At 39.5% G+C, this 144,179-nt stretch overlaps 1 protein-coding gene, 1 long non-coding RNA gene and 1 pseudogene across 2 annotated transcripts in view; all 3 read right to left on the bottom strand.

Annotated features, from left to right (window-relative positions):
• Positions 1 to 33,531: 33,531 nt before the first annotated feature.
• LOC140229198 (trans-1,2-dihydrobenzene-1,2-diol dehydrogenase-like) lies at positions 33,532 to 119,835 on the bottom strand. Its single transcript, XM_072309470.1, has 7 exons — positions 119,368 to 119,835; positions 98,281 to 98,444; positions 85,596 to 85,731; positions 84,326 to 84,439; positions 83,105 to 83,229; positions 59,128 to 59,299; positions 33,532 to 35,259 (listed from the first exon to the last, which is right to left on the bottom strand). The coding sequence occupies exons 1-7, from the start codon at positions 119,576 to 119,578 to the stop codon at positions 35,144 to 35,146; spliced, it is 1,038 nt and encodes a 345-aa protein (XP_072165571.1). The 5' UTR covers positions 119,579 to 119,835; the 3' UTR covers positions 33,532 to 35,143.
• Positions 50,630 to 58,025, bottom strand: LOC140229200 (uncharacterized; annotated as a pseudogene).
• Positions 119,836 to 142,265: 22,430 nt separating the features above from the next.
• The window catches only part of LOC140228532 (uncharacterized), a 4,098-nt gene continuing 2,184 nt past the window's right edge, over positions 142,266 to 144,179 (bottom strand). The window contains exons 3-4 of the long non-coding RNA XR_011901243.1: positions 143,549 to 143,661; positions 142,266 to 142,377 (exon numbers count right to left, since the gene is read on the bottom strand). This is a non-coding gene — a long non-coding RNA (uncharacterized lncRNA). The remainder of the gene's footprint in view (positions 142,378 to 143,548; positions 143,662 to 144,179) is intronic.

Below are 144,179 nucleotides of genomic sequence, written 5' to 3'. Positions count from 1 at the left end.
CATTATTACACATAGTACCATCATTATTCACGTTTCTGCAACAGCAGAGTAGCATACAAGTAAAAAAAAAAAAAGCATATCCTTGATACAGAAGCATTTCCTTTTCATCAAAGATTGGGCCTTATGTGACCCAAAATGAGTTCCACTGGAATGAGTTCCACCCCCCCCCCCCCGCAAAAAGAGACCCTCAATATGGTTTACACTATACAATATCGTTCGGATGTATAGAAACATATAATAGACAGCAATATAAGATGATTAAAAGAATATATTAAATCATAAGTTGAGATTTAACTTTGACGCAACACACATAATGTATTGTTTACCATTGGGATATCACATTCGATTTATATGTGCAGGTTGGTTGTATCACAAAACATTCTACCATGTATAGAAATTAAAATAAAGACTAAATCATACGAAGATATCACCATTTCTTTACAAGAAACCATTAACCATGATAACTGTTGACAGCTAAGTATAAAAAAACCCCGTTCTTATCAGATCTATTTAGTACATCTAATAATATTTGCAATGATTATACTGATTTAAGTTTGTACATTAGTTGTTCTATCCCTAACTCACAGTTTAGAACTAGTTTGAGGAATTAACTAAAGGTAGGTTTTGGTTTTACGTGCACTTATGGTAAATAATGCCTTGAACGACAACCTCAATCAATTACTGCCATCTTGAATTTTGTGCTGATACTATTTTTGTCGCTAAATATGACACATTGGCAAAATTTGTGCCAAATTCCAAGCTCCTATCTCTTTTTGGAATATACTTTTTGTTCAATGTTCAATCTAATCTGCCTCAGAACAATATACCATGAAATGCTACAGTAATAGCGACCAGTGTCACCTACCTGTCCACTTGGCATGAAAAGATAGTTTGCAGGCACTTATAAGTCAATAGACCATTACAGTATTACATGTGACCATGTATACATGTGACCATGTAAACACATTGTATGCAAAATTTATAATGCATAGATATATCTTTTTAGTTTTAGATATTAACGTGTCAACAGTGTATGATATTGCTTGTAATTCCATAAATATGAATTATGTCTCCTCTCAGTAGATCTCAATCACAATCGCAGGTTTCAAAATAATTATTCGGTTCTTCTTTGATAGATACGTAAATCATGCATTTTTACATTTCATTCTTTCTTCAAAACAATATAAAAATATGAATTTCCTCCCCCTCCCCCCATTTATCACAATACACAGCTAAAGTGGTATCAACTTTTAGGAAGCTTTTATACTCTCCTTCACATGACATCAAAGTTTCTGCAATCCGATGTCTCTATCAATAGAAATGTTAAATCAATAAAAATGGCGACCCTATTGGACCGTATCTGTACTTTGGAGGTTTTTGTAACAAATCTACTGAGGTGTAATTACGACACATTGCTTAGTACGCTTAGTAACTTTATGTATGGTCTTATGCATAGAGAGAGTGGAACTCGAAAAGTAAGCACAAACTTGGATTTGACCCTCTGTGACATCTTTGGAAACAGATGCGTGTAAAAACATGATATTATGTAAAATGAGGTTTCAAGTTTGAGACATTACAACTCCTGAACCAAATACAATACTGACCTCTAATTTTCTCAAAATATTGATTATATGGGAAAGATGTTAATTTCTACATGGTTTTCGTAAACATTTTTAATTTATTTTATTTTTTTTACTTTTTAGAGAAATATTTACGGTGCATTCTGAACAATGTCTCCATAAAAACCTAAGATGGTTTGAAATAGCATTACAATTTTCAAATTTATATAAAAACCATATAAACAAACCATATAAGCAAAACAGACAAAATTATATCAAAATGGAAATGATACATTACTCTGGCGAAACACACTATGTCAGCTTTCATGGCCTGCAATCTTGATTTTTTTTTTTGAGTGATTGATCCAAATTTTGTTAGAAACTTTCTAAAGCCAGGTTGTTTCAAGCTTCTACCTCTATTTGAAAGAAATTTTTGCTTCATCTCATCTGCTTCAGAACAATCCACTTTGAAATAATAGCGATCAGCGTCACCTAAGCTACCATTTGGTATGAAAAGTTAGTTTGCAGGCACAAACTCTTGTTTGTCAATGCAAGAGTCTGCGTTTGCCAAGACTACTACACGAACCACTGGCACTTCTACACGCGCCAGTGCCAGTGGTGCGTGTAGTAGTCTTAATGCGCGCAGACTTTTTTTATGACCAGCAATGTCTTGTCACAACTAAAGTGCCCATTTTTACAAAGTGAGTTTTCAAGTTTGAGACATTATTACTCCTGAACAAAAAGCGGTACTGACCCCTAATTTTCTCCAAATATTAATTATATGTCAAACAAAATTCCTGAAACGTTTCAAGATAATCCTTCAGTCATTCTCTGGTTTATGCCGAATCAAGCATTTTCATGATTTTCCTTTTTTCAGAAAAATATCAAAAAATTAGTGTTTTTTCCTTAAAATCTCAATCCAGTTAGCACAATAACCCACAAAAATGGTATCAACTTGTAGAAAATTTTATTCTCTTTCATATGACATCACATTTGTTGAAATCTGATGTTTCTGTCGAATTCTATCATTCAAATAACAAATTCAGTAAATATGGCGGCCATTTTGGACGCCATCTTGGATTTGGAGGCTTTCGCAACAAATTTTTTGAGGTAGACCAGTGGAATGTTGTTTGTTACAATAAAATCTTGAAAATAAGCATGGTCTACTTAGTTTGTAGAGAGAGTGCAACTCACTCGTTAAATAAGCGAGTTTTTTGGGTTTGGCCCTCCGGTTATTTGTTATGAATCAACGCGATAATGTAGAGCTAGGACCAAAAGATCGACGAAAATCAAACATAAAACACGTGACTTACGAAAATCAGACAGGATACATTAACAGTCAATGATTCCTTGTTGAAGAGGATCACTTCCACTTTCCAAAGATATAAAAATGACAGCACAGATCCAGTAAATGATGATAAAAAGGTCACGAGTATGCGAGCTCGATCTGCACACGTCCGTCCTCAACAACTGATCAACACATATAATGTGTAGATAATTCTGAAGTTTTTCTGCTTGTCTCGCAGAGACATGAACAACTAATTACTATTTTACATGTTCTTCGCCACACAATCCACAAACTCTACATATGGATTAGCAGCACTCCTCATGTCAAATGGAAGCCAAGTCTTATTGCCCTGAATTTTGATGCCTTTTTCCTTACCCTAGAACGTTTTCAGTCCTCCACAAGCTTCAACTGAACAAGGTGACCTGAGCAATCCTCACTGCCCCAATGGTGGCGGCAGCCATTGGTCTCATTATCGCTCAAAATGCGAATAGCCCCACCTCTATTACTCCAAGAGAAAATTCTTGCCCCACACTCTCACCCACCGACGAGCCTCCAGCTCACACTAGCCGCCTGCATGGGTGCTCTCTGCTAGCGATGACAAGTGGCAGACACATCGCAGCACATTGCAAAGCTCCTTTCATCATCATGGCGAGACAATACCAATAAACAAAACAAATGAGGGTGCTTGAAGACAGTAGCAATGTCTGTATTCTGAACAATCTTGCGATCCTTTTTAACCCGTCTACAGAACACGTTATCAACATCTAAGCCTATAGCATAGCTTTTCAACAAAGCCCAGTCCACGATTTTTTTTTTTACTCATAGACCTGCTCGGTCTTCCATACTACCTGAAACTGAGAGCTATGACATAGGCAAACAGCCCCTATAGTCAGACTTATATGAAGGGCGTATCTAACTCCGACCCTCGCAAGCCTAAATACAACAACACTTGGGATGTTTCAATTGTTTTGAATCACTTTTTATCGTTTCAAGATACCTATGAACTATAGATTCCTTCAGTGCCTTGAGCCAAAAACAATTTTCCTAGCTCGTTTCGGCAAAACGTACACAAATGCTGAGACATCTAGTTCTTATGACATTACCGGAAGATGATGCCACGTTTGCACATTAGAGAATATGGAAGGTATACCTCTAACCAGGTAATCAAAGTGCCTTCTTTTACCTCCAACCCTAAACTCTGTGTTCCGATCAACTCTTCATGAGTATATTAAATGCACAGAACATCTCCAACGAGCAAGTTCAGAAAGCAAACTCATAATTTCTCCGAAACATCCCAACAAATCGGTGACGACAAGCATCTTGGAGCGGAGGCTGAAAGCCAGTCCCTTGCAGCTGCTTGTATAAACACTTAAAATATAACTAATATACTGTCAATAGCTGTACGTATACATCCCTGTACACTGTACTGACTGCTGCATACAATTAGGTATGAATGTATTGTTGCTATGGGAACATGTACCGAGTTTGTTCTGTCTTCGAGATCAGTATGAAAGGGTACCACAGGACATACCTCGTGTTCATATACATAAGGATTTGGGAGCACAGTCATCCCGCGTTCATCCCAGACTCTGGTCTGGTAAGACATCCACGGATGCTAATATGAAAGTTGTATCACATTCTCAGCTCATAGCTACAGAAGCGCCGCAACTTCTAAACTTTCGCGCATGAAGTATAAAGGTCATAATGAAATCTTGTCCACAACTGACTGGACGAACGCTGGTACATTTTGAATCTTCTACCTTCTAACAATTGATTCCACATTAGTTCAACAATTCTCAGTTCTGCTGAGTTAGAAAGATACATGTAAATTGTGATAGTATGTGTATACCTGTATATTAGTATCTCAGTTAAGAACAATGTCATAATACGAGTCAGATAAGACACAAGACCATAAATCACGTTACGTTGTGCATTGGAAAATGGCGACATATTATTCGGCCACTCGTTTAGGAGATTCGGTCCACCAAACTGATGAATTTAAACTCTAATATCAACCCAAAATGCAATGGACTTGCCTCTAATTATTGCTGCAATATTACTATGCCGAGTATGAACTGGTTAATGTCTAATTCCTCCTTCAAATGTACATGAATATTAAGGAACATGATTAGGATTATGTCTTGATTGGAAAATCGGTACAAGAGGTCCATTGTATTTGATTAATTTGTCTGTGCGCTATCATGCTTAATCCTGCTCCAGTTAAAGCACGCAAGGTATCAAAATGATATCATACTCAAAACCTATGCCTTGCACCTTATACTAGTAGGTTCTCAAGCAAACTTTGCTCGAGTTCTTCTCTTGTTTGCGACAATGTGTGTCACCATCGATAGACATTCTCTATGCATGAGGAGTCATGACCAAAGTTTCAACCTTGTTGTGAAAACTGTCCATCATCCTTCTTGTCCTCTTGCCCTCACTCATGCCACTAGACTGACTTCTGTACGGAACTTTGAACATGCTAACCTCTGAAGACTTAAACGAGTATTACGTAATAGAATTCCTAAATTATACAAGTGTAATAAGAAGTATGATTAGAATTCTATTAGTAATAATGAAGTATAAGTCGAAGAGGTTCCCACCCAGCATCTCATTTGATCGATACTCTTCAGTTCTGAACCCTCCCTTTACAACACTGTACAGAAGTCAAAACTGGTGGGCCCTTATACTGTATGCTGATGTTCTGCTTAATTGCTTGACTTGAGATGTCCATGCGTATAAGAATGCTCCGTGCCTTTGGAACAGCAATGATTGTGCTTTATTAGGTGATACGCTATCAGCGTATCACCTATTGTGATTGTCAAAATCTCTCTTTATTTTTTTTTTATTCTTCTTTCTTTCTGGACAATTTTGTGTCGTCAATATCTCAAGAATGACATTACGAAATAACATGACATTTTCAGTCAACATGTCTCATGACAAAATCTAGCCACAATAAGGTTTTCATGACAGTAACATATCTATGACGTCATCTAGGCGCCATTTTGTGATTTTCGGACCTTGTCACATGATCGATCATATCTTCATAACTAGATGTCATTTCTGTATCATTTTCGGTGGACATGAAGTTCAGGTCACGCTCTATCTTACTTCTTAACGCTAGTTACACAGGTCATCATTACGCGCGCGTAAGCGCGCGTCAAAATTTTAAAAGGCTCAAAACGACTTCCCAATGGGAAATCTCGAAGTTTCAGACAATTTTAAGCGTTTCAAACATTTTCTCGCGTGCGCGTCCGTCCGCGCAATTTCGCGCGCAGAGCCCGTAAGCAACATGAAAATGCATTTTTTTTTGGCTGATTTGGATTCCTGATACTTTGAGTAACAATATCCATTGATTTCCGATCGATTTCGACCTGTAACAAAGGAATGCACTGGCGTCAAAGTTGAAATTCCGCGCGCGCGTCTTTCTGCAAATATAGTGAAAAAAACATGTCTTTGTTTATTTCGCCATAGCTCTTTAAATCGTCCTTTGACCCTATATTTCTATTGCATATTACAAAAGTATATGAATTGTAAATAACATTCCAAGTATCAATATTGCCAGGAAAACGCGATGACGTCATCATATCGTCATTTTAAATAAAAAAAGTGGAATTGATTTTTTTGAGGTACTGTTTCTGACATTCATTTGCTCGTATCTCTGTTGTTTAAGCTCAATATTATCCCAAATTCAGATATATTGTACTTTGAACATTTGCCTCTCAAGTCCATGTGATGGTTTTGAAATATGATCACGTCATCATACTAGAAATTGTGATTAAAGGTAAAGACTCAAAATCAGACAAGTTTACGTGTTATGTCTATGGGAGGTGATTTTTTTTTAAACCATGCATTGACTTGACAACGTTTAAGCACATTTACCTCATCTGATTTTGCTCCATTTCCTCTGAAACATATGTATGTTGTAGCTGAGACAATAAGCTATAGTAATCATGCATTTTATGTTTTCAAATCTCCTCATCAGGTTGATAATTTTGTAGATTAAAACTGAAAATGAGAATGCAATCTGTATAGAACGATTCCCATTTTTTCTTTGCAACTGTATATTGATCGAATCCACGCTGCTACTTGTGAGAAGTTGAATAGCGCCATCACAAGTCAACACATTCACAATAGTATTTAGATTTAAGTTTCGCACTCAATCTTCAGGACAGCCGTGTGGCATAATCGCTTAGCGCGCTGGGTGTTCATAACGCCTTACCGGAATGTGAGAAGTTCGACTCCCGCAGGACTTCTTTCCGTTCTTTCTTTTTCTCTCCCTTTTTTTTTTTCGGCAGTTCAGCTTTACTCCGATGTCATTTATCATATTATTTTATCAAGTGTACCTAACCCGTGAACACGGCTGCTCTATTTCTCTTGTTTTGTATTGGAGTTTGGAGATTGGGTTTGCTTCATTAATTTTGTCACTCTTAATGTTGTAAATTGCCCCTTGTTACAGTGTCCCGCTTGCCACCTTTCGTTTGCTCTTTCCTTTTCTCTTCATTGGTTATTGTTATACTATAACAGGATAGGTAGGAACATGTACGTTTATATAACTTGCAGGAATTGGAGCTGAATTGATTAACTCTAGGCCAGGTGTATGGCGTCTCGCTCATCTCTTTGAAATTCCAGGTTGTTATTGTTTGACCCAATAACGGAGTTGTAGACAGGTTTTATGTTGCTATAGAGGTATCTTGTGCCACATGAATGGAAGGCATCACTGTTTAGTAGTAGTAATGAACTTTTTCATGTTGTAAATGGTATAATGATTGAAGATAAATATATATATATATATATATATATAAATATATATATATATATATATATATATATATATATATGAAGAGTTTGTTTGCAAAAACCGATAAGTCCATTTTTGAAGATTTTCAAGTATAGTCTCTGTCATAAAGTACAAAATAATACCTTTTAAATGATATATTGGTCATAACATATGAAAGTATATTTTGGAAGTTATGGTCAAAAGAAGCAAAAATTTTCTTATTATTCTCTTTATTTTTCTTGACCTTTAATCGCAGATATCTCCATTTGACAAATATGGACTTATCGGTTTTTGCAAACAAACTCTTCATATATATATATATATATATATATATATATATATATAAATATTAAAGATACATTTCACATCCAATCTTCGGTACAGCCGTGTGGCTTTATAGTCGCTTATCGCGCTGCATGGTCATTATGCACTACCTTAGAACGAGATGTTCGAGACCCGCAGGACGCTATCATTTTTTTCTCTCTCTCTTTCTTTGTTTTTCTTTTGGCAGTTCAGCTTTATTCCGATCGATGTCATTTATCGTATTATCTTATCAATTATACTACCCCACGACACACAGTCACTCAAGTTCCTTTTTTTTTTTTTTGTCGGAGGCTGGAGGTTGGATTTGCTTCATTTATCATACGTATTGTTTAAATTGCCCTTGGTACAGTGCCCCCGCTTGCCACCTTTCCTTTTCTCTTTCCTTTTCTCTACGTTTGTTCCTGTTACACTGTCACAAGACAGGTCGGAAAATAATTCACATAACTCAACTGGAGCAGGAATGGCAACTGAATGAATTAACTCTAGGCCAGGTGTATGGCGTCTCGCTCATCTCTTTGAAATTCCAGGATGTTATTGTTTGACGCAATAACGGAGTTGTAGACAGGTTTTATGTTGCTAAAGAGGTATCTTGTGCCACATGAGTAGAAGGCATCACTGTTTAGTAGTAGTAATGAACTTTTTCATGTCCCTCCATGTCAATTATAGTGTGGTTTAAAGGGGTTGTGTGTCTATCTGCCAAAGAAAAGGACAAACTTATTTTCGTCATGGCCGTTTCTCTATACGTAGCCGTAGGTAATGAGTGTTGTTGGTATCTGAGCAGTGAAGAACAGAGCATCAGGCTAAAATCCCCCTTAGTTATACGCGCTAAGCGTTCAATTTGATATATCTTTCTTTATGTAATCAATCCCTGCTAATGGAGTTACAGAATTATGTTATGACACGTTTCACTGAAAGTTTGTAAAGGAAAGTTTATGGACAAGGCAAGCAATTGTACATGAATAATACCTACCATTGATTTCAGAGGGAAATTATGGTATGCCTAAATGTAAGGGTATCATTGCTTTGGAATTGCTGAGACAATATGCTTGGCACGGGGGCTTCCACTTCTAATAACTGATCCCTTTGAAGATGTGTCGGTCACGGGTGATCGTCATGATTCATCTTTCACGTAGAAGCTTACGTTCCACACTCTTGGTTCGAGAAGACTTACCATCATACTTCAAATTGTTATTAAAGGTAAAGATTCAAAATCAGACAAGTTTACGTGTTATGTCTATGGGAGGTGATTTTCCTTTTAATGTGCATTGACTTGACAACGTTTAAGCACCTTTATCTCAGCTGATTTTGCTCCATTTCCTCTGTAACTTAAGTATGTGGTAACTGAGACAATAAGCTGCAGTAATCATGCATTTTATTCTTTGAAATCTCCTCATCAGTTTGACAATTTTGCAGTGTAAAACTGAAAATGAGAATGGAATGTGGACAAAACGATTCCTGATTTATCTTTCACATACATATGTTTACGTTCCTCATATTTTCTCGTCGAGACGTATGGCCGAGTGGTTAAAGGCGACGTCTCAGAGACGTGAGGTTGCACACGTGCGGGTTCGAACCTCACAAGATCACGAAACAAAATACTTAGCTATTTTACTTTTTTTTTCTTCAGTTTTGTATTACATATTCGTCCATGTAGAAATCACATTCGTATATAAACGCACCTATACACACACACAGACACACACACACACAAACACACCATATCCCTCTTTGTGTTGGAGACCATATTGCTTCGACTGCTGCAAAATTTTGCAGGCTGACTTTGTCAAACCGATCATAGTATGTAATGACGACGACGGAGGTGTTGTACTTTGAACAATTGTCTTTCAAGACCATGTCATTGTTTTGTGCTTTGATGACGTCATCACACTGAAAATTGTGATTAAAGGCAAGGTATCAAAACCAGCCGATTATAGGTTTTTTGTTTACGGCACGTATTTTTTCCAAGTTGCCAGAAATGGCATAGCGACATCAGTAGTTACAAGGCCGCATTTCCGTCTAGCAATGCAATACATGTTCACGCGGCCACGTTGGTTGAGTGGGCATTGACTTTTCTCCCTGTAATATCTATACATTTCTTTTTTGCCTTACCATTTCTGTGGATGTCCCGTGGCCGAGAGGTTAGAGAAACGGTTTTGCATGCACGCTCAATATAACTTCAATGTGCCTATATCACATTCTTTTCTTTGTCGATCACAGATGACCGACATCTGATGACCCCAAGCGTATCACCTAACTCGTCAGTCTGACGAGTTTCATATCTCGTTTATTGCTTGTCTGTATGATGAGAAGGACCAGTGAGCTAATTGTCTGCATTGCACCCAACACTGCATGGTGTTGCTGGTCTGTCTATTTAAAGCCGTATTCTCTTTGAAAAGATGCTTACTGCTCACTGACAAGGGTATTTATAGCCAACTGGGACTGCCTGGAATTTTTACCTACTTTGAATTTCATTATGTGACTTCACTGCCTTAAACACCTGGGAAATGCTAACCTCTTCGACTTATACTTCATTATTACTAATAGAATTCTAATTATACTTCTTATTACTTGTATAATTTAGGAATTATCGGGTGCTGCGGACTGACTGTAGTTCTCGCTTGAGAGTACAATCAAGTGTTTGGTTGTTGTTGTTGTTGTTGTTCTGTTAAATTTATGGAGCTCTCTCTGCAGGGTGGGCAATTTGCTCCAAAATATATATTTGATTAAATAATCACTTGAATTTAACTACAAAAACCTACACTACTACTAAACATTTACACACAAAAAAATACTGATGATTAATATTTACAAATCAGATAGTCACAGGAAGAAAAAGGAGATAGGTTTTAGGGAAAAAGATGTTTCCTTCCTACTCCTGCATCACCGAAGTGCAGGATAAAGGCCGTGTCACACCTTTCAGGGCAAGCCTTGCGTGCGACTTGCGAAGAATATTTTTTACTACCCAGAGGTCCCCGCAGATGACCCGCAGATGACAGTACCTATCACGTATCTCAACCGTAGTCGGCCGGAGGTGCGCACGCAAATCCTTTTTGCCCGCAACCATGTTTAGGCCCTGTCACACCTTTCCGGGCAAGCTACACGGGCTTGTTGCGTGTAGGGATTTTCCAGCATACCGGACAATTTCTGCGGGCGAACAAGGATTTGGGCGAGTTTTGCATGCGTCTTACTTGCTGGACGCGTTCTACTTTAAGTTCTACTAGCGGGTATTCTGTGTTACCTGCGTGCCATGCAGGCGCGTGGGGGCTGACAACTCAGTGAAGGAATTCCATTGCAGGAATGGCAGAAGTCCCATAGAATGTCATTATTTCGGCCGCATACGGGGACTGCGAAGTACCTGCGTGGGAGTTGACTGCGAGGTGCTGCTGCTAAGGGCCTCCTACTGGCGTTCTGCGTGGACCTCTGCGGGCAATCCTCGAGACTCATCCGGAAAATAGGTCTGGTCTTGCTCAAAACTTGGCTGCTGGTAAATCGGACTTGCGTGTGCATCTCCGGGCAACTACGGGCGAAATACGCACTAGGTATTGTCAAGTGCGGATCAACTGCGGAGAGCTCCTGGTAGCAAATTGTTTCCCCGCAAGTTAACCCGCAAAACTGAATTCCCCAGATGTGGTATTACAAGGCCGTGAGCATGACTTGTTCTGAGTGACTCTAACTTTGGGGGTTTGCCCGCAGAGGTACACGCAGAACACCAGTAGGAGACCCTTACCAGCAGCACCTCGCAGGAAACTCCAGCGCAGGTACTTGGCAGTACCCGTAAGTCGCTCGTAACAGAAAACGGATCGGTTTAAAAGCTCTCACGCAGGTCACATGGAAAACACGCAAGTAGAAGGTAGCAGGTAAGACACAAGTGCGAAACTCGCAAACACTCTTGTCCGCCCGCAGAAAATTCTCCTGCGTGCTGGAAAATCCCTACTCGCAACAAGCCCTCGTAGCTTGCGATGTGACACGGCCTTTACGCCGTTTCCGTCGGCGGGCGGGTTGAGGACCTGCCCGCCGACGAGGGCAGGAGCCTATAGTTGTCTTATCGGCCTAGGGTGTTATCACAGGGAGGTGGGAACGCCCTGGTTATTATTAGCTTGGTAGGCAGGGACATCGTGGAAGAAAAGGGGTGATAGAGGAGTAGCGGAAAGGGTGAATACAGAAACGAGAAAACAGACAGCTATAGGGAGGTGGAGGGTGTGTTACGGCACATTTTGGTAAATTGCACATTTTGGTAAATTACTAAAATGTGCAGTTACCAAAATGTGTCGTAACTATGTTACGGCACATTTTTGGTAACTGCACATTTTTGGTAAATTTACCAAAATGTGCAGGACACTGATGGCACATTTTGGTAACTTTCTGCTCCTCCACAATCATAAAAACAACAACAACAACAACAAAAAAACAAACAAATTGTAGGTGCAGTTGCCTTTTGTCCCCACCGAATGAGTTCGGCAGCCTAAAGGCCGTGTCACACCTTTCCGGGCAAGCTACACGGGCTTGTTGTGAGTAAGGTTTTTCCAGCACGCAGGAAAATTATCTCGCCCGTAGTTGCCCGGAGCTGCGCACTCAAGTCCGATTTACCCGCAGCCAAGTTTTGAGCAGCACCTCGCACGCAACTCCCACGCAGGTACTTCGCAGTCTCCGTATGCGGTCAGCGCGGCCAAGATAATGACATTCTGTCATTTCTGTTGGACTTCTGCCATTCCTTCAGATGAATTTCTGAATTGTCAACCCCCACGCGCCTGGCACGCAGTTCACACAGAATACCCGCAAGAAGAACATAAGTAGCACGCATCCAGCAAGTAAGACACATGCACAACTCGCCCAAATCCTTGTCCGCCCTCAGAAATTGTCCGGTATGCTGGAAAATCCTCACACGCAACAAGCCCGCGGGCTTTTTCAGGGATTTTTCAGCACGCAGGAAAATTTTCTGCGGGCGGACAAGAATGTTTACGAGTTTCGCACTTGTGTCTTATTTGCTAGACGCGTGCTACTTACCTTCTACTTGCGTGTATTCCGTTTGACCTGCGTGGGAACTTTGAAACCGATCCGTTTTCTGTTACGCGCGACTTACGGGTACTGCGAAGTACCTGCGTTGGAGTTGTCTGCAAGGTGCTGCCGGTAAGGGTCTCCTACTGGTGTTCTGCGTGTACCCCCGCAACTCACTCGGAACAATTTTGAACATGCTCAAGGCCTTGTCATACCGTATCTGGGGAAGACTGACTTGCGAGGAAGCAAATTTGTTACCCGGAGCTCTCCGCAGTTGGTCCGCACCTGACAGTACCTAGCGCCTATCTCGCCTGTATTTGCCCGGAGGTGCGCACGCAAGTCCGATTTACCCGCAGCTAAGTTTACAGCATGACCAAAACTTTTTCCGGGTGAGCCGTGGGAATTGCCCGCAGAGGTACACGCAGAACGCCAGTAGGAGGCCCTTAGCGGCAGCACCTCGCAGGCAACTCCCACGCATGTATTTCGCAGTCCCCGTATGCGGCCAGATTAATGACATTTTGTGGTACTTCTGTCATTCCTTCAGAGGAATTCCTTCACTGACTTGTCAGCTCCACGCACATGGTACGCAGGTCACACAGCATACCAGCACGAAAAGCAATCGCAATAGCTTACTCGAGCCTTCAGCTCGGGTGAGCTAAATAAGTGTCTTGCCTGTCTTTACTGCAGGACCACATCACTTCAACTCATTGACTGTATTGTAAATCTCAAGCCCATCCATGGGTTTTTAGTTCAGTTACCAAAATGTGCAGACTGTCCAAAATGTGCAGGCAAATCCACTTTTAACTGCAAATTTTGGTAACAGTTGATCCCGTCAGGTGTAGGTGCACTATCGGCACATTTTGGTAAATTACCAAAATGTGCCGTGACATAGTGACGGCACATTTTGGTAACTGTAATTTTGGTAAATGTGCCGTAACAATTGATGGTGCTCCTCCCTCTGTCATAGGGTCAGCCCGTTCATTAAGTTGTCACTATAAGATGTCACCTTTTATTCGTGATCGTACGTATGCGAGGGTATGATATTCAAGGTAGACATTGGTAGATGTCTGGTAATTGTGGTATATTCATCCCGTTAGGTACATGTAACAGACCTACGTTAGCTCATCGGGAAGGGATACTCATCCATTTTTTTTTTCCAGAAATTTCCTCGGTAGAAGGACAAGATCTTTTAAGTAACATTTTTAGAGTGAGTGAACCGTTAACAGAAAACGGATGGAGGGTTGGACGTAATCGGGTATATAATAATAATGGCTAGCTTAAACTCTGGTCGATCGCTGCCCTGTCGATTCTTTCAAGTTTATACTCGATTTCGCTTTGGACATGTTTTAGAATATCTTTTGTTTTTCCGGAGAAACAAATGTGGGCCCCTAGAAACCGATGGGGTTTATCTTCTAGTGATTGGATTTTATCAGAACCAAGAGAAAAGATGACCTCTTTTGGTGAACCACTGCATAAACTACTGCATTTTGATGGTTTAAGAGTGAAGCCCATAGTAGAACAATGTTGTTGTAGCTGATCGATGATATCTTGGTGGTGTACATTGTTGCTTAGTTGTGATAAGGTTAAAATCATCTGCGTAGGGGGTAGTAATCACTCTCGTGCCTTTTACACTATGTCCGTGTTGTTCTTTTAACTAAGACAATATTCGATCAGAGGGTTAAAGCATGTTAAAAATATTACAGGCGAAAGAGTGTCCCCCTGGAAAACTCCCTCTCTTAAAATCAAACTTCTCTGACGACCATTTACATCCAGTAACCATACCCTGAAATCTACTGTATAGGTTCTCAATATACGATACAACGTTCACAACTTCCACTTCCACAACTATCCAGTTCACAACATTCTGTCAGACGTCTCACCTAAAAACACGAGTCACAGACAGCTGAAAAGACGGCCGGACGCGGCTAAACACGGTAATAATTTGCGAAATTTGCAGCGGTAATGATACCTTACCGTTGCGCCCTAAAGTGTCGATGTAATCTCAGAAATCCATGGTCTCCCCTGGAGCAGTTATTGATGACGTCACATGTTTTAATTTCCTTTAACTCCAATTTAGGGAAAAATGTTAACATGCAAAATCTCTTCATTTTTGGGCCCAAATGTTACACAATATCATATACTATATATCACATATGCATCACAAAATCAAAAGAATTCGCAAGCACTGATTTTGTGTTAGGACTGAAGATAGGTGAAATGGGTCAACCCAGCCAATCTTGAGTTTTTCACATTTTCTGAAAGAGCAAGTTTTCGTCTACATCAACACGTATGTGTGGGATCATAAAACGAATTGAGTTTTTAGCAGTTTTTCCCGAACACTTTTCGATGAATAGTTTGATTAAGTGTTTCTCATAGAGTCCTATTTTATTTCTTAAAAACCCTGTCCGTACTCTTCCCTTTCAACTCCAATAACTTTAGAAAGAATGCTGCTATATACTGCTTTGAAAGTTGGTATTAATATTAATCATCTACAGAATGTGTTAAGCATGCTCAATTTCAGCTTAATATGATAATCCCTTCATTGTTATTACTCTGATGGTTAACATCCTGTTTTTGTTCCATTCATTGAACAGCTACCACCGCTTGGTAAAGATTAAGCGCTTGAATAGACCCTGTACTTTAGAGCCTCTTTTCTCAATTCACACTTTCCTGAGTGTGTTCTTTTTTCAAATAAAATGATAGGTTATGAAAGTCCATTTGATTTCAGCTATACAGTGTACATCATTCTTCGGCTTAAAGTCTGCTCTTTCAGAATCTATTCTTAACTAAAATTCCATGTCTGGCGACTTTTTGTTGGCCCTGCAGGGTCACATACATAGAGAACAATGAATATTGATGACGATTAGCACTATATAGTGAATGCATAGTTTTTGTTAAATCTAAAGACAACCGGACAGGTTAAACATTGTTAAGATTATATACAATGTTAAACAACCATTTTGGCATAAATGTTAGACAGTCACATAGACAACAATTATATTGATGATGATTAGCACTATAGAATGCATACATTTTTATTAAATATAAAGACAAATAGGCGGCTTCATTTTTGTTACTTGTCCGGGCACCCAGACGCCATCCTTACGTTCGATAGATCTAGAAATTTACATCTAACGTGAATGATGAAACACATTTCTTACTTTCCTGGATCGTTTGGAAATCGAAATAATGATAAACCTCTTCATGGTTTGGTGTAGCTATTGTTGCAGTTAAATATACTGCACCAATTCTTATATTTACTCATGATTCTTTACAGAAAATTATTTCTTTCTTGTCTTAGCCTGTCTTGGTCTCACACAAACATATTACAAGGTTGTATATCGAGAAAATACAGCCCACCTGGAAACTTTACCCGCTCAACGCTAGTTGGCGCACTCTTCGGCAGGGTTTCACTTTTCGACCGTGAGGGCCTCACGCTCCTAATTCAACTCGTGCATTGCCTACAGGGAAGGCAGTACAAAGATGAGGTAATGTTCTTTTTTACAAAAAAACAAACAAAAAACAAACAAACATTAAAAATCAGTCAAGTGGAAAATTGCCACCTTTGGTGGTGTTTGACATTGCTTGAGGACAGGAGCTTCTGCAGGCTATGAAGAAGTTGACTGAATCAGGGTTTTTTTTTTGTATTTTTAATGAATTTTTATTGATACATGAGGTAATTTGCTATTTTTATCGTTTTTGAGAGTGACTGGATGACTAGTCTCGTATGGAGGCTCTTAACTTTTTTAGAGCTAGAAAACATCCCAAAATATGTTGTTTGCTTGAAAGCAGAGAAAATTTCCCTCCATCTGCTTCAATTTAAAAAAAATTCTACGATTCGATTGATTTTTTATGATTTATGGAATATGCTGCATTTAACGCAGGTTTCTATGGGAGCCCGGAAAAAGAGCGTGAGGCCAGAGTTGTCCATCATTATGCAGTGTCGGATCTTTGTTCTCGTCTGCATGTCGATCTCGTCCTAGAGGCCGGGAAGTCTGTTGATCGGTCTGCTTTCACTGCCTCGTTAAAGGACAAGTTCACCTTCGTAAACATAAGGATTGAGAGAATGTAGCAATATTAGTAGAACACATCATTGAAAGTTTGAGGAAAATCGGACAATCGGTTCAAAAGTTATGAATTTTTGAAGTTTTTGTGCAGTAACCGCTGGATGAGGAGACTAGTGCAAACTTAGATGTCACATGCGTACAACAATGTAAGGAAAATATAAAGAGAATTTCACAAAATTTAATCTTTTGAAAAAAGTGCACATTCCCCTGACTCGTTACCGACAAATGTTATGGGTAATATTATTCCCCCTGCCTTTAGAAAGAGGCAGGTCAAGTGCTCTTTTATTATGCGAAAAAAGTGAAAATATGTTGAATTTTCTTTACATTTTCTTTATACTGTTGTACGCATATGACTCACAAGCTGTAGTAGTCTCCGCATCCAGCGGTTCCAACACAAAAATTTTAAAAATTCATAACTTTTGCATCGATTGTCCAATTTTCCTCAAACTTTCACTGATGTGTTCTACTAATTTTGTTGCATTCTTTCAATCCTTATGTTTATGAAGGTGAACTTGTCCTTTAAACACTTCACCATCACTGTCCACTTTGTATCAGTCTGACAGGGCACTTCGACACCTCCAAGTTGTGATGCCAGTCGATTAATGGGAGTTTGTTGCACTTCAAATTGGCGTAAACCAAAGTTCTGTCCTATCGTGATACACAGTTTATCAACTTGTGTCGTCGCTCACCGGTGAACTCATTTGGGCAGTCCAACCAAGATCTTCGTCACATTCACAGCGTATGTCGGTGCAGCATTCAGCGTCGATAGAGATTAGTCGATTAATTTGGAGGAGCATGATGTCTCAAGGAAAGAAAAGGCATGATGTCTCAAGGAAAGAAAGACTTTATCTCGGTGGTCTTTAACTATTCTCAAAGTCCCTCAAACTTCCAAAATACTCTGCAGCCTTAGCCTCGATCAGTACATAATATGGTGAAGCCGCTCCCATTGTGCTTGCAACTCTTCGTTCTCAGTTCAAACCTGGTCTTTTATAACTAGTTTAGGTGCCTACAATTTTCTTTCACTAAGAACATTTCATTGGCTCAGGCTTATTTTGGGGTGTGGTGTTCACTACAAATTAATTCCTTATTGGTCAAATTAATGTTCCATTTGCTCCCCAATTCATTTCTGTGCAACTCCATTTTCTATGATCTATTTCTGTTTCTGATTAACTCGCCCACTGTCTTTTAATTTATTGACCTATTTCTTCTTGGTAATCACTGATCAAGACTTTACCGTTTCTTAGGTGACAAAATGATAAACCAAATGAATACCGGTGTCCTTTACAGTGAATGTCATCGGTGTTCTGGCAGGAAAACGACCTTCCAGCTCAGAGGGTCATTCATGTTTAGGGATAAGATGGCAAAAACACGTCATTCCCGTAATTGGGTGTGGTGCTTTGGGGATGGAGAGTGCATGGAACTGACCACTATCAAGAGAAATTAGCCAATGTCAAACTCATAAATTTCTAAGACCAAAGACTTTTCTTGGGAGAGGAGAATCGAGAAAAAAAAAGGAAGTATAGCTGGAAGCAAAACAAAAGGGTTTCATAAACTCCGAGAAGGGGAAAAGATTGAGCATATTGGCGTCATAGGGCAACTAGGAAAACATATTGAAGTGTTTTCTTTTCTTTTGATTTGTTTTCTTTACAAAATGTGCTGGGCTATTGATATCTGGGCTATTTGTAATATTATATATCTATAATATATATATATATATATATATATATATATAGACTGCGAGAAGGGGTCTCGACCATTTACAGTACCAGTGTAGCTCCTTCATTATTTACTAGTGTAGCCATACGAGTGAGTCATTTTTGTATCGTTACAGCCCTGATGAAGGTCCGTTTGGGACCGAAAGCTCGGCGGCAATAAACAGGCACGTTGACCCTAGCTACGTCCACCTTGCTCTTCTTTTCACACTGTATATATATATATATATATATATATATATATATATATATATATATATATATGAAGAGCTTGCAACCAAAAGGCGCTAAATCCATTCCGGCTACTTTCGAGTAAATTGATGTTTTTTAATTACACATATTACAGCTTGTTTATTTATTAGCTCTATGCTCCTAGTGGAAGAGCCATCACAGTAGGTAATAAAAATGCACATTAAAAAAATCCTGCACACACCATTTATTTTTTATGAATTTTTATATTTCAGATTTTTTCGGATTTAGCGCCTTTTGGAAGAAATCATGGATTTAGCGCCTTTTGGAAGAAATACTTTTGAGTTGTTCAATAACATTGGTATTAGGGAATGTCATTAATGTGCAATCCAGGTAAATACTAGAGAACTGCATAAATTTACATCACAGTAGCCACACATACCCACACACACACACACCCACACACACACACACACACACACACACACACACACACACCCAAACACACACCCACATACACATACACACACAAATGCACCAAAACACACACACATCAAAATGTGAAATCTTTCCCAGCATGCTGCTTTTAATTTTACTCATAATAGCAGCATACTGTACACCTATTCATTATACATTCCACACATGCAAAATACAACTGCAGCAGCAACAACAGCAAATAAAATACTTTGATCTCCTAATGACACTTTGCACTGAATATCATGAAGTCTATACAGAAGGTACAGTGACTCAAGGAAAGTGAGGACTTGCAGAGATTGTGAAATCATGTTGACTGATCTAGTATTTACTTCAGGTGAAAATAAAATACAGGTTGTTATGCAGAAATGTGACTGCAACAGACATGAAAACAAATCACTATGATAAGCCCTCACATTGTATGTTTTACCTCACTAAGTAAGCATCGCAAGGCTTTGCTGGAGGCTTTTTGATTTGGACTAACCAAACATCTGTAAAAAAAAAAAAAAATGTCAATTTGCTAAAACTGTAGTACTTATTAAGAAGGCAACAGATGCACATGAAAGCACATCTGTGGACAAAACTCTTTGTTTATACATAAGTCAACAGCAATAAGGCCTACATCTAGGCATCTGTGCTGTGAATCACATTGTCTTTTTTTTTTTTTGGTCTTCTTACCATGTTCATTTCTAAAAAGTAAAAATTGAGTCATTTACAGCCAAAACAGGAGGTTTACCGCATGAAATGCATACCATCACGTCCATGGCAGAATATCTCAACTAGTTAAAGTGCCTGCCCTAGGAATCATAATGTCTTGCCATAAGCTCGAGTCAGAGTTCCGTTCATCATTGGTGGCCACTGTTGCTTCATCCTCATTGCCTGAGATGTCCACTGTATTCAATATCAAGGAAGTCATTCAAAGCACTGGCCACTTGGTTAGTCCCTCGCTCAATTCCTGTCCACTGCCTCAATGCAAGCAATATCACCTTGATGTTGTTGTCCAGGGATGTTTTCTCCTCCTCTCAGCTTATGTTCAATGATGTCAAAAACACATAGCTACTCGAAGTACGTTACACCTACCGGCGTACTCAAGAAAGCTTGATTCAGCATTCAATGAGATTAAGACCACTGTGATGGTTCCGTTGTCTGGTTCAGTACGCATGAGCTCAGAAATGAACGATAAGCTCTGTGATTTCTCGCAATCCTCTGATTCACTTAAGAAATCTTGGTCTTTCATGTACTGCTATGAATGCATCCTGTCACCCTCCTGGTATAAGGCATGGTAAATGTCATCGATGTGTGCTTCTTCTTCTTCTTGCGTATGAGGCAGCGGCAGCTAAATAACGTCCCTCAGTTGTTGTAGCCAAGTTACAGTCTCAGGTGTAGGGTGTGTCAGGTCCATGTTGTCAGGAGGGCGGAGATCAGGGCACTCACTCAAGATGTGTTGAGCAGTCTGTTCTGGCGCACCACACTGGCAGGCTGCTGACGGGCGTAGCCCCCACCGATGCATGGCTGCGTTGAAACGCCCAACTCAGGTTCGAATCCGATTTAATGACACCCACTCCCTCCTTGGGAGGTTTGCTCCTGGGGGGACAGATGTATTGGGCGTGATAACGAGTTGGGCAGGTCGTTAGGTGTCTTGCCAGCTCAGTGACACTTGCTGCTTGCAGATATGCTGTAGGTTGTATGACTTCCAAGGATGATTTGCCATTAACCTGAATTGGGAGAAGAATAAGAGAATTCAATGAAAAGTAATTAATACAAATGGCTTAGAATATCTGTCCTCAAGTAGAAAACACAACCTCAAACTTCCAATTTTGATACATTTTTCAATAGCTTCTAGACAGCCATAGTGATTTTGAGCAACACTTACTCTACTAAAAGACCAAAAAGAAAGGGACTGGTTTGATTTACAGATTTTTTAACATAATTTTTTAATGTTTAATACAACCATAAAAAAACCACTAATGCAATCATATCAGGATTATAAGATCCATCAGTGAATATTAGACAGGCTCTATCTAATTCTATCATTACCAGGGCAATGCACCCGTGCTGCATAGACCAACTCGAACAGTTAGAAAAGTAGGTAACCAGGTCATTACCATTGCAACACAGCATAAGCAGTATAACTGTATAGACTGACTTGAATAGTTACACGCTGTAGATCTACAGAAAACTTAACTGAGAAAATGAGTCAAGGTAACTTCATTTATTGATTACAATTCCTTCAACAGATAATTAGTGACATACATAGTACTTGTGAAATGGACCCCACCACTGTCTCTCTATCATCAGTCCTAAATAATACGGCAGCTTGCCTGTTACATTCCCACCATGTGGTGTTCAATATGGTGCTTTCTTGCACAATACAGGGCTAATACTGAGGAATGTGGCCCCACCAAACGATATTTTAATATGCATGATTGATACAGCAACAGGACCAGTTTCCACTGCATACAATGTAGCAATACACTTCATTTGGCATACTCGTGAATTCAGCCCCACCGTGTGGCGTTCATCGGTACATAAGCACGGCGTTGGGGTTTTCTTCCACAGTATAATACATTTGTACTTGTGAATGCGGCCCCCTCAAACGGTGTTTACGAGCAATTGATACAGAGGCGGGGCCGATTTCCACAGCATAGTCCTCCCTTTCTCCTTTTTTTTTTCCTTTGGTCTTCATGTTTTATTCTTGGAAAGACTCCCTAATGTCTCTCAACTAATTCAACAGCCAATTCAACTATTAGTACAACCCTAACCTAACCTTGCTTAATTGCTAAATGCACGAGTGCAAGCACACTGCTGTGGGCCCGATTTCACGATTTTGCCCTTCATTCTATCCTTGGAAAGACTTCCTCATGACCCTTGATTATTCTTACCATAGGTATACAACCCTACGCTAGCGGGCCTAGTAACTAACGGCATACTTGTTAAATAGGCCCCACCACTGCATGTCAGTATTGGTTCACAGCGGCTCGCCTGTTTATACACACGCAGCCCTGTTGCTGTAAGTCCACCCTATGTTAGTAACGTTAGTAGTAATTTACTTTGCTTGGTATTGCATCGCCGAAAAGTACCCTGTTTATACACATGCAACCCTGTTGCTGTAAGTCCACCCTATACGTTAGTAGTAGGCCTACTGGTAATTTACCTTGCTTGGTATGCATCGCCGAAAAGTACCGGTAAATTTACCCTGTTTATACACACGCAGCCCTGTTGCTGTAAGTCCACCCTATAATATCTGGTAGTAGCTACTATTAGGCCTAGCAGTAGTAGTAAATTTACCTTGCTAAGCTTGGTATTGCATCGCCGAGCAGAACCCGTAGATCAAAAGGTTTAATTTACTAAAAAATATAATAATAATAATAATAATAATAATAATAATAATAATAATAATAATTATAGTGGCTACTTGTATAGCGCACAGGTCCACTTTTCAGTGCTCATGGCGCTTCAAAAATGAAAAAAATATCATATATTTACATGCATATACATATTCAAACATTTCAACAAAGAAAAAAAATGGTAAACAAAAGCAAATATATACCAAATAAAGAATACAACATATATCAATTAAAAATACAATATTAATCCAATATTAATGACATACAGCAATTACAGTCCTCAGTATGAAAGGAACAGATAAGTTTTAAGTTTGGATTTGAATGACTCTGTAGATGACAGTTCCCTTAGCTGAAGAGGTAACTGATTCCACAATTTTGGTCCCATAACGGAAAAAGCACGATCACCATACCCATGTTTTACTCTGGGTGTTTGGAGTAAGAATGCATCTGATGATGAACGTAGCCTTCGTGTCGGATTGTATTTTTGAACAGAATTACTTATGTATATTGGGGAAAAAGAATGAACTGAATGATGTACTAATAACAGAATCTTGAAAATAATCCTTTTTTCTACAAGTAACCAATGTAAGGAACGGAGAACTGGTGACATGGAATCAAACTTATTAGTAAAAGTTAACAGTCGGGCAGCAGAATTTTGCAACCGTTGAAGTTTTGTGACATCTTTTTTTGAAAGATTACACAACAATGAATTCGAAAAATCCAACCGAGAAGAAATCAAAGCATGAATAAGTATCTCAGCTGCAGATTTAGACAAATATTTCCTTATGAAACTTAAATTACGCAACTGATATCGAACATTCCGCTGAATATGAGTTACATGACTTCGAAATGACATTTCCTGATCAAATATGACACCTAAATTACGGGCTGTTTTCGACGGAGTAATGCAAGTGCTACCGATGTTGACATGACATGACTGATAATCAACTTTGCTTAACATATGCTTTGATCCCAATAACAGAAACTCAGATTTATCATCATTTAGTTTAAGGCCATTGGATGTAAGCCAAATTTTCAGGTCTTGCAAACATGCTTCGAGTTTTACAATGGCGGATGACAATGAAGACACAGTGGGTTTAAAAGACAAATAAAGTTGTATATCATCCGCATCACAATGATAACTAATACAATGCTTGCGAAATACTTCACTAATTGGTTGCATATACAGAGAAAAAAGCAGCGGGCCTCCAACAGAACCTTGAGGTACACCAAACTTTGTCATAGTTTTACAAGAGGTAGAATCACCAATTCTGACATAATGAGATCGATCACATAAGTAGGATATAAACCAATCAAGAACAGTTCCTTTGATGCCCAAATATTTCAATCGTTGAATCAGAATAGCATGGTCAACTGTGTCAAAAGCTGAGCTCATATCAAGCATGATAAGAGCAGTGATGTTACCACTATCTAATTCTCTGAACACAATATCTGATAAGTTGACTAACAGTGTTTCTACACTATGACCAGGCTTGTACGCAGATTGAAATGAATCAAGCAATTCATTATCTTGCAGATACATTGTCAGTTGTGAGAAAACAACCTTTTCAAGCAATTTACTTAAATAAGGTAAATTTGAAATTGGACGGTAATTTTTTAAACACTCCTGATCTAAGCCTGCTTTTTTCAAAGTTGGATGAATAACTGCTTTTTTACACACCTGTGGAACTACACCTAATCTCAGGCTAGCATTTATGATTCTTGTGATAACGGGTGCTAAAACTCTGCCACACTTCTTAACCAAATCTGTTGGGATTGGATCAAGTTCACATGATTTGTTAGGTGAGTTCTTAATAAGCTTTTCTATGTCATTAATAGTGACAGACTGAAACTCACTCAATTCTGACTTGACTTCACATACAATGTCATTTGGCTGTTCACAACGAGTTGGGAAACTCCGTTGGATTGCCACAATTTTATCAATGAAATATTGATTAAAACAATTGGCTAACTCAACCTGATCACCATGAGTGAGGTGTTCTGGTAAAGGAGATCGCTGTTTTCGGTAAAGTAAAGCATTAGCAACTTTGTACAACTTCTTTGTATCTTTCCCACAATCCGTAACCTTTTTTGAATGATATTGTAACTTAGCATCTTTAATCAAGGCATTTACACATCGCCTTTGTGCATGATACATCTGCTTGTGAATCTCCAGTTTTGTGGACCTTGACTTCCTTTCTAACTGTCTACGAAGCAGTTTTGCTTGAGCTATTTCTGGGGTATACCATTCCGTATTGGGGTGTATTGTGACCTTGATTCGTTTCTCAGGTGCCAACTTATCAAGGGTGGCAGTGAGTAAGGTGTTATACAAATTCACTTCATCATCAACATTATTAACTTGAGGTTCAGCTGATAAAAGAGACTTAACATGAGTATCAGCAACAAACTCTTGTGGGTTTACAGATTTCAAATTCCGTGTCACAACAAATGTTTTTTTGATACAACGTTTAGGAAGGTTCAATTCACACATTATTGCTGAATGATCTGATATACCTTCCACAACACCGGTATTACAAAGTTGTACAATGTTACCTTTATGAGTTATAAGCAGATCTAATACATGGCCTCGATTATGAGTTGGCTCATTAATATGTTGAATCATATTAAAGGCTGACAATAATTCAGAGAACAACTTCGAATTCGAAGTTGATGAGTCCACAGGTATATTGAAATCACCTGCAATCAACAAGTCAGACGAGCAGAGAAGCTGTCTATCGAGAACATTAGAAAACTCATCCAAGAAAATCTGAAACTGTACTGAACTGGGTGGACGATATACATTGATGAAATGCAACGATTTCTGCATATAATTCAGAGTCATCTGAATCATTTCAAATGTTGTAACATTTGGGGAATCTACAATTCTGATATCTAAATGACTTTTAAACAACACAGCTATTCCTCCTCGTTTGCCAACTCTGGGAATGTGCTTAAATGTGAAGCCATGTGGTGTCAATTGACCAATCGGAGCAGCATCATTAGGCGTAAGCCATGTTTCACAAATAGCAACAATGTCTAATTCATGATCAAGAATATAATCTACAAACTCAGCGGTTTTGTTCTTCAGCTTTCTTCAGCGATCTGGCATTTAACATAGCAAATTTCAAATTCATACATGAAATATCAGAATTCACAAATTTTCTTTCGTGTAACAACTTCACAGTTTGATCTCTATTTTGTCTTACTACTCTTTTACCTCTGTGAGTCTTTTTCACTCTGTTAATCTGTAGTGCTGTTATTCGTTGCCATGTCACTTCATTAATCCTAAGGCACTTACAAGAAGGTTGAGTGGAGTAAACATTGTAAGGGTTCAGCTGTAAAAGGTCCGAAATACTATATGCACGTCTTGTATTGTTATCAACAGCATGATCTTTAGTAGCTGACACGCTAAATGACGGACCTGGGTTGATTTCAACATCTCCACTGGTAAGCAGTGACATGTGAAAAGTAGAGCTTGCATTCTTATAATACAAAATGCATGCTTTTGAGTAGCCTTTTACTCTGATACCGGTACTAGACATGTTCTCATCATTCGTCACAGTTGGTAGTATAGACCTACTAAAAGCGCATGTGGCTGTACAACAATACATACATGGCAAAAGAGTCAGTATTAGACTCACAACAAACATATTCCTCATTCGTTCCATTATACTGATCATTATCATCACTGCATTGTGCAAAACGTACATACAAATTTAAAAAAAGAAATTTAAAAAAGCTACAGCTAATTCAAGTATACAACAGTTGAGCGCATGAACACATTAGCGCGTATGACTTCTACGCGCTTAACAGCCCTATAATAGGCTCGCATGAGCGCATAAACACATACCCTACCTGAATATGAATATAGTACTAACACTTAATAGAGCTCTAACGTTAGAGCTCTACACTACAGCCTTGTACAGGTAAACATTTAGCTGGTAGCCAACATGTAAAATACAATTAACATAGTCTAATTAAGTAATTTACATTGATGCACGACGAGCCCTGTTTGTTTGTGGTGCCGCCGGTGCATGGTGGTGGGGGCCCATTTCACAATTTTCCCCAGCAAATTATTGATCCCAGTGAATGATTAATTATAAAATTTGTAATAAAACCCAAATTTGACATTCTACGTTGCTTATAAATCAACTCAACATGTTCAAAGTAGGGTATGATGCCCATCTCGATCCCAACACCAAGATGCACATATGGGACTGACTTAATCTGGGCGTCGTACAGATAAGTAAACTCACCTTTCACAACTGTATTTCCACTGCTTAGCCTTGCATTTCTTCAACACTGCTTCATTTTTCCACTTTTCGTACCACTTTTTAGATCACCGGCAGTCTTGGGTCTTTCATCCATTATGAAACTGTCATGTACTTTCGACTGATAGCCATGGTTCTATACAGCACTACAGACAACAGTGGTAGTGATCCATGACCGTGAAGAATTGCCATTGAACTATGTAGTGCAGTATCGCTGCATGTAATACATGTAGTACGTGTTGCATGTTCTCATTGGTCAGAGCACCCCTAGCTGGCGTGCTTTGACCAATCAGAGACCGGAATAGAGAAATTGGATATAGCGCCTTTTGGTTGAAAGCAAAAATGGATTTAGCGCCTTTTGGTTGAAAGCGTGAATTTCATGTTTGATTTTTTCATATTTCCTCAAACAATTTTGATAAAATTTTTAGTGCCTTATATGCACATGACAAAGATCTGTTCGAATCATGCGAAAGATGGAGTTCGATAAAAATTGGATTTAGCGCCTTTTGGAAGCAAGCTCTTCATATATATATATATATACATAGTGACAGCAATGGACATCAGCCACGTCTCTGTGCAAGTTTTGCTGCCAATGTATATATATATATATATATATATAAGATTAAAGTGCAATTATATATATGTGTTTATGCTAGAATCTTGGAAAAGACAAAATGTAAAGCTTTTCGCAAGTTTTTCGGATGAATTTTGGAAAATTAGGCGAGGGTTTTTACCGACGTAATAAAAATGGACCTAACAGCAGAAGACAACGTGTCACAGTTAAAACAAATATCATAAGCGTATTCATTGCTACTGACGGAGAGGTTAAATTACTTCGAATTAGGCTAATTGTGATATTCTTCGAAAAAAAAAAGGTGGCACAGAACGTACTCGACTATACCAGTCCGCAGAGATTTCTAGGAATATCCCAGGACAAGCCGATTCGCACACTTCTTCCTCGTCTGACGCGGACAAGATGCCGAAATGACAGAATTTGCTTCCGCAACCCTTCCTAGGCTTGTCCGCGCCCTAGTGGACGTCGGTCTTTAGGGTGAGATTTCACGGAGCACGCGAACGATTTGCGAAGGACCGAATGGAAAAATCTAATATTCGGAAAAGTTTTCCTCCGAATGTGTTCCGACAATGAAGCTGAAAAACCATTCTTGCGCAATCTGTGCGAAGTTCTCACGACGTATGTGCGAATGTCGTGTATATCATTGCTAAAGTACAGCATGATACGTACACGAAGAACACGCGACGGAAATGCGAACAACGCAAATTTTTCAACAATCATGGGATAAAGATGTACCCAAGGAGAGGTCTGAGCTGTCTTGAGTTGAAGTTTTTTTTTTTTCTTTCCTGTATTTTTCCTGTATTTTTTTCTCATTTCTCTATTGTGTGCGTGCCTAGAGTTTTTTTCTTAGGACCTATCTCCACTAGTAAACCATTTGATTTTTTTTTTTGTGCAGTTTCTCCAACACATAATCTCGAGTTTCAAAATTTTGTCATACTTTAGATTCATTTTAAGTGTATTCTGCGATTTTTTGTACATCAAACATATCTTTCTCTTTGCTAGTCTTTAATTTCTTTTTACTATACATACTATACTTTTTACTATGTTAAATGTTTACATGTATGCTACGATTTTGATTTGAAGAAAAAACGTAGGTCATACATCCCCCAAACATGCGCTAAACGTTCGTGAGAATGTCTAAAAAGGTACGCGAACAGTTTGCGGTTACGTCGTAAAATGATCGGAAAAACTTCGCTGATTTCGCGAAACATACGCGAGACATTCTCCAAATTATCGGGGCCTGTTTGGGGTTTCACGAACATTTTGCGAACATCGCGCGTGTCTTGCGAAGGTCTTGCGCATATGACGAGGCTTTAAAGACACTTTCGAGAACAAAGCACGAGCAAATCACGACCAAATGTGCGGAAAAGGTTCGCCAAAAATTTCAACATTTTTTGAAATTCTCGCCGAAGTAAAAACGACATTCGCGAACAACTGACGACGCTTCCCAACCCTCACGTTCGTTTGGCGATCTTTTGCAGACTAAAATACGAATGCTGGATTTTGCCATTCGCGTCCTTCGCAAATCGTTCGCGTGCTCCGTGAAATCACACCGTGAGCAAAAACGCAGTAAATGGTGTATAATTCTATCAGAAATGACTCATAAGCAGCATATGCACGGTACACATAAATATTTAATAACACTGAAATTGACCACTAAACACATAATCACTTTGGCTTGTGTACAACGGTGTAGTGAGAACATGGCTACTAGCTGCTTGTCCACTTCAAGATGGCCAAGTATGCAAGCTTTAGGAGATACAGTTGACCGCACAGACACAAACTGCTACCGGCAGTGTACAAAGTGTAGTAATAACATGGCTTCTGCATTCAGGTACTTGCCCACAACAGAGTGATCAAACTTGAAGGTACTTATAGAACAAAAATTTAATACTTGATGATTTGACCAGAAATAGGTCATGTAGCATTAGTGGAGTATACATAGGCCCATATACAAATGTTCAATAACACTCAATTCAACAGAATGAAACTCGCTACCAGAATTTAAAAAAAATGATAAAAAGAAGAAAAAGAAGAGAGAGCCACAGCAGCTGCTACGCGCCCTGGCTCTCCCTTTACGTAGAGTAGGGATACGTCTTGTCAGATGTTTGAAATACAGCAATAAGCATTTTCTTCATAGCAAGCGCCTCGGGACTCTATATATATTGTTATGCATTTTACTCTATATGTACAATGAATTATAATTCATGATTGTATTTGCAGTGTAGTACTCAGTATTAGATAGTTTTGTTATTTATATATGCAAGGAAATGTCTTTTTGTGATTACATTTGCAGTAAAATAAAAGACAATTGTGTTCTATTTTATGTATGATCGTCCTTCATGTACAAATGGGAGCAATTCAGCAATTCCATTGCTGTCATAGGCGCCGGAGGTGGGGGGGGGGGGGCGGGGCAATAAAAAAAATAGATAAAAAAGATATATATATATATATATATATATATATATATATATAATACAAATAGGGAAATCTATTAGCTAAGACTAGTTATTCTAACTCTCATATGTCATAAATGTTTAGACATTCATTTTTTCGTTGCGTGTGAGCAGATTATCTGAACCCAATTCAACGGTAACCGTTGCATTTTTAGAGGCCTTTGGCTATGGAAAATCGTGTAAATATCAAAATGTTAGCTTTAAGCACTGGCGGATTTAGAGGCGGGCACAACTGGCCCATGCCAACCCTCCTTTTAAAGCAACTTTTTAAAAATTCTTCTTTGTTTTGTAATTTTTATACGTGTGCCCCCCCCCCTTGAGAAAAAAAAAAAATCTTCCATACGTCCCACTTCCACCGCTAGTTGTTACTAATGTGACACCTGACGTAGGTAGCGCTCCCGGAAAATAGTTTTAACCCCCCATCCCCGCTCATCTGTTTTTTCGACGAGTTTCGACTTGGGTAAATCCAGAGGCTGGGAAAGTACAAAAAATTGCGCCACCCCTCCCCCTTCTAAAATCCATATCACTACACTCGTCAGACGTCATTCTCCAGCTTATAAAACACAAAACAAATGGGATGCCTCCTCCCTTTACGCAAAAGGTACGGTCAAAACGCAGCCCCCCCCCCCCAAAAAAAAGAGAATGAGTGAATGAAACCAAAAGAGAACGAAAAGAGAGAGAAAGAAAAGATAGAAAGAAGGAAAGAATGAATGAATTTCAATGAAAGAACGAAAGAAAAAATAATAAAAAACGAACATTATAAAGAAAGTAAGAAAGAAAGGAAGGAAGGAAGGATAATTGTACCTTAACCTATGAAACAGAAGCTACAAAATTAATATAAGTCAGACACTCATGATGAAACTACGAGACTATTTGTCAGATGTTGCAGACAGGGATCCCGTGGGTGTCTACTGAATTCAATTGAATTTATTGTAATCAGGAAAAATCGACATGAACCTCGGCTACAAGTCATGTAGAGAATTATCAAGTTTCATGTTCAATGTTACTCGAACTTGCAAGAAAAAGCAGCAAGATTGGTGTGAGTTACACTACAGTAATACGTTTGTTGTTAAAATAATATTCAGTGTATTTGATAAATGTTATAAACAAAATATTCACTGTATTTCTTTCGTAGGTACAGAATTATAATACATGTATTTTACTGACTTACTGTCATACGAAACGAAAGCTAACTCTAAAGTTTTGTGCGGTGACTTGTGAAATAACACCATCCTGTCAAGTTGACTTGAACATTGACATCTATAGTGCAGTAGTGCACTTTATATTTATCTTTTAAACTCTTTGTTGATATATTTTGTCAAGACTTATTTCGTTCTTAAAACTTATCCTTCTTGTCAGCATTTTTCTTCTCTATAAACAGCTTAAAACAGGAATATGTAATACACAACAAAAATGTTATTTTATTTTACTGACATGTGTCCGTCACAAAGACTAGTCGTCTTCATGTTTGGTTTCATCTTTGTTCATGATTTATTGTTTCGCTGCGCTCGCTCGCCAAAATTTATCACAAAAAAAGATAAGAACAAAACGTGATGATGACGCAGAAATATACAAATTTCAGAGTCGGCTCATTCGCGCGTACTAATTTAGAGTATTCTTTCAAGTCCTCACAGTTTGTTGGTATAAATCGTTATCTATAAGGCTGTCACTATATCTTGATTAGAATTGTAAGATTTAATAAGATTTGATAATAAGATTTATTACATATAAATCACCCTCAAAAGACCCCTTTTATGTGATTGAAAAAAGCATATCATGTGGACTTTTTAAAAGTCCCTACCGGGATGGGGTTGGGGTTGAACAGTTTTTCAGAAATTAGGGGCGCAATCGCAATTTTCGCGCTTGCCCCGGGCGCCGTTTTCCCTAGATACGCCACTGACTAATTTAGAGTATTTTTTCAAGTCCTCAGTTTGTTGGTATAAATCGTTATCTATAAGGCCGTCACTATATCTTGATTAAAATTGTAAGATTTAATAAGCAAAAAAATGACAAGAATTCCATGTTTTGTGAGCTGAAACACAAAAAATTTCCGCTCGCTCGCTGCGCTCGCTCGCCAAAATTTATCCAAAAAAAAAAAAGAACAGATAAGAACAAAACGTAAGATGATGCAGACAAAATGACAATGTCTATTGTGTTCACGCATATGATTTTTATTTAGCAAGCAAAATGTAACACGGAGCAGCGGCTGCAATTTCTTTCGTTCTAAAGCGATCGCCGATTGGATCAAAAGAGGGTGCCATTGGTTTCTAACATACGGGGGGCGCAAACAAACAAACAAATCAAACAAGATGAGAACAAAACGTAATGATGACGCGGAAATATACAAATTTCGGCTCACTCGCTCGTACTAATTTAGAGTATTTTTTTAAAGTCCTCCGTTTGTTGGTATAAATCGTTATTTATAAGGCCGTCACTACATCTTGAATTGAATTGTAAGATTTAATAAGCAAAAAAAAAAAAAAAAAATACAAGAATTCCATGTTCTGTAAGTTTAAATTCAAAAATTTTCGGCTCGCTCGCTACGCTCGGTCGCCAAAATTTATCACAAAAAAAGATAAGAACAAAACGTGATGATGACGCGGAAATATAAAATTTTCGGCTCACTCGCGCGGACTAATTTAGAGTTATTTTTCAAGTCTTCAGTTTGTTGGTATAAATCGTTATCTATAGGGCTGTCACTATTGTAAGATTCAATAAGCAACAAAATGACAAGAATTCCATGTTTTGTAAGCTGAAATACAAAAATGTGCGGCTCGCTCGCCAAAATTTATCAAAATTTATTACATGTAAATTACCCTCAAAAGCGTTATTTCCTTCATTTGAAATAAACAAACATAGTGTGTTTAATTTTAATGAATATATAGATATTATATATATATATATATATATAATATATATACATTTATATATGTATATAGATATATATATGTGTGTGTGTATGTGTGTGTATGTGTATATTGTGTAACATATGTATGGTCTATCGTGAGCCCCCTCCATGATTTGCCCCCCCCCCCCCCAATCCAAAACTGCTTCCGGCGCGGCTGTAAACACGCAAAACCAGACACTTGCACACACCCATACCCGCATACATAGACATTATACACACATGCTCAAAGACACATCCTCAAGCACCTCAACAGATGTTCGAAATGCACTAAGAGGCATTTTCTTCGTAGCACAATACTGGAATTCTATAAATATTTCTATGCATTTTACTCTATAATGCACAAAGAATTATATGTATTAGCAATACAAGTATTAGACAATTTCTTTTTATATTTAATGCATCATGCCTTTTATGTACAGTTGTGAGCAATTCATTCAGCAATTTCATTGCTGCAAGTCAAGATTGCAATAAACCATGAATAATGATGATAATAATAATAATAATAATAATAATAATAATAATAATAATAATAATTGACATTCTACACTACAAAAAACTATGCGAACATCTTAAGCAATATCTTCGTTTTTATTTGGTGCTCCTTTGAAGAAAAAAAAAATACATAGAATGATACATCAGCGCTGTGCAAACGTCACTGAGGAATAGACAATACCAACGATGTATTTTTGTGTATTGGGATCGGTTGAGCTCAGAAGTACAATGTATTTTCAATGAAGTATCGTGACACGCGGTAAATGTATTTCAAAGTCTCATTTATTCGAGAAGTCTCTGGTGTCATGCCCTCTCCCTTCGAGCTTCAGATTCAGTCTTTCCGAATAATACAATTTTCTCTATACGTCTTAAATCCGTGACAACCATTAGTTATAACATACTATTAATGGGTAAGTGGGTGAATGGGGGTGGAGTCTGGGGGTGGGGGAGGGCAGGATGTTCGGGTTTGACTCAACCTGGTGGTAAATTCGAGCTAGATGTTGCTTGATACAGTGAGGGAACAATGGGATCATTCTAACATTCTGTTGGTATACTCGAGGGATGATGAATGTCGGTGACTCACTGGAGGTGGAGAGTATTGGTATGTGTCATTGAGTGGCCTGGGGTGAAGTGACATATCCGGTCACAGTGGAGTATACCGAGGAGGGGGTAGAGACAACTTTGTGTGTCATTACACAACAGTATCATGCCATTGCATGCGTTTCAGGTATACACAATAAGTTCTTAGCCGCCTGGGTAACAGTTGTAACATTCACATTCAATGATGGATCTGCAAGGTAATTTACAAACTAACTTTTGACAATGACAAGCAGACAAGTATCTATGATACAGTGACCTAATGATCTGCCACTCATATCTATCTGCCAATTTGTCTAAACGCCACGTGGTTATGGTACGGTGAAAAGATAATGACTACATAACGCTTGACAACTATTCAATTCCCAAAGACGTCTACTTCGTACATGCTTTTGCCTATTTCTGTAATACTGAACAAAATAATTGCCTAATCTAGACGAAAGCGTACGCCACATTGGAATACGTCTAAGAAATGATTTCATAAACGAGGTCACAGTTATCAAGGAGTGTACGAAAAAAAAAAGAAGTTTGTAACTAAAAATGACATTCGTAATCTACCTTTCTTAACTTCTGGAAGATTGTTAATTTACATGTTTTCCGTTCTTTGCCTCGCATGAAAAATAGTCAATGTGCGACTGGAAAATGAATGAACATATTATAAATGGTATCAATATGAAATTCGTAAGCAGTAAAGTATTTCCCTTTTCAAGAATGATCCACAAACGCAGATACCACAATGTTATGAACATGTTAACACCGAGAGTCAGTCATAGTGAAAAAAACGGAGAAATTTTCTATGCGTCGACGGTTAGTACGTGATACTTTTCCATCCCCTTCGAGCATATTCTAACGCTCAAGGTCAATTCAAGTCATTGGAAATCTAGAAAACGGAAAGAAAACACGAAGTGTCAGAACTAAATATAGGACTGCGACTCATGGCAGCAAATGACAAGTTATATCAACATGAAAGTGTCTTTGAACGCACGATTCTTTCTTTTTTTCCTTCTTATTGAAATCTCACGATGACAAAAAGCAAAAACAAAACAAAACCTGAGAATAGCCCCTAGAAGAAGGAGTGATCACAATTTGGTGTAGATTTTTTTTTCTTCGACCTTAACCCTGCAGCTCCTCTCCTTCCCAAACAATCCCAAGATCTCTCCTTGCCTTGTCCATCAGGGATGCAATGAGCTCCGACTCCTTCCAGCTGATGAGGGCTTGTTCTTTTTTCCCTGCATGTACAAAAGAAGAGGGATATGTCATTCCGTACAGTATACACTCTCTACAAAATGGACTTCCATGGAAGTTAATCCGTCAGATCAGGCACATTTTACTTCAAGTTATATTTGCTTCAGCATATAGCAGAAATTTTAATAAAAATGAAATAAGATACTTTGTCATTGTACAAGAAAAAAAAAAAATGAACTGCGTTTTCATTTGCATTGTGGAGTCCGGCTCATTAAATTACAAACAATCCAACACACAAAACGTTCACATCATCTTTCCTATCTAGTTTTGAAAATAATCCATGATTTTATAAATCCTATCACCATCGGAAAATGATGTCCTACTTTTTCACTTCACAAGCTGTTAGACGCACCATAGTGTAAGTAGACATTGGGTCAACCTAACTCACATAAACCATGATATGAGGATTAACATGAATTTAGAATCCTATCATCACTAGTGTCGTGGATAGGTGGTACGTTAGGGGGCTGTGATGTGGTGATAGACCCCAGGACTCAAATGAATGAGTGGATGCAGGATTGTAGTTCACTTGACTTTATTGGTGTCAGTAAATCGGCACACAAAAAAGAAAACCCCTAAGTAAGGTAGCAACTCGCTCTTTGGAAGTATGAACCCTCATCCTCAGACATGAGAACACCAGTACCGAATGGCTGTACATCTCACCCATGAACAAGTTTGTCTTGTCCAAAAGAAACTCTGCCAAAAACCAAAAGACATCATAACAGGCAGAAAACAGCCAGACTCAACCCATTGCGGCAGGTTGCTTGTCCTACGGTGCGAGAGTGCCAAGTGATGTGTGTGTCGAAGTGTCCAAATTTCCCGCGGTACATACGACCAGCACAAAGGGCGCATTCATGTGCAACTCAACCCCTGGAAAATGACTAATATTCATCCGCCTACTGTCCATTTCCGTTTACAGCAAAATTTCACAAAATTATAAAAATTATCCTTCTCACTCCTATTTCTAAACACACCAATCTAACCTTCCATTTTTCAACTACATATACCAAATTACGTATCACAAATAGGGAGTACATTAATTCCAGACACTAATTTCTGATACATCGGTGACATGGTCATCTTGAATACCTAAAACATTCCGAGTTCCTGACTGTGATTACCAAGCACGTTCAACAAAGAGCGCTTTGTAAACAACTCCTGTTTCACAACATCTGTCTAATGAGCTGTAATAAACTCACAATAGGCTAGTAGTCTTCAATAAAGTATTTTCATCACTTTCTCGATTTCCATTTCCCGTCACTAGCACAGTCATGTAGGTCTAAATTGGAAAAAGCTGTGTCCATCAGTTCATTTCATCATTTACCGTTGTCTCTTACATGAATGGAACATCCTTTCAGGCATGGCACAATTCATTAAAATACAAACATAACAGGTAATTTCTGAAGGAGTATAGCGACTACTTATAGCAAAGGACACCATGAAAACGTTGAGCACAAAACACCTCCAACAAGCAGCATATTATAATCTTCAGCGATCGATGTTGTAGAACAGTAAAATGCCAGCACTGTACCCAAAGCGCACCACCAAATCAAAACTGAATGTCGCTAAAGGTGACTAATACCCTCGCCTAACATTTCTGTACTGTACACTGCCAAGAATGAAAAACATGATAAACAGTATACAAATAATGATGCACAGGTCCGAGTGCGTCAGTGGGCATTGTGTGCATAAGGTAATTATATAATGCTTAGGCTAAATTCCATAGTTACCGTATGCACACATATTTCGACTGACGCACGAAAATCACGCGCGTCATCTGTGTAAGAGAATGGGGACAATTTTCTTGCCAGAAATCCATTTTCCGATCATGTTATCTGATGGCATATTTACTGGATGCATTTCCTTTTGGCTTGCCATAGACGAAATTTTGAAAACCAAGCATCCAGAACTCCAAAACCAATGGCAAAAGTACTGGCTCCCATTTCATAAAAGAAAAAATAAATGATATGATAACTCTTGCTGGAATGGCAGTCGTCATGGTAATGCCCACGAATTCAGCTTCCTGATTGGCTGCAGCTACTGAAACTATTCTCGCTTAACCCTTTGTGAACAGACTGATTTTGCTATAACACGCATTTCCCATAGACACCTAGGCCTGTCCGAGATTTGCGGGACTCGTCTTCAACGGGTTAACTTTGGAAACAGTCTGAAACAGTTCCAAAGTTAAACGCCCTGTCACACCTTTCCGGGCAAGCCTTATGTGTGACTTTCGAAAAACAATTTTTGCTACCAGGAGGTCCCCGCAGAGGGACCACACATGACAGTAATTACAACGTATCTCACCTGTGCACCCCTTTCAGTAACTCTCTTGGCTCTTGGGCCTGGCCCGAGCCATGTCGTAATTTTTATTAGTTTAAAAATGGGTCGGGCCAAACTGGCACGCGCCAGGCTCGGGTTATTTTGGCCCTGCTGTAAGCTAGCACCAGACGCGGGCCAGGCGCGGGCCAGGCGTGGGCCAGGCGCGGGCTAGGCGCGGGCCAGGCGCCGATCGAAGAGTTTATGAACGATAGCAGCGCCAGGCTCGGGCCAAAATTCCTTGCACGGTAAAAAGTCATAATTGCCTGGCCGTGCCTCCGTCGGAGCGCGCGTTCAGTTACCACGGTAGTTATCCCTTACGTGGCCGAGTTCGTGAATGGGTCATCATAAAAGTAGCGCGGCTCTGCTGTGGTAACTGAACGCAATTTTACTGCTTGGCGCGGGCCAATTTAGCTCGGGCCAGGAGCTGACCAAAAAATGCATGAATTACCAAAAGGGGTGATTTTTGCCCGGAATTGCGCACGCTAGTCCCCCCCCCCCCACACACACACACTTAGGTGGTCATCCGTACCGTACGCGCGTTCCCGATTTTTCGGGGAAAAGGTATATCTAAAAAAAAAAAAACACCGAAAATTCCTTAAAATAGGGGAACTTTTAACACCCCCTGTAAAAGATATTTATAATTGATAATTGATATTTATATTGATAAGATAAGATAAGATAGTTCTAATTGGGGTAGTTTATAAATTTTAATAAATAAAGCTTTGGAAAGCCCTAGTTCAATTTTCGTCCCAGAAGCCCTTAATTCTTTTTTTTGTCAGACATGTCCATCTCTAGAAATCCCAACCTGGACCATGAGTGAAGGAAAGTGCTGCAGGAAGTAAATCTCCTCTGGTATACAGCATGAGAACGTCCCTAAATATACATGTATTCCCGTCCGTGCAGGTGTTGAAATTGTGGACTCTCATCACCTCAGCACTCCTCCTTCATTTAGGGGTCATTTTGTTAGCTTCCCTTCTAAAAACATGCAATGTCATTATCTTGGCCGCAGCCGACTCTCAAATAATCAGCAGAAAGGCAGTAACTGATCCTCAGCATGCACGCAATTTGCTCGTAATTGCTCTCTCCACGCCCGCAGAACTGACTAGCTACACAGATGTTGGCCACCATTCCTTGCCAGTAAAACACCCGTATTATGCTCGCAGAATGCTCGCAGATGACGCGCGTGTCCGGCACATATAGGCACAGATCCATGGGAAACCTACGTACTTCAGGCGGTTTATTGCCAGTGACTTGCGGCAGCTGCAGACCTTCTACTGGTGTTCTGCTTTGACCTCTGCTGTCAATCCCCGCAACTCACTCGTGACCAAGTTTTGAGCATGCTCAAAACTTGGCTGCGGGTAAATCGGACTTGCGTGCGTACCTCCTGGTAACTACGGGCGAGATATGTGCTAAGTAGGGGAAACCGGGGCAAAGAGGAACACGGGGCAAAGTGAAACACCCCAATTAAACCTACGCATTTTAAGCAAATAATCAACGTTGGTGAAGGTGATGGGACAAACTATCACTTCCGAGGCGATCTGGATGTAGCTATCTTTCCGAAGCGCAGCTGAGGAAAGATAGCGTACACATTCAGATCGCCGAGGAAGTGATAGTTTGTCTCATTGCCTGAAACTTAAAGTTGATTATTTGCTTTATATTCCACATCTAGGGTCCTAGAAATTCCCATTTTATTCCACATCTGAAACCGTTTTAGCTGTCTTTAGGTATCCTTAGGGCTTAGGCTACGTGTGCGCGTAGATGACAAAACAATGAATTTGCTGCGCGCACCGCGCGGCACCGAAGTGAAAGTGCGTTGCACTGTGTACTACCAAGTTAGTGACCTAAGCTCTGGACCAATCCTATTGCAACATTCTTTGTATGTGGAATATAATCAGTTCTTAATCTAAAGCTCATGCACCAAGAAACCTCTAGGGAGGCTACATCTTTTAATATCAGAGCCGTGCAAATATTGTATGTGTGTTTTTACGGAAAATGTCTGTTTTCATGCCTCAAAACTAATAATTGATAATCATATATTTTATGCAAAATTATCATGCTTATCTGAAATATCTCGAAAACCGTGGTAACGATGCACGGGTCTAAGCTTCCATGAATCGTGGTATCAGTGCTAGCAAAAATTGGCCGACGTCACAGTGATGCATGTCGGGAAAAATTATACATGGTTGGGGCAAAGTGGACGGGGCAAGGTGGAACATGTTAACTAATGGGCTTGTGGGTAAAATGAAGTTTGGTACGTTTCCACGCTTTAGGCCGCGCAGCAGGGCCGCACGCCGCATGCCTTGCTGCAGCTATGCTCTCCTATAGACCGATTCAATTTCGATGACCTATTCACCTACCGCCGCTAGCGGCGCTGTAACGGTCGCCATAACTGGGGGCCAACGGGGGCTTCCAGCGAGCTAGCTACCCAGCGAGTTGCACTTGCAGCTCAGCAGCCTAGCGTACCCATCGCGCATAGTTAGCCGGCCGGGCGCGGCCGCTGCGCCACGGCCGGCGACCGCCGGCGGCGCGCTAATATTGTGATTGTTTACTCACTGTGGAAAAGTCATTCAGCGGTTTTTAATGCCTTTCTTTTGGACAAATTGAGTGATTCAGACATATTGATCTACTTTGAAAGCTTCAAAGGAAGGATCGGGAAAACACATCGTGCAGTTGTTAGGTGCACAAATAACAGAAAAAATGGAAATGGAAGCTGCACGGCAGTGTGTGAAATTCAGACACCGCTAACGCATGATAAATTAAGGCAAAATTAAAGACAATTAAGTGAAATACAACGGTATAAAAATGCATAGATTTCGAAACAAACTATGTCCACTAGATTCTCTATTTAATTAGGTTATCACTGCATATTCGTAAAATATGTTGTTCATCTTAGAATTGACAAGTTTAGATCAAAGAATTTGATAATTCACTGATTTTTTTTTTTTGATTTTTTTTTTTTTAAATCCTTGGTGTCGTATTTGCCATAGTTAGAATACACTTCCTGGCTAGACTTTATTATTATGACAAACATTTTACAGCCTGCACTACAGCTAAATAAATGTTTCAAGATGCATTAAATTCTTATATTGTTTTCACTTCTTCAATGTTCAGCACCGATTGACCATAGGCCTATCAATTTTGGCCTGGAACTCTGAATTTAACTTTTGATAAAGTGATACTTATAAATATTAAACCATGGATGGTGGCAAACATCCGTTTCATAACCATACTAACAAAGTATGGTTTAAAATCGCTTTTGTAGATTATAATATTAGGCGTTAGCGTGATGTTATACAAGGTTACTTAGAGCTAAAACAGTAGAAGTTTTGGTTGTAGACATCAGGCGACGTAGTCGTAACTTAAGTTTAGGCATATACGGCCTAGAAACGCCTAGATTTATATTCCGTTTGGTTTACTTAGTTAGGCTTGCCTAAAGTTATCGACAACCGAAAATGATATAGGATGTAGGGTTCTATATAGAAGTCAATAGGTCTAGATCTAGTCTGGACTCTTGCCTAGATTTCTAGACAAGGTCTAACGTTAGACAGATTTTACCCTGCGGGCCCGACACTCCCGAGTAAAGGCAAAAGCCTGCCCTAAAAAGGTTAAGTTAACTGATAGCTTGCAATTTATTGCGCCATATCTAGCTCAAGATTCTTATTCATTATTTGTATTTAATTATATCAGTTAACTTGTCAACAGCCTAGGCTTATTAGCAAGACGTCTGCCTGCGCCTAGCAATAATTCTCCCCAGCGGTTTTTATTCTCTTACACAAATGTGAATATACGGGGCTTACACGCGAGTACCTTGCAAGTCATCGCCAAAGAAATAGTCTACAAACATTCACGGATCGTACCGATATTTACCTTGAAATTCAAGTTTTGGCTACAGCCGTTTGTCATATATCCATTCGCTCATAGTCGGTATAAGTTGTGTGATTTTGTTTATTTTTGATTAGCTAGCGAAAAAAAAAGTAGACTCTGGTTGTCACAAAGCCAGATGCGTCGATCGCTGCCAGCGCCAGAGATAGCTAGCTGGCCGGCTGGCGCCGGGTGGTAAAAGCACTGGCTGCCGCTGGCACCCTTGCCACGCACGCACGGGGCTTGCCGACCCGGCCTGTTTGGCCCCCAGTTATGGCGTCGCCTTAAGAGGGCGCACTTCCATGAACAGTCGCTTGAATCGGTCTATAGTTGCTAGAATGAATCGCTAGCAGAATCTGATCTCGACTCCGTGCTTACACGTCATCAATCACTATACTGGGGTTGGACATAACAGTTCCCGAAAATTGCATACAATTCCTAGAATTATTATTAGAAATTATGTTTTTTTTTTAAAGTACAGTTTTAGAAAATGCTTAAAATTCTCTAGTGGAAAATTACCAAACGTATAAAAGGTCATTTATATAGGGCCTATAGATACTCTTTAATTTTAAAACTGTGTGAGTAGATTTTTACATAGAAGATAACCTCTAGGAGAAGTGTTTGAGTTTGCCCCATTTCGTATTCCACTTTGCCCAAATGGTCTGGGGCAAAATGGAATTTCCATCCTTTTTTCAAGGTCACAGTAATTGATAAAACTGATCATTTGAAAACAAATTTTACTATCAGTTGTAGCAGTAGTCCTTACGTAATATTACAAACAAACAAAAAAAAAAATCTTGTTTTACTCTGCTTTGGATTCCCGTTTTGGCTGGACAAAAATTTTTGGTCCACTTTGCCCAGGGTTCCCCTACTGTCGAATGCGTGTCATCTGTGGGGACCTCCGGGCAGAAAAAAATTGTTCCCCACAAGTCACAAGCAAGGCTTGCCCGGAAAGGTGTGGCAGACCCTTGAGCATGGTCAAAACCTGTTCCGGGTGAGTCCGGGACTTTCCGCATAAGTCCATGTAGAACATCAGTCGGGGTCTAGTCCAGATTTGGCCGCTTTTTGTCGGCCGCAACTCTCACTGAACGCGAGACCCGCTGATCGCGCTATCCCACAAATCGCTCCCGGGTCTCTCCTTGTACTACACGCCCTCAGCGACGGTTCTTGCGTGTATTATGTACATCCATCGCAATTGTATATACACACCACGAAGGCAGTCCAGGAAGTGGACTAGGGTCTCGTAGCGGCCGCACCTTGCAGGCAACTCCACGCAGGAAGCACGCAGTTGTAACGTAGGTACTTCGCAGTGCCCGCATATCGTCCGTAACTAGAACGTACGTAGAACGTTAGAAGCACGCGTCCAGCAGGTAAGATGCACGCAGAACTAGCCCAAATCCTTGTCTGCCCGCAGAGAATTGTCCTGGGCGCTGGAAAATCCTTACATGTAACAAGCCCGCGTGGCTTGCCCGGAAAGGCGTGACAGGGCCTTAAACTCATGCATCCAATTCTTACCGATAAACTCTGTCCTGTGCATCATTTGTCTGTGCATCATTTGTATAATATGCTGTAACCACGCAACATGCTCTTTTTTCCCCTTTAAATCCTGATCGGGGAGCCACAATGCACTGTTACCACGGCAACGCACTTCCGCTTGTCTTACAAATTTGTGCTGAACAACTTAATTTATCATCATAGTATAGGTTTTCCTGTCCAATTTCGTAAAAATGTCATTCATTTTCATTTTATGTGCATTCAAATTCATATGTTTGAAGCGATGCAGTGGTCAAACGATTTCACGTCTAATGCTTTCAAATTCATTTTTAGACACCCAAGTTATAGTGGTCACAAGTTCAAATTCGGATGTTAGCATTCAATTTCGTGTTTGAGCATGGATTTCCAAGTTTGTGCATTCAAATTAGTGCGATGGGCTCGATAAGATCTTAAAAGCATTTTCAATTTCGTTTTAAGCAAGCGATTTTCACAAGTGAGCATTCAATTTCGTAATGCACGTATACTTATAAATAGACAAGAGTGATTATGTCCAGCTGGTCATTGAATGTGACTTTTATGATTTTTATCTTACATTTCATAATCGTGATGAGCACTTATTTGAACATCCAGATTGTTTTCTATTGCTAAACATGTTATGTAAACTTCAATATAAAAATCCTAATTTTCGTCATAATCATCTCATGGCTATCTTTATCTCTAATTTACATCTTATTTTCATTAAGACCATTATATTGTGTTTACAATCTTCATTTGACTTCCTTATCTTGATTATTACCATCACACAGCTTTCTGATCTTCATCTTATGTACTTGATTGCATCATCTATGTGATCCACATGTAGACATTTTCAACATCAAATTAAAACGCAGTACAAGTAATTTACTTTTTAATGGACATTGCAGTTTTAATTTGAATGCTCATTTTATAAACTTTTTTTGCCCATATCCGAATTTGAATACTCGGAAAGAGCTGGCAAAAGGTGGAGACGAAGTTGAATAACCATTGCCGAAAATGTATGCACATTCAATGAAATAGAATGCGCAAATGCGAAATTGGTTGTCAAATTAGACAATTTGAACAGGGAGATGACTCACCTCCCTGATTTGAATGAAGAAATCGATTATGAATGACTGTATTTTGATGCCTGAGCAAATTTGACGAAAATGAATGCTTCTAATATGAAATTAAAGCATGGGTGGCAAACTTTTTAATGGCGTATGAATGACTGGAGAATTTCAATATATGAGGTTTTCTTTTTTTTCTGATGGGTGGGGGATAATGCACTGTAACCGTGGTAACGTACTTTTCCTCATTTTAGAAATATTTCTCTTGCACAAGTTCACATCGACTTTTTTGTTTCATTTCTGCAAATTTTGGTGATTATTGTGAAAAAATTGGAGTACATGTAGTTTGACCGGCAGCCTTTTTTTCCTGATTTCCATGGGAACACCGACACCAATGCTACTGTCGAAAAAAAAAATATTGTAATATTAGATATTGTAATATTATAGGTTTCATTGTTTTGTTATTCACTTTCGTATTACAATCATTCATTATGTCATATTTGCTCAGGCGTCGAAATACCAGTATTAAAAATCGCTTTCCTTCGTTCAAATTGACTTATTTCAAGTTTGCAACCGATTTCGCATTTGCACATTCTAATTCATTAAATGCGCAGTTATTCTCGGCAATGATTATTGAACTTCGTCTCCACCTGTAGCCAGCCTTTTCCTAGTATTCAAATTAGCATATGGGCAAACATGTTCGTAAAAGGAGTATTCAAATAAAACCTGTACCTGTATTACTTGTACTGCGTGTGAAATTGAATATCTAAAACGTCTGCATGTGGATCACACATGATGCTGCAAATAAGTACGTAAAATAAGGGCACAAAGGAGAATAATAAGCATAATCAAAATAAAGATATCAAATGAACACAAATGTGTTGAATGTTCACTTTCCCTTGAATTAGATTTAAATTGGGTGAATGGCTATGATTATTGTCTACGAGTGTTGTATTTGTGGATTTGAGGATTTCTACTTGACTTTTGACATTTTATAGGTTTATGCATTGAGTAATTTTCAAGGTATGGAGAAAAGGTATAAGTTCAGTATTGAAAATTATTTTTTTTCTTATTTTTACAGAGCCTTTGACCCTTGACCTTTGACACTATGACCCTAAAATTCCTAAGAGAATCACGGTCTGGTAGATCATGCATAAATATGTGCTAAGTTTCATGATGATACCTTGAGTCAATTTTGAGATATGGCAGAAGAAGTGAAATTTAGCACTTTCACTTGACCTTTGACCTTTTGGCAAGAACCTTCCCAGAGAATACATTTATACAAAATATTAAGTTTCAAGAAAAATCCTGCAGGCATTGCATAAGTATGAGGGAAGTAGTGAAATTTTGAGGAATTGACCTTGACCTTTGACCCCTGAACTTTGACCCATGACCCCTGAATTCCCTACATAAACACTGCCAGTGAGTACATGCAAGTTCCATGAAGATTCCTTGAACCATTTGCAAAATATGGGGAAAAAGTGAAATTTTGATATTTTCACTTGACCTTTGACCTCATGACCCAAAACTCTCTCTGGTTAATCTTTATTTGGTAGTTCATGTATACACTGAGCTTCAAGAAAATACTTTCAGGCATTGCATTAATATGGAGGAAATGGTGAATTTTTTTACATTTGACCTTGACCTTTTAACCTTTGACCTCGAGCATGTGCACCCAAAAGTTGGTAGACACAACTTCGCCCACTCATACATATACATGCCAATTTTCACTAGGATACCTCAAACGGTTTAGTTTCGCTGTCCACAAAATTACTTACGGACGGAAGGAAAGACGGAAGGACGCACAGACGGACTGAAGGACGGATGGACGGACAACCCGAAAACATAATGCCTCCGGCGACACTTCGTGGGGAGGCATAAAAATCTGGATGTTAGCATTAAAAAATCCTGATCATGACGATGAAATTAAAGACAAAAGGTAAAAGTCATATTCAATGATTTGCTGGACATAATCATTCTTATTCATAAGTAGCCCTATTTAAGTGTGTTGCGACAAAGATTGTCGCCCCAGGCTCAGGGCGACAATATTTTTGACGGAGTTGGCGTCATGAATTGTCGCCCTGTCACAAATTGTCGTCTGGCGACAATTTTTGATGCTTGTACAGTTCCCAATTTTTGACCTCGATGGCGACAATTTATGATGGCAAAAACAATTATTGCGACATAAATTGTCGCCCCGTCAAAAATTGTCGCCCCCGGCTCGGGGTGGTTGCTCCGGTGTTATGCTTTGGTGGGGTGGGTATGACTGGTCAGTTATGCGTAGGTGTGTATGTGTGTGTGCGTGTGTGGGTGTTAGGTGCTACATGGTATGTGCTGTGTATGATTTGTAGGTGCGTATAATATGTGACTTGTGTATGCGTTTGCGTATAGCTGTGTGTGTTGGAGGCTGCATGGTATGTGCTGAGTATGATTTGTAGGTGCGTACAATAAGTGACTTGTGTATGCGTTTGCGTATAGCTGTGTTTGTGTATGTGTGTGTGTGTGTGTGTGTGTGTGTTTGGAGTACAATAATACGATATGTGGAAACTGTGCATGTGTGGTGGTTGTAGAGTGGTAGTGGTTTGTTTGTCTGTGTGTATACGTGTGCCTGTATGCGTATGCGTATGGGTGTGTGGTGACGCGTGTTTGTGGGCGCAGTTCTGTGCCTGCATGAGTGCATATCTGAGGGGTTTGGTGTTCGTGGGCTACGTACGTAACAATGTGTGTTGTGTGCGAGCGTTCGTGTGTCTACGTAAGCACGCAGGAGATAAAAGGAACGAAACATTCAAGCGACACAATTCCCTCAACATGCACAGCGCTCCATCACACACACACACACACATGCACAAACGGACACTAAATTATCATGTGCGCGCACACATACACACTTCCTTGAAACCTCACGACTTTTTACATGGCATGTTGGCATGGATGTAGCCATGTAAGTTATGTGTTGGTATTTCAATGACTATGTCAAGAACAATATTACCCAGCAAAATGTGCTTCGAGGGCGGGCGACAATTTTTGCCGCCAGCCCTCATCATAAATTGTCGTCAGGCGACAATTTATGAAGGGGCGACAATTTAAGACGCCAACTCCGTCAGAAATTGTCGCCGGTTTCAGGTGGCGACAATCTTTGACGGGGCGACAATCTTTGTCGCAACATACGTGCATTACGAAATTGAATGCTCGATTATGAAAATCGCTTGCGAAAATCGCTTGCGCAAAAACTAAATTCAAAATGCTACCGAGCCCAACACATGAATTTGAATGCACAGACTTGAAATCCATGCCCAAACACAAAATTGAACGCTTATATCCGAATCCGAACTTGTGACCATTGATTTGGGTGCCTATAAAAACGAATTTGACAGCATTAAAGGTGAAATCGTTTGACCAAAGTCGCTGCACCGCTTCACACGTACAAATTTGAACGCACATAAAATGAAAATGAACGACAATGTAACGAATTTGGCAGGGAAATCCTATTACTAGTATGATATGAAAAAAAATCATATACTGCCTATTACAGAAAGTTTTTAAGCGCTTTACAGGTAAGGACACCAAGGAATATTGATAAGTAACGTAAGAAACAAACACAAGTCAACAAGTACAAATAATCCATACATTACATAATTATCGGTACTATTCTTCAAATAATTCCTAAATTTTACAAGTAATACGAAGTATAATTAGAATTCTATTAGTAATATGAAGTATAAGTCGAAGAGGTTAACATTTTCCAGGTGTTTCAGGCAGTGAAGTCACGTAATGAAATTCAAAGTTCAGCTGTAGGTAAATTCCAAGCAATGCCAGTTGGCTATATGTACCCATGTCAGTGAACAGTAATCATCTTTTAAAAGAGAAAACAGTTTTTAACAGACCAGTAACACCAGTATTGGGTGCAATGCAGACAAGCTCACTGGTCATTCTGATCATACAAACAAGCAAGATTTGTTGTTCAAGTGACACGGATACGGACATCTCATATCAAGCAATCAACCAGAACATCAGCATGCAATATTAGTTTTGACTTCTGTACAGTGTTGGAAAGGGAGAGTTCAGAATTTGAGAGTATTGACTATAAAATGCTGGGTGGGAACCTCTTCGACTTTAATATTTCATTTTTACTAATAGAATTTTAATTATACTTCGTATTACTTGTATAATTTTAGGAATTCTATTACGTAATACTCGTATAAGTCTTCAGAGGTTAGCTTGTTCAAAGTTCCGTACAGAAGTCAGTCTAGTGAGGGCAAGAGGACAAAGAAGGATGATAAACAGTTGTTTTCACAAAAGTTTGAAACTTTAATCATGACACTTCACGCACAGAGAGTGTCTATCGATGGTTACACACATTGCCGCAAACATGAGAGGAACTCAAGCACAAGGCAAGTGCCAAAATGTGTCTCGCCCATTCGCGTAGAAGAAATTAATGTTTTCTAACTCCTGCAAGTTCATTGACCCCGCCTATGACCTTTGACCTTATGCTGACCTACAACTCCCCAAGGCACATCTATCAGCCAAGTTTGGTCACAAACGGACATAGGGATCAAAAGTTATGAACCATAATTGAAACGTGCCGTAAAAACTGAACATTAATTTTGTCCCTAAAACTTCGTTGACCCCTGTATGTGATCTTTGACCTTGTGATGAATTCCAAATCCCCAAGGGACATCTACCATCCAAGTTTGGTCACAAACAGACATATGGATCAAAAGTTTTGAGCCATAATCAAAACACGCCGTAAAAATTTAGCATTGGGCCCGAAAAGTTCGTTGACCCCTGTCTGTGACCTTTGACCTTGTGATCACTTCAACTCCCCAAGGGACATCTACCATCCAAGTTTGGTCACAAAGCGACATATTCATCAAAAGTTATGAGCCATAATTGAAACGCGCCGTAAAAACTGAACATTTGGCCCTAAAATGTGTTGACCCCTGTCTGTGACCTTTGACCTAGTGATGAATTCCAACTCCCCAAGAGACACCTACCATCCAAGTTTGGCCACAGATATGGATCAAAAGTTTTGAGTCATAATCAAAACGCGCCGTAATAACTTAACATTGGGCCCAAAAATTTATTGACCCCTTCCTTCTGATCTTTGACCTTGACGTAACCTTCATGTTTGTTAAAATTGTGTAACTTTGTTTAACCACTCTTCCCTCCAAGTTTGATTGAAATTGAAGTCCTCAGTGGAGAGTTATTCAAGTTTTTGTAGCGTTACGGACGGATGACGGACGAACAGACGCCGTAGGCGATCCCTTAGTCTCCCCGCACCTCCGGTGGGCTCGACAAAAATTGGCTTGTGAAGACATAGAAGGTGTTGAGTATGATATCACTTTGATACCTTACGCACAGACAAATTAATAATGAGACTCTTGTACCGCTTTCCCAATCAAGACTAGATTTTGGTTCCATAATTTATATACATTAGGATGGAAGAATTACACATCAACCAGTTCATAAGCAGTAATATTGCAGCAAGTATGAAAGACAACTCCGTCGCTGTTTTGGGTCGATGTTAAAGCTTAAATTCATCAGTTTGGTGAACCGAACCTGTTGAACAAGACAAATTAGTGACCGAGTTATGTGTCGCCAATTTCCAGTGCACAACGTAATATAGTCTAGTATCTTATATGACTCGTATTATAGGACATTGTCTCTTAATAAAAGGACATACAGGTATATCACATACTACACTGTATCACAATTTACATGCGCCTCTCTAACTCAGCAGAACTGAAAATTGTTGAGCTATAAAGGTGGAGTCAATTGGTTTAAGGTAGAAGGTTCGAAATGTACCAGCGTTCGTCCAGTATCAGCTGGGGACATGATTTCGTTAAGACTTTCTCCATGTTCGAAAGTTTTAGGAGTTGAGGCGCTTTGGTAGCTTTGAGCTGAAAACGCAGAAGTGTTCATACCTGCGGCTGCGATTGACGCTTTCAACCACCTTGCCAAGGTACTTGTCGTCACCGATTTGTGGGGATGTTTCGTAGAAATTAAGAGTTTGCTTTCTGACCTTGCTCGTCGGAGATTTTCTGCACGTTTAATATACTCCCGAAAAGTTGATAGAACACAGAGTTCAGGATTGGAGGTGAAAGAAGGCACTGGGTTAGAAATACCTTTCTTAGCATTAGTGGTTTTAAGAATATCTCTAACGTGAAACTTCGCCTTGTCTTCCGATGTCATGTTTAAGATCTAGATGACTCACCGTTTGTGTACGTAAGTGAGTGCCAGCAAGGAAAGCAGTTTTTGGCTCAAGGCAAGAAGAGATAGTTCATGGTTATCTTGACGCGATAACAATTGTCTCAAAAATATTGAAACATCCCAAGTCTTGTTTTATCTAGGCTTGGGAGGGTCGGAGTTAAATACTCCTTTCATAAGTCTGACTACAAGGGGCTGTTTCCCAATGTCGTAGCCTTCAGATTTAGGTAGTATGGAAGACAGGGCAGGTCTGTATGAGTTAATCGTGGGGTAGGCTTTGTCTAAGCTATGCTGATGGCTTAGAAAGCTGACAACGTGCTGTATAGATGGGTAAAAGAGATCACATGATTGTTCAGAACACCAACAATGCCATTGTCACAAAGCGCCCTTATATTGTTTATTGATATTGTCTCGCCATGATGATGAAAGGAGCTTTGCAGCGTGCTGCGATATGCCTGTCGCTTGTCATCGCTGGCGAAGAGCACCCAGGCGGCTAACCTGAGGCTAGTCGGTAGGTGAGGGTGTGTGGCGAGACTTCTCTCGGGGAGTAGTAGAGGTGGTGCTATTATCATTTCGAACAGTACTGGGAACCATGGCTGCCCCGCCATATTGGGGCAATGTTGGGGAGTGCTCTGTTCACCTGGTCCCGTTGAAGCATCGGAAGCCAGGGCATTAAGGTCGGGCTTCCATGTGACATAACAAGGGAGTTGGTTGTTGAACCGAGATGCAAAGCAATCAACATCTTGGTCAATAAGTGTACGGAATTTGTGGATCGTGTCATGAAAAACATTAGGTAATAATTGTAATTCTTTGTTCATGTCTCTGAGAGACAAGCAGTCAGCTTCAGAATTGTCTACACCTGCTAAATACGAAGCTGATATCCAATTGTTAGAAGTTAGACATCAATTCCAAATGTCGACTGTGATTTCGTTCGGGTTGGGTATGTTACCGCCCATTTTGTTAACGTATGAAACTGCTGTAGTATTGTCTGACTGAATATGAATATACACATTTGCACATGAGCCACACAAGGCTTCAAGACCATTCTAAATTGCCCGAAGTTAAAGCATATTGATATGCAGGGAATTCTGCTTGGCACCCCAGACTCCCTGCAACGCCCTGAGCAAAGGAAATGTTAATGTTCAGAATTAACTGCTCCCCATCCAGACATGCTAGAATCGGTTGAAATTATTATGCTAAAGGGGGTAGTGTTGATGGGGTGGAAAATTCGTTTTTGCGAGACAGCCACGAAAGAATCTCTCGTTTGGCATCACGACTCGATAAAATAATTAAGGCGTCAAAGTCACCTTCTGCCTTACGCAAAGCGTTTGTGTACATTTTTTTCTAGTTCAAAGTAACGAAAATGTAATTTCCCTTGTGGAAAGCCTTTGAACGTAGATATCACAAGGTTAATGAATTTGGCTAAATCCCGAAATTTGGTTTCGTTGCTATAGACAACACTGAATTTCAAAGAGTTGTTGTCAATCTTGATCTGAGGAAACCTGAAAAAAACATTTGCTGCGATTTAATATGAGAACCAAGAAAGGTCTCGACGTGCTTTCGGTTTAAACTGGATTTGTCGAAATTAATTGAAAACCCTATGGACGACAACGAGTTGATCATAAAATTGATGTTGTCAGGACATTCTTCTGGTGCGAGAAAGAATAAGAATATCATCGAGATAGTTGACTGTTCTAATGCCTCTACTCCTCGCTGAGGCAATGACATGTTTCATAACTTTAATGAAAATCCGTGGGGCCGAACTTAGGCCAAATGGAAGGCACTGAAAACAGTAAAGAGGCCCTTTCAATTCGAAAGACAAATACGCTTGATGAGCGGGGTGAATGGAAGTCGAAAAATATGCTTCCTTAAGGTCGATACTATATAGTCATAAAGTCTAGGGGCAAAATTAAACCCTTAATCAAGCGCAACTGTTCCATTTTGAAGTGTTCTTATCTCACAAATTTCAAATTTATTATTGGTCTTAGACCGCCAGTCTTTTTCGAGACGGTGAAGATAGTAAAACTGAATTGACAATCAGAATGAGAAATCTCTATGATAGAGAATTTGAGAGAAGCCTAGACAATTCTTTGGTATGGTATGGTATGGTATGGTATTTATTTCCGTATAAAAATAAAAACGGGTGGATTGCCCATATTCAGCGTTGCCAACATGGCAACGCTGTTCTTCCATGGGGTCCACATACAATGAGTACAATATTATGAACACGTACAAAACAAATTATACAGACATGCAGGTGGAAACACATACAGTAAAATGGGAGAGAGAAAAAAGAACAACCGATAACAGAAAAATCTTAAAGGGAATTAGATATAACAATGACCAAATCAGAATATGTTTAGATATAAAATGGAGTGTTTGAAAATAAAATCCTCAAACATATCTATGCAGTGAAAGAAAAAAAAATTATTGTAGAATATTTACTATGATAAATTTAGATAAAAAATACGTAGTAACGAAACAAAAAAAAATAACTGGGGACTTGTGTTAAATACTTAGATGAATCTATGACAATTTAAGAAGAGTAAAATTCGTGGCAAATGATATGTCAATTACGGAAAACTAAAGGTGAGGTATATAATGATTGTATCAAAATCAAAATCAAAGAATAATAATTCAATTGATAAAAACAAATACAATTTGTAAAAAATTTTAAGAAATATTTTGAAATATGGAATAAGTTGAAAAGCTGATTCAAAATTTCATATGTCATGAGTTGTTAGAAAAAAACGAAAATAATAAGATATTATTATCTGATACGGATTGCATACAATGTATATACTTATTCACATGAGGTTAAAATCATATAGGTAAATGACAACATTTCAAAAGCAAATCCAAAGAATAGATAAAACAATTGAAAATTAATACTGGGCATGCAATCGCTACATTACGATGAAAAGAAACAAGTTCAGATAATATAACACCAAAACAGATTATATCACATTATATATACTTAATGAAAGACAATTGAGTAAGATTTGAATAAAAAGTAAGAAATATATATAACAACAGTAGAACACATCGAAATCTAAAGATAACTTCAAGAAAACAGTTGACTGAAACTTGAATAACAAGTATGACATAAATTTGAAAAAAAAAAAACGCAATTAGAAAATCAAATACGAGGGTTGTATTACAATAATTATTAGCTAGTAGGAAATATGAAGTGGTTAAGGTGAAGATTTGCACCGTATTTGAATAGTTTGAACATTTTACCTCTTGGGCTGAAAGGATAATAACAAACAAACAAACAAACAAACATATGAACAAATTTAAATTCAACTCTTACAGATTTAATGTTATTTTGGATTTGAAAACATCAATTGTAGTAGAAGATTTTATATTAGAAGGTAAGGCGTTGTACGCCTTCGCACCTCGATATTTGAAAGACTTCTTTAGGGATTCTGTTCTTGGTTTTGGTAAAAGCAGTTTTTCACCTAGTCGGGAAGAGTAGTGTTGGGGAGCAAAGTCGAATTCACTACGTAAATACGAGGGAGTTAGTCCGTGCATAACCTTGTACATGAATATAACAGTATGATGTTGTCTTCTCTTTTCGAGGAATTTCCAGCCCAGTGCATTATGCATTTCGGCAGTAGATACAGATGTTTCAGGCTTTACTCTGAGTATAATACGGGCCGCTCTATTTTGTAATTTTTGAAGTTTGTCAACATATTTATTATAGGCTGAGCCATATATTATGTCGCCATAGTCAAAATATGGTAAAATAAGGGCTTTATATACTGAGTTCACCAGCGACTCATTCAACGAACGTCTCAATCGTCCAAGAAATCCTACCATTTTACCAGCTTTCTGAAGTAAAGTTTCAATGTGGTGATTCCAGCTCAGAGTTTCATCACAAATCAAACCTAAGTACTTAAATTTCCGTATTTGGTTTAATGGGGATTCATTTAAGGCTACATTTAAAACATTTTGTTTATCTAGCATGTGTTTGCTCCCAATCAGCATGCACTCTGTTTTCTTACAATTGACAGTTAGTTTGTTTCTGTTCATCCAGTTGTTTACATTCTCATGATCTGAATTAAGAGCAGCCTCAATCTTTTTGGTCGATGAGTGTGAAAAATAAAGTACAGTGTCATCGGCGTACAACTGGACCTGGCATGATTTAACACAGTCTACTAAATCATTTATATAGATGATAAAAAACAAAGGCCCTAGTAGTGAGCCTTGCGGGACTCCGCACGTAATACTCGATTCGGTAGAAAGTTCAGAGTTGACAAGTGTTCTACAGACTCTACCCGTTAAATAGCTTTCCATCCATAGCAATGCTTTACCGCTAATCCCAATGTTTCTAAACTTTTCAAGAAGAATATCCCAGTCTACGGTATCAAAGGCTTTTTTTTAAATCGACAAACACCGCCCCTGTGTATTCTTTCCTATCAATTGCGTGGAACCAATCATCCGTTACCTTAATCAGGGTTGTAATTGTTGAGTGTTTTGCCCGAAACCCGGACTGTGCTGGTGAGAGGATATTATGTTTATGTAAGTATGAAACTATTTGTCGCTGGACGATGCGTTCTAAGATTTTTGATACACACGGGAGGAGAGATATGGGCCTGAAATTTGATGGAGTGTCTTTATCACCACTTTTATGTACCGGAATGATTTTAGCAATCTTCCATTGCTTAGGAAATTGGCCACTTATTAAAGAGAAATTCATCAAGTAAGTAATGCTAGGAGCTATTTCATGAGCACATAATTTCAAAACAAAAACCGAGATATCATCTAGTCCCACAGACTTCGTGTTCCTTAAGTTTCGTACAATATCAATAACGTCATTTTCATTAACAGGGGTAAATTCAAAAGATTCATCTATTGTCTTAGTGATTTCTTGAAGAAAAGGAGTATTGGGCAATTTATTTGCAAGATTGCTTCCGACCTTAGCGAAGAAATTATTAAATTTGTCTGCGGTTTTTGAAACACTTGCAGAGTTTATTGTAGAGTCACCCTTTTTGTTAGGCACGATTGATTTTAAGGTTTTCCAGGTATTTTTTGAGTCATTGCAGTGTGCCAATTTATCAGAGTAGTATTTTTTCTTTGCCTTTGCGATCTCTGCTGTTACTTTGTTACGCAATTTCCTATATTCACACATAAGTTTATCATCATTTAATTGGCAAGCTTTCTTTTTCACTTTGTCACGTTTTTTCATGAGTTTGTAGATATCAGATTTCATCCAGGGCGAATCCCTATCCCTAATCCTCTTAGTTCGCATCGGCATGTGTTTATTTATTACTCTTGACAGAAGGCTCTGCCATGCGTCAACGGCTTGATCGATTGTATTGCACTCAGTAAGTTTTGACCAATCCTGTTCACGAACATCGTCCCTGAACTTGTCTGGATCAAGATTTTTGCAATTTCTAAAGGAAATAAGTCTGGAAGTTGAAGTTACTCCACAATTCCAAAGTAAATAGCTTATAGAATGATCGCTCATACCGTTGTGAGCTACACCAAATTTCTTTACCTTATACGGGCAGTTAGTAATCATATGATCGATTAAAGTTGCTGAGACGGGGGTGATTCTAGTTGGTGTGGTTTCGTTTATTTGCACCAAACCGAACATATTATTAATTTCTTGATATTGTTTACTCACAGCTGATAGAGGTTTTGACAGAATATCACAATTCGTGTCACCGACTAGCACTATGTCAAGACTAAGACCGTCTAGGTAATTTATGAAATTTTCATATTGTTTCAATACGTCAGCATTCGAAGAAGGTGGTCTGTACCAAGTTGAAAAAACCACTGGCTTTGAATTTTTCAGATAAATTTTGACCGAGACGATTTCTAATTGACTTATTACATCGTGATTTAGCTCTTCAAAATGGAGTGACTTGTGAATGTAGATCGCTACCCCGCCTCCATGCCGATTTCTGTCTTTCCTTAAAAGGGAAAAATTATCTATTTTGATTTCGGCATCAAATATAGAATTGTCAACTTTGGTCTCATTTAATGCTAGCACATAAATATTATTGCATTTCACCAATGACCTAATCTCATCAATATGTTTAAGAATGCTATTCACATTTAGTTGGGCAATTTTGAGACCACACCCATTAAATTCCTTATAGTTTGAATTATTAATATTTGATTTAGCATGACTGAGTTGATTCCTAGACTTAGAAGATGGTTTTTCGACATCTTCTTGGTGAGTATGAAACGGCATTTGTTGAAAAATACATATATTACATTGCCAGTCGATAAACCTTTCCGACGGATCATCATAGCTCTTACCTAACACACCTGCACATATAATATGAAGCCACTGTTTGCATTTGGTACATCTTAATCCTTTCTGGTTGTTCTTGACAGGTTTCTTACAGGAAGCACATGGATATTTGCAAGTATATGACCTAGTTTCCATTCAGATATACAATAGTTATCAGATAAGAGAATAAGAAATGACATATAACCATTTACACATAAGAACATTTAAACATTCATCAATACATAGAAATAAGGCAAAAAACAATAAGATTCATAGGAAGGGCGTGAAAAAAAATATATAGTTATGGGTTATTGAGATCAGTTCCAAAACCTAACACGAACTGATTAAATTCCAAAGAAATGAAAATCCGTGCCGTATCAACTATAAATTCTGCTGAGTTAATCAAAAGAGCAATTACCCAGTTTGGGGGCTTTTGATCAATTTGGGAATTGCGGCCCCGAGTTCGAATAATCAGTTAATAAGTTCGCGGTATTATGGGGCAGGAGAAAAAATGACGGCGAGTTACAGATTAGTCTCGTTGAGTAAACAATCAAACCACAATCAAAAGTTTCGAAACGCCTCTTGGTATCCGCGAGAGACGACTGGATGACCAATTACAAGTGAGATTGTATGAGATAAATCGCGGGATCTTAATATCAAACACTCGTCGATTGCGCGAGAGATGGCTGAGCAACCAATCACAGGCGAGATAACACATTACAAAACCGCGGGATCCTTGTTCCATGCAAAAGCAGGCAAAAGCAGACTGATCATCCGGTCACCAGCGAATTCAGAAGTGATGAAGCGCGAGATCCTCGTACAACGCAATGCTCGTGGTCTTGGCTGGAGATGGCGCTGATCAAAATAAATAGGGTTCACTTGCGCAATGGCTGGTAACCATGACTCCGTGACGCGAGCTATAGGTGTACGCTTCAGAGCGGATAACGAATCCAAGACTTTTATCCACTGCCTTTTCCTCCTCGGAAGAATGTACATTTCAGGAGAAATTCATTGGTATGGGCTTGAAAGGAAATCGATTTTGTAGCCAGATGTTGTGGCCAATATCCAAGAATCGGAAGTTATTTTTGACCAATTCTTTGAAAAGTTCGAGATTTCCAGCTATGTACGGTGTTGGACTTTTTTTGTTGGGAGGTCAGCCGAGGCTGCGGGCACCACATTGCGACGTGTATCCGTCGAAGTGCGCCGGGGTGATGGGGGTGGGCGTGGCGCTGTTGGGACTGTCCGGGGCGATGTCACTAGGAAACCTGCGGCCGGGCCTCTGGTTCTGCCAGGATGGTCGCTGTTTGTAGTCGTAGGGCTGAAAATGATTGGTTCGCATCCTTTTGGGTCGTTGCAACTTGCCGGCTAGGGTAGATACTTTCTGACCCACGTTGTATGCTTGTGCGACACTTGTCAATGTTTCTCGGATGTCTTTTCTGAACAGCTCACTATCAAGTGGAATCGACTTGCTGCACAAACCTTTGTATCTGGGATTGAGAAGGGGTCTCGAGCTAGCAGCTCGACGGTGCATGCTTAGTTCATATGATAAGCAAAGCCCGAGAGTGTCAGGCCATCGATAGCCACGTGAGTTGTTTGATTCGCTTTGTGTCAATAAGATGATTATCCGTGCATGATCTGTGAATTTCAGATAAGATTTCCCCCTTATGGTAGAAGTCCCTTCACTACACTTTGTTGTACCCAATGGAAGCTCACGTCAAGACCCCAAGCCTAATTGCCGGGGACAGTCGCCCAAATTTCGACCTCGATTTTTGGTGTGCAAGCTGCTTGAGCATTCGATGGCGTTTGATAGCTCTCAGCGATTTTATCGAGACTTTCCTTCTTAGGCGGCAGTGTGACCGCCTTCGCTAGCAAATCAGCCAATTTTTCAAATTTGACCGGACCAAGATCAGAGTTTGAGTCATTATGTCATTGTCAAAATCAGACTTTGTATAGCAGGCTTTGGCTGTCTAGACAAATCGTTGGGAGGAGCTCTCCTGCCCGAGCTGGCATGGCTCGCATGCCGTTTGTCATCACCACGGTTTGCCGCCGCTGTTTCCATGAAGCGGGAGAGTGTCTCGGATAGTTTACGGATCTCCATAGCTTGAGCTTCAGAGCGGCCTTCCATGCCCTCATCTCCCCGCAGGGAGGGGGGCTGAGAGATAGCGTCGTCTTCCTGATCTGATCAGGATAATCTGATAATCAGTAGACATTGGAGTTCGAGACGTATAATTCACTGCCGTCACACTTGAAAACAAGATTACTGTTCACTGACACGGGTATTTATATAGCCATGGAACTGCTTGGAATTTTACCTACTTTGAATTTCATTATGTGACTAAACACCTGGAAAGTGCTAACCTCTGAAGACTTATACGAGTATTACGTAATAGAATTGGGACTCAAGTTTGTTTTTGAAAACGTCATTGGCGGTAGAGTACTTAATATGGACAGGGAGGTTGTCCAGATAAAAGGCGTCTTGCACAGCTTTACAATGAACTCCACATGTGTACCAAATTCAATTGCTTGAAAACTGGAGTAGTAGATTTACCCGTAACATTATGGTCAAGCGCTCAGTTATGCTTCTGTACAGCAGCTACGACAAACATGTAAATCAGATCAGTTGCAACGCAATGCCTCACCTTCTTCTATTGCCTTCTTCACGGCATCTGCCTCGTAGAGCATGCCAGACCATAGTGGGCCCAGGGAGTATTTAGCGCTGGACGGTGGGAGGGGGAACTCAAACTTCTCGATCAACTTGCCTTCACTGTCCATCCACTCCAGCGTGGTTGGCGCCCAAAAGTTGTCCGGAATCTGATGGGTAAATACAAGCTGTGTTGATTGGCGCTCATCTATCTTTGCATAATCTAGCAGCAAAATATTTGACTGTGTCATTGCAATATCCCTTGTTTGTCGTATCTATTTTGTCTATGCACTATCTTCTTCGCCTTTTCGTTTTTTTTTTGTTCAATTTTGTTTTAAATAAACTTAGTCTTCCTTACAATAACGGTATATCTTAGACATTTCTCCTTTCTTCAGTAATTTATTCTATTTCTTTCTTTCTTTCTTTCTTTCTTTCTCTTTCTTTCTCCACACATACACACACAGAAGACAGAAGATGTCGCACGATGCCGGCTGGTGGTAGAAGCTTTCGACCTCAGGTCTCCGTCAGCTTTAGTGTCTGTTTATACAAAATGGAATAGAGGTTTTGAGCATAACAAACCATATGGAGTAATGAACATAATACCTCGAGTATAGTTTCAGCATGAGTTAACGACTTTAGAACATACTTGGCAACATATTTAGCAATAACAAAACATTCCTGAATTTATTACTTGTAACTAAATATATAATAATGGGTATATATTACGTACAGACATAATACAATGAAAAATAAACAGAAATAAACATATCATAACTAAACTCAATAATTTTGATTTTGCCAGTAATAGTTAATTCTGTTACATATCATATATGTGTATACTGTATATTTTTGTGTTATGTGCCTATAGGGATAAGTGGCAACACACCATCAACTCTCTTACTGGCCCTGGTTCCTTGCCTGCCATTGTGAATGATTGTGAACCAGCTGTAGGAGTTAAAGACTGGCAATGATCGTTATTGGGCCGTTAATGATCGCCCCGACACTGTACAGGCATGCTAACCTGGACACATTGAACTGCACATTACTTGAATATGAGACCATTCTGAAGCAAATTATTTTCACACAACAATAGGTTACTTGAATATGAGACCATTCTGAAGCAAATTATTTTCACACAACAATAGTATTATAATGTACTCTTACATGAATCCCACAATGATTGGAACAATCTTCCCCCAGCATTCTCACTGATTCCCACTGATCAGTTACTAGCCATCCCCTTTAAGTCGTTAACTCATGCTGAAACTATACTCGATATATTATGTTCATTACTCCACATAGTTTGTTATGCTCAAAACCTCTATTCCATTTTGTATAAACAGACAATAAAGCTGACGAAGACCTGAGGTCGAAAGCTACTACCACCAGCCGGCATCTTGCGACACCTTTCTTCATTGTCTCAATTATATGATTCCTCCCAAGATGACAGAAGCGTTCGGTAAATATATCAGCATCATCGCACGATATTCATAATGCCAATGAAGTTTAGCGAGTGGTGACGCAATTTGCGTAATGCTGTACTGAGAGAATCTATTCACCTTTTCTTTATTTCAGGGTTGGTCAATATTGAGCTTCTTAAACTGTTCTTCTGTAGTTTAAAACATTATTTATATTTATATTATGATTATGATTATTATTATTATTATTATTATTATTATTATTATCATTATTATTATTACTATTAGTTTATAAAATATAGTACAACGTAATATGGCAAATTGTAAATTACACAAGAGGCCCACTCCCACTGGGCATTTTACCCAATATTACCCAAGTAATAACAGGTAATAACAACGTTATTACCTCGGTAACACCAGTGGGTAATAACGGGGAAATAGTCGACCAATCTTTCCCCGTTATTACCCGAACCCCATATTACTCCATTTACCAAATATTACCCGGTATGATGAAACCGATATTTCCAGCATTTCCACGTTATTACCACCCGATATTACTGCATTTACCCAATATTACCTGGTATGATGTAACCAATATTTCAAGCATTTCCACGTTATTACCACCCGTTATTACTGCATTTTCCCAATACCCAGTACTATGATGTAACCGATATTACCGACATCCCCATGTTATTACCACATGATATTATGAACAATAAAGATTACGGGTTGAATTTGGCTTATTTAGTTATGAGATTATGTTAGGCATCATTTTGGGATTAATATGCCCTACTCTTAATCCTTATCCTATCCTAACGTAACCTGTTCCTACGTCCTACCATCTATATCTACTATTATACATCCTATTCCTAGTCTAGGCGCAGGGACTCAGAAAAAATGACTTTACCCACCCCGCAGAAAAGGTTTGACTGCATGAGGTGGTCGGTTGGACCCTCTAGAACACCCCTAGGTAGTATGTGATTCCAAATTGTGCTATCAATAAATTTTTTCAGGCCACTTTAGTTGCGACAAGACCTTATTGCTCGTAAAAGAGTCTGCGCACGCCAAGACTACTACAGGCGCCAGTGCCAATGATGCGTGTAGTAGTCTCGGCGTACGCAGACGTTTTCTTCGACAAACAAGGGTTTTTTTTTTTTTTTCCCTGCAAACTAACTTTTCATGCCATGGGGTCGGTGACGCTTGTCGCTATTATTTTGAGGGGGCACTGAAAATAACAAAACAATCACAGTTTTTGCATTTATTTAATGAAGAATTTATCAAAACCCCATAAAACTATATATGTACATGTTGCTAGAAATGTCAGCAATACAATGGGATACATTGTAAGGTTAATATTGTGCATGGTTACCATGGTAACCAGATGCCTACAAGTGATTGGTAACCCCAAAATGCCTCCTACTGCTGCAAACTTTGGTATTTTTTGTTCATTTTTTGTAGATAGATGCAATTTCAAAGAAAATATCATTGATTATTTTTCAAAAATGTTTTCTCCTGTTGCCATGGCAACCAGTATTATCCAATCAAGATTCAGCTGTCAATAACTTAAAAACTAAAGCCCATAATTTGAAAAAGCTCAATAAGCATGTCCTTCTGCATAAGTGTACCACATTTGGGAAGAAAAAATTGAAGCATTCTCAAGTTACAGCAAAATTTGTAAACAATGGTATATAAAAACACATTTTGAGAAAACGGCCATTGAAAGGAAGATATAATTTTCGAATAGTGAAATGCATGAAAAAGTTGCATCCGTCGTACTTTCAACATATATTTGACTTCAAAGTACAGGCAAATGTAATTTCTAGCAATGTATGGACACAAATGTCTCTTCAAAATATATGTGAATACAGAGAGCAAAGCCAATGATATTCTAATGTTAGCTTTTTGAGTATTTACAGAGCGATGGTTATTCGAAACAACCTTGGAAAAGAGCAGAGGAAAGCAACTGATTGTTCATGTTCTTAAAAGAAGTTTATACAAGAATGCAGATAAATTCCTTACTAAAGAAGGAATATACACGTACACTGTATTATCCACCAAAGGAATTAAAAACGTACTTTTGTGTTCGTAAGCTATTGTAAAAAAAAAAAAAAATAAAAAAAAATAAAATGAAAAAATCATGACATGTAAATTTGCATCAAAACGTGCAGTAATGAATTAATTCTAAGGAGAGAATGAGAGAAAATCTTGGGTGTCCTTTCCCTTTTATCCAGGCTAATTTTATAGTGTTGAGGTAGGTAGTTTAAGACCCAATCTACAATGGGTGATGTGCACGAAAGGCAAAAGAAACAAACGTGTCTGGATTCCAGATATCTTTTTTTCCACTTTATCCTACTTTGTTTTGACAAAATTATGACTATGGTAAAATAGAAAGCTGTCCGACCCCGAAATTATTGGATATGTAACATCATCATTAAGGTTTTATGCTTGTACACAGGGGCGTCACCAGCTTTTTTTCAAGGGGTGCGTTTTGACACTAAATGTAATGAGATTTTTTGGACAGACATTTGGAATTTAGGAAGCTCTCAATCCCCACACTTTTAGTGTTTTTTAAGGGAAACCAGGCGGGGAGAGGGCACCGGTGTAGCTAGGATTTCATTTTTTTTTTTTTTTTTTTTTTTTTTGGGGGGGGGGCTGTTAGTATGCGAGGGAGCGAAGCGACCGAGCCCGAGTGAGCGGAGCGAGCAAAGGGGGGAGGGGGAGGGTGTGGGAGGGGGTTGTCCCCCCTCCCACGGTGAAAACTCTTTGCATTTTGATGTTGCAAATGGTGCAATTTGATGGATTTTTTTGCTTGTTTTATCGCCTTGAAACAGTCCCACTTGTTTAAGGTAGCAGTATATTCTGATGTAGATTATCATTGAACAATTTGGGTATAAATTAGTACCATCCAAATAAACTTAATGTTTAATATTTACACTGAATATCATGAACGTGATCAAGCAAGAGCGAGCGGAGTGAGCGAAGGGGGAGGGGCGTCCCCCACACTGAGAACTGAAATTGCATTTTGATGTTGTAAATGGTGCAATTTGATGCAGGTTTTTGCATGTTTTATCGACTTGAAACAGTCCCGCTTAAAGGTAGTAGTACATTTTGATGTAAATTGTTATTGAACAATGTGCCTGTAAATGATATCATTACATTTCTTGTGTTAATTCTTACACTGATGTCATGTACGCGACCGAGCCCGAGCAAGCGGACCGAGTGAGGGGGGGGGGGGGGGAGGGTGTGGGAGGGGGAAGACACCCTCCCCCCCCCCCTCACTCTCACACGGTGAGAACTGAAATTGTATTTTGATGTTGAAAATGGTGCAATTTGATGCATGTTTTGCTTGCTCTATCGACTTGAAACAGTCCAACTAAGTCTTGTTTAAGGTAGCAGTATATTTTGATGTAGATTATTACTGAATAATTTGCCTATAAAATAGTATCATCAAAATAAGCTTCCTGTATTAATATTTACACTGAATATCATGAACGCGACCAAGCAAGAATGAGCGGAATGAGCGAGGGGAGGGTGTGACAGGGGGTGTCCCCCTCCCACACTGAGAACGTTTTACATTTTGATGTTGTAAATGGTGCAATTTGATGCAGGTTTTTGCTTGTTTTATCGACTTGAAACAGTCCCACTAATTCTTGTTTAAGGTAGCAGTATATTTTACATATTTACACTGAATATCACGGACGCGACCAAGCAAGAGCGAGCGGAATGAGCGAGGGGAGAGGGTGTGGTACGGGGTGTCCCCCTCACAACGTGAGAACGTTTTGCATTTTGATGTTATAAATGGTGCAATTTGATGCAGGTTTTTGCGTGTTTCGTCGACTTGAAATAGTCCCACTTGATTAAGGTAGCAGTACATTTTGATGTAAATTATTATTGAACGATTTGTCTATAAAATGGTATAATTTAAATATACTTCTTGTATTAATATTTTCTTGCAATGAATATTATGAACGCTGTCTGTTAAGCAATCAAACAGAAAAAGCATGCACACGAGGGTGTACATAAGGGGCATTTCTTCTCCCACACGAAAGTGATTTTGTATTTTCAGACCTGAAATTCAGCGATCTGGTGCAAACTTTTGGTGCAATACTTGAATTTTTTCCAACCCCCTCCCAAAAATGAAAATCTAAACAATTGTTTTTTTCATTGAAGTGTTAATGGCTCTTCCGAGTGTGCATCATCTCTGTGTATGTACAAAGTATAGTGAGGTAGAGCTTAGGGGGAGGAGCTTTTGAGTTTTTAGAATTGAAATAAAGCGATCTGAAGCACACTTTTTGTGGAAAATTCGGAAATTGTCATTCCCCATAGTGTACTAAGTCTATAGAAGGGACAAGGCAATGGGAGGGTTGCAATATACCTCTCCCATATTCGATTATATCTTTTGCGCCTTCCAAATCCCCGGTGAAAATCTTGGGGGGGGGGGGCGACTACCCTATCGCCCTCCCCCCCCCCCCCTTGGCTACGCCAGTAGGAAAGGGTTAATTGAAAGGAGATAATATCCCTTCCCCCACGATGGAATTTTTGCATTTTTTTTTTTATTAAGTAAAGTGACAGATCTGGTGCACACTTTCGATGAAACATTTGTAAATCTGTCAATCTATAGGTGCATTAAGTCCATGGAAAATAGACCGTACGGGGAAGGGTGTGGGAAGGGGTATGCCCCTCCCACAAGAGAGACTTTGCTTTTTTAGAATTGAAATTCAGCAACCTGCCACCTGGTGCACACTTTTGGTGAAATAATTGGACAGATTTCCGTCAAAAAGCAAGAAAATCTTCTCATCTCGGGAATTATTAATTTAATTATAGGGGGGGGGATTATAATATGCGTGCCCCTCAGTGTTTTTATGGGGGCAACTTTTTTTCTGTCAAAAAAGCAAGAAAATTTTCTCGTCTCGGGAATTATGGAGGGGGTGGGCAAAATGATATACTTGCCCCTCAAATTCTTTTTTTTTTAATGAGGCTAAGGCTCGCACTTGGCTCGCATTATTAATATGGATTGGTCAGAAGTAACGTGCTGTATATAGACCCTACATACTTGTAAGTATAGCACACGTACATGCAAACGTGTGTGTGCTCCGTACCGTACGGATGTACAGTACGGTCGATAAATAGTAAACACTGTAGTATACTAGTAGATGTGTATAAAATCCGTGTTGCCAAAGCTCGGGGTGCGCATTGATTTTTGCCCACGATTTTTTTTTTTTTTTTTTGTCCCTGGTGCAAAATAAAAAAAGATAAAAAAAAAAAAGAATAATTATTTAGCGTCCGGCGTTGAGGCCGCTCGCAGACTGAAGTGATTATTTTTATTTTTATTTTTATTTTTTATTTTTTTTTTATTTATTTTTTTTAAAGGGTCTGACGGGGGTGCGTTCACACCCAACGCACATCTCCTGGTGACGCCCATGTGTACATACACCAAAAGAGTAACATACAAGAAAAAAAAGGAAGGGGACCCTCAACATGGTTTTCACTAGTATAATATTGTTCGAATGCGTATATGAACACAAATGAATAGACAGCAAAATAACTTCTTTTTTTAAATGCAATTTTATCAAATTATAGGTTGAGAATTAACTTTTACGTAACACATTAACGACAACCTTGATAAATGACTGCTATCTTGAATTCTTGTGTGGATGTTATTTTTGTATTAAAGCATGACACATTGGAAAAACTGATGCCAAATTTCAAGCTTTTATCTCTTTTTGAAGGATACTTTCTGTTCAATCTTATCTGCTTCTTAACAATCTACTTTAAACTTCATAACACGTCGACGACAAAATTAATGTCAGCATTTCCAAATTTACTGTTAATGTCATGACGCGTCACAAGGGCAGATCCAGGATTCCATAAAGGGGAGGCGCCTTTACAAAATCAAAGGCTGGCGCGACCCTCGCCCCCCCCCCCCCATTTTCTTATTTTTATTTCTGTTGTGTTGACAAAATAAAGAGAAGGGGCACTAAAGGGGGATGCGCCCCCTCTAAATCCGCGATTGCGTCAACCACTATCAATATTGGATTAACCACAAATGCCATAACACGTCGACCACAAATGTAATAACGCTTCACAGGGGCGGATCCAGGAATTCCGTAAAGGAAGGGGGGGGGGGGCGCCTTTACAAAATCAAAGACTGGCGCGACCCCGCCCCCCTTCATTTTCTTATTTTTGTTTTTGTTGGTTGAACCTAATATAGTGAGGATGCATCAGAGGGGGATGCGCCCCCTCTCGATCCATCATTACGTCAACCACAAATGGAAAAACTCTTTGCTTGCATTACAGGGGCGGATCCAGGAATTTTGTAAAGGGGTGGCGTCTTTACAAAGTCAAAGGCTGGCGCGACCCTCCCCCTCCCCCATTTTCTTCTTTTTATTTGTGTTGTGTTGACAAAATAAAGAGAAGGACACTAAAGGGGGTGCACGCCCTCTCAATCCGCGATTGCGTCAACACGCAAATGTCAAAATTGGATTAACGATAAATGTCATAAGACGTCGACCACAAAATTTCCAAACGGTACTGCAAATGTCATGACGCGTCACAGGGGCAGATCCAGGAGTTTCGTTAAGGGGAGGCGCCTTTACAAAATCAGAACTGCCGCACCCCACCCCCATTTTTTTCCAATTTTTCTATTGTTTTAAGTAAGGGAGGCGCCTTTACTAAATTAAAGGCTTCCATCCCCCCATTTCTTTTTATTTCTGTTGTTTTAACAACAACAAAAAAAAAAAAAAAAAAAAAAAAAAAAAAGGAAGTGGGGCACCAGAGAGGTATGAGTCCCCTCTCCATCCATGATTGCGTCAACCACAAAATAATATGTCAGAACTCATTGCTTGCATTACAGGGGCGGAGCCAGGTATTCAGTAAAGGGGAGGCGCCTTACAAAATAATTATTAGGGCTGCCGCACCCCTTTTTGTTTTCATTTTTATTGCTTTAATTAAAGAACAAGAGGGGGCACCAGAGGGGGATGTGCCTCCTTCTCGATCCGCAATTGCGTCAACCATAATATCAAAACTAATTGCTTGCCTTACAGGGGTGGATCCAGGAATTCCGTAAAGGGGAGGCGCCTTTACAAAATGGTAACCTGCCGCACCCCCCTATATTCTTCTTTTTATTTCTGCTGTTTAAAAAGAAATGAAAGGAGACACCAGAGGGGAGATGTGCCTCCTTCTCGATCCGAGATTGCGTCATCCACAAATGTCAGAACTCATTGCTTGTATTAAAGAGGCGGATACAGGAATTCCGTAAAGGGGAGACGCCTTTATAAAATCAAAGGCTTGCGAAACCGCCTCGCCCCTTTTTCATTTAATTTCTTTTGTGTTAACAAAAATAGAGACGGGGAGGGGTACCGCGCCCCCCTCTTGATCCGCGACTGCGTCAACCACGAGTTAATGGCAAAATCCACTGTTTGCATTGCAGGGGGCGGAGCCAGGAATTCCGTAAAGGGAAGGCCACTTTGCAAAATTAAAGGCTGCCGCACCCCCAATTTTTCTCTATTTTTTTTTTTCGTTTAAACAAAAGAAAGACGTCTCCCCTTTACGCTTTACGGAATTCCTGGACCCGCTCCTGTAATGCAAGCAATGAGTTTTGACATTTGTGGTTGACGCAATTGCCGATTGAGAGGGGGCGCATCCCCCTCTGGTGCCCCTTTTCTATTTTTTTGTTGTTGTTAAAACAACTGAAATGAGAAAAAAAGGTGCGGCAGATTTTAATTTTGAACAGGCGCCTCCCCTTTACGGAATTCCTGGATCCTCGATCCCCTGTAAGGCAAACAATGAGTTTTGATATTTGTGGTTGACGCAATCACGGATCGAGAAGGGGCGCATCCACCTTTGGTGCCCCCATCTCTTTTTAATCAAAACAATAGAAATAAAAAATGGGGAGGAGTGCGGCAGCCCTAATAATTATTTTGTAATGGCGCCTCCCCTTTACTGAATTCCTGGATGCGCCCCTGTAATGCAAACGACGGGTTTTGACATTAACTTGTGGTTGACGCAATCTCAGATCAAGGGGGGTGCACCCCCTCTAGTGCCCGTATTTTTTTTTTTTTTTTTGGTTAAAACAGCAGAAACAAAAAGAAAAATGGGGTAGGGTTGCGGCAGCTTTAATTTTGTAAAGATGCCTCCCCTTTATGAAAGTCCTGGATCCGTCCCTATGACGCGTTGACAATTGCAGTACGTTTGGAAATTTTGACATTGTGGTCGACGTCTTATGACATTTGTGGTTAATCCAATTTTGACATTTGCGGTTGACGCAATCATGGATCGAGAGGTGGCGCATCCCCCATGGTACCCCCTCTCTATATTTTGCTAAAACAAGAGAAAATGAAAAGGAGAAAATGGGATGGGGGCCGCGCGAGCCTTTGATTTTGTAAAGGCGCCTCCCCTTCACGGAATTCCTGGATACGCCCCTGTGACGCGTTATGACCTTGTGGTCGACGTGTTATGACATTTCTGGTTAATCCGCGATTTTGACATTTGCTGTTGACGCAATCGCGGATTGAGAGGGGGCGCATCCCTCCTTAGTGTCCCCTCTCTTTATTTCGTCAACACAACAGAAATAAAAAGAAGAAAATGGGGGAGGGCAGAGGGTCGCGCCAGCCTTTGACTTTGTAAAGACGCCTCCTGGAATTCCTGGATCCGCCCCTGTAATGCAAACGATGGGTTTGACATTAACTTGTGGTTGACGCAATCTAAGATCGGGGGGGGGGGGGGCGCATCCCCCTCTAGTGCCCCCTATCTATTTTTTGTTAAAACAGGAGAAATAAAAAGAAAAAATGGGGCGGGGTTGAGTCAGCTTTAATTTTGTAAAGGCGCAACCCCTTTACGGAATTCCTCGATCCGTCCGTGTAATGCAAGCAATGAGTTTTGATATTTGTGGCTGACGCAATCATGAATCGAGAGGGGGCGCATCCCCCATGGTGCCCCCTCTTTATATTTTGCTAAAACAAGAGAAAATGAAAAGAAGAAAATGGGATTAGAGTCGCGCGAGCCTTTGATTTTGTAAAGGCGCCTCCCCTTCACGGCATTCCTGGATACGACCCTGTGACGCGTTATTACCTTTGTGGTCGACGTGTTATGATATTTGTGGTTAATCCAATTTTGACATTTGCGATGACGCAATCGCGGATTGAGAGGGGGCGCACCCCCCTTTAGTGCCCCCTCTCTTTATTTTATCAACACAACAGAAATAAAAAGAAGAAAATGGGGGGGGGGGGGATCGCGACAGCCTTTTACTTTGTAAAGACGCCTCCCCTTTACAAAATTCCTGGATCCGCCCCTGTATTGCAAGCAATGAGTTTTTCCATTTGTGGTTGTCGCAATCATGGATGGAGAAGGGGCGCATCCCCCTCTGGTGCACCCTCACTATATTAGGTTAAAACAACAGAAACAAAAATAAGAAATGGGGGGGGGGGAGTGTCGCGCCAGCCTTTGATTTTGTAAAGGCGCCCCCCCCCCTTCATGGAATTCCTGGATCCGCCCCTGTGACGCGTTATGGCATTTGTGGTCGACATGTTATGATATTTGTGGTTAATCCCCGATTTTGACATTGTGGTTGACACAATCGCGGATTGAGAGGGGGCGCATCTCCCTTTAGTGCTCCTCTCTTAATTCGTCAACACAACAGAAATAAAAAGAAGAAAAGGGGGGAGGGTCGCGCCAGCCTTTGATTTTGTAAAGGCGCCCCTCCCCTTTACGAAATTCCTGGATCCACACCCCTGTGACGCGTTATGACATTTGTGGTCGACGTGTTATGACATTTGTGGTTAATCCCCGATTTTTACTTGTGGTTGACGCAATCGTGCATTGAGAGGGGGCGCATCCCCCTTTAGTGCCACTCTCTTTATTTCGTCAACACAACAGAAATAAAAAGAAGAAAATGGTGAGGGGGAGGGTCGCGCCAGCCTTTGACTTTGTAAAGACACCTCCCCTTTACAAAATTCCTGGATCCGCCCCTGTAATGAAAGCAATGAGTTTTTCCATCTGTGGTTGACGCAATGATGGATCGAGAGGGGGCGCTTCCCCCTCTGGTGCACCCTCACTATATTAGGTTAAACCAACAGAAACAAAAATAAGTAAAGGGGGGGGGGGTCACGACAGCCTTTGATTTTGTAAAGGCGTCCCCCCCCCCTTTTACGGAATTCCTGGTTCCGCCCCTGTGACACGTTATGACATATGTGGTCGATGTGTTATGATATTTGTGGTTAATCCGATATTGATATTTGTGGTTGACGCAATCGCGGATTTAGAGGGGTCGCATCCCCCTTTAGTGCCCCCTCTCTTTATTTTGTCAACACAGCAGAAATATAAATAAGAAAATGGGGGGGGGGCGAGGGTCGCGCCAGCCTTTGATTTTGTAAAGGCGCCTCCCCTTTATGGAATTCCTGGGTTCGCCCTTGTGACGCGTCATGACATTTGCAGTAAATTTGGAAATTTTGACATTTGTCGTCGACGTGTTATGACATTTGCAGTAAAAATGGATATTTTGACATTATTTTGTCGTCGACCAGTTGTCGACGTGTTATGACATTAGTGGTTGAACCGATTTTGACATTTGTCGTCGACGTGTTATGACATTAGTGGTTGTTTTGACATTTGTCGTCGACGTGTTATGACATTATAGTCAGGTCGCTTCATGTCAAAATTTGGGCTTACCGTTACAGAGCGGATAAAAGCACCGAATTTGGAGAGGTGGTCCCCCAAGACCTACTCATTGATATTAGGGTAGGAGCCCTCCGGAATTTTTCGATTTTTACAGTGAAAATGCTAAATTTTAATATTTCTTTATTATATGACAGATATACACTGTATTGCATATAAGTAAAGGTATGATAACATATATTAAGTTGAGATCTGTTGAGTATTAATTTATTTTTCATGGAACTGAAATCATAAACCCAAACTTGAGTCCATGATCAACATCAAAGCATCTGAAACATGTAGTTGGTGGAATTAATTACCGATCAAATGTAATATATTTTATACTGATCAAATATAATGTAGGAACCAATAGACATTAGATAGTTTCTGAAATAGACAGTTTAACTACTCAGTGGCGGATCCGAGTGGGGGTGCACCAGGCCCGCCCCTTCTATTCTTTATTAAAACAAAGAAATAAAAGGAAAAAATGGAGGAGGAGGGCATGCGCCCGCTTTTATTTTGTAAAGGCGCCCCCTCCTCACGAAATTTCTGGATCCACCCCCTACTCCCATGCATGCTCTGAGACTCTAAGACTTATTTTACACTGAAATTATTTTAGTGCAGTAAAATGTATTTGTGCATACAGTACACTCCAGACCTGTTATCACGAACGCGGTAAGAATTTTCGTAACAACTAAGTAAAAATCAGATCCCAAAACTATAATCTTATATCTTTCTATATACTTTACTGTTCGCTTTATAATATAACGAAATGTCGATATAACGGGGGGATGCCGGTCCCAACGACGTTTGTTATAACGGGGTTGCATTATACTGCTACTACTTTCTTCTTGTGCCACTAATACGTGTCTCAGCAACCAAAATTTTCCCTCCTGAGATTATGGGTGAACTTTATCCTTCACCAGGAATTTTACTGATAATTGTTCCCAATGAGGACAGAAAGATAGAGACGATGTCTTGTCATTTAGTTATGTGTGCCATTATCTTTATTTGCGTTAAAGATGTTTAAAGTTGTGTTTGCTGAGGGAGGTATGTTTTGCAGAATGTTTCATTAGACGAAAGGAGCTCTGCTGACTATCATAGTCGCTTTACAACAAACTGTATAATGTCAATAATGTCCCCCCCCCCCGAGGATTACCTTTATCATGATGTGCTTTCTGCTGTATAACATTCCAAAGCAAGATATACGTGTAAGGCCCACAGAGATCATTTTTACCAGAAAATGTCTTTGCTGCCAAGTGCATGACAACATTAAGAAGAGGGTGGAGGATGTCCTTCATAAAGTTTCAACATTCGACGCTGATAAAAATATCCGGGATATGATCACAGAGCTCAATGTCACCTTACTAAAGGTCAGTACAACTGCAATTGACACTCGCAAGCCGGCCAGACGTCAGAAAACAGATAAGAGGGATCTTACGTAATATTGTTTCATGATCTCAAGGAATCCTTGTGCCGAATTTGAACTTTTTTATCTGCCGTGTAAAAGCAAACCGAAAAAAGAAAGAGCACTCAAAAGAACAAGCAAACAGCAATTTTCAAGGGGAACCCGCCCCTTTTGTAGGCCCCCCCCCCCGAGTTCAGACACCTAAATATTACGCAAAAATGTAAACAATAATGCTCCTACCACAATGTCCAAATTAAGGTTCTTAGCCAAACCAAAAATATAAAATATACAGATATTGTCATCGAATCACCTATATTGCATGAAAAGCGCCAGGAGTTTAGCATAAGTGCTGGCCATTTTGAAATTTGATTGTGTGTGTGTGTGTGTGTGTGTGTGTGTGCTTTCCTTTAAATTGCAGGAGGACTCCTATATACTTTAATATTGTTTAATAGTCCTCAGGAAATCCGTGCGCCAAATTTGATGCTTTTATCTGAAGTGTATAAAGCAAGACGAAAAAAAAAAGAAGCACGTAAACGAACAAGCGAAGCATCACTTTTAAAATGGGGGGGGGGGGGTGGAGGGGTACACCCCTTTGTCCTACCTCCCTCCCCAGCCGTTCAGAGACTATATTACGCAAGAATGTTAATACTGCTCTTACTGCAATGTCCAAATTCAGGTTTTAAAGCAAACAAAAATAAAGACATATATCATCGTATCATCTATATGACATGAAAAGTGAGGGGTTTGCCATAAGTGTCGGCCATTTTGAAATTTGATCTTCTGTGTGTGTGTTTGTGTGTGTGTTTTCCTTAAAAGTTCCAGAAGGGCTCCTAGTCTAATATTGTTTCTTAGTCCTCAAGGAATCCGTGCGCCGAATTTGATGCCTTATCCGCCTTGTATTAAGCACAACGAAAAAAAAAAAAAGAAACACGCAAACGAACAAGCGAAGCACCACTTTTTAAATATGGGGGGGGGGGGGGCACCCCTTTGTCCTACCTCCCTCCTCAGCCATTCAGAGACTACATTATGCAAGAATGCTCCTACCGCAATGTCCAAATTCAGGTTTTAAACCAAACAAAAATAAAGATACTAAATATTGTCATCGTATCACCTACCTGGCATGAAAAGTGAGAGGTTTGCCATAAGTGTCGGTCATTTTGAAATTTGATCTTCTGTGTGTGTGTTGGTGTGTGTGTGCGTTTTCCCTAAAACTTCCAGGAGGGCTCCTTCTCTAATATTGTTTCCTAGTCCCCAAGGAATCCATGTGCCAAATTTTATGCTTTTATCCGCCGTGTATAGAGCAAAAACGAGAAAAAAACACGCAAAAGAACAAGCGACCAACCATTGTTTTAAGGAGGGCCCCTCCCCAAGCAGTTCAGAGACTTTACATTACGCAAGAATGTAAATAATGCTCCTACCGCAGCGTTCAAGCTTATACAAAGTTCTAAAGCAAACCAAAAATACAAACATATATCAGAATTATTGTCATCGTATCACCTATATTACATGACAAGTGAGGGTTTGGTTTTGCCAATTAAGTGTCGGCCATTTTGAAATTTGATCTTTTTAGTGTTTTTCTTTAAAATTCCCGATGGGCTCCTACTCTAATATTGTTTAATAGTCCTCAAGGAATTCGTGTGCCAAATTTGATGCTTTTATCCGCCGTGTAACGGTAATTTCACTAAGCGACCCGACTATCAGTGGTTGTTTTGACATTAGTGGGGCGATTTTGACATTGCTGGGCTCTACAAGCTCCCTGCAAGTACCAGTGGTGCGTGTAGTAGTCTTGGCGCGCGCAGACTTTTTTACGTTTATGCTAACTAATAACAATGAATAGTGGCCTGTTAAATTTTATTGATACCACAATTTGGAACCACATACTACTTGGGGGTGTTCCTGGAGGTCCCATCTACCACCCTGTGTGGTCAAACCTTTTCTGCGGTGTGGGTTGAACGAACTCCTTAATTAAGCCCCTTACAGGAATTACCGCCTTGACTATCCTAACTGATGTATACTCTATCACATTCTGTATATATACCTGCAAAATGTTGTAATGCGCGAAGACATGGTTATTAAAATTAGGTCACACATTTTCTCATTTGAATATTCATGAATATGCCTGAATGTTACTGTTTTTTCCCAAAGTTGCAACGTTATAACCAATTAAAGCCATTCAACATTACCCATATTACCCCTTATCACCCTGTAACTCGGTAAATATTGATTTCAACACGGTGATAACAGTAATTTGTGGAACTTGAAAATTTTGCTGGGAGCAATAAGTTTTTATTTTTTTTCTCTCTCTCACACATCCCCCCCCCCCCTCTCTCTCTCTCTCTCTATTTCTCTTCTCGCATGACAGCGACTTAGTGTAGCGATTTGTCCAGGGTGATTGTTTCGGGTTAGCCTTTTGCAAAGGCCTCGTGGCTGAAAAGAGACTAATTGCGAGAGAAGGCCTTTTGAAACCTGACATGAATTTCTTATCTTGCACCTTGTTTCTCGCCGATTCTGCTACCAAAAAGGGTAGCGGCCAATCAGCGACCGCATTGCTCACCACGCATTCGCATCTAATGAATACGCATAAGTATGCATGTCGGCGGCTCGCTCATCCGTATCCAGCCTGCTTTGCCTGCCTGCATACCAACTGTGATCTCACTAAGGCCAAAAAAAAAAAAAAAAAGGTTGTATTGGCGTAACATGAGATTTTCAAATAGGGTCGGTCGGGCGGTGTGTTCATCTACTCTAAAAATCATTTATGAGGCCGATAATACTCGAATTATACCCCTTCACAGAATTTAAAGACGTTGAAATCCCTATCCTGAATGTTTTCACTTCATATTTTACTATTTTGACTTAGATAAGATAGATGCAAATTGACCCATATGTACGATCTTTTCATCGCACACGGCGATCTCTGTTACAGTCCCACATATACAGATTCGTGTAAGTTCTCCACACAAGAAACCTATGGCAAAACTGTGCACAATACATTGCAGTCTGAATGATAAGAGTACGCGTCCGTGTTGGAAACAGACGACGTACTGACCAAGCGAGGCTATGCGAGGCGCGCGCTATATGCTAGCGAGATCTCTCCCTCGTACATCCGATATCCCCAGAACCGTTTCCACTTCCGGGTTTTTTGCGATCGCGATCGCAGTCAAGAAGATACTTGATATCGATAGCAAAAAAAAAAATAACAAAACTAGAAATGTCGCTATGGCGACTGATGCCTCCGCGGTAATGCATGATTCTCCCAATAGGTGTATAGTACAATATCTTCACAATGTGTGATCCATGACAGTTTCACATAACTGGCAAAATATTGAAATGACAGGTTTGTCAGAAATGTCTTGAACTGGGTTTGCTATAATTTTCTAAGAGTGCAGGTACACATATTTGGGGAATTTTGGGGAAGTTTATGCATTGAGTAATTTCCAAGGTTCGAAGAAAGAGTGTGATGACGGTACAAAATAGATTTTTTTTTTTTTTTGGGGGGGGGGGGGGCATTGAAACCTGGCCTTTGACCCTTAACCTTTGACCTTTGACCTTCTGGCTGGAAATTTCCCTGAGAATCTCCATCAGGTAATGCATATATTAAGTTTTGAAACTAATAATGCAAGCATTGCATATACTAGTATATGAAGGAAATAGTAAAATTTTGAGGAGTTGACCTTGACCTTTGACCCCTGACTATTGACCCATGACCCCTAAATTCCCTAGATAATCCCTGCCAGACAGTACATGCATATGTACCAAGTTCCACGCAGATACATTGAACCATTTGCAAGAAAAGTAATATTGCAACATTTTCACCTAACCTTTGACCTTTTGACCTTTGACCTTATGACATGAAACTCTCTCTGGAGAATCTTTACGCAGTAGTACATGTCCACACCAAGTTTCAAGAAAATACCTTTGGGCATTGCATAGATATGGGGGAAATTGCAACATTTGTAGCATTTGACCTTGAACTTTTGACCTTTGATCTCTTGCCAATGTCACTAAAATCTACTCAACTAATTGTCCCATCATACATCATCCTTGGACCAAGTTTGGTGAAAGCTGCTTCATCCAGTTTTGAGTTATCACGTAAACAGATGAATTTTAGGATTTGACCTTGATCTTTGACCTTTGACCTCTGTCCGATTTCACTGAAAAACTAATCAAGTAATTGTCCTATCATACATCATCCTCCAACAAAGTTTGGTGAAATTTGCTCCATCCAGTCTTGAGTTATCGCGTAAACGGTTACAATTTCATGATTTGACCTTGACCTTTGACCTTTGGCCGATTTCACCCAAAATCTAATCAAATAATTGCCCCATCATACTTCATACTTGGACCAAGTTTGGTAAAATTCCAGTAAATATTACTCAAGTTATCGCGTAAACGAAAGCGGACGGACGGACGTACGTACGGACGTACGTACGGACGTACGGACGGACGGACAACCCGAAAACATAATGCCTCCGGCACCACTTCGTGGCGGAGGCATAAAAACATAGGGTCGGCGGAATTTTTAGGGTCGGGCGGGTTACGCCAATACAACATTTTTTTTTTTTTTTTTTTTTTTTTTGCCTAATGAATATACATCGCCTTGGTCGGGAGGCGGTAGGGGAAAAAAACAACAACAACAACCCAGGTTTCAAAAGGCCTCGTGGCTGCATCACGCGTTCACCCGTTTCTGGCAGTGCTCGGTGTGGCGAGTTAGTCTCAATCTTCAGCCACGAGGCCTTGTCAAAAGGCTAGTTTCGGGTTAGTTAGGTTAGCTATAGGTCTCCATATCTCAGTTTCTCTTGTTTTTCACTTTTTATGTATATCAGTCTATCGATCATATAATTTTTTGTACTAGTATTACGTGCGGGGGGGAATGCACCCTACAAGCACTGCTTTTTAGCATTCTTCCCCATTCCAGCATTTCCGTATACTTGCAATATTTTGTAAATTTATCCTTTATTATGTATTAAGAAATTTATGTATTCAATTTCTGTAAAATAGCTATATGTTTCTGTTGCAAATGGAAAAATAAATGAATGAATGAAAAAGAAAATACAAGTTCACCTCCCGGGACGTTCCGCCTCCCCCTCCCAAAATGAGAACTTATGCATTTTGATGTTGTGTAGGGTGCAATATTATTTGATGCATGTGGACTTGATAAAGTCATCGTGGTTCAAGTAAGGTATCAGTATTTTGATGAAAACATTCTAATTAACAAAACAGGATTATAATTAAAATACCTTGCTACTTTTGATTCTTTTAATGAATATCATGAGCACCAAGCAATCACACAGAAAAAGCGTGAACACAAGTTCCCACTGGCGAGAATTTCATGTATCGTGTTATTTGTTAGTGGCCATTACGTACAGAAAAAAAAAAAGAAAATACCGCCAGAATTGAACCCCCCCCCCCGATCGACGCCCCTTATCATCCCTGTGTATGCCCATATAGTAGAGGCTACTATGTAATCCCGTGAGATTTTCGTGCCAAAATTGATATTTTTCGCTAACTTTGTCAATTTGGGGATGCTGAATCCAAAAAACTTTGGTTCCATTTTTTCTAACCACGACTTCAGCCGCCATTTTTAATTTCAAAATGGCCGCCCTAGCAGACTGTATTTTGACCCATATTTCACAAAGTGAGCATTGTAGAAGCTTAAAATTTGGTGCAAAATGCATGGGTGTGATGTCAGACACTCTGATAAATCTTTGTCTCATATTGTGGATTGTTTTGATACAATTTGTAGGCTGCCATTTTGAATTTCAAAATGGCTACCATAGCAAGCTGTATTTTTACCCATATCTCATAAAGTGAGCATTGTAGAAACCTCAAACTTGGTGCAAAATACATTGTTATAATGTCAGACACTCTGATTTATCATTTTCTGATATTGTGGCTTGCTTTGTAGAGTTTGTAGGCCGCCATCTTGAAATTCAAAATGGCCGCCATAGCGTTTTTACCCATATATTTCAGTTTGCAATTATTGTAGAAGCATCAAATTTTCAAGAATGCACATGCTTGTGGTGTCCAACGGTCCAGTACAGCTGTTTCCTAATTGTGGATCATTAGATAGGCCACCATGTTGAAATTCAAGATGGCCGCCATAGAAAACATAATTATAATACTGTGGTAAGCGCTTAGGTGAATGTGCCAAAATTGTCCTAGTTAGACTGAATTTATTTTCAATTCACGCAGAATGACAGCCATCTCTCGATTCAAAATAGCCGCCAGAAATTCAACTTATGTAAGGATGAGGTTCTAATTACGTCATCAAGAGATGCTGAGGGGCAAAAACTGCGTAAGGGGGGAGGGGGCATACCACTATCCGATAGTGTGGGCAAGCGTGTAAGCGTTACATCCCGCATAGCCAAAAAACCACTAAAACGGTTTGTTTTTGCCTCTCGGGCAACACGCTATTTTGCGTTGTGGAACCTCGTTAATGATTATATTTAATCCCAATCAATGAATATTTGTACAAAAGCAAGCATTGATGTAATTGAAGGTGATCTTCAAAAACTTGATGCTGCCTAAAGAGAATGAAGACAAACAAGGAAAAGTCTCGCAATGGCAAGAAATGCTATGGTCACCCTACCAGGCATCCCATTCACAAGCTTGTTTGTTGGCCATAAACTGAAACACTCAAGGTTTGCTTGATATATTTCTGGAATAACACAGAATGAAGAATAAGTAAGTAGGCTTTTTCCTGATTGCCCTTGAGTGGGTCATCTTCAATTATCAAGATTTCGAAGATGCTTACTGCTGTACAGCCAATGATTCTAAAACTACAAAGGAGTAATGATAGCTCAGTTCTGTGGCGCTTGCATCCATCAGAATTCCTCCACAACTTAGAAGATCATCACAGGAGGGTAATGTAAGAAATTGTCACTGCCTTGAAGCTGATGAATGTGGTGTTTGGCCGTCAGGTATCAGAAACATTCAAGGGAGATACTCTAGAAAGAGGTGAAAAGGGCAGTTTTAATGTTCTGTACTATAAAGAATTTGTATCTGAGAGAATTAGAATATATTAATCTCTGGATTATTGTGAGAAAGGCCAGACATTCAGCTCGTGCAAAAAAAAAAAAAAAAAAAAACACCATGTAAGTTTGGATCCAAAGTCATTAAGCTTAAAAGGGATCATCAATTCTTCATAACATTTCTACTGGTTCTACAGCCTGATAGACTTGTCATTATCCAGTCATTTCTGAACGATACAATTATTGAAAGGTATAAGTTCTAAGCAATTCCACAATCACTCTTCATCTCATTGTTTCATGGCCTTCTCGTCATTCCTGCCCATGCCTTAGAAACTCACAAAACTGAGCCAAATAATCAGCCTGAAAGTTGAAATACTGAGCAGTCAATTCCATCTGACACAGAGACCACATCATGGAAAGAAAATAAAAGAGTTCATCAAAGATGCCATGGGAATTACTGTCACCCGTCACTCACAACAGATAGCCTATACCATTTTATGTATTAGAGCAACGGGAAAATCAGAGATATGGATGATTATTACGTAGACACTAACATTTCAGTTCTCCTGACGGATCTTGTAAGTTTGCTTTACATACTGCATTGCATGTTGTCTGCTCCATCACTGGAAAAATAAATGATAAAGGTACAATTGACAATTTTGAGAGATTATGCTCTGCAGTTTGTTGCGATAAAACAGGAACAACTAAAGGTCTGCTTTTTCATGCCTTTCATGGTGCTGGCTGAAGTTGAAAATTTGAGGACGTCTCCAAGAGCAGATGGACCAAGAAGTATCTAAGCCATGAATCATGCAGAATGTGCTATGACACAGTCTGTGCCTCCAGAAGTTTGGCGTGGATGACTTCAATCAGGACAATTTCCTGCTTTACCCTCGTAGAGACTTGATACAATATATCCAGAGAACGAACCTCGTAAACTCTCACAACCTAATTTGTGCCTCTTATACCCATGAATATGATATACTAATATTAGATTGTAGATATTTCAAAAGGGTTTTTTACATGCATAAATCGTTCAATTATTATAAAATGCTTCGAGCTTCCTACACCAACGGTAGCCACAAAATTCATTATCATGCTGAAAAGCAAGAAATGCAAAAGTCATTATTTCTGGAAGAATTTAGAACTAATTCTCCCCTGTGTACAGCTTTAGAGTGTTGTTTCTTTTAAAAACACGTGCAGGGAATGAGCCTAGAAAACATTTAATTATCTAAGTGGCTATCCCATGAATTATTAGAGTATATAGGGCTAATATTGTAAGTTCTTACAACCAAATCGTCTAAATGGGGCATTATTTACTCACTCAGACACAGGTTTGTTTTTTTTTTTTTTTTTTTTTTTAAGTCATTTGTTTTTAACATCAAAATCACATGATTTCCCATTCACAAATTTTACCCAAACGCTATGCTTTTAAAGGAATGTTCCACATGGCAGCCCTTTTGCATTTCAACACAACAGTGTACCTACAGGACAGGAAACACTTCCGCTCACGCAATATTTAATGAAGTGTTTGACTTATACATAATCGTTTCACCATGCTTGGGTCATTACAGATCTTACAGCACCAAATATGGTCAAAATACTTCTTGAATTTCAAGAGTGGCGACCAATACAAATAATCCAATATTACAGAATGTGCGCCCTACGTGTGTTGGTGTGTTTTAAAGAATGTACACTGTACGCCACCATAAATTGATATTAATTGATATGTCTAAAAGTTGCTTGTAACCAGAGATATTAGCTGAAAAGCAGCCATTTTGAATTTTAATTTTTTTTTTTTTTCAAGGCAGCCTTGAAAGTGATCTGCAATTTTAGGGATGGGAAAAGTGCATCTGAATGTCCAACATCATGAGCCCGGTTTATGCCCGAAATCAAAATGTGAACTGTCTGTATTGCGTACATCATGAGATATGGGTCAAAATATACATTCAGTTACGGCGGCCATTTTGAATTTCAAGATGGCCACCTTTGATATCAAAATGAACCATCGTTTCAGAAAAAGATGTTTCAGAATGTCTTACAACATATGCATGCTCTCTGCCCCAAATTAGAACCTTACACAATGCATACGATGTGAGATACCGGTGCAATTACATTTGTTATGGTAGCCATTTTGAAATTCAAGATGGCCGCTAAGGAAAATGATCCATCATTAAATAAAAGAATGCATATATTAGCATGACTGACATCATATGCATGCTTTTTGCTCCAAATTTATAGTCTACATAATGCTTACAACTTGAGATATGAGTAAAAATATATTTAGCTATGGCGGCCATTTTGAATTTCAAGATGGCTGCCTAAAAATTGTATCAAAGCTATCTACAATATTAGAAAATGGTGTATCAGAATTTCTGACATCGCAAACATGCTTTTTGCATCAAATCTGAACCTTCTATGATGCTCACATTATGAGAATTGGGTCAAAGTACAGTTTGCTATGGCGGCCATTTTGAAATTCAAAATGGCGACTGAAGACGTGGTCGGAAAAAATGGAACCAAAGTTTTTTGGATTCAGCACCCCCAAATTTACCAAGTTAGCTAAAAAAATCAATTTTGGCACGAAAATCTCACGGGACCCAATATTTCGACATAGTAGACTGTACTAATATCCTGACCGAGTCACCCTGACGTATCCTGACTGAGTCATCACTGTTCAAATGACTCAGTAAATGGGGGGGGGGGGGGGGTTCAATTCTGGCGGTATTTTTTTTTCTGTACGTAATTTTCAGATGTTCCCTTCATCTTGATCAGACAATATGAAGTTACCGTCAAACGTGATGCGCTTGTATCTGAGCAGCTGACTGTAGACAATGATTCCTTTAATAGTGAAGCATTGGTGAAATGAATTGTACTCTAAGGAATCAGTGCGTTAGACGTAGGCTTACATGCGTTCGCTATAAAATATATTTTATTTGTTAGTGCCCATTTTGATCAACTATTGTTCATCAGAGCCTTGACGAAGAAGGAAGCTTCCAAAATTTTACAATGAAAATAACTTCAATGGCAAAAATGCACTAACTGTATTTTTCTTGATCTTCGTCAATGCAAAAACGTGGATAATATAACAACCACCCACGTAGACCTACACACCATCAAGTACTAGTATAGGCTCACAAGTCATCTCATGTTCACACATTTACACATCATCTTCCAATACATCCATGTGAGAATTACGTCTATGTAACACATACAGCGTACTCCTGCGGCCCTAAATCCGCTCTTGTTTCATGAGTCTGTATGAAGTATTGTTAATGTTCTGTTGCGTACAAAGAAAAATACATTTTCACTATATAGATGAGTTGTGTTTTTTTTTTTTCCAACATGCCTTATGCACCCATTCCCGTTTGAATATATGTTAAATTTTTGGGTCCGCAACCCTGTTGGCTCACGAAATGCAATAGCGTTTAAATATCAATGTAGATGGTGATCATAAAGCACACACACCCTCACACACACACACTCACAAAAAAAAAAACCCTGACAAGTTGACACAAATCATGTACTCACGATCAGTCTTCCCTTGGTGCCCACGATTACAAAATTATTTGGGTATTCCACTTTGTAGGAACATGAAATGGTTGCCATGGCGTTGTTTGGGAACATCATCACGGTGGTGAAGGTCTCGTCAACTCCTGTAAAAATACGAGCAGTGTTTTAAGCTCATAATCAGCAGTGTTTTATGCTCATAAACATGATTAACACAACGTCAAGACAACATGGCAATCGAAAAATAAATACGCTTTAAATACGCTATTTACTAGCAATATCCCAACTCTTGCCGACATTTGTTTTTTATAATCACCTGCTTGATCAAGTGAACACCACAAAAGGTTTGATAATTGATTTCGATAACATTAGTAACATCTTATCCACAAATCCTTGAGTCATAAATAAAGAGGTATTTTCCTCGTTTTGCTTTTTTTTTTCGTTTACTTTATTCTACTTTCGTTTTCCCCATTAACATTATGGACTTCGGGTCTGGGATAACTCAAGTAAACTCTCGATTGATAGAATCTATTTATTACAAAAGAAGGTTGTCCACATTACTTAAACTAATTTTCATTCACACATGCACCAATCATTTGCTTCATGAACATAAAATTCTAAAAATTCATGGTTTATATTATGATATCTATTAAGGACAGCTCACGCATAAATTCAATTACAATGATCTTCCAATAATGAAATGTTATAAAAAATTATTCTAATCACAGTTACCCAATAAGACAGTCAAGCTTATTGCAATTACCTTAATGAACAGAGTATTGTTAGCTAACAAAACGTTTACATTCATCGGGCCAACACTCTGGAATTCGTTGACACATTTTTTTTTTTTTTTTAAAAATAGATACTTTGACTAACTTTCAGAGACAATTCAGAAATGTACTGGATATCATAACAAAAATACATGTATTCTGTTAATCCGAACATTTGTGGCGTTATTACGAAGGTTCGTTAATTAGACGTTCGATATGTATATATTCGTAATGCTAAAATGGTGGATAAAGTTCGTACAAACGAACCTCAGGAAAACAAAATCTATTTCGTTTCCGGATTAATGAATCTTCGACATAACGAACCCTTTTTCTTTTTCGGATTAACGAACCTCCGGATTAGCAAACAGTAACCTGATTACTTTGTCTGCAATCATAACGTCGTCGATTTGTTTTGTTCTGCTTTTCTCCTGTCACTTTTGACAGAAGTCGCTGTGATCAGTAGGCAATTTACCGTCTTCATTGAGAAACCCGTGTGAATGGCTTGACGTTGGTCCACGGCCGAAAACCATCGTGATGAACTGAAAAGTGTAGATCCCCATGTCGTACAGGGCGCCCCCACCCAGGGCTGTGAACAGAGAAGATGAACATCGATAACAAAAATACTCATTATCACAACTTGCATGGCCGGGGGAACGGGGGTGGGGGTGGGGGGCATTGGGGCTTCCCCCCCCCCCCCACTTTTTGTTCACTATACAAAAAAAAAATAAATAAGGTGTCATCACTTTGGGCACCCCCACTTTCCCACTTTTTTTTAAAACCCGGAAGTACGTAAGTGGCACTAAAAAGAAACTGATAGACATCTTGAAGTGTAAGCTTATGGAGGCGAAAAAAAGATGGAGGGTACTCTCTACTCTGAACGATCTGGCTCATTTTGCTGTAATATTTTCAAAATTTTTCAGTCCCCAAAGAAATATATAGCAATATTCAAGAACAATTTAAATGTCTAGATCGCAACATCCGTCACCTGTTGATCCGTTCTATGCATCTTTTCAATAAAAAAATATTTATAGTTTATGGAGGTGGACCAAATTGGGAAGGTGTAGAAGGAGGAGGGGTAGGGGGGCTAACACACGAGGGAGCTTTTCACATTTTCAAAATTGAAATTCAGCGGTCGGGTTTGATGCATGCATCAGCGTACTTACAAAGGCGTTTCATTTGATTCATTTTCAAGTTACACATTTTTCGTCATGGATACATTGCACTTAACTACTTAACTCTTGAATAATTAGTATGGAGTCTATATTCTACAAGCTTTTGCTTTTTAGTAGTTTCGTCATACCGGGTGCTACACATTATTCGTATTTGTTTTTATTTGCTTATTTCCATCACATATTGAATGTCTTGTGTTGAACCTATTACTTGAAATCAAACGGAATATAGAATTATGAGAAATGTGATTGATGGAAAAATGAATAAATAACAGAAAAATAGTTACACACTGCACTAGTGAGTGAGTGACGAAGTTTATCATTAAAATACTTTCTTTTGAAAAAGGTGGACCTCTGACTCTATTTTTTTTTTTTTTTTGGGGGGGGGCGTACGCACCCGACGCACCCCCCCCCTCCCCACACACACACGGGCCTGACATGTAAGGGTTTCTCAAAATTCAACGGCAAACTTGCCACTGAAACTCTAGAATCTGAGATGTCCATGATTTCATGAATTATGTCGGAAATAACGATTAGATCATTATGTCTCTCTTATCATGTTTATGAGATTACCCTTTTTAATTGTGCGCTCTCGACTTGGCAGGCACAAACCAAAGTTGCTCATGATATATTTGACGTCACCTAGTTGCCCGGTTGAAATCAGTTCACGGATCTTGAAACTAACAGGAAAAAATCGTGTCCACACCGCCTGAAATCAATACAAGAACACATAGATGATAATCTGACATTGCATCAGTCTGTTTATGCTCAAAAGAAAGTGAAATAACAAGAAAAGACTCTGATTAAGCCAGTGTGTTCACTTTTCCGAAGCTGTCACTTAGTATCGCGTATTATCACACGCCTTGTCGATTGCGTCAATTCATAACCTAAAATCAAGACACAGAGCAGATGACTACGTTACTGATTACTCTGCAAAAGAAGAAAAACCAGAGCGATTTCACTATATACAGAACCTATTCTAAAACGATGGTGACATTTTGGTGACAACGAAAATTAATAAGTTCTATGAAGTCTGTTTCAAAATCAACGATGTAAAAGATTATCAAACCAAGACAACAAACCAAAACAAAAACAAAAACAAAGAATGGCGTATCTCATCCTGTTTGTATCCAATCTATCAATTTTCAGTATGAGATACAAAATATATTGGTCCCTGTGTTCAGAATTTATTGGCCAAAGAGGCCTAGCTGTGTGTATTGGAATATCATGCTGGTAATTATGTCGATTAGAAGCATTGGCACTTAGATATTAAAGCCGCGAGTGATGCGAGACGGTGTTCCGCACCAGTCTCATAGCATCAGTCAAGTATAAAATGAATAAAAAAAAGTTGCCTTCTTTCTATGCATGCTCCATAACCTGACTGCATGTGGAATGTGGTTACATTATTGTCGTTATAATAATAATAATAATGATAGTGGCCTCTTATAATGCGCGAAGTCCATCAAAATGATGCTCATGGCGCTCTTAAATAACCAGCATGAACAATACATAATACAACCATACAATATTCAAATACGATAACTTATCAGAGCAAAATAATGAAAAACAAACGAAAACAAAATGTTTTACTATACATAACGAAATTGATCTCAGAACGTAAGAAAAACCCATCATGTACAAAAAACAATGTATGCAGTAAAGTGTACAAAACAACTCAAATTATAACAATCATTCTTCATTCACAAATGAAAATTAAACAGATATGTTTTAAGGAGTTGCTTAAAGGAATTGGTTGAGGAAGCCTGACGAAGAAAAGGGGGAAGATTGTTCCAGAGAGAAGGACCGGGGTTGGAAAAGTTGTGGTCTCCCCAAGAGTGAGAGGATCGAGGAACCTGGAGAAGTGGAGTACCGAACGGAACGGAGTCTACGAGGGGGTTGATATTGTAACGGCGACTTATATTTCTCGAAGATGGGAAGAATATAATTCCGATTCTGAGAAAGTCCCAAAATAAAGTCCTGCTATATGTTGAAGTTCATTGTCGAAGGATGCCGAGGGTCAGATAGAAATTACAGTCATGAGGCAGAAATCACGGTTAAAGAAGTTTACTATGAAAAATCACTCGAACACATTTACAAGGAAGGATTTTGAGGAAGTCTCGCCGGGCATGAGAGGTGCGATGCGGTGAAGACTTAGGACTAACTAATACGATAAGCTAACATAACAAGAGACCGTTTCTGGACTGGTTGACTCTTTATCTCTTTTGTTGGTTACTCTCTCGCTGTTCAAACACGGGTTTCGCTCTCAGCTGACACACACTTTACTCCATCTCCTCCAAGCAAGTGAACTCCGAGATAAGCATAAAAGTCTGGCTTATATACCGCTTTCAAACAAGCTCCTCTTGTTCGAGAGAGATAGAGAGGACCAGTCATGAAGGTCACGAGAAAGACGTTCATTGCGCGGCGAAGTATATAGGAGAAGGACGTCTGTTGCGACACGGATTGTCGCCCCTACACGGACTGTCGCCCCCGGCTCGGGGCGACAATCCGTGACGGAGTTGGCGTCACGGGTTGTCGCCCCCGTCACGGATTGTCGTCTGGCGACAATCCGTGACGCTTGTGCAGTTCCCAGTTTTTGACCTCGATGGCGACAATCCATGATGGCAAAAAAAAAAAAATTGTTGCGACACGGATTGTCGCCCCGTCAAGGATTGTCGCCCCGGGCTCGGGGTGGTTGCTCCGGTGTTAAGCTTTGATGGGATGGGTATGACTGGTAAGTTATGCGTATGTGTGTGTGTGTGTGTGTGTGTGTGTATTTGTTGTGAGCTGCATGGTATGTGCTGTGTATGATTTGTAGGTGTGTACAATAAGTGACTTGTGTATGAGTTTCCGTATTGTTGTGTGTGTGTGTGTGTGTGTGTTTAGAGTATAATAATATAATATGTAGAAACTGTGCATGTGTGGTGGTTGTATAGTGGTAGTGGTTTGTTTGTCTGTGTGTATACGTGTACCTGTATGCGTACGTGTGTATGTGGTATATAGTGGCGTATGTGTATATCAAAGGGTATGTGATGGTGCGTGTTTGTGGGTGCAGTTTTGTGCCTGCATGAGTATCTGAGGGGTTTGGTGTTCGTGGGCTACGTAGGCCCTACGAATGTGTGTTGTGTGTGAGCGTTCGTGTGTCTACGTAAGGCTCCACTCACATAATGCTCTGCATCCGGCGTTACGTCCAAATAAGTCTTTTTTTTTTTTTCTGCGGACACCCGCGGATCCCTTGCTGTCACCAGAGCATTTTTACAAAACATACGGGAAAAAATATGCGGGCGATACGGAGAGATATGACCAAATGCGAATACTTGCGTCCACTTGCGGATATTCCTACGAATTGGCACGTAATTTTGTTCTTTCAACTTGCATAAAATTCCGAATAGTTCGGAACACTTGCGGAGAGTTACGACTATTTACGGGGAGTTGCGGATATTTTCGGATAGTTACAGATTGTTATAAATAATTATGTACAATGTGACGATCCCTGCCAAGTCAATGCATGTATTATGACAGCAAATTTATCACATATTGGACTGTCTTACATTGTACACTGGGGAAAACTGAAATTGAATTTACGTGCAAGTTGTGAAAAGTTTTCGCATTTCTTTAATTTGCTTTACAGTAATAAAAGATATATGAAATTTTGAACTTGAAGTATGAATTTCATTTGTGCAGCTCAAATATGGATAAACATCATAAATGTAAAGACTACATAACATAATTATACCACAAATAGAATACAATCTAGATCGATAAGTTAAACAGAGTAAGAAAATTACAGTTATGGAATAGACAAACTGGTTACGCTGTCATTGTGCAGCGATATTCATGACTTTCTGGGTTATGTTAAGGAGATTGTTATAATAAAGCAATGCCTATTACATTTCCAGAAAAAAAAAACCCACCAAAACATTAGGACATTCGGACACCCCTCCAACACTCAAATACAATATTAAAAACTAGAAATGTCGCTATGGCGACTGATGCCTCCGCCATAATGCATGATTCTCCCAATAGTTGTATAGTACAATGTCTTCACAATGTGTGATGACAGTTTCACATAACTGGCAAAATATTGATATGACAGGTTTGTCAGAAATGTCTTGAATGTTCACTTTCCTCAAACTGGGTTTGCTATAATTGTCTAAGAGTGCAGGTACACATATTTGGGGAATTGAGGATTTTTACTCGACTTCTGACCGACCCTGTTATATGTTTATGCATTGAGTAATTTTCAAGGTATGAAGAAAGAGTGTAATTACAGTACAAAATAGATTTTTTTTTTCATTTAAACCTGACCTTTGACCCTTAACCTTTGACCTTTGACCTTCTGGCTGGAAATTTCCCTGAGAATCTCCATTAGGTAATACATGTATATATCAAGTTTTAAAACTAATAATGCAAGCACTGCATATACTACGGTAGTATATGAGGGAAACGGTAAAATTTTGAGGAGTTGACCTTGACCTTTGACCCCTGACTATTGACCCATGACCCCTAAATTCCCTAGATAATCCCTGCCAGTCAGTACATGCATATGTACCAAGTTCCATGAAGATACATTGAACCATTTGCGAGAAAAGTGAAATTGTTTTCATTTTCACCTAACCCTTGACCTTTTGACCTTTGACCTTATGACATGAAACTCTCTCTGGAGAATCTTCACGCAGTAGTACATGTCTACACTAAGTTTCAATAAAATACCTTCGGGCATTGCATAGATATGGGGGAAATAGCAACATTTTTAGCATTTGACCTTGACCTTTTGACCTTTGAACTCTTGCAAATGTCACTAAAATCTCCTCAACTAATTGCCCCATCATACATCATACTTGGACCAAGTTTGGTGAAAGCTGCTTCATCCAGTTTTGAGTTATCACATAAACAGATAAAGTTTAGGATTTGACCTTGATCTTTGACCTTTGACCTCTGTCCGATTTCACTAAAAACTTATCATGTAATTGTCCCATCATACATCATCCTCGGACAAAGTTTGGTGAAATTTACTCGATCCAGTCTTGAGTTATCGCGTAAACGGATACAATTTCATGATTTGACCTTGATCTTTGACCTTTGACCTTTGGCCGATTTCACCCAAAATCTAATCAAGTAATTGCCTCATCATACTTTATACTTGGCCCAAGTTTGGTAAAATTCCAGTCAATATTTCTCAAGTTATCGCGTAAACGAATGCGGACGGACGTACGTACGGACGTACAGACGTACGTACGGACGTACGGACGTACGTACGGACGGACGGACAACCCGAAAACATAATGCCTCCGGCACCACTTCATGGCGGAGGCATAAAAAATGTAATATCCATGGAGCGTAAAGTGGGTAAGACTATAGGGAAATACTAAATTCGTTCTCATTTTATATCGTTTATCGCTGTCCCACACCTTCCCGGCCAGAAAAGTGAAAAAAATGCTGCCACCTCATCCCCAACCCAAAAATGGCCTTCCGAGTTTCGAAAAATATACATTCAAATAGTACAAGGAAAAAATGTTCAGCACCAATGATCAAGCGATGTCATGCGTATATGGGTGCCACCTAAAATGACCATTTGTGGGAGAAATTTCGTGACTTGACTTTGCGGTTCTGCCTCTCCACCGCTCCGAGTGTGTTGTAGCATTCCTTCAGGTAAATGCGCTGCAGCTTGGCAACACGAGTTGTGTGGCTTCCCACGCGTCTTTGTGTTCCCATGCGAGTGGAAAACAGAAGGACGTTATCGTCTACAGCATCCCCTGTACAATTCCCTGTACCTAGAGGTTCGTTGATCCAAAAATGAAATTCGGAATAACGAACCTTCGAATAAAGAACCTCGGACTAAAGAGCCTTCAGAATAACGAACTTTTGCAATAACGAAATGTAACCCCCTCCCCACATACACACACACACACCCGAACCGATACCACATTCCTTCCTGATGAAACGACTTCCCAATGTTGATAAATAAGACATAATGGACCGTATGCAGAAAAGCAGCATCCGCCCGCACGCAAGCACCACTCCGAATTCATAAACAAATCCGCCAAACTCATCAAAGTCAAAGCTGCTGATAAAATCAATATCAACGTTTATGCCAGCAACAGCTTACTAGGTATCCCTATCCACGCGCAGCTAAAAAACACATACGCAAAAAGCTGACATAATAAACACATTCTTCCATCATACACACACACACACACACACACGCACAAACGGACACTAAATTATCATGTGCGCGCACATACACACTTCCTTGAAACCTCACCATGACTTTTTACATGGCATGTTTGCATGGATGTAGCCATGTAAGTTATGTGTTAGTATTTCAATGACTATGTCCAGAACGATATTACCCAGCAAAATGTGCTTCGAGGGCGGGCGACAATCCGTGCCGCCAACTCCGTCAAGGATTGTCTCCCTCGAGCCGAGGGCGACAATCCGTGTAGGGGCGACAATCTGCGTCGCAACAACGTCTTTGAGCACTGGAGCTCAAAGTCATAACAAGGAGAGGATACAAGGACAGAGGAAAGTCAAGATAAGAAGGAAGCACAAAGGGCTGAAGAACAGTGAAAGTCAGGGGGAAAGGGAGCAAGCTGAAAAGGCTGAAGGACAGTGAATGTCTAGGACGTAGGGAGCAGGCTGAAAGGCAGTGAGAGGCAAGGGCGAAGGGAAGGGCAAGGACTCTGAAAGTCAGGACAAGTTTGAACTGAGGAGAGCAAGGCAAGAGTTCTGAAAGACAAGGCAAAGTCAAAGTGAGAAGGGACAAAGCGAAAGTACTGAAGTTAGAGCAAGGTCAAAGCGAGGGAAAGACAGAATGACATGTGAAGGTCAGAAGAACAAGGTTAGTTAGCACAAGGTCAAAGTGGTGAGAGTATAGAATAGACTTGTGAAGGTCAGAAGAACAAAGAAGATGGGCAAAGAGAGAACTCCGCTGTATGCAAAGCAATTGAGATTGAGCTAGCTAAACTAGTAATTTGCAATAGCGTTGGCGAGACATCCTTTACACAGAGTAGTACAATAATCATGAAAGCAATGAAAAACATGTAATGCTATGTATATAATGTTACATCAATCATCTTAACCGAAATGCGTGACAATATGAATGTATGGAGCTCTGGAGGTAGAGTAGCGAGGATCCATGGACTGTGTGGTAGACCAGTATGAGAACTTTGAAGATGATGCGCTTTTCGACTTATGTGACAGGATTTCTTAGTGAGGGTGACAAGTCGAGCTGCAGAGTTTTGGAGGCGTTGAAGTTCGGAGCGCTGTCGTTGGGAAAGGCCGAGCAGGAGAGAGTTACAAAAGTCAAGGCGAGAAGAGATAAGGGCGTGGACAAGCTGTTCTGTTGCACTCCTCGTCAGACAGTAGGTATCTTTCTTGACTACTCCAAGGCCTTTGACACAATCAACCATGAAATATTATTATACAAATTACATCACTATGGGATTCGTGGAAGGGCCTTGGAGTGGTTTAGAAGGTACCTTACTGGAAGAACTCAATTTGTTAATTTGAATGGCCATGTGTCCAGCTCACAGCCTATAACTTGTGGGGTACCGCAAGGATCCCTTTTAGGTCCTTTATTGTTTATTCTTTATATGAATGACTTTCGCAGTTCGTCCTCTCTGCTCTATTTTCTACTTTTTGCCGATGACACCAGTATTTTTTATTCAAATCGAAACCCTCATGTTTTACTGAATACCATTAATACTGAATTAAAATCAGTATCTAAGTGGATTCAGGCTAATAAATTGTCATTGAATTTGACCAAGACAAAATTTATGGTTTTTAGCAATATAATCAATATTTTACCGGGTAAGTTGGTTGTAATCGACGTGGAATTGAACCAGGTGGAATATCTAAAAATTCCTTGGTCTTTATATTGATTGTAAGTTGACATGGAAAGTTCATGTTGATTCTTTGCGTAAATTACTGTTAAAAAATGTAGGTGTTATGTATAAGTAACTGTTAAAACAGTATTTTCCTAAACATGTTTTGCATTCATTGTATTCTACTCTATTTTTGCCTTATATAGGTTATGGAATCCTGGCATGGGAAAACTGCTGTACAACTAGACTCAATTCTTTATTACTGATACAGAAAAGAGCTATACGGATAATTAACTTCGCCACATTTTTGGAACACACTAATGCCTTATTCTTTTCCAGTAGAACACTTAAGATCCAGGATTTATATCATTTCAATATCGGGTCATTTATGTATCAGTTAAACTCAGGTGGTCTCCCTGATGTGTTTTCTTCGATGTTTGTCAAAAATACTTCATTAAGTTCATTCTTACCCTACTAGACAAAAAGATTCTTTTCATCTTTCTCCTGTACGGACCGTATCTGCTTTAAAAACAATAACCACTACAGGACCTAAATTTTGGAATGAGTTGGATAGAGAAATAATCCAATCCCAGTCTCTTTATTCATTTAAGCATAAACTTAAACTAGTTTTTCTGAATTCATATCTGTAGCTATTCTTCAATCCTCCTCGACATTCTCTGTTCATACTTCACATTACTGACATTATCGATTATGTAACATGTGCCTCGCTCGTGATTTCTGTGTTATCTCCTGAACTTACTTTGTACACATTTGGTATCTCTGCTATTGTACACTGCATCTGACTTGTACCTCGCTCGGGTGATCACGCAACTCTCAAGAAGTCTTGTGCCACGGACATTGTTTTCTTTGTTTTTTCTTTTTCTTTTTACTTTTTGGCGTTTATATTTCTCCAATTCACAAATTGTCATTCCTTTAATTACATATACCAAGTAAGAAATAATCTCACATCCGCATCTGGGAATCTACACCCTACAAGCAATGCTTCTATGTAGATTCCTCATATTTCACATGTTTTATTGTCTAACAAGCTGTACTTGACAATTCATCCAAGCTTTTGTATTGTGATGTTTATGTTTTATGTATTTCTTGAAATGTGGAATATGGAACAATAAAAAAAAAGATAACTGCGAATGAAGCTAAGGTTGCGGAGTTGGTATCTTATGGATCTTGAAATGTGAGAAACATATGCATTGAAAGACATATTGGCATCGAAGATAGCGCCTAAAGTGCGAGTCTGGGGGATGGGTAGACGACGTTATCGCCACCGTGGATGCCAAAGTCCTTCATGTCAACTTTGCCGAGCGTTCGCTTTGAGCCCAGAACAATCACCTCTGTCTTCTGCTTATTCATTTTTAGACCAGATGCACTCGTCCATTCGCAGATATCTTTGATGCAAGCTTCAAGGCGTCTTACAGCTAATGACATCGAGGTAAAGGTTGGAGGAAATGACACATAGAGCTGTATGTCATCGGCGTAGCAGTGGAAGCTGATGCCATGACTCTTGATGATGGGACCAATAAGCTGCAGATACAGGGAGAATAGGAGGGGGCCTCCTACCGAGCCTTGATGGGGAACACTATAAATAAGATTACTTTCTTGGGACAAGGCATCACCAAAGCTCACACTTTTACGATTTGTCAGATATGATGTAAACCAACGCAGGGTTGTTCCACTGACTCCCAAAGAAAAAAGTTGGTCTAGGAGAATATCGTGGTCAACAGTGTCAAATGCCGACGACACGTCGAGGACTATTAGAGCTGTAACGTTTCCCCTATCCATCTGCTGTAGTACATCATCTGCTAAGTTGGTCAAGAGTGTTTCCACGCTGTGGTTGGGCCGATATGCAGACTGATGGCTGTCGAGTAGCATGTTGTCATACAGATATTCTGAAAGTTGAGAGAAAGCCACACGCTCCAAGACTTTGGAGAGATATGACAGGTTGGAGATAGGTAGGAAACACTGAAGAGACTCAGTGTCCATTCTTGGTTTCTTTAGTGTCGGACGAACGATAGCTCTCTTCAGATCCGCAGGAACTACTCCAGTAGCAAGGCTGGTGTTGATGATGTTTGTCATGGTAGGAACAACGGCAGAATGTTTTTTTTTTTTTTTTCAGAAGAGACGTTGGGATAGGATCTAATTGGTGGTTAATTCTAATTCTGGTGACTCTGAAAAGACCTTTGGTACTTTCTCTTCATTGGTAGCAGTCAGAGTATCCAATACTGCAGCAGTTTGACGAGATCCAGAAGGTCTTCTAACATCTGGCAATGATGCACGAATAGCATCTACCTATTGGTGAAGAACATGTTGAAACGTGAGGTCAGATCCAAAGCAGATACATGTGTTGGAAGAGGTGATTTCTGTTTTCTATTCAGAAGATCACTTGCAATCTTGAACAGTCGCTTTGAGTCTCAAGAGCAGTCCTTGATTCGTTCTAAATTGTATTCCCTCTTCGCTGTACGAATCATAGACTGAACACATTGACATTATTGGCGATACAGTTGTCGATGTATTTCGAGCTTGGAAGATCGCCATTTTCTCTCATGTTGCCTAAGTAACAGTTTTGCTTCTGCGATTTCTTGCGTGTACCATTCAGTGTTTTGACAAACAATTACAAAACGCTGTCGGACAGGAGCATGCATTGCTCACCATGCATTTCTCCGTCAGTGAGGCTTTATCAAGATCTATGAAGCAGCTGGCCTCTACAGACTGGATGTTTCACGACACAACAGTTTGTCGTGATGATATCTGACTTGCTATATGAAGATGGCATATGATGGCGGAGTGGTCTGAAATACCATCGATGACATTGACGTAAGAAAGCACAATTGTATCAGTTTCCTTCCGTGAAATGAGCAGATCTAAAGTATGCCCCGTATGTGAGTTGGCTGCTGGACATGTTGCTGTAGGCCATATGAGTCAAGAACGCCAATCAACTCTCTGGCATCTGGAGCAGAAGTCCCAGCATGAATGTTGAAATCAAAAGCAATGACCAGACTGGATTCGAAAACTCTTCCAGAAAACACCTGAATGGAACTGATGATCTAGGAGGTCTGTAGATAACTACCAAGTGCATCGACTTTGAGTTCTCGATTACATCCATCTGCATCATTTCAAAGGACTTGAAATTGTCAACATGTGGATAAACTTTGACATTCAAATAACTCCGATATGGGAAGCCAACTCCACCACGACCTTTCCCTATCCTGGGAATATGTTTGAAGGTCTACCCCTGGAGATAAGCTCTGCAATGACAGCATCGTCGTCGGTGGATAGCCAGGTCTCACGAACGGCTCTCTCATTATCCGTTTTGTGTTTCCTAAAATCTTTACCAGATGGTCTCTCTTCTATTTTGCGAGGGGTCAAAGTTACTTCGAACAGTGATAGGTTTTCTCCGTTTCCCATTACCAACAAGCACTGGAATCAAACTTTGAGGGATCCTCCTTCTTCTGCTAGTTCCAGCTTTGCAACCCCTACGTGTACGTCTTCGGAGAGCATGATGCTCATCAGGATCATACGTAGGTGGATGCAGCAAGCATGGGGTCTGTCTGATATGTAAACTTGTAATATACCTGCATGTATGTAACTGGAAAGGACATGCTTGGTCATCATTAAACCCTTCATCCTTGTTCAGCATAAAGAGCTGGGTAGATGTGTAAGTGAACTTCTGCTGGTGGGAGGTTGAATGACCAGAAGTCGTAAGCTTCAATAGACCTCCACAGAGATGAAAGGATGACAGTGTAATACTTGGCGGCTTATTGCTTCCCTGACAGCTGGCTAATCCATAATGGTGATGGTGCACAATACTAGGCCACGGGTGGTGAAGAACTGACCTATTGTGAATGATCGCCTTCTGGCATGCTATTGGTTGAAATCCATGTTGTGTGAAAGCTGCTGAAGAGATTGGTGCACCTATGTCCAAAATACACAGAAAGGACAGAAAAATGATCCAAGATATTCTCCAATCAGAAATCCTTTCACCGAGAGTGCAACAGCCCATGATGATCAGTGAATTCCAAGCTTTCTCTTGATATAAAACTCATGATAGATCTCAAAGTGGAAAAGGCTAAATGTAGCCGAGAATTAGGAGCCAGAAGTGGAGCTGCCAGCTAGTAGCGCCTCACACATTACCTTTTATGAACATGCTGCCTTTTTACGTTTCGCAGTAGCATGCTTGATGTTGAAAATTGTTCAACAAAAGAGTTTGATTATCTGGTGAATGGGAGAGCTCCACACATGGAGTTCGGAAAATGCTTGAAGCCTTCTATATGCCGTACACGGCCGGGTCACAAAACGGATTTGATTCGGGTGAAAATGAGCCGGATTAGTCCCGGAATGGAAGATAATTTATGCTACAGTCACACACGGCCGGACACACAACCGGGTCCACAAGGAATTAAAACCGTATCGACCCGGTTCTAGCCGTAGAGATCCGTATTGACCCGTATCGAACCGTATAAAAATCCGTTTTAAATCCTTAACTTAATCTTTTTCGACCCCTATATCGACCCGTGTCAACCCACTTCGACGCGTACCGACCCGGATGTAAACCTTGTCATCATCCGTTGCATGAAGGCAATGCGGTATACATCAAGGGTTCATACGTTTTACGCTGCGGGTTGCAGCGGGTCGATGCGAGTCAATGTGATTCGAACCGGGTAAATTCGGATATCAATACGGAATTGAAATCCATGAGAAAATTTTGAACATGACCAAAAAATTTTCACCGCCGTTTCGTAGCCCCCGGAATCCATCAGGAATTGACACGGGTTACGATGCGGGTCAATGCGGGTCTCTACGGCTCGAACCGGGTCGATACGGTTTTAATTCCTTATGGACCCTGTCGTGTGTCCGGCCGTGTGTGACTCTAGCAATACAACGGCGACAATAAACAAACACAGAATTGTTTGGAAACACAACCCACAAACAGTTCACTATGTACACCTAAACAATTCCCTGCATAGGCACTACACAGTGCACGTACTGGCCGGTTATAAAAATAACATATCTTAACATGTATAAATAATGTCTATAGGCAATGAAGACAAAAGCTTCTTTGTAGAAGTAACTGTTTGTTTGTTTGTTTTTTTCAAATTGGCAAATTGTGCGATTTGACCATTCTGAACTTCTGATGCGGAGAGCGTTCACAGTGGCAGCCGTCTCGCAGTTTTGACTGCAGGATTACTTTTAGACGGTGTTGATGCGGTGCGCGACCACACTGCATCAAATATAGACTGTGCATGTTCGAGCTTCACATTACATCGGTGCTGCACCCGTCGCGAACAAGTCGAGCACTCACTGCGGAGTCGCATAGGGACATATAGGGACTGCTATCACAGAACTTTGATACACTTGCAGCATGTAAAGAGTTGCTGGCACAAACCATACGATTTTGATTACGTGATTCTCCGTCTTACTTCCATGAAAAAGACGTCACTTTCTTTCGCTGCTTGGAGAACATCTTTGGTTTCACGCAGAGAAAGAGTCAGAGGCTTTTCACACAGGATGTGCTTCTTGTGGCTCAGAAAGAACTTGCAGAGTCTTCGATGCTCCGTGTTCACAGACCCGATATAGACCACATCTAGAAGAAAAATAGCAGGAGAGGAGATTGATGAGCACTTAGCCGAAAATGAACAAATCATTTACATTTCAGTTACCAACTTGCCTTATACAATCAGCTGCTTGAAGATAACAACTTGAAAGATGGTAATGATATGAACGAGTCTCGTGGAATAGTCAATCTTGTCATTATTTTTTACCTTGAACCACATGACACATGCTAAAATTTGATATTGTATTGCAGTTTCATTATCTTACTTGGCTCTGAAAATGCAGGACTGGCGTTTACAAAGAGTCGATCATACGAGAAAATATCGACTGGATACTTCATCTTCAAAAAACTAGGTACTAAGAGCTGAAGGGAGGAGAATTGTATATGGAGAAATAATGTAAGGCTAAAAGGAGAGGAAGAAGATTGTGCTCTTGCCGTTGATAACGATGAACAAACTGAATAAAGATGAGCAAGAAGTTGAGTGAAACCAACAAAGCAGAAAAAAGGAGGATGAACATGGACCTTCCACTTTGGATACGTCCATATCTGCCCGCAAGTCCTTATTTCTTGTTTCTCAATTAGAATACAGATCATGAAATATGATAAAAATTGTATACAAATAATCTTATGTTGGGAACACAATGCACGCTTTCCAATAGAAACGAAGAATGAATAAAGCGCTGTACCCGACATTTGACATCATTTATTCATGTGAGATTGGATTTTATAAGAATTTATTAAGAAACAAAAAGCCATTATACATCGGTTTTGTTTTAACTTGATTGAATTATTCTCTATATGGTATCACTTAACAATTCCTTATTATCAGCAATTTCATCAAACAATTGAAATAAAATACACGGCGCTATACACCATGGCCATTTCCTAAAATTTCAAAAAATTCATTACACATAAACATCTGTGACATGATTACATGCGTTATAAATTTGCATACAGAACTAACGGTTGCCAACAATAAGCAAAAAGCTCGGCTCTTTGTAACCGATAATACATAACATTAATACAATAAAACAAGGGGGTCCAACATGATGCTTTTGTGGAAGATAGGGATAAAGAAAGAGAGAGAGAGAGAGAGATGGAGTAAGAAAGGGGGAGAGGTTATCAACTCGTAATACTGATACATGCATACGTGATCATATAGATTAAAGTAATATCTTCCCGTACAGTTAGACCTATACAGTGTTGATATTGTCCAAAAAAAAGAAAAAGAAAAAAAGAGAGATTACTTTGGAAGTAACATTGGATTTAAAAAAAATGGTTACAATAATAATGCCGCATTCAATCTCTTATGTAACCGAACATCACCTGGCATTAAAAGCTATCATCAGCATCGAGGTGAGAAAACATGTCATGGTATGCTGAAGAGTAATCCATTTGATATAATATTGTGTAATGATACCCAAATATAGTACCTCCCTCTTCCATTCAACAAGGATGACCACATTCTACCTCCAGCCAGTCACTTACCCATGTCATCCCATGAGTATACTACGAGACTGATCCCATTTTCCCTTCACTGTATCAGACAATATCCAGCTCCCATTTCCCCATTCAGGCCCAAGTATTTAAGCAATCCTCTGATGAAAGCAGTCAAACTTCTCCCTCCCTTCTTCCCTTTCCTCTACCCGGTCTCTAGGCAAATCACTCATTCTCTCGACTTTGTTTTCTATAGTATCATTGCTATTCTTGCGATGTCTAATCGTTAATGAAATACAATTCAAATAACTTTCTATTTTTTTTTAAAGATATTTCACTTAAACACATTAGTTTTCATGATCACATATATTTTCAAGACATATTACATTTCCGTTTGGTGCCTCTTTGATTTAATTTCGTTGTGAAATTTATTTTCAACAATACATTATGTAGTGTTCCTCAATGTCTGGTCCCTAGACTGACGACATTATAATGTAGCCCCCCCCCTTCCCATTTGACAGCAGCCAAAAAAAGTACAGGAGTAAAGAAGAAAAAAAATATGAGTTGCGGAACCACTTCCCCCCTCCCTGTTTGAAAAAAAAAATGAAATGGGCTTGTGCACAGAAAATTAGCTGAAGCCTTTTTTGTTTTGTTTTGTTTTGTTTTGTTTTTTTGCTTGTCAGCCGGTGAAACCCGGAAGTGGCACGAGAAACGACATAATTGCACGGGGGAGCCTTTTTTTCTTCTAATTTTGACACCCCCCCCCCCCCCCCATAAAAATCCTAGTTACGGGGCTGCTTACCGTTCCATATTAGTCTAGTCGGGTTATTGACGAACGTGATTCCTAGCAGCATTTTAAAGATAGCATCATAAAATTATGGTAGAGTACGCTGAATCAACAACTAAAACAAAAACAAATACAAAAACCGGTTTTCAAGCAGAATGGTTAGTGCAAGGGCATAAGCAAAATGGATACCAAATCATACCTTTTTTTTATTCTTGTAATATAGCTGCTCTTAAATTATCTACAGAAATGACAAATTAACACTGATGTCATCCATTAAAGAGAAGTAGGGGCTGCAGAAAAGAGGTTGATACATATTCAATCCATGATATTTATCAACAAGCAAATTACGGGCAAAATATGCAAATTAGGAATGGCCATAGGGGGCTACATAATGCACTATAGAACAATATATTGCCTTAGTTTTCATTATTTTTTTTTTTGCTTATGACTTATTTCTTATGACTATGTATTCATAATCATAAGACAAGCAGCTAGACGAAGTCAAAGAAATAGGAAATGAATAAAACATTAGCAAATTTGTATGCACTGTTATATGAATAACAATATCTAAGAGGTTTCACTTCCACAGTTTTACTGTTTTTGAGATTGTATGAGATCCTACGGCATAACATCTTTAATCTGCCAAATCTAGACGAATCAGATTATGAGCGAAATAAATCATGAGCGAAACAAATTATCATTAAATAAAGGTTACGGATTGTATGAAAGACACAGATAAACAGTATATAGTTGTTAATGCTTTACTTCACTCATGGTGATCAATCTTAGCTTGCAAATTGTTTTAAACAACATTTTGTTGATATAATTCTGGCAATCCAACAGTGCTTCCAAACTTGCGTTGTACAGTCAAATGACATTGTATGTGAAGCCAGGTCAGAATTGAGTGAATTTCAGTGTGTCACTATTGGGCAGATCTAGCGTTACGGCATTACATTTCAGACAAAATTTGCAACTTCAAAATGTCATCAATAAAACAAAATATGTTCATTCTGAACTCATACAATGGAATCACTCACCTTATGAGCCTAAATCATAAACAGTGAAAATTTCAATCCATTTCACCACATCATATGGCAGTTACTGCATAAAACGTTTGCCGTTACGGACATTACATTTTTTGGGGGGCATGACTTTTTGCATGCCTGTACAATAATTGAAAAGTCTGTGAGTTTAAGCACATAATAAGACCAATTTAAGAATAAATTGAAAGGTAAAGAAATGTTGTATGAAAATAAAATTTAGTGAAATATATGGCACATGTACCCCCAAGAGCTATAATTGTGGCATTACGGACATTACAGATTTGTCCACTTTCATTAAGTGGCAGGGGTCACATGCTTGAATTGATATTTTTTTACCCTTTTCACTAGGATGGTAATCAATACACATTTCACAATGTTGCCATAGCCCTTTCATGAGATCTTTTTTTTTTAATTTCTCAGGAGTTGCCAATTTCAGGACTATTTGTTCAGTATGGACCCCTACTTTAACAATTTGTTGACTTTTCTATCATATTGGAATCTAAACAACTTATTTTATGTTTGCAATACAGCTGTGACGTATAAATGACATATAGATCAGCCTTTTGACTTTCTATTATAATATTCAAACTTGTAATTACTCAAAATGTAATTTTAAAGAAATATTACGGACATTACACTCTTGAGTCACATCTACATAGCCATCACTGAGCATAACTCTGCACGAATAAACAACCTTAATTTTAATCAAAACTAAGGCATAATAGTTCAACAAACGCTGAGTAAGTATTTTTACACAATGAGGGTTTTGCTTCACTTTCTTTCTTTTTTCTACAGTTTTTTGTTGTTGTTGTATTTTCAGTCTTTTCTAGGGCCATGATGCAGAAAAGTCTGTTTTGGAGAATATTGTTTACTCTGCTTCCAAATCAAATTGGAAGCTAGAAAGGTGTTCTTGACCATTCATTGTGGGAGAGGGTCTAATACTATGATTCTACCCTGCTCTAAAAATGGCTCTAATTCACTACACTCAAAGAAATATTCATGGATCTTGTCTTTTCAGAAATTTCGTAATCGATGAACTATTCTCATTACATAAAGTCCAACCTCAGTTATCCACCGGTCACTTTTCTGGATTGCTCTATTATCTAGATATGGACTGGCACATGATTTTCTTTGCATAATTCAGTGCAAAATATATCTAAAAGAACATAACGCTTCTTTTTACGAAGTAATTGTAATTCAGGACATGAATGTTGATTGCTTTGGTACAACATTCCTACCAACCGAAATACTGTAGCTAGAAGGAACAATGAGGAAGTGTATTTCATTCACATTCCATTTTATTTCCACATTATTGAATAATAAAACATGAAAATTTATGTACATTTTTCCTTAACCGTTCTGACCTTGCACTGATGACAAGCTTCATTAACTCTTTCCGCTTCTTTATGGTGTCCCATGTGTCTGCTGATATCCATTCTTTCTTTTCCTTTCCTTTGTAGCCTAGGCACTCTTCGCTTGTTTGAACAAATGTCGTCTTGGTTTTCTCCCATATTTCATCAATTTCCTGATCAGTGTCATCAATGTCTGCTAAAGCTTGAAATCTGTTCTTCAGCTGAAGAACGAAAGAAATTCTGGTCTTGGGATCTTTGAGCTTTTGAACTTCATACTGTCTTCTTCCTGTTTTCTTGATGCCTGCTCTCCTTAGTTTTACTCTAAATGATGCCACTACAAGATAATGGTCGCTGCTGACATCTGCCCCTCTCCTCACTTTGACATCAAGGAGCGAAGTGTCTCCATGTACCATATACCATGAAGTAGTCGATCTGGTTCCTGTCTCTGCCATTTGTTGAGATCCAAGTCAGCTTGTGAATGTTCTTGTGTGGGAAAAGTGTCCCTCGTATGACCATTCATGTTTCCACAGCCATGTCTTCCCAAAACCCTTTCAAAGCTGGTGTTGTCATTACCTACTTTTGCATTCAAATCCCCTATCACAATTTTCATATCATGTCCAGGAATTCTGTCTTACTCAGCTTGTAGTTGTTCATGAAAATCATCTCAAGCAGATTCATCACTATCGTTGGTTGGAGCATAGCATTGAAGAATTGAGGCATTGATTCGCTTTCCCTTCAATCTAACTTTGATCAGCCTACTGCTCACAGGTTTCCATTCCAGAATACTTTTTTTTTTCCAACTCCTTTCCTCAATATAATTGCAACTCCTTCGTGATGTTGGCCGTCATCGCTCCAAGAGTACAGGATAGTCTCTCCACTGTTGGTGGTAATCCTTCCAGACTTGTCCATTTGCATTCACTGATGCCAAAGATATCTATCTGATAGCTTCTCATTTCTGCTGTCACTTGTGCCAGCTTTCCTGTTTCATACTGTGTCCTCACATTCCAGCAACCTATCTTTGTACTATGTTTGGCATTTAGAACTTCCGTTTTCCTGCCAGTGGCTTCCTTGCGGCCTTCACCACTGCCATTCGTAAATACATCTGTTGATGAAATTGGAAGCCCATCACGCCTGAAGTTCTTGGTTTTGTTCGTTGCTGTTTCCGTAAAAAAACAAGTTGTCTTTTACAGGACAGGGTTGTTAGTCCTGTGCCCACCCCCAACCTGGAGGACCAGCGGATTGCTTTTCGTCTCGTCTCTACCCTTGGACCTGTCCAGCTTGGGTGGCCCTACCAGGAGATAAATCTCCAGCTGGCATAGCTCTAGGGGTCACTGAGACACACAAGCTCCCCGACCACGACAAGGTTGCAATGCAGTCCGGAGAGGGGGCATGGTGCTCATTTGAAAAAACAAACAAACAACGAAATAGATTCTATCCCCCTGCGAAATAGATTCTATCCCCCTGGGAATGCGACAACGTCAATGTTTAAGGTATCCTAATGAAATTTGGCATGTATATGTATGAGTTGGCGAAGATGTGCCTATCAACTTTAGGGTGCACATGCTCAAGGTCAAAGGTCAAGGTCATGTCCTCAAAATTTCACTATTTCCCCCATATCTATGCAATGCCTGAAGGTATTTTCTCAAAACTCAGTGTGTACATGTACTACCAAATAAAGATTCTCCAGAGAGAGTTTTGGGTCATGAGGTCAAAGGTCAAGGTCAAACGAAAATGTTACACTTTCACTTTTTTTTCCATATCTCGCAAATGATTCAAGGCACCTTCATGGAGACTAAGTACATATGCATGTACTGAATGGCAGTGATTATCTATGGAATTGGGGGTCATGGACTTTTACTGCTTATTACAAACTCAACTCGTGTAACCAATGATTCTGCGACACTTATTGATGATATATTTTGTAACATTAGCCCTCTACCTGCCTCCGGAATTGTTTTATCAGACCTATATCAGACCATCATCCCATTTTCACTGAAATTTCCCTTAACAGTAGAATTATTTTAAAGTCCCCTATGGTGGGTTTCCAGAAAATAACACATGACAACAGAGCCCGGTTACAAGTCAACTTAAACGGAGTGGATTGGACCGATGTATATGATACTCAGAATCCAAATCAAGCTTATGATTTGGTAATGCAAAGGTTAATTTCAATTTTGGATAAGCATGTTCCTATCATTTTTTTAATGAAATAATTACTGAAGATTTCCTACGCTGCCTTGGATATCTTAATCTTTTTTGCGATCAATTAATCGTAAGAATATTTTGTATTATGTTGATAAAATTAAACGCACTCAGCAATCTCATTATGAATATAGTTCATATAAGAATGGTCTCACGTAAGTAATTCGGTGCGAGAAACGTAAAAACTTCAAAAATCAGATATTCTTGCTTAAACATGATAATTTACATGTACTCATTAATGATGCTACATCAGTGTCGAATATTTTTAATCAGTATTTTTCGCAAATAGAAAGTTATCTTGCTCGAAATATTCCTGATACTCAAAAGAATTTGTTCAAATTCATCAAACATTCTTTCCTTTCTATTATTTGCTGAAGATTCTAATGTATTCCTTTCAAATTCTGATCCTGATATGTTAATTGATACTTAAAATTTTCATTGGATAAATTACTTTACTGGATAAGAGCAAATAAATTATCGATAAATCTAAAAAAAAACAAAAACACCTTAATGTATGTTTTTCAGCAGTTCTTTGGAAAATGTACCACGGAATGTAAACATGATTTATACGGTAATTGAAGAAGTCTCTTCAAATTTTTAGGTCTGATTCTTGACCGTAAACTCACTTTGAATTTACATATTGACTACATATGCCGCATTATTTCAAGAAATATAGGTGTCACAAATAAAGTTAAATTTTGTTTACCCAAGAACGTTCTTTTAATGTTATATTCATCTCAGAGTTTACTTGGTATACTTGCCTGGGGAAACACATGTTGCTCGCATTTAGAAAGGATATATTTGTTACTAAAAAAAAAGCTCTTCGTATTAATTGCAATGAATCATGGATAAGTCAAACTGATGTTTTATCTGATGAACACAAATTTTAAAGGTAAAAGATTTGTACTTTTTACATTTAAGACAATTTATGTGCAAACTTTCCAACAATTCTCTCACATCTCTGTTTGAGTCCAAGTTCATTAATATTTTGTTCATTTTTACCATACTGTACCCGGCAATCCGTGACAATGCATTCACTCAAATCACATGTATATGAAGGTGGATTTGTCCTTTAAGTTTTGACCCATCTCCTCGTGCCCCCCCCCCCTCACATGGCCCCCGTGTCCTGCATCCCTGGATCTGCCATTAAAATTGAAATTACTGTCATCAATGTCTTTATATCACCAACCTATAGCTCAGTCTTATTTGGTTAAAGAGTAGAAGTTAAGAATCTTGATAAAACCATAGTTCTGGGACTTTGATGCCCCCTTTTTTTCCAGGGGTTGGTGGCCAAGTTAAACAAATTGAGATCCCATGACAATAATGGTGCAACCTGCCAATTGTGGTGAAAATCAGTCAAGGATTTTATGAAGAAAATATAAAAGGTGGAGGTTCATGCACAGTTTTGATATGGAGTTTTTCTACCATCTTTATACACAATATCGCTAAAGTAAATGATTTGCACATTTCCCGGCGACGTATTGCACATTTCCCGGCAAAACTGAACGTTTGCTCATTTCTTGGCGTCATGTTTGCACATTTCTCGATGATGAAATTTGCACATTTCCCGGTGAGACGTTTCCACATTTCCCGGCGTTTGCATATTTCCCAGCAGGACGTTTGCACATTTCCCGGCATTTGCACATTTCCCGGCGAGACGTTTGCACATTTCCAGCTCTACAGGCCTTTCACTGCACCAGTAAAACGCTGTTGAATACCTGAAGACCGGGGGTCCGTTTCATGAAGTCAATTCAAGTCATCACATAAAAGTCTTAACATAAATCTCAGAATGGCCAAAGTCGCTCATACTACTGTGTAGCTATAGACCCTATATGAGACTTTCATATCCATTTCATGAAGTCTGTCACAAGTGTGTCTTAAATAAGCAAAAAGTCTCTCATATTTAGGACTTTCAAGAAAGGGACCCCTGGATTCTATTCTTTCTTTTTTTTCATCAGAGCACTGATTGGCCGCCAAGTGCAAAAAGTAAAAACCCATTATAGGTCAGTCTTACAAATGGATATCTGTATGTAAAAGATATGTGAACGACCGCCCATTTGTTAATTATCTGTGGAGTTTCGTTTGACACACCTTATTCACATTAACACAAAACACAATGCCGTTTAGCATCAACATCACGTATAGGTGCTGTCAATATTCGGTAGACCATCATACTCGACTACATTGTATAGAAAAGCACTCTGAGATCGCACACGATGTGGAGCCTGGAAATGTGCAAACGTCGGAAAATGTTCAAACGCCGGGAAATGTGCAAATCTCTCAATTGCATCAACGGGAACCCAGCAAGCACATAACGTTTTCATAACGTTTCTTACAATTTTTTTTTTTTTTTTTTTTAGGTTCCGTACGTCAACGGACGTTTTTAAAACGAACATACAACGTCAAAGTTGGGACTTTGCATTTACCGCAAAGCACAATTTTTTTTGGAAAACGTTTTAAAAACGTCAATGGACGTTAGAAAACGTTTTTATCATGTCTGTTACGTCTTCATCCTTTATAAACGTCCACAAAACGTTTTTATTAGGTCTGCTATGGCGACTTAATGAACTTAATTTAATGAACGTTTAAAAAACGTTTTTATTTGGTCCGCTATACGTGTTCGTCATTGGTTTCTTTATCATGAATATTCATGCCTATTTATGAGTATTCAAATAAGAAAATATAAGATTTGAAAACTAGTGGAAATAGATAAAAGACATTGAAATCTAAAGATTTATGCTGGATTCAAACTTTCTGTGTTAAAAATAAACTTACCTACGTTATTGTTCAGTTATTCACAATTTCAAATTGTGTTATGAAGAGGTATTTTCATATGTTAATAGGCTTAATTAAGGTGTGTGTGTGATCTAATCTTAGTAACCATGTCTTCATGCATCTCATCATTTTGCTGGTATATAAACGAATGTGATACAGATTCATCAATTAAGAATAAGATGCAGTATAGGTATAGGTGGTACGACATTAGGAACAGGTTAGGATAGGAGTAGGATTAGGGTACACTAATTCCAGATTGTGCCTGTTGATAATCTCAGAACTATATCTTTTTTTAAATACCCAATAAAAAATGAACATTAGACGTTCATAAAAGGTTTTCTAAACGTTCTAGGCGGATATGAAAGGTTCTCTAGACGTTTTGGAATGGGTCATAAGACTTTTTAGACGTTCTTAAAACGTTTTTTGAACGTTCTAGACGGTTTTCAAAGATTTTCTGGACGTCGGCAGAACGTCCACAGAACGTTTTGAATATTCTTAAAAGGTTTTACTGACGTCTATAACGTCCAATAGGTTTTCTGCAGGTCCTTAAAATTCCGAAAGGTCTTTATTGGTTTTTTAAACGTTTAAAAAACGTTTTTATAACGTCCATTTGAAACGTTTTACATACGTCGAAAACCTTCCACAAAAAGACGTTCTGAAACGTTTTGACGAAACGTCCAAATAACGAACTTGGAACGTTTTTTTTTTCATTTCCCTTTGGTGGCCGCCATAGATAGGTTTGACTGTAAAGTAAAACCTGTCTTCGCGACCACCTGCCATATACCTCTAAAAACAATTCCCTCCGAGAGTCAAGAGACCCGCGGGTCACGCGCTCACCTGAGTATCGCAAGTTTACCTTCCATGCATTCTTGCAGACTCTTAAACACTGGAAACTTATGGTGGGGGTAGCTTTGAGAATGGGGGCATGGTGTCCATTAACATATTCCATCACACTGGTAAAAAATACCTGCCAAGTACACTGTACTTTATAGAATGTTGGATTATGAAGCTTGGGAAAAAAGACTTAAAGCCCTATCACTTTTGATTAGAACTAGAGAAAAATATTATTTAATATTCATTAATGTAGGAGGTTTGGAACCCCTGGGGCCCCCAAGGAAAGCATGGTGCCCATTCAAACACTTTGAGGTCTTATCCCTATGGGAATGCTACTTGACAAGTTTGGTGAAAATCCATTGTTGTTTTCAGCAAAAAGATGAAAATTTAGGCCCGCATTTGGACCCCCCCCCCATCCCATCCCGCTTCCCTGGGTCCATAGGGGTGGAGGGGGAGGGTAGGGCGGGCACCCCTGATTCTCCCATGAACAAACTTGAAACAACAGTCATCGATATACTGACTCATTGTATTAACTTAGCTCAATCCCTTCCAGTTCTAGAGAAAATCTGTAAAGATTCCTTACAGGAGGGGGGGGGCCTTGGGCTCCCCAGGTGGGGCATGGTGCCCAATTGATGGAATTGAGATTCTATCCCCCTATAGGGATGCTACCTGCCAAGTTTGGTGAACATTAGTGATAGGGTTTTCAAGAAAAATATGAAAATTTACAATTTCGGTCCAAATTTAGGCACCCTGGGGGCCCCCCAGGTGGGGCATGGTGCCCATTTGATGGGAATGAGATTTTTTCCCCCTAGGGATGCTACCTGCCAACTTTGGTGGAAATTCATAATGGCATTTTCAAGAAAAAGATGAAAATGTACAATTTGGGCCCTATTAGGAACCCTCCCCACCCCCTCCCCTGGGTCGCAAGGGGGGGGGGGGCCCTGATTCCGCCATGAACAAACTTGAAACTACAGTCATCAATGTACTAATTCATGGTATTAACTTAGCTCTATCACTTCTGGTTCTAGAGAAGATTTTTTAAGATTCCTTAATTTTGGGGGTTTGGGCCCCTCTGGGGGCACCCCAGGTAGGGAATGGTGCCCATTCGAACAAATTGAGATCCTATCCCCCTAGGGATGCTACCTGCCAAGTTTGGTGAAAATCGGTCAAGGGGTTCTCAAGAAGAAGATGAAAATGTAAAAGTTTACGCACGACGGACGACGGACGACGCACGACGGACGACGGACCCCGGACGACGGACCCCGGACGAAGAGCGATCGCAATAGCTCACTTGAGCCTTCGGCTCAGGTGAGCTAAAAAGTCATGTTAAAGAGCTGTCTTTAGCGGCCGCCTGTCTATAACAGCCAATTTTTCGTCTCCATGGGGTGGTCGCAATAGACATGTGTTTACTGTAGGGCTGCAGTCAAACCCGTCTTAGCGAACAACTGTCTATAGCGGCCACCTGCCGTTTAGGAACACTAAAAACAATTCCCTCCCAGAGAAAAGGCATGTTAAAGAACCTGTATAGCGGCCTCCTGTTTATAACGGCCACTTTCTCTTTTTTCGCTATAGACAGGTTTCACTGTATAGTAAAACCTGTTTTAGAGCCACCATCTGTCTATAGCGGCCACCTGCCGTATACGACCACTAAAAAAAATTCCTTCCGTTTTCAAGAAGAAGAAGCTGAAAATGTGAAAATTCGGCCTCCTCGCACCCCCCCCCCCCCCTTTGGGGCATCCCTGGATTCGCCACAGCAAACTTGAAGACATACTTATTAAATGTACTAACTAATATAGCGCTGTACTAACTCTACAATACAATACATTATGGGTAATTATATTGCGCTCTTACAATCACAGCGCTTCACGGAAATATAATATCCAACTTACATTTAGGAGGTAGGAGAAATACAAAAGACAAGAAAAAATGCATAATTAATCAATCAGTTATTGGAAAGGAAAGTCTCCAACGATTTTTCTAACATTGACAGAGATGGTGATTCCCTGATACTTTGAGGGAGCTGATTCCACAGGCGTGGGGCAGCTGCCGAGAATGATCTGTCTCCTGTTCGAGTGAGAGTCCTAGAGACAGATAGCCGGGTTGGGTCTTGGCCTGGCCGCATTCCTTGTCTTTCAGATTGGTGACGTGAGATTAGTTTCTGAAGGTAAGCTGGAGCACAATTCTGAAGACATTTATAGGTAATTGACAAGAATTTGTACATGATTTGCTTTTGCTCAGGAAGCCAGTGTAATTCCTGAAGGAGAGGAGAGGCATGGTCACGCTTCTTGGCCAGAAAAAACAGCTTTGCAGCTCGGTTTTGAGCACGTTGAAGGCGCTGGACATTACTTGAAGAAGTACTAGATAGCATGGAGTTTGCATAGTCTATTCTTGAGGTAATGAGAAAGCTCTCATAGCATGTTCACAAGCTCTCTGATCAAGGAAGGGCCTGATACGCGCAATATTTGTGAGACGGAAATGAAGCGAACTGCTTGGAGAAGAAACATGGTGATTCAACTTAAGGGAGGAGTCAATGTCAACACCAAGGCTTCTAACCGAACTTGATGGATGAATGACAGCATTACCAACTGCCAGGGTGACAACGGATATCAAGGGATGGAACCGCGGATTAGCGACAACAAGGAATTCGGTTTTGTCACAGTACAGTTTCAACAGATTACCCTCCATCCACAGCGGTAGATCCCTGACACACGCAGATAATGTGGCAAGAGCAAGTTCAATTGCCCGACTGTCCTTCGGGTCTGCGGAGGTGTATAGTTGCACATCATGTGCATAGCTATGGTGCTGTATGCCCTCATGGTGTTTGATGATGTCAGCCATGGGTTGAGTATATAGACTGAAAAGTTGCGGGCCTAGAACAGAGCCTTGAGGAACTCCGAAAGAGAGAGACACTGGTTCGGAAAGCTCACTTGCAACCTTCAACCTGAAGCTGCGGTCAGAGAGGTAAGAAGTGAACCAAGATTTCACGCTCCCGCAGATGCCAAAGTGGCTTGTCAAACGAGTCAGCAGAATATCATGGTCGACACAGTCAAATGCAGCAGACAGGTCTAAGAAGACGACGAAGCTAACGAGCTTGTTGTCCAGTGCTCTAAGGATGTCGTCTTGTACCTTCAAGAGAGCAGTCTCAGTACTATGCCAACGTCGATAAGCTGACTGGTTCTCAACATAGAGATCGTTTGTATCCACGTAGTACGAGATTTGAGACAAGGCAGCTTTCTCAATTACAATTTGTATCTTCGAAAGATATGAAAGACAGGAGACTGGTCTGTAGTTTTTCAAGTTATCGCGATTGAGATTAGGCTTCTTTAACAGTGGAGTTACCACAGCTTCCTTCAACGATGATGGAAAGACACCACTGCTAAGTGATGTGTCAACAATTGATGCAATGTACGGGATAAAAGTGTTTATGGTCTCCTTCAGCAGCCACGTAGGCACTGGATCCAGCAAACATGTCTTATTAGAGGCAGAGTGGATTAATTTGTACACCTCCTGGTCTGTGATGGCATCGACATCTGCCAGCTTGGATATAGATACACCCACAATTGATCCATTAAAACAGACGGCAGCGTGAGATACCTCGTTCCTTGGTTGGAGATTTGCTCTAATCTTTTCAACTTTCTTAACAAAAAATGTGGCAAATCTGTCAGGTAATGATGTAGCTGAAAAGTTTGCAGGTAGGATTGCTGGTGACCTGTTCAATAGTGTGTTCAGAACACGAAACACGTTCCTCACATCTGCATTTTCAAGTGTTCTCTATAATACGTTGATTTTTCCTTGTGATTTTAATTGGTTGCAAGGGGATGAGGGCAAAAACGATGAACACGCTTGGTGCACGGACAATGTTGGTTGAGCACATCCAGAATGGTACTGTTGCAGAATGCAACCTGATTATTATCATCACCCTCGAAAGGAAAGTCATGGCAGGCTTCTCTGATGTCAGTGATGAAGGAACCCTTGTCTAAGTTTCGAAAGTTTCTGCAATGAGATCTCGCAGCATGTTGCTTAGGTTTAGCTTTATCAATAGTGCAGCTAATAATAAAATGATCTGAGTAAAGTTTATCACACGCTTGACAGTCTACCACAAGTGAGTTATCCAGCTTGGACATTAAGAGATCAAGAGTGTGGCCCAATTTGTGTGTAGCGGAGGTGACGTGCTGCTGCAGACCTGCTTCCTCAATGATTTCCAAGAAACATGCGACATCAGGCTTACTAGGGGTATCTACATGCATGTTGAAATCACCAAGGATAAGAAGCTTCCAGGAATGTGTAGTCAGCTCACAAAAAAGTTCCTCAAACTCCTGAAGAAACAACTGTGTCTTAAATCCATTCCTTGAGGAGGGTGGAGGTATAATACTTTCTCTATAAAACTTTGATTTTTCCTTGTGATTTTAATTGGTTGCAAGGGGGTGAGGGCAAAAAAGATGAACACGCTCGGTGGACGGACAATGTTGAGTGAGCACATCCAGAATGGTACTGTTGCAGAATGCAACCTGATTATTATCATCACCCTCGAAAGGAAAGTCATGGCAGGCTTCTCTGATGTCAGTGATGAAGGAACCCTTGTCTAAGTTTCGAACGTTTCTGCAATGAGATCTCGCAGCATGTTGCTTAGGTTTAGCTGCATCAATAGTGCAGCTAATAATAAAATGATCTGAGTAAAGTTTATCACACGCTTGACAGTCTACCACAAGTGAGTTATCCAGCTTGGACATTACGAGGTCAAGAGTGTGGCCCAATTTGTGTGTAGCGGAGGTGACGTGCTGCTGCAGACCTGCTTCCTCAATGATTTCCAAGAAACATGCGACATCACGCTTACTAGGGTTATCTACATGCATGTTAAAATCACCAAGGATAAGAAGCTTCCAGGAATGTGTAGTCAACTCACAAAAAAGTTCCTCAAACTCCTGAAGAAACAACTGTGTCTTAAATCCATTCCTTGAGGAGGGTGGAGGTATGTAGATGACACCCTAGCATATTGACCGTGAGGGATTGGTAACAGCAGCTAGTTCAAATGTATCGTGAGGAGACAAAATGTTGATGTTTGCAGTGGACAAGTTCAATGCAGTTTTGTATATTACTGTTATCCCACCATGAGGGTCATTCCCACTGCGGGCCACATTCAAGAATTTATAACCTGCTGATGTGCACTCATCATTGACAACCGGATCAACACTATGCAACCAGGTCTCCGTAAGGAACAAGACATCCACATTGTTATCAATAACATGTTCAAGAAGGAGGTTAGTCTTGTTCCTCACAGAATTGCAGTTCCATAACTGAACATTCAGTTAACAATCATGTTGCCGAGACGCATTCAAAATGCTACTCAATTTTCTGCTATTGCCATTACGTATCTCATAGCGCCGAACCCTATAAGTGACATTCGATGCCGAGTATACATGAATCTGTCTCTGTTTTCGCATTCCACAACGTTTGCCACGATGGTTCCTGCATCTTCTCCAATGACCATTACTGTGTCTTGATTTCAAGAGCAGATAAACATGTGCCTGCATGAGTATGTCAACCTCTCTGCTATGAGGATTCAGGTGTAGAAGAAAATCTCTATCATCGACCAGTCGTGTACTGTCCTGTGCAGTATCAGCCATTTTGAATCCAGTGTCCCCAGTGTCCAATTCTGAAGAAGGCAACGTCAAGGCCAAGGCAGTGAGAGCAATGAGAAAAATGGCGGTGTAAGCACTCGTCGCCATTGTTACCTCGGGACATGAGACGGCAAATGTTAAAGGCACAAGTCCCTTGTTTTCGTGGCTGACTGAACTTGAATAAGTCATGCTTGCAGACAAGCAGCAATAACCAGTACACCCATCACAAAATGGCTCATGCAGGGAAACTCAAGGCCAGCTAAGGTAAAAAAAAAAAAAAAATGTCCAGAAATTGTCCAGTAGGTTCCTGAGGGTATATCTAAACCTCTGTTACTATTATGAACAAACTTAAAATGAAATACCCAGAGCATTCAGGAGACTATTGGAGAGCAGATGAAGAAGTCGACCTTCTAGGCGCGCCATCATTCATTCAGTTCATTCATCTCTCTCACTTCTGGTTCCATAGAAGATTTTTTTTTCTTCTTTTTCACAATCCCAAATATTGAGGTCTTTATGCCCCCTCTCCCCCCCCCCCCGGCTTGCTGTCCCTTCGAACAATAAAAAAAAAAGAAGAAGGAGACAGAAAGACGTCCTATAGCCTATAGGGATGCTACCTGCTACATTTGGTGAAAGTCTGTCATAAGATTTTAGAATGAAGTTTAATATGCGCTTAAAATTTTGACCCATCTACCCATGCCCCCCTCCCCTTCCCAAGGTCTCCGTGCCAGGCATCCCTGGATCTGACATTAAACTTGAAACTATACAGTCATCAATGTCTTTATAGCACCAACCCAGCTGTATCTTATCAGAGAAGAAGAATTCTTAAAAAACCATAGTTTGAGATTTTGAGGTGCCCCCTCTTCCCCCCCCCCCAAAAAAAAAAAAAAAACCGGGAAGGGGGGACAAATTAAACAAAATGAGATCCTATCACCATAATGGTGCATCCTGCAATGTATGGTGAAAATCTGTCAAGGATTTTATCAAGAAAATATAAATGGTGATGGTTCATGCGCTGTTTTCATAGAGTTTATCTACGCAGTATCAGTGAAGTAAATGATTTTCACATTTCCCGGCAAAATTAAACGTTTGCACATTTCCCGGCTCCACAGACCTCCGCCAAGTAGTTCATTACAACCATTAATTTTGTTCTTCCATAGAGATCACATCCACCCATACGCAATGCATGTTGAAAATCGCCCGTTTTCCCAATATAGAAGTCTTTTGTTACGTCATCTCATTAACTTCCAGCTTGAAAGTTTGAAACTAAGAAAGTTTATTGACTCATTCACCCCATTTGGGGTATGCGAGTTCAAAAGCAACATTATATACAAAATATGATAACACACCTAGACATAATATGTACAGAAATGTTGTAGGCACCACCAGAACTAAAACACGAACTCAGCTCTATCACTTCTGGTTCTAATAAGAAGACTTAAAGATTCCTTATCTTTTTTTTTTGGGGGGGGGTAGGCATGGTGCCCATTTTAACAAATCAGAGAACCTATCCTTCTAGGGATGCTAGCTGCCAAGTTTGGTGAAAATCCATCATGAAGTTTTCAAGAAGAAGATGAAAATGAACAATTCAGGCCCCCATTTAGACCTCCCCAACTCCCCCCCCCCCGCCCCAAGGGGGGGGGGGGGCACCCCTGGATCCGCCATGAACAAACTTGGAACTACAGTTATTAATGTACTAACTCATAGTATTAACTTAGCTCTACCACTTCTGGTTCTAGTGAAAAAAAAAAATTTAAAGATTCCTTAATTTGGGGGGATTTGGGCCCACTTGGGGCCCCCTGGGTGGGGCATGTTGCCCATTTTAACAAATTGAGATCCTAACCCCCAAGAGATGCTACCTGCCAAGTTTGGTGAAAATCGGTCTTGGGGTTTCCAAGAAGAAGATGAAAATGTAAAAAGTTTACGCACGACGCACGACGGACGTCGGACGACGGACGACGCGCGACGGACGATGGACGAAGAACGATCGCAATAGCTCATTTGAGCCTTTGGCTCAGGTGAGCTAAAAGGGGGAGTTTCCGTTCATTCTATCGAGCTATTTAAGAATAATAATTCTGGAGCATATATTTTGCACTGTATGTTGCCATTGACGCACGCGCGAAATTTCAACTTGGACGGGCCTGTGTGACGTCATAGCAATTTGGATTGACCTGAAATTTGGCAAACATATTTTCAATTATATTTTGGTAAAATGAGGGACAAACGAGGAGATGAATTTGCGAGACTTTTCGTCCTTCGGTCCGCACAGTGCTTCAATAACCGTTATGAATTCATAAAAGCTTACGCCCCTTTTCGTATCGCCGGGCTGTAAGTAATGTAAAATAATGTGGGTCAATCCACGTCAAATCAACCAATGCTGTCAACCCGACCCCCTTCGATTTTCTTTAAACTCGCACCAAATGTTCCCCCAAGTGTCTGACGGAAGATTCTGAAATATTTTGCCCCAAGGTCAAATGGTTGCTAAGATAGAGCCTCCCTTAGCAACCAAATTTCAAATATTTATGATGGTTTTACCGACTTTGAATTACATCTGACATTTTAATATTAATAATGACTTATAGCTGATAGTTACAAATCATCTTCCACTTTTTTGTTCTATTCTAAGCTCCAAATGGTTTCTGAAATCATATTCACATCGTTTGACCTTGACCTGATTCTAGAAGTAGCCATAATGCCTTAAAATGAGCATATTTACAATGCATATGAACTTTACAGCATATTTTATTGATTTTCTCACAGACAAAATGCCTAATCATGTTGATATTATTTTGGAGTATTGATAGTCTGTTATGGGTACTTGGAGGATCTGTGATGATCAATGCGCACATGCAGTAGTATCCAATTTATCCAGGTTGTAGGCCTATAGATAATGGATGCATATTATCATCACCATTAACAGCCATAAACCTATAATGATCAAAACACTAATTTTAAGACTACTTCCATCCTTCAATGTCATTTACTTAGAATTTCTTGTTCTGAATTTCACACACTATTGTCTGTGAGAAATTCAATTTTGAAAGTATGCTGTAAAGTTGGATTGTGTGTTGTGAATATGCTCATGTGAAGGCATTATGGCTACTTCTAGAATCAGGTCAAGGTCAAACGATATGGATATGATTTTAGATACTATTTGGAGCTTAAAATAGAACAAAAATAGAAGATGATTTGCAACTATCAGCTATAAGTCATTATCAAAAAGTCACATAATTCAAAGTCGGAGAAACATAAATATTTGAAATTTGAACGATTATCAATTTTGTGTTTTACAGCTATATTTTCAAGGTCATTGTCATGTTCCACATATCAGTTCATACCAGATCCTCTAAATACTTGTTACAGACTACCAATACTGCAAATATAACCATTATCAGGCATTCTGTCTGAGAGAAAATTGATTTTGAAATATGGTGTAAATCTTGTGTGTTGGAATATGCTAATATTATAGAATTTACAGCTATTTTCAGAGCAATGTCAAGGTCAAAAGATCTGGAGATGACTTGAAATATTATTTGTAGCTTAAAATAGAATAAAAATGGAACATGATTTGCAGTTTTCAGGTTAAAGTCACCATTAATATAGTAAGGGCACACAACTAAAAATAAATGTAAACACACTTTAACACCATTATGGTTACAGAAAATTGACCGATTTATTGTTTTTTGTGATTTTCAGCTGCATTTTCAAGGTCATTGCCAATTAGACTCAACGATTTGTGATGTATACCCTTTTGGTACTAATTACAGACTATCATCCCAGAAGATATCATTGTGTCTTGGCACTTAATCTCTAAGTTATCACAATTTGAAATGTGCTTAAAATCTCACATATTTTTACGTGAATTTTTCGACCATTTTCAAATGTATAAACCAGGTACACTTAAACATTTCGGTAACAAAAATTTTTTAGTAACCCATGAAAATATAGGTAGATGTCTATCAATACACAAAAATTGGTGTGGCTCCTCGATGGGATTAGTGGTGATTTATGACCTTGAACTTGGCACCTTTTTGAAAAAATCCAACTGTCGGTGAGGGCGCCCTACGAGAAAATGACGCATACTTTTTGGCCGATTTTTGGTAGGTCTGTAGAGCAAGTAACAGTCTTTAAATATGCATAATATTGGGTTCTAAGCTAATTGAATTTTGAAGTTATCAGCTTCCAAACATGCACCCAAAAACATTAGCTTTTTCGGTGACCTCTTACGCAATAACGGATAGTCATATCCGCGCCATAATTATGTGCATGTTAGGATCATAAAGTTCTTCCAGTTTGCAGAAAATGAGCAATGTAGCTCATCTAACTTGGCTGCAGCAGTCAATTAAAAATAGCAAATTTTATTTAAACTTAATTGTTCGACCACGCATAGGTTGCTAAGGGAGGCTGTATCTCAGCAACCGTTTGACCTTGGGACAAAATATTTCAGAATCTTCCGTCAGACACTTGGGGGAATATTTGGAGCGAGTTTAAAGAAAATTGAAGGGGGTCGGGTTATTGTCTGAAAATTGGTTGATTTGACAGCATGGATTGACCCATATGTAATCTAAATGTAAGCTTTCTTCTCCGAGTGAAATTCTCTATCTATTCTACTTATCCATCAGTGACGCAGCACCCCGGCCGACCGCCTTCACCCCCCCCCCCCAAAAAAAAAAAAAAACAACAACCACAAAACAACAACAACAACAAAACAAACAAACACGTGTCACTGAATTAAACCATTAGATGACTATTTTGTTGCAAAAAAATGTGCATGTGGCTTGAAAACAGCGACTGGCTGTGTATAGTTAGTACGTATAACCAAAGATCCTACACTATACACAGATACATGAATCAATGCAATCAAAAGGGTACCGTACGTGGCATTGCATGACAACTTCCACACTTTACCTATGTCAGGGTCGCGTGCCAGCTCTTCGTAGTTCCCATATGCCCTAGGAATATTGAACTCGGCTGCAAACTTTCGTGATCGTTCCATAGAGCGCGAAGCTACCGCACCGATAAGATGAGTGTCCTCGTGCCCTTGCAGGCTCGCTGCGAAGTCATGTGAAATTTCGCCCGCAGTACAGATTCCCCAGCGTAGGGGTTTTGTGGTCGCCATGTCGACGCTCGCTCGGGGAATGCAGTGTGTTGAGATGGAAGGGGAAAGAGAAGCTCAGGTCGGTCACAAGCAGCGATCTACGGATCGCGGAATACGAAGCACTTGGTATGGATTCCTCTCTCCCGACGCATGCATGAAGTACGTGACTACACAGAACACAGAAATGGTGTCTCCGGTCAATGTCTAGGGAGATTGAAGAGAGAGCATGACTTGACAATACGGTTGTGCGTTAATCTTTCATAATTAAAAAGGTATGATTATCAAAGGTCAAACCTTCTTTATGATGACGATAAGCCCTGTATGAGTAGGTTTTGCAAACAAACTCGCAACGCAACGTGGTGTACTTTACAGGTCATAGTACACTAACCTCCTTGACTACTAGTAAACTAGGTAGGCCAGTGTGCCCTATGTAGGATATAGTTTGCAAGCACAAACCCTTTTTGGTCGCCAAGAATACAGCATGCACCACACTTAACAACAACAACAACAACAACAACAACAACAACAACAACAACAACAAGAACAACAAGAACAACAAGAACAACAACAAGAACAACAACAACTAGCACTGTTCCATAGGGCCTGTGTTGTGGCTGCAGTAGTCTTGGCGTGCGCAGACCCTTTACGACCAACAAGGGTTTGTGCCTGGAAACTAAGTGTGACCTGCGTAAAACGATGAGATTGTGCTTGAGGTGGCCTAAAATTGTGTTCAGTTGCCATGAAATTATGTCACATTATTGTTAACCAATCAGCTGACGAGCAAAAAAAAAAAATTGTCCTCACATTTTTTTTTTTATATTCTTACTAACGTTACGAATTTAGGTGCCCAATCGGCTGACGGTCCTCATTTTTTTTTAATACAAATTGTGCATGGTGCCTAATCAGCTGACGAGTGATTGATAGGCATCCTATATACAACTGTAGTAATACCAAAAAAAGAAACAATTATGGTGCCCAATCGCATTGTGGTGCCCAGTCAGCTGATAAAAAAAAAAAAAATGCGCACACACACACGTACACAAACACACACACACACACATTAAAGGTATTAGCCCACATTTGTAAACCTGCAGCAATTGGTCTCTATAGTTAGCATGGAGTTTAGTTATGATTGTAGTAACACCTGTGCAAAATTTCGTTCCAATTAGTCCATTACTTTCATAAAAATAAGTGAAAATGCACCGTATGCATGCGTATAAAAACGCTCGCTAGCTCCGGCGTACTACATGCACGCGATACATGTGTAAGTTATGTGCGTAGCTAGCCCGCGCTCGTAATTCGATTTTGGGTCGGGTTGACCCAGTTTGAAAATCGATTTTAAAACGATGATTTTCTCTCTTTTATCGAATGGTATAGACAAAGAGCAACAGGTGAGGTATGTTACTGTTATAACTTGTACTTGAAGTCATATTGGACCTGTTTTATGCAGTTTTGATTTCCGTGGGTTTGCAAATGTGGGTTAGTACCTTGAATGAACAAGTGTTGGCAACCTTTTTTTTTTATTTATTGTCAATTTCGTCAACAAATCAGCTGACAAACTAACAAACAAACAAAATAGGTACCATAATAAAATGCCTAGAGATTTCCTTTCTGTTGCAATTATAGGATACTCTAGAATATTATGCTAAAAACAGACAAATTATGCCTAGCATAATTATGCCTAGCATTATGCCTATTATGCCTAGTATATGCCACAATAAATTGTGGTAATCCACAAGGTAGTTTATTAGGCCCACTGCTCTCTATGATTTATATTATTGATTTTCACAGATCTTCGAAACTATCGTTTATCTGTTTGCACATGATTCTAATCTTTTTTTTTCGCCCACCCTGATCCTCATACTCTTCAAGGCACCATGAATTCAGAATTAAAAGAAGTTTCACATTGGATTAAGGCTAATAAACCTTCCCTTAATATTGTTAAATCCGAGTTTATGATTTTCAGTAATTCAATAGAAATACTGCCTAGGGACATATTTATCGATATTTCTCTTGAGCAAGTCAATAACATAAAATTTCTTTGTATTTGTGTGGATAATAAACTTACATGGAAAAATCATGGTAATGTCTTCTGTAAACAATTTCACGAAATATAGGTATATAATAGACTGAAATATTTTTCCATCTTCCACATTAACCATGCTTTTTTCCAGTTTATTTTACGTAATTGAATTGTGGAATTTTAGTGTGAGCCAACACGCATCAATCCTTTTGGAAAAAAGTTTTATTGCAAAAAAAAAAAAAAATCGTTGAGAGTAATTTCTAACTTATCCGCGTGCTCATACTGAGAACTTGTTTGTGATAATAAATTAGTAAGATAATGATTTATTATACTTATTTCAGTTGGGTCAATTTATATTTAAATATGATACAAATTTACCACAAATATTTGATCAAATCTTTCGTCGCAATTATATATGTTACACAATTATCCCACTCGACGTTCCGGTGAATATCATTTACCATTACTACGTACAATTCTCGCCCAAAATACATTCGTTTTCACTGGCCCGAGGTTCTGGAACAGCCTTGACAATACTCTAAAGGATGCTCTGTCTTTTCCTTCCTTGAAATCAAAACTGAAAAAAAAAAATTCTTTTGTCATCCTCACGAAAACAAATAGATTTAAAAAAATGTGTTTGGGTTTTTTTTTGGGGGGGGGGGTTAATTTCATAAGTATTATTCAAAATTACTAAAACTTTGTGTTTTAAGCCAAAGTTATAGAGAATTCTAAGTTCTTACTCATGCCTTGGTGACCTTTCCAGATAACTGAATGTAGACATTGTCTTTTTTTCCTCTCCCTCTCTTTATCATTCCCATCTTTAGGTTTTATTTCCTGTCCCGTCCCTGCTTTCTTTCTTGTCCTTTTCACAGTCTCTTTTTTTCTGATTATTTCGTCTCACATCACGATATCAAAATTTTCATCCATAGAGACCTTGACGGATCTTGAGATGCCCTCATTTCTAGAGTAATTCACAAATTTTACAAGCAGTGCTATGCTTTTCTTCCATGTAGAGTTACAAATCACGATTGTATTGCTTACTTGTTACTTATCCAAACCAAAGTTGATATCATTATGATATTGTATTCATGTTTTGTTGAAACTTACGTGATTCAAACTTCTTTAAAATATTATGTTCTCATGTAAGCGTTATTTATATTACTTTGTATTACTTTATGTGGAAATAAAATCATTTTGAATTGAATTGAATGCTCGATGCTGTTTAAGTGTCTAAAATTATGCGAACTCTGGCAACGTAGATGTATAGGCCTATACTCGAAGAACAGATTATCTGTCGTGTGCTCTTAGACGTGCATCATGATGACATTGCATCATAACGACAGCATGACATTAAAGATTTCACAGAAGGCCTGTCGTCCCCTGAGCATGTGCTCCATTAATAGTTCGTGTTTGCTAGTTGCACCGGCGTAAATCCGTACCGAGGAGTGTGGGGGGGGGTGATGATCGGCAATAGTCACCATCACATACTATCACGATTACAAGCCCAAGGGGGAGGGGGGGATGGAGCTTGATGGGGGGGCTACCCCCCCCCCCCACACACACACACACAGAAAAAAAAACACCACACACACACTTTACAGGGATCGAATTTTTGCATACCCCACGTTTTTGCATGAAATAATAAAGGTGGGAAGGAACCCTTATGGAAAGAACACAGTTTTACCACACTATGTAACACATTGTCGAACACGTATGTTTAATATGTAATTTTGGGACGTGTGGTAACACTGTGTATTTACCACAGTGTGAAACACAGCGTCACCACACTGTGCAACATAGCGTTGCCACATGGTCCAAATCAAATGAATCAAATCACAGTCTCACACACTGTGACTACAGGGTTATAACCACATAGTCCATTACACTGTGGTAGTCACCACATAATCCACCACACTATGGTATTCACTACATAGTATACCACACTGTGGTAGTCACCACATAGTCATCAGGTGTATCAATACATATGTCACCACATAGTCATCAGTTGTATCAATATTTGTAATGCATGAAGGCACGGTTACTGACTAGATAACACTGTTATTGAATATGAAATTACCTTTTCATAACAACATTTATGACATTGGGTTTAACATAACGTTATTAGACAATAGTTCAAAGAAAATCCCATCATAAATACTTCGAATTTAGAAGTATTTTATGAAATTTCTAAAATTTAGGTTGCTTCATATGAATATTCATGAGCTATGCAAAAATCTGTACCACAGGAATACCACAGAAATACCACATGAAGTATCACATACTGTACCTCAGCACTCCCACTTAATAGGTAATACTGTAGGAGTATAGGACAGGTTAAAAATCAATTGTCATAATTCACAGCATAACTCACCTATTAATGAGATTCTGGAATATGCGTTTTGTTTTGTTTTTGCTTTGTTTTTGTTTTTTTATTCCAGTTGGTACTACTGTGTGGTACTGCTGTGTGGTATTGTCCTGTGATAGTCATGTGGTATAGCATGTCAAGAAAAAAAAACCCACAAGAATATCCTGTGACATTTTTCTGTAATCAAAGTGTACAAGAAAGCAGTTGTAAACACAGTTTGTATCCATACTACTGAATATTATCGGCACACTACCAGAAGAAATTATTGTGTGCAAGTAACAGGCAATGAAGTGGCATTTGTACACGGTTTTGTGGTTTTGGAAGATGATAGTGATGCCTTTGCTCTCATTAAGTATGTAGAGCATGATGGCCCATTTGTAAAGAATAAAGACAGGGAGAGCCATGCTGATGCTGGACACATCAGAGTAGTGAAATTTGTGACCAATAGATTGTATGCAATACCTCCTGTTGAAATCGTAGGAAAGCATGTGATTTATGAGAGAAACAGGGAAGTTATAACATGTCACTTTTTGTTCTCTTTCCACAACTACAAATACTCCTAGTATTATATCATTTCTAGTGTTTGATATTATGCATCCGTAAACAGTATTAACACAACATTAAATGCATGATTTATTCAGCTGAAGATTGGATAAATGACATGTACAGGTCATATTCTCACATTAAATGAATCTGTTGCTCCATGCCAGTATTTGAAATTTGAAAGGTATCAACTGAAAGTAGAAAAATAAATAAGTATTGAACATTTGCAACTACCGTGTACTTAAATTGTGTCGTATACTGTCCAGCTATAAGTTACTGGTTTATTACTTCATTGGATAATAAGACCAGTTAAGTGGCTTTACAAACTTGATAAAACTCTCTGGGGAGTACATGTAGTAATTAGGTGTATTCTTTTAATTTGATTTATACATGTTCATTTATTAATAAACTACAATACTTGAATCCTTTAACCACACTGGTAAAATGCTCCCCCCCCCCCAACAAAACCATAAATAGCCTGGTTTTATAAGGATTAACATGCCATGTGGTAGTACAAGATCTGAAATCCCATACTGACAATACTATAGCAAAGTTCAATATACACCACAATGTGGTAAACATGTGTCATTTTGTGTCAAAGTACTAGATGTTTAAAAAAATAGTTTACGCTTTTGATTGTGAACAACTGAAAACCCATGAAAATATAACTTTCCCAAGTTTACACAGTAGGTAGCTAATATAGGCATACAATTTTGTCGTATGCTGTTTCCTGCAATATTTTGAAACAGTACCCAACAAAATTGTGCGTTATTCAGCGGCTACCTACTGTATGAATTTGAGGAAAGTTAATTTCATTATTTTTTAGTGAATCAAAATAAAAAATGTGTTTTTTTAAACATCTAGTATGTGGATATTATTGTGTTAAATCAATGATCTGAAATCCCACTGTGTAACAACATTATGGACACAGGAGTACACATATTTCAATATAACCACACTGTGTGTTCAGTATGCCAAGCATGTGGAGATGATGTAGGTGCATGATCTGAAACCCACAAAGTGACAACACCGAGCACAGGGTTTACAGATAGTTCAATATATACCACACTGTGGTAAGCACAAGTCACAGTGTCCGGTATGCCAAGTCTGTGTGGATTATGTGGTAAATGAATGATCTGAAATCCCACAGTGTGACAACACTATCAACACAGAGTGTACACATAGTTCAAAATATACCACACTGTGTCAAACATGATTCACAGTGTGTTCAGTATGTCATCTATGTGGGGATTATGTGGTAAACCACATAAATTGAAATACCAGACTGTGGTAGTATTATGAACACAGGGTTTACACATAGTTCGATACATACCACACTGTGGTATATGTGTGCCACTCTGTGTTCAGTATGCCAGTAATGTGGTACACTATGTGATTTCAAATCCCACACCGTGACAACGCTGTGACCACATGGTTAGCACATTGTTTACACATAGTCAACTATGTGAACACACTGTCGTAACACTATACCACACTGTGGTACTTGTGCCACTCTGTGTTCAGTATGCCAATAATGTGGTACACTATGTAATCTCAAATCCGTCGATCCGTTTTCACGATTGGAGGCAGGGGGGCCGGAACTTGGGAGTTGGAATATCTGTGCGAGGGAGCGGAGCGACCGAGCCGTGGGGGGGGGGGGGAAGTGTGGGAGGGGGGGGGGGTGTCCTCCCTCTCACAAGAGAAAGATTTTGCATTTTCAGTCCTGAAATTCAGCGATTCATGGTGCACACTTTTGGTGAAATTTTGGATTGTTTCCTATCAAAAAAGTAAGAACAAGAAATATTCGCAGATAATTGAAAGACTAAATCCTGGTATCTCAGCTCTTGTTCCGCGTGTGCGACATCACTGTGTAGGCCGACTAAAGATACGACACGACGGAGCTCTTCCATTTTTAGGATTGGCACAGAACGATCTGATGCGCACTTTTGTGGAATATTCGGCAAATCTTCAATCCCAAAAATGTGCAGAGTGTAAATCAATGGATGGGAACCGAGCGGGGGAAAATGAGGTAAATTAAAAGATGATGAAGGAACTTTTTAAATTTATTAGAATTGAAGTAATAGATCTGATGCACACTTAAATGAAACGTTTTGAAGTCTGTCAATCTATATATATGTGTAGGGCCTACTTAGTCCAAACGACAAGGACCGAACGAGGGAAGGTATCCCCCCCCCCCCCACGCGAAAGAGATTTTGCTTTTTTAGAATCGAAATTCAACAATCTTGTGCACACTTCGGATAAACCATACTTGGACAATTTTCTATCAAAAAAGCAAGAAAGTTTTCCTCATTCCGAGAATTACTGGGGGACAAAATGACATGTTCGCCCCCCCCCCCGCCCTCCAGGATCGACGTCCTTGAATACGAGGGGGCTTTTGCATCTTTAGAATACAAATAAAAATAAAAATAAAACACATTTTTGATGGAATTTCGAAAGCTGTCAATCCCCAAAGTGTACTAAAGTTTAAAAGGGAATCCAAATGGAGAAAGGGATAATTGAAAGAAGATAATCCCCTCCCACCCGACGGAACTGTTGTTGTTTTTTAAACTGAAGTGACAGACTTGATGCACACTTGAAATGGAACATTTGGAAATCTGTCAATGTAAAAGTGTACTAAATCTATAGGAAAAGGTCCGAACGGGGGGAGGGGGTGGGAGGGGGTATTTTGCATAATCAGAATTGCAATTCAGCAATCTGGTACACACTTTGGGAGAAATATTTCGACAATTTTCTATCAAAAAAGCAAGAAAATTTTCCTCATTTCGGGACTTATGGGGGGGGGGATGATAAAATGATATGTTTCTGCCCCTCCCCCCACCCCCGTCCTCCAGGATCGACGCCCCTGCATAGTACGAGGGAGCTTTTGCATCTTTAGAATTGAGATGAAAATTACTTTAGATAAAACATTTTGAAATCTGTCAATCTATAAGTGCACTAAATCTATAAGAAAAGGGCCGAACGGGGGACGGTGTGGGAGGGGGTATCCCCTTGCACTTTCAGAATTGAAATTCAGCAATTTGGTGAACACTTTGGGTGAAATACATTGTATTTGGACAATTTTCCATCAAAAAAGCGAGAGAATTTTCACATCTCGGGAATTATGCGGGGGGGGGGGGCAAATGATAATTATGTTTGCCCCTCCAATATTGTCATGGGGTGGGGGGGGGGGGCAATGCCCCCTGCCACCCAGGATCAACGCCCCTAGGAAGGGGGTTACCCCCTCCAACATGAGGAAGATTTTGCAATTTTAGACCTGTACTTCAGATAGCTAGGTGCACACATTTTTATGAAATGTCCCAGTTTTGCTTCTCTCTCTCTCTCTCTCTCTCTCTCTCTCAAAAAGGAAACATTTGTAATCAGGAAAATGTGCTATGAAAGGGTGTTGGAGGGGGATAGGCTCCCTCTCACACAAGGGAGATTTTGCTTTTTCAGGCCTGAAATTCAGAAATATGGTGCACTTTTTTGGTGAGATATTCGAGTTTTAGTTTCTATGAAAAGAGTAAGAATTGTAAAATATAGACTAGAATTAGGAGAATGTGGGGGGGGGGGGGTGACTGTTGCCACTCCCACACGAGAGAGATTTTGCTTTTTCAGATCTGAAATTCAGAGATCTGGTACACACTTTGATAAAATTTTTAGATTTTTTCCCTATCAAAAAAGAAAGAAAGATAAACAGATATTATGTGTGAATCACTGAATCGCGGTATCTCGATTCTTGATCCACGTGTGCGACCTCACTGTGTATCAATATGGAAGTTGACGGGGACTGGGGGCTGTGTTGGAGAGGGTAGTCCCCTTCCACACGACGGAGTTTCTGTATTTTTAGCATTGAAGTAGAACGATCTGATGCACAATTTTGTATATTGTTCGGAAAATTGTCGATTCCCAAAGGGTGCCAAGAGTAATTCTATGGATAGGAACCAAGTGGGGAAAGGGTAAATTTAAAGATGATAAGGGAACTTTTAAATTTATTAGAATTGACGTGACAGATTTGATTCACACATTTTAATTAAATATTCTGCACTTGCCTAACTCTCCAAAGTATATTAGGTATATAATAGGTGACGAAATGGGGGAGGGTGAGGGAAGGGGTATCCCCCTCCCACGCAATAAAAATTTTGCAACTTCAGAATTGAAATTCAAGGATCTGGTGTATAATTATGGGTGAAATATTTGGACAGTTTTCTATATCAAAAAAGCAGAAAAAAAATCCTCATTTAGGGAATTATTGAGGACAAAATGACATGTTGCCCCCTATCGGCAGCCCTCCAGGGTCGACACCCTTGCATACAAGGAAGATTTTGCATTTTTAGAATTAAGATGAAAATATCTCGTAAACACATTTATGATGAAATGTGAGAAAATTTCAATCTCAGAAGTGTACAAATCTATATGGCGGGGGGGGGGGGGTTTCCGTTAATTAAAAGTATCTAGAAATCTCCTCCCAGCCACCCGACGGAACTTTTGCATTTTTTTTTTAAACCGAAGTGACAGACCTAGTGCACACTTTAGATGAAACATTTGGAAATCTGTCAATCTAAAAGTGTAGAAAAACCGAACGGGGAGGGTATGGAAGGGTGTAGACCTATCCCCCTATCATACGCGAGGGAGATTTTGTACTGTCAGAATTAAAATTCAGCCATCTTCGGGTGAAGTATTTAGACAGTTTTCTACCAAAAAGCAAGGAAATGTCCACATCTCGGGAATTACGGGGAGATATGATTACCCCCAATACTTTCATGAGGGAACCATCCCCCCCCCCCCATCGACACCTCTGCATAATTATAACCTATGAGGGAACATTAAATGTGAAAGATCTGCTGCACATCACACTCTCTGATAAAAACATTAGAAAATACGTCAATCTCATAAGTGTACAAAGTCTATCAAAAGGGATCCAGTCGGGGAGCTTTTGCGTGCATCGCAATTCATCGATCTGGTGCATACTTCTGGCGGTATTTAGACAATTTTCCATCTAGAAAGTTCAAGATTTGTCCTCAGCTAATCTTTGGAATTGTTTAGCAGGACAAATGATTTGTTTGCCCCCAACATTTCCATGGGGGCGGAGCAATGTCCCATTGCACCCCCATCGTAGGATCGACGCCCCTGATTTTCCCTGTGTATGCCCATAGATGTATCCTGACTGAGTCATCAGAGTCATCGTTTGCTTAATGATTCAGGAAATTTGGGGAAGGGTCAATTATGGCGGTATAGTTTTTTTTTTCTGCTTCTTCCATTTTTTTTCTTCAAATTTCAGGGGGATGATTGTACAGGCCATCCCCCTCCTTTTCTAGGGAGGATGCGTCCCCCATCGCCCCCACGATTTACTCCCATGGCTACTTGTGTCCCCCCCCCCCCAACCCTTGTTGGTCGTAAAGGTGTCTGCGCCAAGACTACTACATGCGCCACCATTGGCACTGTCCCATAGGCCCTGTTCCATAGGCCAGGTGTGTAGACACTGCAGTTAGCGTGCCTGTGGTGTATGTAGTAGTCTTGGCGCGCGCAGACTCCTTTTGACCAGCAAGGGTTTGTGCCTGCAACCCCCCCCCCCCCACACCCACATATTTTATTTGTTTATTTATTTATTTATCTATTTTTTTATTTATTTATTCATTTATTTATTCATTCATTCATTCATTAGCTCATTTATTTATTTATTTATTTATTTATTTATTCATTTATTCATTTATTTATTCATTCATTCGCTCATTTATTTATTTATTTATTTATTTATCAGTACTTGTGCACTCGACGCGAGAAGACAGTGTCCTACACTCTTAAAATATTTGGTAAATTTAGTTGGGTAATTGTTGGTTTGTATTTAAAAAAAAAAAATCATCATTCTGGGCAATTATCGCCCAGTTGAGCTTTTAGGTGATTAAACCAACATTGGGCAATTATTGTTACTTAAATATTTGGCGAATATTTACCAACAGAATTGGTAATGGAGAGTTGGGTACTTTTTGCCCCGCTGTTGTGTAAGTGACGCATTCCCTTTGCGTGTCGGGTAATTTTTGTTGGGTAACTGATACTTGGGTAGAAATTCGCCTCATGTAAATTACGTATAGGCCTAAATCTACCTTGTTTAAAAATGTTTACCACGGAAAAAAAAAAAGTTAAAATGTTTCTCTTTATGGCTTTGCTTTTAGGTTTCATTACATACTGAACTCTCATATAGAATACGCTTAGAAACACCAGTATGAAATGCGATATAAATGTATAATTATTACCATAGCGCTCCAATGTAACAATGTAACACTTTCACGGGGAAGCTAGGTATCAGATCGGCGTTTGAATAAATACCTTACTTTATCATAATGGCAAATAACCGATTGCACGTGTAAGGCTTAATATAATATTATGCAAACTCATTAATTTCAGGATCACGTTTTGTCTTCTTCCACTCCCTCTCTCTCTCTCTTACACATAAACCATGGGGGTACCACTCTCGATGTTAGATCCGACCACAATGAACCTTTGTCTTCTTCCACTTTCTTTTTTACATAAGATACAAATATACTTTGTCTTGAGAGTTTCTAGTTAAAACTATGGGCAGAGGTGACTCCAAAAGAACTATTCACCGAGGGGCGCAGCCCCGAAGTGAATTGTAGTTCTTTTGAAGGTACCGAGACCTGTAGTTTTGATTGATAGATTGATAGATACTTTATTTTCTGCAAATCAACATACATAAGTTACATAATCATGAACATGTAGGAAATATACAAAGTAAATTCAACACAGAGTCGTTTGACTTGCGTAAACAACGATATACAAAAGTTACATAATCATGAACATGTAGGAAATATACAAAGTAAATTAAACACAGAGTCGTTTGACTTGCATAAACAACGATATGAAAGAAAATTAATGATATAATATACAATATGCATGTCTATGCAGCAGTGATTACAATAACAATTGTAGTTAAGAAACGATTATGCAGAAGGCCGCCATTATAAGCATTGCTTGAAAAGATGGCCGGCCCGAGGAAAAGATAGGGACGTCTAGATTCGTAACAATACAAATTCTGCTGCGAAAATAGCAGGGGAAAATAAACTATGATGTGTGATTGTGGTGAATATGCGTGCAGGTGCGTGAATGTGCGTGCAGGTGCTTGAAAGTGCACAAGGGCAGATATGCTGGAATTTAGAATAATACAATTGGTTTGCTGGAAGAGGGGACGATATGCGATGTTGCTATCGGGAGACCATGCAGGATTAGTCATATAAATTGTTTGTTTATAGTTCGTATTTGAGTTCGTATTTGAGTTCGTGTTTGAGCAAGAAACTCGAAATTAGGCAAAGTATGTTTGTTTTATATTTTGGATCAAAATTCAAACAATCTAAAAGAAGGGGACATGGGGGAAATGTAAAGCGAGAAGTCATATGGTGGATGCGATATTGTGAAGGGATCCTACGTTGACCATAAACATAAGCATGCAGCAGCGCACGATGTTTGTCAAAAATGTTATATATACAGTATGTATATTTTTATTTTTGTTTATTTGTTTATCTTTATTTACCGGTATTATTAATATTTTTTTAGGGAGCTTTAGATTTGCTGCGCGAACGTTTGAGATGACGCTTGCGCTGGACGTTCTCCTCTCCCCCTGCGTCGTGCTGAAAAGTAGCTTTAGATTACGCTGGGACGCAACGTATAAAAAATAAAATGGCGCCCCCATGATCGGTGCATCAAGTAGCTCTCTACGTCGTGAATTGAGCGGACGTAAAAATAGCCCAGGGTCATGTTTTATGAAGAGTTAAAATTGATTATATAGTTGATTTCAACTGTAAGTCTATGGAAGCCTGTGTGGTAAGGAAATTTAAAATCGATTTTATCTTTTGACAAAACGGGGCACAGAACGCGTAATGAAAACTCAGACGACCCAAGCTATAAATAGACGCGCGTTTTGCGCATGCTCAGACCAGGTTTTTTTTTTTTTTTTTTTTTCCTCTGAACGTCCCCGTCGCGAAAAGCTAAAGCTCCTAATACTGGGGAAAATCTAAAGCTCCTAATACTGGCGAGCTTTAGCTTTTCGCGACGGGGACGTTCAGAGGGGGAAAAATGGTCTGAGCATGCACAGAATCGCGTATCAAAGTCGATCTATTTATAGCTATCGCGCCTGAGTTTTCACTACACATTCTGTGCTATTTTTATGTCCGCTCAGTTCACGACGTAGAGAGCTACTTCATGTACCGATCATATTGGGGCGCCATTTTAATTTGCATACGTTGCGTCTCAGCGTAATCTAAAGCTACATTTCAGCACGACGCAGGGAATAGGAGACCGTCCAGCTCAAGCGTCGTCTCAAACGTCCGCGCTGCAAATCTAAAGCTCCCTATTTTGACAAGCGTGACGCCCGGTGCGAAACAATGCGCAATGTCACAATTATTTTTATGACGTCACAATCGTTTTGTTAGAAATTGGCACATTTCACGGAGTGACTGTACGAGAAGTGCGCAATGTCAGAATTGCTTTGTGATGTCACAATTGTTTGTTAAAAAATGTTACATTATGAGTGACGGGTACATATCCAAAATATGATATAAATTATATTTTGGATCAAAAATGTATCCTCTGGTGATTGGTTGAAAGAGCCTCACGTGATTATAGGTATTTTCAGCTATTTCAGAAAGTTGACACTCCATAAAGTACTATTTGCCAAATGACGTCACTTCTATGACGACATTTTGCAAATAGTATACTATTTGCCATGGGCGTAAATCCCGGGGGGGATGGGGGGGATATATCCCCCCCCTGAAATGGAGGAGGGGGGGATGGCCTGTACAATCATCCCCCCCTGAATTTTGAGGGGAAAAAATGGAGGAAGCAGAAATGTGATTGTATCAATTTTGGCATATTGCATGACGTTTGTACGCCGGCCTTCAGACAGGTAACAGAGCTGAACAGTATTCTATCTTGTAGGAAAATGTAACATTTTCTCAAGCGCTCGCTCGCTTCGCTCGCTCGCGAAGAAAGTAACATCGACATACACTGTAAGGAATGGCTCAGGCGTTGACAACGTCAAATAGTATAGGTCTACATGTAAACATGCTATGACGCGAGTAACTGGGGACCATCTGCAAAATATGTACGAAAACATACAAACAAACAATAACAACAACTTTATCGCCATAATTGAATCCCCTCCATTTCCTGAATCATTCCTGAGAAACGACAGTGACTGATGACTCAGTCAGGATACATCTATGGGCATACCAAGGGAAGATCAGGGACGTCGAATCTATGGGGGGCAAAGGGGCATTTGCCCCGCCCCAAAGGAAAAGGAAGTGTTTAGACAGACAAATCATTTATCCCCCAAGCAATTCCCGAGATGAGGACAAATCTCGAACTTTCTTAATGGAAAATTGTCCAAATATCGCCAGAACTATGCACCAGATCGTTGTATTGCAATCATGAACATGCAAAAGGTCCGCTATACAGGATAAGGGATAAACTTTGTACACTTTTGACATAGACGTATATTCCCTAATTTATCAAAGAGTGTGCAGCAGATCTTTCACTTAACAAAAGCAACCTAATATGTATAGAGGCGTCGATGGGGGGGGGGGGGGGCAGTTTTTTTTTTTTTTTTGGGGGGGGGGGCAGTTTTTGGAGTGTAAAATTTTAAAATTTTAAAGCTCGCTCGCTCCGCTCGCTCGCATTTAACCGCTATGCCATTCTCCTGATGTTGCTGCCAGTGATTGACAGCAGGTGCACCCGGTGCGCCCCCCCCCTTAATTTCCAAAGCGAAAATATAGCTACAAACGACAGTTTTTAGGACTGGAAAATGTCAAAATTTTCAAGCTCACTCGCTTCGCTCGCTAGCATTTAATCAGTATGCCATTCTCCTGATGTTGCTGCCAGTAATTGCCGGCAGTTGCGCCCGGTGTGCCCCCTTAATTTCCAAAACGAAAAAATACAGCCACAAACGGCAGTCTTTGGACTGTAAAATGTCAAAATTTTCAAGCTCGCTCGCTCCGCTCGCTCGCATTTAACCGCTATGCCATTCTCCTGATGTTGCTGCCAGTAATTGCCGGCAGTTGCACTCGGTGTGCCCCCTAAATTTCCAAAGCGAAAAAGTATAGCTACAAACGGCAGTTTTTAGACTGTAAAATGTCAAAATTTTCAAGCTCGCTCGCTCCGCTCGCTCGCATTTAATCGCTATGCCATTCTCCTGATGTTGCTGCCAGTGATTGTGAGCAGGTGCGCCCCCCTTAATTTCCAAAGCGAAAAATATAGATACAAACGGCAGTTTGGGGACTGTAAAATGTCAAATTTTTGAAGTTCGCTCTCTTCGCTCGCTCGCATTTAATTATTATTCCATTCTCCTGATGTTGCTGCCAGTAATTGCCAGCAGTTTTCGCCCGTTGCGCCCCCTTAATTTCCAAAGCGAAAAATATAGTTACAAACGGCAGTTCTTGGACTGTCAAATGTCAAAATTTTGAAGCTCGCTCGCTTCGCTCGCTCGCATTTAATCATTATGCCATTCTCCTGATGTTGCTGCCAGTAATTGCCAACAGTTTTTTGCCCGGTGCGCCCCCTTAATTTCCAAAGCGAAAAAATACAGCCACAAACGGCAGTCTTTGGACTGGAAAATGTCAAAATTTTCAAGCTCATTCGCTTCTCTCGCTCGCATTTAATCATTATGCCATCCTCCTGATGTTGCTGCCAGTAATTGCCAGCAGTTTTCGCCCGGTGCGCCCCCCCCCCCTTAATTTCCAAAGCGAAAAAATACTAGTACAGCCACAAAGGACATGTGGGACTGTAAAATATCAAAATTTTCAAGCTCACTCGCTTCGCTCGCTCGCATTTAGTCGTTATGCCATTCTGATGTTCCTGCCCGATTGCCGGCAGTTGCGCCCGGTGTGCCCCCATAATTTCCAAAGCGAAAAAATACAGCCACAAACGGCAGTCTTTGGACTGTAAAATGTCAAAATTTTCAAGCTCGCTCGCCCCGCTCGCTCGCATTTAACTGCTATGCCATTCTCCTGATGTTGCTGCCAGTAATTGCCAGCATAGTTGCGCCTGATGCGGCCCCCCTTAATTTCCAAAGCGAAAAAGTACAGCTACAAACGGCAGTTTTTAGACTGTAAAATGTTAAAATTTTCATGCTCGCTCGCTCCGCTCGCTCGCATTTAATCGCTATGCCATTCTCCTGATGTTGCTGCCAGTGATTGACAGCAGTTGCGCCTGATGTGCCCCCCTTAATTTCCAAAGCGAAGAATATAGCTACAAACGGCAGTTTTTGGACTGAAAAATGTCAAAATTTTCAACGCAAAGAGATTTCACCATAGGAGGGGGAAACCCCCCTACCATACCCTCCCCCCTCGCTTGATTCGCTCCCTCACATAACCGCTCCTCCTAAGATCAAATCCTGTCTACGCCGATCATAGGCCCCATTATTTAGTAGGCCTTCACAGTGATGTCGCACAGCAAGAGCTGAAATACCACGATTTTGTCATTCAATAATATATTGTGAATATTTCATTTTCTTATTGTTTTTTTAAAGAAAAGAAAACAAAATTTTCACAAGTGAGCACCAGATCGCTGAATTTCAGGTCTGAAAATGCAAAATCTTCCTCGTGTGGGAGAGGGATACCCCCCCCCCCATACACACCCTTCCCCCGTTCGGTCGTTCCGCTCCCTCTCACAGATATTCCCCCCCCCCAAAAAAAAAAAAATGTTTTCATACTTTTAAGGTCTGATTTTCCGCCGAAAGTCGTCTGACAAGCAAAAAAAAAAAAAAAAAAAAGCAACAAGAACAAAAAGTCTTTATGTTGTTGCTGCCACTTTTCTCCCACTTTATATTTCATGCAAAAGAGTGGGGCATCCGATCCCTGTAAAGTGTGTGTGGGGGGGGGGGAGGGGGGCACAAAGCTTCTCCCCCCCCCCCCCCAAAAAAAAAAAGGCTCCGCCGGTCCGGTTATGGGCTTGTAATCGTGGTGATGGTGATCATCCCCCCCCACTCCTCAGTATGGATTTACGCCGTTGCTATTTGCAAAATGATGCCACAAAGCAATTCTGAAATTGTGCGCAGCTTTGCACTGTCACTCTACTCTGAAATGTAACAATTTCTAGCAAAGCAATTGTGACGCCACAAAGCAATTTTTGACACTGCGCACTGCTAGTACCGTCACTCTGTGAAATGTGCAAAGAGATTTCCAGGAGAAAAATCTCTTTGGAAATGTATCAATTTTTTTCAAACAAAACAATTGTGACATCATGAAAACAATTCTGACATTGCGCATTTCTTCGCACCTTAACACCTAGTCCACTGCCTGGACTGTTCTCTACGAGCTACCCGTGCGCGCTTCTCGGCTCACACACAGATCAGTTACTTAGTACACCATTGACACAATACTATAAAGCGTTATAAAATGGGTTCAAGAATGTAGCCAATTGGAAGCGCTGAAATGAGTCACGTGTGCGTGCATTAATTTCTTCAGGTACTAGTATGCACTCTAGGAAGAGTCTCTCTTCCACCTCCCTGGCCTGACGTACGTCACAATATTTACACTAGCAGTGCGCACTCAATCAGTTGTTACAAGTGCGTCACGCGCTACTATACGCGCTGTCAATCCTGTAAACAACTTCTAGTTCGGGCCGCGGGCTGCCACAACAGCCGGCGGCCTTTCTTGTGCATAACAGTACGTGGCGTACGTATACTCTTATACGTACGTACAGTACTTATGTACCTATGTGCGGGATTTCCGAGTGCGACGTGCGTAAATGTTTGGGACGAACATCTTCGGATATCTTGACTTTTGAGCGAGTGCTACATGTAGCTGACTGGTATTCACCCACAAAGGTACGTGAATAATGCTGTTAGTTTTCGACCCATTTTATAAAACAAATGATGCACAGGATTATTTCGTGGCGTTAGTGAAGGTGCGGCGCTCTCTCGAGTATTGACAACGGTTGCAAACATGCACTCGGCTGCGGCTCGTGCATGTCGCACCATTGTCAATACTCTCGAGCGCGCCGCACCTTCACTAACACACTCTATCCTGTGCATCATTTGTATACTAACCGTACGCACGGACACATAACCTGCGGCGCACAAATCAGAGGGGATACGCGATCGGTGGGGATCACGTGCGATCAGTGTGGTAGACATGTGAATTACGCTGGCGCACGATCGGAGGGATATAATACTATAAAAAACGGCCAGTATCCGGGGTCCGTTTCATGAAAGTCTTAGGAGAGACTTTCTCTCTCCTAAGTCATACTTAACAGAGACTTTGCTAGAAACCGTTTCATGAAAAAGCTATCGCATAAAGCTATCACATAAACTCAGACTTAGGAGAGACTTTTTCTAGAAACCATTTCATGAACAAAGCTAGCACATAAAGTCTCCTAACTTGGCAAAGCTATCACATAAATCTAGGAGTGGTCAGGAGCACTCCTAAGTTTATGTGATAGCTTTTTGAGAGAGCCATTGTATCAAACTTTTTTCCCATTTTGGAGTAATTGACCCTAAATTTGGCATGTGTGACCACTGTCAAAGGTAGATATGCCAGATATCTTTTTCATTAATATCGCATAATACGTTGTCATGGCAATGACAAATTTTCACAAAAACATACAAATTGTTGTGGATTGAACTACTGCCCTCAGTTTTAAAGCAATGCAGTTGAAATTCTGCATAGAATCAGATAAATGTAATATGTAGTTGTGCAAAACACTTTTTTCATGTGTGGTATGAAAAAATCTGTTGCCATGGCAACAAGTTTTTCTATATCAATCACACAAAGAAATATGTGAATTGACCTAACTTCCTTAATTTCTTTTAACATTTGACCAAAAATTTGGCACATGACCATTACAGTATGTAGATGTGCAAAACTAATCTTTGGTTGATGTTGAACAATCCGTTGCCATGGTAACAACATTTTTTTCACTTAAAAGCATACAAAAATTGTGAATTCGCTAAATTCGTCAATCTTTGTGCATATGACATGAAATTTGGCACACATGTGACCGGCATAGTGCGTAGATGTGCAAACTTCATCTTTCGCCATTGTTGAACAATGCGTTGCCATGGTAACAGCAGACTTTGAATGAAAATCATACAAGAATATTGAAGGTTCTGCTATCTCTCAGCTTTTGAGCATTTTGCTTGCTATTTGGTACATGTGACCACCATGATGTATAGTTGTGCAAACTTGCATCTTTCACAGGTATAGAACATTGTGTTGCTATGGTAACAGCATTTTCAATGAATATAATAAAAATGGTGTAGATTCAGTTTACTCCTTCAGTATTTGAGCATTTTACTTGAAATCTGGCACATGAGACTGCTAAAGTACATAGACTGATGTGCAAATTTCTTCTTTGTTCTTTTTCACACGTGTTGCCATGGTAACAGATTATTTTGAATGAAAATCATTCAAAAATATTGTGGATTCAGCTAACTTCCTAAGCTTTTGAGCATTTGACTTGAAATTTGAAACATGTGAAAGTTATACTATGTACTTGTGTATATTCATCTTTCGTTAATACTGAACAGTGTGTTGCCATGGTAACATCATTTGTGAAAATCATAGGACTTTCCAGTTTATTCATCTAATTTACTCAGTTTTTGAGCACTTGACTTGCAATATATGACACATGTGACAAACATATTTTTTTGAATTAACAAAACACTTTATTCAATGTTGAACAATGTATTGCCGTGGTACAGCTTTTTTCTTTTTTTAATAAAACCATATAAAATTAGCACTGGTTGAACGAACTCCCTCAGTTGGAGGTGGGGGTAAAAATCACAATGATAGTTCTAATTTCAGCAGATATTCTTTGTTTCGTACTTGGATTTGATTTCACTCATCAATTGCCACAATGGGAAAACATTTCATTGAAAGAGGCAGGATAAAACATTATTTCATTATTCAATGTCATCGTAATCATAGCACAATTATCACAACCACATTGGTGATAGTGGTAAGAGTCCTTGTGAAAGTATTATCACTCACAGTGTTTTCTGGTATTACATTCTACTTGATTTCTACATTATAAGCTATGCTTAATTTTATCTTTCTAATCAAATAATAATTGCCCGCATAGACATAATTTCTAACTGGGTTACATAAATATTGCCATCACATGCCTGGAAATAATAACAAAAACAATGCACTGCAACGTTCACTGATGTATTTATGTTTGGATCACTTATACATCGACAGATCTTTCATAATCATTTTTATTATTTTCATGGTTTATTAATCAAATTATGAAAGCAGCTGAACTTCACACAATGATATCATTGCAAATATTTTGTAAGCATACAATAATATTTGTTGCAATCCACCTTCTTTGCACTCTAAGGTTCCCTATATCAGAATATTAATTATGACATTAATACTAATAATGACCTTGTCTACTGCACAATAGCTTTTAATCATCAAAGATCAGAAATCAGACTGTTATGTGCTGACTGATACAGAATGTGCATTTATCCATTTTAAAATTCTTTCTTACACTTTACTAGGCCTATAAATCTTTTTTTTTCAGAGTGCTTCAATTCACCCATTTGCTTTTCATTGAATCGTTTGCACGCTTAATTGTTCTGTTCTGTTTTGTATTGTAATGTTTTTGCTTTTTCTTTTGAAGGGGGATTTTTCTCATTTTTGGTTTGGTTAATACATGTACCTGGCAAAGCACTTATGCCATCACCTATGGACTCATCTATGACAAAACTCAGTGAAGTTCAGCAGTCAGACTGCAATAGTCTGATTGTAGCTTCATATCTAACACTGCAATTGTAACTCTGTATCACAAAATCAACAGAAAGTCACCAAACATGGATTTCTGGTTAAAGGGCTGGTAAAGTTTTGGTTGAGACCTGGTTTCAGATTGCTAACATTTCTTCTCTTTTTTTTTGGGGGGGGGGGGAGGGGGGTGATATAATAAGAAACCTCTTATGAAATATGAAAGACCATTAATTCAAAGAAGAATTCAATGTTTATTTGATGAAAATTGGTTTTGAAATGTTTGAGATATCCAAAATAAAGGAATCCTATTAAAAGGTGGAACCAACCTTTTACTAGAATCGCTTTGTTTTATTCTGCTTTTGGATATCTCAACCATTTCAAAACTAATTTTCGTCAAATAAACATTGAATTCTTCTTTGAATTAATGCTCTCTAGCACTTCAATAGTGTTTTCTTAGTATCTTGCAAAAAAAAAAGGCCAATCCTGTTTCTGAAAGAGCACACTCTCAGTTTTAAAATGATGTACAACTGAATTCAGATGGACTCTCCTATGTATTTGAATATAAGAAAGAAGCACACACTAAGCAAAAGCATAGCTAGCAAATAGGTTCTGAAGTATGCGGTCTATCTTACCTAGCTTTGTTCTGTGCAATGAATGGGACAAAAACCAGGATATAAAACTCTAGAGCAACAATAATGACGGAATTATCAGATAAAGTTGAAATTGAACATGCCAATTATGTGAACACAAAATAGAAAAGCAGACAGAAAACAATCAAGATGTTGTTAGGTTCTGTAACATTACTCATGTCATTTGCAGCAAGTGCATAAAATTTGAAAATCTATCATGTGTGTAGGTCTAGCAACAATAGACCTATTCTTATTTTCCAAATGATGTCCTGAAAGACATAATATTCGCACTCCATTTTAGGAATTTTTGTTGTGCAAGAAGCTTTTGTCATAAGGATCTATTACAAAATCACCATGACATTTGCATTCATGACTTTCATTACAGTGCTGCAGGTACATGTCAGATCCTCGTATCTAATGCAGCCACCCCCCCCCCCAAAAAAAAAAAATGTATACGCTGTATACCATTAATTTTTGAAGGATTGAATCCACAGCGGTCAAAACCAACATATGTTATATTCAGCCTGTCTGCATCACCTTTGGCAAGCTCCATGCCTTGAGAATCTATATGAAAGAAAAAAGAAAGAAAGGACAAAAGAAATAGAATATGGAAAAATAAACAATACTGGTTACATACTGAAATTTTGTGACATGCAAATCACATCCCCTCTCCCTGACATTATACAGAGTGGTAACATGTGGGTGAACAGTTGAATGAATACACACACGACTACCACACATATCATTACACAGAGCTGCTTGTCAGCAATTTCATATACAGTATATTAGCAACAGTTTAACAGCATCAAGGAAAAAAAAAGCCAAAGAAAATCGTCTGGGTTGTCATACACAAGAATTAATGTATCGGACTCTTCCTGATGAACAAAAAAGGTGTGACACAGACTCAAAATGAAAATGTGATTGTGACTTAAAACACTCATCTGACATAATGTTATTCATTCATGTCAGTAAAGACTTATTTGACTTTTTTTTAGAAAGGATTGTAACTTATGTCAGGCAAGTTTGAGTTCCAAAATAAACAGAAAGATGATTCAATGGGTTATGCAACAATTCAGCTGCATTGCTATGTCAGTGCATTAATCAACTCTTGTGAGCCTTACTGAATTCCCAATTGTGGCTGATATAGACATAAACATTAAATCAACTCCCAACTGGGGTGTATGAATGCACTAATTTCTTCATTTCTCGTGTGGAACAGTTCACATATAGAGGTGACATTGTTTGTCCACCAAGTCTACAATAATTGCTAAAATAAGAAAGACCGAATTACCTGTAACTGATATGTCATCAACAGAGGTTGCCTTTTTTCAACTGTTATTCAAGTTGTTTATTTTGTAAAATCTTTATACTTTCAAGTTTAATTTGAGAAAAGCATACCTGTGTTCTGTCGTAGATAAGATACTGCTATACAGTTCGTAGTCCAATTGCAGTCTGACTTTGACCTGGGTGAAGTTCAGCTGCAGTTGTCTGTCCCAAGGCTTGGTGAGGTTCAGCTCTCTTCAGGCCTTTGGGTGTGCAAATATAAGAACAGTTAGATACCATACAAACAGAAACATCGGATGCACAAATGGGATAGTTGGAAAATATTTGAGATGAGTGTACATCTTTATTAAAACAAGCAATAACAACAAAATGTTCATTAATGATTATCAATTTTGTAAGATATATTATGTGAACAACAAGTTGTAATTGCCAGTTTTCAAAGTTTGAATCACTATGTAATGAGCCCCTGTTAGCAAATTGTAAGAGTATGAGGTTATTTTAGTAATGAATGAGAGGGGAAATTAATAACAAGCATTCACTTTATTCAGTTGGCAGCAGAATTATTCAACCCCCTTGCATTACGGACACTATGGCAAAATAAATAACATTACAATTACTAAATCATATACAAGTGATGAACAGATAGTTTATGACAAATGCCTACCTGATCAATAGTCTTTGATTTGAATATAGTTAGAAACTTTGATCATTCATGCATGAAGAGATAAGGTCCAGTGAGCACATTATGGTCATTTCAGACCTTTCTGTGATCACTGAAGCATGACGTGTTATGGTCTGATGATAACGATTAATTTCTTTTGTTTTTATGGAATTTTAAATAGTATCTTGCCATTCTATACACAACTCTTAGCATTTCATTTGGTTATATTCATTTTGACATGACTTAAACTTTGAATTATTAATATCATGGCTAAACCTCTGTACAAACTCTATGGTGGCAACTTTCACTAGAAATTAGTTCATTTAAATATTTTTGTACAATGAAAAATGCCAATTGAAATATTAAGAATCCTACATCAAATTCCATCATATTGTGTCACCTATCAAAACATTGAGTGAACAAACCATATTCAACGAAGCATTTCAGTGATCACTGAAAGGACTGAAAATGACCATAAATGTGCTCACTGGACCATATCTCTTTATACATGAATGATCAAAGTTTGTAACTATATGCAAATCAAAGGCTACTGATCTGTTATTTCCTTGTAGCAAACTATCTGATCACCACTTGCATGATTTAGAAATAATCTCAGTTATAATTTAATTCATTATGCCAGAGTGTCCAACATGCAAGAGAGGGGTTGAATAATTTTGCTGCCAACTGTAGATGATCAAGATAACATGATTTCTCAACTTGCTTCAATAGCTAAAAATAATCATTTAACACACCAAATGAAGATGGTGGAATATCCATGACACTGACACTTGACTTTTCCATTTGCATCTTGCCCCCAGTCCTTAACTCTGAAGTGGATGAAGTTCACATGTTGTCTGGTCCTTGGCTGTTTGGAGTTTATTCAATATACAAGAACAGTTAATATCTTACAAACAAAACAATAGTGCAGGACATGGGACATTAGAAAGTATGTTAGAGATGGGTGCTTTGCCTTTGCTATAACAAGCTATAGCAATCAAATTGAAAAGCCCTACCATTGATTTTGAAAGACTGAATTCACTAGTATCTACTGATCCATAAGCTGTAAATAGGACTTTTCACAGTTTAAAATGATTAGCTATGTCGAATATTCTTGTTTCAAACATTCTAAGAGCATGAGGTTGTTTTGATACTAGAAAAGGGAGAGGGTAAATAAACAATCATAGTAGGGCCTCCATTATTGATATAACGTGACTGCTAAAGTTTGTTTCAGGAGCTTGATACATGTAGACATGCAGGTACCCCCCCCCCCATGAATTATCTCTTTTCAATTGGATCAGTATGTAATATTCTACAGATAGTGAAATAAAAAGAAAAATGCGAAAAACAGTTGTTTCTAGAAGGGTCACTATTCACTGGATAAGA

Source organism: Diadema setosum, chromosome 5, assembly GCF_964275005.1.
Source record: "Diadema setosum chromosome 5, eeDiaSeto1, whole genome shotgun sequence".
NCBI lineage: Eukaryota > Metazoa > Echinodermata > Echinoidea > Diadematoida > Diadematidae > Diadema > Diadema setosum.
Note: the sequence above shows the minus strand (reverse complement) of the source record. Positions and strands in the feature narration are given on the sequence as shown.

What these genes read in the sequence shown, in the direction of transcription:
- LOC140229198 (XM_072309470.1), bottom strand. Translation starts at nt 119,578, where the DNA reads ATGGCGACCACAAAACCCCTACGCTGGGGAATCTGTACTGCGGGCGAA. An exon ending in AGAGCGCACAATTAAAAAGG is followed by an intron (nt 84,440 to 85,595) that starts GTAATCTCATAA and finishes CTCTGTTCACAG; the next exon opens with CCCTGGGTGGGGGCGCCCTG. An exon ending in GCACCAAGGGAAGACTGATC is followed by an intron (nt 59,300 to 83,104) that starts GTGAGTACATGA and finishes TTTACCCATCAG; the next exon opens with ATTCCGGACAACTTTTGGGC.